Raw genomic sequence first — 107,568 nt, forward strand, 5'->3', positions numbered from 1 at the left:
ATCCAGCTTTTCTTTTACATTGTAACGCTAGAAAGAAAGAGATAAATGCTATTTGAAATATGCAAACTATATGATTTGATGCACTTTAATATCCTTATGCATGGTTGCAATACATGCTGGTCTGAAGGGCAGGAAGAAGAATTTGCTTTGAGAAGCTTTGAATGATGTGAGAACAAGAGATGTGAACTTGGCACTCATCACACTCAACCTTTGCCAAGTCAACAAGCTGCTAAAAATATTCTGGACTGTATTTAATGAGCACAGTAGAAAGATAGGGTTACCAGATAGGAGTGGAGATACAGAACATGTCACAACAGCAGCTGCTGGGGGATCGATGCTTTAAAAGCCATCAACCCAGCTTTGAATTGTTCAAATATTTAGCAATGCCTTCACAGTCCAATCAATAAATGATATTTGGTTCTTCAATTATGTGGGCTTTACGGAGATGCAAAATACTTAAAGTGCACCGGGGGTTGTCTTAAAAACATTTTTAATGGTAGGGTAAAATTCATTTGGGTTTCTGGAAAAAAATCAATAAGCATTTGAAATTTGCAAAAGTATTTGAGGCTTATCTTAGGTTTGCTGTAGGAAGCCTACAGCAACAGAGGAAGAGAGCAAAGGTCATGCTATCACTTTGAGATCTCATGTTCCAAAACATGTAGGCTATGTTATACACCCACCATCATCTTTCTCAATACATTATGCAAAGGAATAGAAGATCTTGACTTTTTTCAGTGAATGAATACAAGGATGGGTGATATGCACTGTATACTGCTTTTGGCGATTAGTCTCAAGCAGGGGGTATGATGGGCAGTCTGTTTTCCCATACCTTGGTGGATTACCTCAGTGTTTGGAGACAAGGAGGCAGATGTGGATTCAAATGATTCTTTTGCTATAGAGATATACTAAAGTATATGTAGTAACTTGACTTCACGGTAATTAATATGACAGTGATAAATTTATTTAGTCAGTAATTCATATTACAACATTGCATCACTGTTTGTCTGCTGCTAAAGGAAACATGAGGGGTAACATTACATTTTAAGATCTAATAGGACCCCCTTAAGACACTCTTGGCAGCTGACAACTATCTAATCCTATTCTTATAGTATGCCTGACATCACACACAACAGTTATTACCATGAATCACAATTCTCCACAATTGTGTGAGATGAAGATGATGGAAAGCACCTGTTACAACAGCCCTGACAGCTGCTTATAACTTTGAAGGAAACACTGATGCTCAAAGAACAGGGTGCTTTATTTGTCAAGATTTGGAGAAATTGACCTCTGATGTGAATAATTACTAAACAGTAATGGCATTTAGCAGATGCTCTTATCCAGAGTGACTTCAATGACAGGTTTTTACAATGTTATCCATTTATACAGCTGAATATTTACTGAAGCAGCTGTGGGTTAAGAATAGAGGTAGAAGTAGACCTGTAATGATGAAAAGTCATACTGCCCTGTGATTGACTACAGAGCCGGAAGACGCGCAGCAGCCAGAGGCAGCTGGACATGGAGGGGGCGCTGACGGCCCGGGACCGTGTGGGCATCCAGGACTTTGTGCTGCTGGACGCTCACACCAGCGAATCGGCCTTCCTAGACAACCTGAAGAAGCGGTTCAGTAAGGACCTCATCTACGTGAGTCAGGCTGCATCTGCATTAGTATGCTACACTTCCTTCTTTGTATAGAGTGGTCAATAGTGGTCAATAGGATTAGAATCACACATAGTGTCCCAGTGATCTGCTTCACTGAATTGGCAGCTGCTGTAACAGTTTCAAAGGATTTGTTTCTGCTGATGTACTTTTGGGTACTCTGATCATTTATAGAGGGGCCAGACTCTTCGGTCATCCAGGCATATCAATTGTGTCTTCTCAATACTCTCAAACTCAGGGTCAATGAGTACAATTATCATTCATATCATGTGGTGCTCTGGATTCAAAGATAGTTATTTAACCATTTACAGGCCCTTCTCCAACATGCAGTCGCATATAATGTTGTTGTAGTGCAAGTGGTGGTGACTTTAAATAAAAATGAAAATAAGGAAAGGCTCTCACTTCTCTCCTTCAGACCTACATTGGCACTCTTCTGGTGTCTGTCAACCCTTACAAAGAGCTGGACATCTACACCAAAAAACAAATGGACATCTACATGGGTGTTAACTTCTATGAGCTTCCACCCCACATGTGAGTGTACCACATGTGTGTGTGTGTGTGTGTGAGTGTGTGTGTACATGCGTGCAGAAGTGTCTCTATACTTTCTTTGCAAATGAAATCCTAGTCCTTGGGTCACACATAGAGAATGGTATTTACATTACATTGCATTACTATTTCTAAATGTGTCACCCCTCTTACTGCTGTACTGAATCTGTGCGCTTGTACCATTGTAGCTATGCCTTGGCTGACAACGCTTACCACACCATGCTGATGGAGACTAACAACCACTTCATTCTGATCTCTGGAGAGAGTGGAGCTGGAAAGACAGAAGCCTCTAAGAAGATCCTGCAGTTCTACGCAGTCAGTTGCCCCAGCACCAGTCTGCTGGACACCGTGCGGGACCGGATGCTTGTGTCCAACCCCGTACTAGAGGTGAGTGTATCCACACAGAACACTCACTCACTCAGTCATGCTCCTCTCCCACAAATCTTACCATTTTGGCCTTTTCTCACCAACAGGCTTTTGGGAATGCCAAAACACTGAAGAATGACAACTCCAGTCGCTTTGGGAAGTACATGGACATCCAGTTTGACACGCAGGTAGTGCGCAGAGTGGTGCTGTGACTCTGAGGCAGATTGAGGCTTGTTTCAGCCGTTGACCGTCGTCACCCTTCCTCTTCTCAAGGGGGAGGCGGTGGGGGGCCACATCCTCAGCTACCTGCTGGAAAAGTCCAGGGTGGTCCACCAGAACCATGGAGAGAGGAATTTCCACATCTTCTACCAGCTGGTGGAGGGTGGGGAGGAGGAGCTATTGCACAGTCTGGGCTTAGAGAGGAACTGCCAGCATTATAGTTACCTAGTACAGGTGAGTAACACTTAGGGCCATATACATCCCTACCCATCTCAGGTTTTCCAGTTCAGTTTATGCCAAAGGCATTCTCAGAGTCAGGAAGAGATTGTTGCAAATGTAAGTGGTGAAGTGTTGAGATGAAACAAAAAAAATTCTTCAGGCACTGTAATGCTCCAGGACCAGAACCCAATGTATGATTTTAATATTGACGCAGCGTGCTTCTCGTCTCTCTCAAACAGGGGGAATGTGCCAACGTGAGTTCCATCAATGACAAGAACGACTGGAAGACTATGCAGAAAGCACTCTCTGTCATTGAATTCAGCGAGAGTGACATTGAGGTGAGGCTGCTTTCTGACACGATACCTGGAGTGCTGCCTCTGATTGCAAAGTCGCAGAATAATGTAATTAGTCAGTCCAATGAGGGGATGCCCACTACAGAGTTTACATTTACATTTACATTTATTTATTTAGCAGACGCTTTTATCCAAAGCGACTTACAAAAGTGCATACAGTAGGTACAGCGACAGTACGGGGACAGGATGTGTACAGTTCCACAATGAGACAGTTCTCAGCTGAGAGCAAGGTCTGTTTGAGGACGCAGTACTATCAGATTTTTACAATTACAGCCTAAAGGGCAACTAGTACGATATACTTTCGAACGGCAAACTTCAACAACTTCAAAACGGCACAATGAGCGTCAGGGTTAAGGCGGCGACAAGAGACAATTTAAAAGCACAATTTAAAAAGCACAGCAATTTTTAAAAAGCACAGCAATTTACAGCACTGATGGGCGGGGGGGGGGGGGGCAGCAATTGTGTGCTGGGTCAGTCCAGGTAGAGTCTGAAGAGGTGCGTCTTCAGGCCCCGTCTGAAGGACTGGGGTGAAGGAGCTGTCCGTAGCGAGACCGGGAGTTCGTTCCACCACTGGGGAGCGATGTAGGCGAAACGCCGATGTCTGGCAGAACGAGCACCTCCTGCCTTGACCATGCAGGGAGCAAGGCGTCCAGTTGCTGCTGAGCGTAGGGGTCGGGCTGGTGTGTAGGGCTGGATGAGTTCTTGGAGGTAGGCAGGGGCTGTCCTGTTGACTGCAGAGAAGGCGAGGGTCAGGGTCTTGAATCTGATCCTGGCAGCGACAGGAAGCCAGTGGAGGGATTTCAGCAGGGGAGTAACATGGGAGAATTTGGGGAGGTTGAAGATCAAAGAGTTCCCTCTCAGGATGTTCCAATACAATGTATTTCTCTTCCTCTCTCCCTTTGACATAGCAATTGTTTGGGATTATCGCCAGCGTCCTTCATCTGGGCAATGTCTACTTTGATTCAGACAGCAGGGGATATGCCACCCTGTACAGCAATTCAGAGCTACGCTGGATATCAAAGGTAAGGCGCAGGGTCTGTTATGATTGCAAACTCACAAATTGTGTTTCCTCGCTCAGAGTCACTGATGCTTGACTAGGTCCTGGTTTATTCTCCAGTTGCTGGGGATCCATGTGCAGGTGCTGCAGGAGGTGTTTACCTACAGGAAGATCGAGGCCAAGGCAGAGGAGGTGAGGGAACTCTGAAGCAGTACAGCGCCCCCTTCAGGTTGTGGTTTATTACAATGAGGTCACTCCTCTTGTGGTCCCCAGGTTCTCAGCCCCTTCAACGTGGACCATGCCATCTATGCCAGAGATGCATTGGCCAAAGCTATTTACGGTCGCACATTCACATGGCTGGTTAACAAGATCAATGAGTCTTTAGCAAATCAGGTGAGTAGACACTGAATTTCCATTTATAAGCAAGTGAACTGACTTGAAATTTAAAAAATTGTCTCTGTGTGAATAGTGATGGCCTAGGTTTTTAAGACATGTTTAAAAATGAAAGAAAACTCCAAGGCTGACTGCTTCTTTTTCAATTGTTCTATAGGACTCAACAAGAAAGACAGTCATTGGATTGTTAGATATCTATGGCTTTGAAGTGTTCTACGTGAACAGGTGGGTGGAATTCCATCAAGCTGTATTGCTCTACCTTTGTTGTAAGATTGCAATAGTTTTCCATTCAAAGATGAAAAGGAGAAAGAACGATGCAAGAAATAATTCTACCAATGGAAGCATATTATTCATTACATTTAACAGCTCCTCTATCAAAAAAGTAATTTTTTGAAGGCGCACAAAAAATGGAAGTACAGTTCTTATGATTAACATGGCCTTTCATTTTGTGTCAAATCAAGGTAAAAATTGAAAGGACTGGAAAAATATTATAATAAAATGGATTTTATTTAATAAAAACAGATGTAGCTGGTAATATGTAATATTCTATAGTATATTTAAACTAATCAATAATCATGTTACAATTCATACATTTTGCCACCTTTTTGTAATATTTTGCATGACAATGTTCCATGCCATTTTGTATGACACAAATCAGTTCATTTTTCTGTACAAAACTATCTTTAAAAGCTCATTTTTGTATTTAAATTAGATGTTAGTTGAAACACGACAAGGTTATGCTTTACTCTAGTGGATGTTTTGAGGTTATTTGAGTAAATAACCTCAAAGCAGCCTCAATTTCCTTTAGACCATGAACACTTTTTATCTAGTTTATACTTGATACAAGTCTTAATGATATTTCATCCCAAAATTCAAGCAATAATCTTAATAATTCAAGTTATGAAATAGATACTAATAATAAATAAAGCTGAAATGCCACTCTATGGTACAGTGTGTCACAGAGGGTGAGATGTACTATCTGTGGACTGTAGATTGCCTACATGAGGAAAAGATATCAGTCCTATATACTGTGGCACATGATATTTCACACTTTGATCCAACTGTGTAAAATGTGTCTCCTGATTATGTGTTTTTCAGCTTTGAACAGTTCTGTATCAACTATTGCAACGAGAAGCTGCAGCAGCTCTTTATACAGCTTACCCTGAAGTCAGAGCAGGAGGAGTATGAGGCTGAGGGAATCGAGGTAAAGTCTCCTCTCTGTGACACTCACCTGCAATAATGGAATGGAATAATGGTTGTGGCTCTTACAGTTCTCACTTTTGGCTGAATCACTCTTGCTACCTTACCTGCACCACGCTTGTGTCAACATGTTAAATCTGTGTAAAATACCTTATTTAAACGTATCCAGTACGCAATTTAAAGTTGGATTCAATGATGCCTTCTAACTCAAAATTAGAACCTTGGTGTGATTATTTTTTACCCATGAAAGATCAGTGTGCACAAACAAAGCTGAATTTGATTGCAGCCAGTGTCCATGGCATATCTTCATTATACTTCCATGTGTGTCATAGTGTAAAGAGCACAACCTCCATGACGCCTGTCCATAATCAGTATGGGAGACAGGAAGAGTAGCCCAGAAAGCGCAACCTTCTGCATACCATTTATTTATTTCCTGAGACAATATTTCCTGCAGCCCTAAATGCTGCACTACAGCCTGAGTTTTTAACTGAATGATGAAACCACCATTTACCTCATAGCAAATTGTCCTCCTTCATTATCAGTACAAATGGGAGATGATGGCAACATTTGCCACAGAATTTGAAGATGAGAGGCTAATCAAAACATGTATGTGTGAACATGACCAAAGTGCCAGTTAAAGAAAGGACAGCTAAAGTGCTAGTGATAATGATTACATGGCAATTACTTGGTAACCCTCCAGGAGTCTTTCAACCCAGGTCCCTTCATCTGAAATATTTCCATTGCAATATGTTTGTGTTTGCTGCAATGCCCTGTTTGAATTTTTGACTATAGGATGAGTGCATCAAAAATCCCTCTCTCCTCTTCTCCAGTGGGAGCCAGTGCAGTTCTTCAACAACAAGATCATCTGTGACCTGGTGGAGGAGAAGCACAGAGGCATCATCTCAGTGCTGGTAAGGAAACAGCACAATTTTCTCAGCCAGCTCACCGACTGGCTCAATGACTGACTGACTGACAGATTGAAAGAGGGACAAAGACCAGCACATGTGATGGCTCATCTCTTCTTGTCTACCCCCTCCACCCCCGCCCTCCACAGGATGAGGAGTGCCTGAGGCCAGGGGAAGCTAATGACCTCACCTTTCTGGAGAAGCTGGAGGAGAAGATGGGTGGCCATCCTCACTTCGTCACGTGAGTCTCTATGGAGAACGTGTTTGCAGGAGTGGCATCCTCACTGTGTTGCACCCAAATGCACCCAAACACACACACACCCACACACACACACACACACACACACACACACACACACAAAACAATTCCACATCAACCTGACAGTCACCTGGTTTCACAATTTTTTACCAGTCTGCCTGTCATGTGGCCTGCAGACACAAGCTGGCTGACAAGAATACGCGTAAGACCTTGGACAGAGGAGATTTCCGCCTCCTGCACTACGCTGGAGAGGTCACCTACTGTGTTGTGGGTGAGGGGCATCTTTTAATAAGAAATATTTCCACAGACTACAAAGATGCTAACATTTCAGTTTACACAGCCTTCATCAGAGCATACACAATACACAATGGGCCTCATTTATAAAAAAAAGTTCCTAGAAATGCTCGTATTTTGTTCTTGGGAGAAGTTTGTACAAAACAATCATGTCAAATTCATGAAAATGGGTAAACATCCAATTTTGTTTTTAACCTAGTTCTTACAATGATGAGTCTCAGCTTCTCTTCAATTAGATGCTCTTGTACTTTACCTCTGATTGCCATAAGTAAATGCTGCCACAATCTCACATAAGGGCATTCTGACGTTAGAGTTGCGGGTATTTTCTCTGAGACATAAACAATTCTGACAGAAGCGGATACAAAAAAAAATACATTTCATAGTGTCAGCAGTGGAGTGTTCTCAACATTGGTAAATCACTGGTTGAAAATAGGCGTGACTCTGAAAGGATTCCAAATCAATTTTAGCTCAAAAACTTTGTCTTTATCTTGTCAAACAATGAAATTTGTATCTGACTTGCACAAAGTATGAGGGACTACACTGTAACTCATTTGTTGCTGATCATCTGATGGTGAATGAATGCTATCTTTCATGGCCATATTGTGGAGGTCACAGCAGGACAGCATTATCTTGCACAGCATACCTGTTGCCTGTGCACAAAAACTGATGAATTCCAAAATGTTTTTTCATTTTGATCATAAGCACAAAACATCCATGTGTAAACATGAATAGTGAATCTGACCCAGTGATCCCATGGTTTAAAGGAACTGGGCCGAGGGACATCACAGAAAAGCGTATCCAGGCCACCCTTTTTGAGGCATAGTAGTGTGATACCTACCCTGCTGTTGCATAGGAAATTCACTCTTGGTTCAGTTCTCTTGTGGTTGCCAATCTTATTAGTAGTGCAGGATAAACCCAATTTCCCAACTATTTATGAGGATTAATTTTTAATAGGTCTTCAACACTATAGTGTTTTTGTTCAGAATTCAAAAGTGACAAGTATGTCATACTGCAAGATAGAGACTACCAGGAGCAGCCTAATGATTAATTGTGGCCCCATAAAAACTTCTTGCATTGACTCTTCTGTCATGTGTACCTTTTTCTCTTTGCAGGATTCATTGACAAAAACAATGATCTCTTGTATAGAAACATCAAAGACGTAAGTGCCGCGGGACTCTATGGAGGGATTATGCACAAGATAGGGGGACTAAAGAGGCTTTCTTAGCTGGGGCCTTAATTATTCATCATCCAGAAGACTTGGCCTAAATAATGGAAGAGCTGATTGCACTGAAATGGGGTAACTGGTTTTGAGTGTCTCTGTGACACGTGTGGGTCTGTGTGCTTGTTTCCCTCACAGGTGATGCGCCAGTCCAAAAACGCCATTATCAGGCATTGCTTCCCACCAACAGAACCGGACAGTAGGAAAAGGCCTGAGACGGTAAAGGCACAAACAAGTTTAGCTCCGTTTCGTAAAATGCTGAAATGAAGCGCTCTTCTCAGGACCCACTTTCTCACGCACAGCCATTAGAGTTCCCATTTTGAACCAGATGCTGATGTAGAATGCAGTCGGGAGCTGTCCATAAATCTTTATTTTCATGGTGGCAACCATGTGAATGAAGAAGTGTGAAGCCATGCATATTTTTGCCCCCTGGAGCACAAATGAAGGCATTCTTGCTGATGAAAGGGGGCATGCCCATAATGCAGCAGGTATATCTTGACTATGCAGGTCTTCATCTCAACAGGTGGCTACCCAGTTTAAAACCAGCCTGATGAAGCTTACGGAAATCCTTATGTCCAAAGAGCCCTGGTATGTGCGATGCCTGAAGTCAAACGACACCAAAGCACCAGGTGAGGTTCAAAATACCCCTACGTGAACGAAACACAGTGACTATCTCCCTGGAGCCATGTGATGGTTTAATTTCATAATGTGGCGGAACATGTGAGATCCTCTTTCCCTGCAGGCCGGTTTGACGATGCGCTGGTGAGACATCAGGTGAAGTACCTGGGGCTGATGGAGCACCTGAGGGTGAGGCGAGCTGGCTTTGCTTACCGACGGCGATATGAGATCTTCCTGCAGAGGTAAGAGGTGGAGCCTCTGCCAGAAGAGACTCTTGCTTCTCCCACACCCCTGTTAAAACTAAAGAGGCTTCTCTGTGCAGACAAGCAATCAGTCAAAGCTGAGGTTATCAAAGGTGAGGCACTCAGGTGTGCCATGGTCTTCACAGGTATAAGCCTCTATGTCCTGCCACCTGGCCCCATTGGAGAGGGGTGCCGGCTGATGGTGTAGAAAAGCTGGTCAAACACCTGGGCTACAAGCCAGATGAATACAAAATGGGCAGGTAAGCAATGTCATTCAAGGGAAAGAATGTACATGATTGACTGGTTAGCCTTAGTTGGTGAGATATAGTCCTAACATCAACAAAAGTTGATATTGTTTTGTTTCTCTGCTTAGAACCAAGATATTCATCCGCCATGCCAGAACCCTTTTTGCCACAGAAGATGCCTTTGAGATCTGTAAGCACGAGCTAGGTAGGTGTCTCTGTACTCATACAACAGAAGAAAACTAAGAATATATAGGCAAGGTCCACTGTTTGGTCAGCTCAGTTATCCTGTCCTCCTTAATTTTACAGCAACAAGGATTCAAGCCAAGTATAAAGGCTACAGAGCGAAAGGGGAGTTCAGGAGACAGAAAGAAGCAGGTAAGTGGAAACCAGTTCAGACACAGTCATGCCTCACCACTGAGCCAAAAAGCACCATTGAGAACTTGCATAAAACATGTCACTCAAACTTGACAATGGTACTGCATTTAGTTTCAGAGGAAAACTACTTGCTTGTGAAAGATACCACCATTCATTTGACATGATAGAAATGGTGACATCATAATTCCACACAGGTTGTCTACATAAGAGGATGCAGCTGTAAGAAGAGAAAACAGCATTTGTTCTTGTGAATAGATTTTATTGTTCAGAATTCTGACCCATTGAATTAGAGGCTGCCCAATGGGAGATGAGGGGAAATTGCTGTAAATGTTATTGTTTTGGATAGAGCAAGTGTTGGGTTAAGTCTGCTGTTAAAAACATTCAACATTTAGAGCCACTGCAAGCTGCCCTTGGCTAGGTCCTGAATGTGTGTGTTATTCCCTCAGCCACAAAGATTGAAAACTGCTGGAGGGGAGTGCAGGCCAGGAAGGAGCGAGAGAAGAGAGCATGGGCTGTCAAAGTTATCAAGAAGTAAGCAGATGTGTGTCCTCGCCTTGGTATTGAAAATAGGATATTTTCATATTCCATTTTCATGCAGAAATGTACCTACATTTTGCAACCCATAGACTTGAAACATCGTAGTGTAATTCAAAAAAGGGGCAAATGACGTGTTACTATTAATTCTGAACCCCCCCATCCACTGTTCTGCAGGAATGTCTGAGTAATCCTTTAAGCTGTCAGTACACACTTGCACAACTCCATATACTATCCCAAGAGTTCACAGAGGGAGAAGTGACGCACATTTTTGTTTCCTCCCGGCAGGTTTATCAAGGGATACATGACCAGACATCAGGCATCGTCTAAAGACAATTCAGAATACCTTGCCTTTGTCAGGCAGAGTTATCTCAACAGGCTGAAGGACAACCTGCCCAAAACTGTTCTCGACAAAACCACCTGGCTCACCCCTCCACCTGTAGTTAAAGAGGTAGACGGAGTTTAAAGGGAGGAAACCAGCATGCCTGTACAGAATATTTAAGTTTGAGAGCTTTGTAGGACTGCAGTGATAATAAGTGGAATCGATGGCTCTTGATTTGGTGTTGATTGATTCTTTCACACACTCACAGTCAGAGTTATTTCACATTATGGAAGAGAACAGGATAAGAGATACTGCTCCTTGCTGTGGACAGAAAGTACACGGAACTTATCCACATTGAATTTTGAAGAACTAAGGTGCACTAGGCACACTGCAGCACTGTGCTGTAGAACTCTCAAATTGGTACTCCAGTTTATGGTTCTCCCTTTTTCTTTAGACCTCAGAGCTGCTGCGCAAACTGCACACCCGACTCATGGTGAGGAAGTACGTCAGAGGCATCACCGCACAACAAAAAGCACAGGTATTCAGCTACTGGTGTCTCCCTCACTACAGGCATGATTTGGACCAGCAGTCACTGGAAAGAATTCATAAAATGAAATCTGAACTGAAAGTGGGACCTCAAATTGTAGGCTGCATTTTATAGCGAGGAGAAAATTACAAAATTTCCTAAAAGCCCAAATAATGAGTCATGGCAAACAAAACAATGCATTGAAAGAACTATGTAATATGTGGTTGGTGTCTGAGCATGTATTTCATTTAATGTGAGTAGCTTTTTTCCATGCATCTCCAATTAATTAATTTTTCCATTAATCTCCAATCATGTCTTCCCTCCACAGCTGCAACTGAAAGGGATCACCAGTGAACTCTTTAAAGGGAAGAAGGACAGCTATCCACAGAGTGTTGCCAAACCATTTGTGGAGACCAGGATCAGTCAGTATAAACAATAAGAGCCAGTATCATTCATCATTGTGTTGTTGTGGGTTACCTGGAAAGGCACAGCCTTGTGTGAAATCTCTCTGTGTGCACTCTGTCTAGGTGAACAGGATATCAACATGAGGGTCCTGCAGATGATTCGTCATGAACGCATAAAGGTAAACAAAATACAGCCTCTTCAAACCACTGTACAGATGTCCATTCAACTTACTGAAGAAACACGGTTAAGGACAATAAATGAGGGGTATGCCCACCAGCTGCTACATAATGTCAGGGATCTAATTCGAAAGTCCAATTGGGTCTGTAAAGTTGAGTAACGCCTTTATCTTAGAACCAAAGACCCCTCAATTCCTTGTTTATGGCTGCTGCGTGTGACAAGGAAACTCTCCCACCTCTCTCCCTCTCCCTGTAGTATAGCACTCCGGTAGTGAAGTATGACAGGAATGGGTTCAAACCCCGGCAACGGCAGATCATCTTCACCCAGGCTGCGGCCTACCTGGTGGAGGAGGCAAAGATCAAGCAGAGGGTGGAGTACAGCGCTCTGACAGGTGACCACTGGGGCGCAGGGGTGCTATGCCTTCACAGAAACACTTAACCAGCCACAGTACTGCACGAATCTCAGGGGATAACTGCTCATTCATATACAGTATATGTGCTTGTGATCTATTGCAAAGTCATTTGATGGCCTTCTATTTTATGGGTTCCTTAGAGGCAAAATTGCGCTGCATGAGAAGTGCTATAAAAATGCTGAGATTGGGGAACAGACTAAGCGACAGCTCACTGTGATTGCAGGTGTGTCTGTAAGCAACCTGAGTGACAGCATGATGATCCTACATGTCAAATGCGATGATGTGAAACAGAAGGTAGGAGTACATGCTCATGGCGGAAAATCTGACCAGCACTGTCTTGTTTGCAAATCGCAGTCACACAGCTAATTCAAACCAACCAAACCAATCAGTCATTGAGATTATGGCGTCCCATCATCTGGCTTTGTCTGTGTGGTGTGCCATGCTTAGGGAGACCTGGTGTTGCAGTGTGACTACCTATTTGAGGCAGTGACCAAGCTGAGTGTGGTGGCAAACAAGCAGGGCGCCATCAAGGTGGTTCAGGGAAGGTGAGGCTCAGGTGAAACAACACCAATACAATAACATTTCTGTCTCCTAAATAGGACTTAGGTAGTGCTGTGTCCCAGGCATGCTCCTATAGCACAATGTGTTGACATTTTTCAGCATCAAGTTCAATATTCAGCCAGGCAAAGAAGGGTTTGTGGACTTCAGCAGTGGGCAGGAGCCAGCAGTGTACAAGGCTAAAAATGGCCATCTGATGGTGGTGAGTAGAAGAGCTGTGGCATGGGCTACACAATCAAAGGGTGACCTGCAAGTGTACTAGCATGTGTGCAAGCATGTGTGCATTCCAATCCCCATCCTCGAGCACTATGTTCATGGGTAAAAGCTAAGATGGGAACATTTATTCATAATGTTTAGCTCAATGTAGAGTACCTGTGTGGGCAGCAGCTACAATAGGAAAAATATGTGTGCAGTTTTTCAATGAAACTTGATCCTCATTTGACCTTGGACAACAATACATGGTTCTTAAATGTAACACATTCACCTCAACTGTGCCATTTCTTTTTCTCCAGGTATCGCCACGATCCAGAACTCGATGACCTGAGAGGGGTTCCTGGACACACAATAGGCTGCCTGACCTTTGCCCTGGCAACTGCATTTCATCACAGAGAGGATAAAAATAGAAGACAGTTACATCACCACAGCCCCAGCAGTCACCTGTCACTGACACAGGGAAGCATGGTTCCTGACCTGTAAATGGGGTGGATGGTGCTGGAAAAGGCAACACCTACGCTTGAAAACAGCCTATCATAAGCTTTCACTCCTGCCACACTACAATGGCTAACACTGAGGAGAAGTCACCCTGCAGGAATGCTGTGACCGTTACCCACTCATTAGGTGCATCCTACTAATGAGTGGGTAACTGAGGGCCATTTTCCCTGTTCTCAAAGGGAAAAAGCTGATCAAAGGGATGCAAAAGCTTCATAAGCTCCAAAGGAAACCTTTTAACATATGGATGTGTTAATAACCATTTCATTATTTATTTTGAGATATCAAAGCCATATGTATCATAAAATTTTGTAAACTCGAAGCACAAAACATACTGTTTAAAATAAAACAGAACAATCCAAAAACGCTCTTGTAGAAATCTTTATTGTGATAATGTAGGTATAAATATAAGTAAAACATTTTTCTGTGCATATCTGTACAAAGAGATTATTTTTCTATGTGTGATGATCATAAAAAATATGTCTTTGAATCTAACAAAATGTACGTACATTCTTTCATGAACACTATAATGATGCACAGTTCTAATTTCAGTCACTGTAAAAGCTCCCATAAAGGCAAATCCAGCCCCTGGAGGGTGGCGTCTGGTTTCCGTTTCGGCCTTGGTCTCCATTTCTAAACAGGTATAATAATTTAATCACCTGGGTATACTTTAACACCTCACTGTGCGTCTCAAATTCACCTCTTTTAAGTTTCCACATGCTCAGCACACTGAGAAATTAGGTAATGAGAGGTGATCAATCCCCAGCCTTGTGTAACTAAGAAGAATGATATTGATTTTAATGGTCAATGGATCCAAATAAATACCATGCATGCCCCTACAGTGACTGTGGAAGGAAACTTGACTGTGTCTGCAACACAGGAAAAGGAAGCCTAGTATTATCTTTTCGCACACTGCCCTCTGGTGGCAAACCCCAACACATCCAGAACAGTACAAGTTGCATTCCCAAAGTGTTTTGCAACATTTACACCTTTACCAATAACCTTTCCATAAGAACATAGCTTGTGACAAACTACACTTCACTTGAACATACCATCAAAATTCAAAAATCTTCCAACCTACCATTCTCCTCAACCTCACTTTCTTGAGAATACTGTTAAGCCACACCCATCAGCACAAGTGACATAACATGACCCGATAACAAAAGCACAATGACCGTTTCCCTCTCACATTTCCGGTTCAGACATTCCATTCACAATACATTACTTCAAACAATAGATAACACAGCACAACAAAAGCCAGGGTTTTATAGTTTCCTTCACCTCTAAACATCAGTGGCTGAGAGTGTCTAGTTGCTACTCGCATCTGACAGTGCACATTACAAAAAGCCGTTTCAAGTGACACTTCAGCAACAGACAAGGATAAAATGACATTTCAAACTTAGAATAGTACATACACACACACAAAACAGCGGCTTCACACACAATGCACACTGACTCACCCAGCACGTCAGTACGAATACGTCAACTAACACACAGTATGTTCACAAACCGTATGGAGTGCAGATTATTGTGGATGACAACTTAAAGCAACAATAATAATAATAAATGGTATTTTAAACATACCACCAGGTGCCAACCTTTAACTTGGTGGGGATGTGAACTAATCTGCATCCTTAATATCTGTTATAGTATTAGTATGGGAGCATATGCTAAAACTGCAGAAATCTGTGGCTCACCTCAAAAGTTCACTCAGTGTCCTTTAAAAAAAAATGTAACACTATCAGGACCAAATTCAGAACTTATGTATAGTTCCTTGTCTTGAATGGATACCGGCCTTAGCTGTCACTATGACACAAGTGCACTTTCTTTCACTGCAAATTCAAAAAAGGTCTGGGACTGAATGGACTCCAGTTCATTTTGTCTTGCAGAGCAGCTTCTCAGCCTTGAGTCAATAACCCAAGAGGCAAATGGATTCTACTGTCACAAAGCACAAGGACACAGTGCTCAGGAATGCTTTCGATTCAGTTTTGGACCACTTCAGGGACTGCTATCGCATTATAAAGATTTTATCATTTTCATTCAATTCATTTGCAACTGCTTGGATTTTTAATGGTCATTTGATAAAATAAAATCATATTCAAATTTCCACCACACAATGATGAGACCATTTTGAAGAGAGCCCTTCATAAACATACCCACTGTCGTCGTACACGTGACTTTTAGCCACACATTCACGCTGTTACTGGCCTAAACACTACTAAGGTGAGAAAAGGACTACCATTTCTCTCCCACTCCACCTCATGTCTGGCCCAAAGACAACACGCTGTGCCACCGATGATAATGGCACTTTTCAAACCGTGTGGGGGGGGGAAGTTTCTTCTTTTTAACACGCCTATAGTGGGCTAACAGCTGCATCTACACTGGACACTGTTTTGGCCAAACTGAGTTAGCTTTCATTTAAGAAACAGTTAATAGTCTGTGCCTCTCTCTTCCCCTGCAGCTGTAGCCTGCTGGCTGTGTGCATAAGCAGGACAAAGCTGTGGGGGGGGGGTCCTGTGTGTGTGTGGTGGGGGGTGGAAGTGAGGCGAAGCGCTGGTTTTTGTAAGGCACAGGACATGGGGCCGAGGGTGTCCGGGGGGGTGTCACTGGTGGTGGTGGGTGCGGTCGTCCGGCCTCTTGACGTGGATACGGCGCACCCTGTCGATGCGCTCCCGTTCCTCGTCCTCGTCCAGGTGATGAGAGCGGCCAGCGGCGCCCCCGGTGGCCTCCAGCAGGGCGTTGTCAGGGCCTCGCCCATCCTGGGACTCGTACAGGAGGATGTTTAGGGTCTCCTCATAGATCCTGGCCTCTGGGAACTCAACCTTGGATGAAAGTGAGGGAGATGTCAGGCTCGAATTAACAGTCTGTCATGAGGACAATTATTTTTACACAGGGCAGATTCCATTCGCCGTTCCTTCTGTTCCTATGCTTGAACATAAACGATGGATGAGAAGCATATGGACTGTAGTATCAATGCACCATGCAATAACTTATGATCTGAAGTGCCCTTCAGCAGTCTGAAGTGTTTTTGCTGGCCTCTTTCTAGACCTTCTCTTCAACTACTGGGAAGCCTAAGGGACTCAGAGAACATCCAAGATGCAATCCAAGTAAAACATCCTGGGTGTGTGATAAATGTTGTCATGCCCAACTGCATACATAATTATTTATTTGCATATAAACTCTGTATTATGGATGAAAGTACAGCTTATCTATGCAACTAATTTAAGTCTGAAAAGTCAGCTGAAGATCTGACTGATCTTTACTGACACCAGATTGTACTACACTACATACCATTGTATTTTCTTCCCCACTGCTTTGAAGACCCCGTACTGAGACCTCTGGTTGAAATCCTCTTTAAAATCCCTCAACTGCACCTTGCTGCCCCAGCTCATGGCTGTAGAGGAAAGTACGGTACCTTGGTCTGCTTCTTCTCAGTGGCGTAGACGATGGAGGTGCAGCACACTTCGGCGATCTTGCGCCCCTGCCCATAGAAGGACCAGCAGCAGATCTCATCACCAATCACATCTTTGATGAACAGAACTCGACCATTAAACCGGAGGGACAGCTTGTCAAACAACTCGATGTTCTTCAGCATGTTGTCATCAGAGTTACTGCACAGAGAGGACAGGTCACAAGTTACGATGCCATTTTGTACCAAAACGTACCAGAAAGCCAGACAGATATGCAACTTGCCTGAGACACTGTGGAACACCCTTAGGGCTGATTTAAGCTTCTTGCAGGCAGCGCGGTCATAACTGTTGCACGGACAGAATGACGCAATTGTGACCATAATGGCTGTTAGTATAGAGGGCTGCGCTGCCTGTCATGCACCTTCCAGATTTTGTAACAATGTAAAGGACTACACTGACAACAGGAATATCACCGCATTTGAAATTTGACTGATGATGAATATTGTCACCAGAGGAATTCAAACTGACCAACAATGACAATGGGGGAAACTAACTGCTTTGGGAGTTGGTACATACAGCCACACACTGCCCTGCAAAAATGCAATAGGCATGAAGGGTCTTTGCCAGGCAGAGGGCACTACTATGTCCACATAAGCATTTGTGTTCCCATGCATGTTTGAAGCATCTGGAGCAATTTAAATCAGCCTTTTATCTATTATGGAAACTTTAATGACCACAGTAAGAAAGGGCCTCATTTTAACAAACATACAAAAATACAGCCTCATGTAGCACAATGTCCCCATCGCTGAACTAGGGCATTGGTTTTCTAAAGTGCCCAAAAAGAGGACAGCCTTCTACTGGCCCACTAGCAGCGCTCGAATCATGAGACCTCCCATGCAGGTGATAATCAGGCCTAGCCCCACTTAGCTGAGCCATTTGCCAAAAGGCAGCGACAGGGTGGCTCGTCTGCATTATTGCCACTGCCATCACCTAGAGCTTTTTTCTCACCTGGTGTAGGAATATTTGTTGTTGCTTCTGTTGTACAAGAGTTTGACAGTAGGCTGAGGAGAGAAGAAAACAGGAAAAAAAACTGGTCAAACAGAGCTGGGGTTACCTGTATATTTACTCATCATTCTCTGCCAGTTTGCACTGATGCGCCGTACCTTATTGGAGGTGGCAATGAGTCGCTGTTCCTCCTTGGAGGATGTCACCAGGGGTACTTTACAGAAGGGCTCATATGTGTCTTTGTTCTGAAACAGCAGTAAAGGTCAGTGACAGTTATTAGGGTGAAGGAAAGTAGCGTGTATTAATTTCAGAAACTCAGTAAATTACTGCTGAGGTGCAATACTCTCTACAGCTGACTCCACTCAGGTATGTTCTCCAACATCAAGATATCAATATCAAAAAGTAAATAACCATGTACATGTATTTTGACTACTGACAAAAGACAAATGCACATAGATCAATGATTACTGCTTTAAAGTCAGTTAATTGGTAACTGACAATCCAACAACACAGTGCATAAAACTGAGTAAAGATTGTTAAACCATTGAGAGGATTTAAAAATCATGGTTGTGCAACAAAATTAAAATGAGAGGAACACGTTTAAAAATAGTGTGTCTTGTGGAATACAGAAGAATAAATACCACAATCCCTACATAGGAGGAGAATGTGCATGAAGGGTTTTGTCAGTTGCACTGAATTGCCCGTGGGGGGCAGTACCTGCAGTGCTGCTTGGCACTCATCCGCCAGTCCCTGGACCAGATAATACTTCGCCTCCGCCAGCAGCTCCTCGATCTCCCGCCGACTCTCCGGCAGAGGGACAGCCCCGTCCCGCAGGTAGTTGAGGATCGTCCCGAAGTGTTTCCCACACCGGTCAATCAGGATCCAACCTAGAGGAGCAGACAAAGATTTGGATGGGGGGGGGGAGAGTAGTGGATCAGACAAGGACTGGAGAGTGACAGTTACTTTATGTTATCCATTTTCTTAGGGCATGACCTTAGCCAATGTAACACACATATTATTAAAGCAATCCCTCTACACAGCTAGATGGCTGTTTGTTGAAGGAGCAGTAGCAGTACCCCACCCGTATTTTTTGAGCCTGCAACTGGGTACATGCATAGTCCCCCAACCACTAAACTACACTGCCAGCACAGGTGATACAGCAGTCTCTGTCTCATGCAGGCAACGGTTCTCTGCAGCTGGATTTCCTCTTGGAGAGGGCATTTGGCAAACTGTTCTCGTCACTATCAACATCCACAGACCGACTTAAGCCTAACTCCCCCTACCTGGCAGCCCACAGCAGTTTGCTCCCAGTCCTTATATGTTCACCAGAAGCAAACCTTTAAATCCCTGCATTAATCCTGTTCAGCACATTCCTGAATCCAAGCCCAGCCCACTGGAGAGGGTTACAGGGAGAAATAATGCACGAATGACAAAAGGACTGATTAATTGTAAAAACCCTGACTAGTTGAGGAGAGTCACGGCTACAGCACCAAAAAAAAAACCAAACAGCTGACCTCAAATACGCACTCTCACATAAAAGAATCTGGTAAGGAAATCCTTGCAACACACATTCTGACCAACAGAAAGGAAGATGAAAGGGATTTTCCAGTAATGTTAATCACTGTTGTAAGGCCTAACCCCAAACAATTACCTCTAGATTGATAAATTCATGTGACAGACCATGCAGATGATGTGCTGCTACAGTTATGAAGCGGTTCTCTCTCTGAGAGATGATGTATGGCTAAAACAAAATGTTTAGCTGTACCACCAGGCTGAAGCAGTGTGCTATGAGATTAATAACTAAAAACAAGTTGAATTTCAATTATGAAGGACACAACAAAGGTGTTACATTTATCCATATAAGAAAGGATAAAGGGACAATAATCATATTTATTTAATAAATAGGCCACTATCTTATTTTTTAATAAACACACAAGACCCAGCTTGGTTGAACACAATCACTTAAAAAAAATAAAAGACTTTTTACTTGAACAATCTGATCCGTTGTTTTGTACTTCCCTAAAACCAAGAAATTTGTCAAATACATATTGGGCAAGCACCCATTGGGGCAGCTAAACCCACCACATGGCATTTGACACAGATTTAAAGGCTGGGCCCACCCGCCCCTGTCCCCGCAAAGGCCGGTACCTTCGCTGTCTGTCAGCACCTCCATCCTGCCGCTGAACATCGCCTTGAGCATAGTATCCTGCTTGGTGAGGGTTTGCATTGTAGTGTAGTAGAGCGCTCCACCGACGTTCAGCTTCACATACTTGGAGCTGGGGCTGGAGCCCTTGAAGGAAGTGGTCCGAGTTGTAGCCGCCGGCACCGCCGAGCTCACCACACTTTCTCCCGACATCTCTTCCTGTATCAGCATGGAGAACACATTGTCACAGTGTTGATAGGACAGCATACAGTTACTCCTGACGGGCTTCATTACAACAATTCCATTAACGTGAAGTACAATGAAAAGTTGCCGATAGTATAACTGTGAATCGTCAACTTGTGTTGAGCATTCAATGGAAATGCCTGTACACTGAGGTAGCTACTTCAAACTAATATCAGCTAGCAAAAATCCACTGTTTCGATTTTAACTACATTTACTGATAGTGTTTAAATCAACGTATTCACAACAATGAAGAAAATCAGATAAATTAAAGTACCTTACTATATGAAGTAACTAGACTGCTCACTCCCTAGCTATATATGGTTAACCTAAAACGAGTCGTAATCAATCAACTACGACATATGACATACGTGTTAATTTACAGCCGTCTTGCACTCCATCATGTCTCAACAACCAGCAGACAGATCAACGTTAGTATGCTACCTTACCGCAGAGTCCACTACACTACAAATGATGCACTGCATTTAGTGGTTAGCTAGATAACACAGACTGGCTAGCTACGTTTATTTAACGGTTAGAATACGGCGAAAAGTTTAATAACGCACATTCAACACACTCAGAAAGACAATTTGGGAGCTAAATGTAGCCTACCCGCCTCCATACTACCAGGCAGCTAGAAAATCATAGCTGTACACAGATTACGTTAGCTAGCTAGCAAGTCCTAACTGTATGTGACTAGGCTAACAGATTGCCGTCCAATAAAGAAGACACCTAGCTAAGCAGCGGTTTGATTGTTTACGTCGTTACATTGCTTATTAACTGCTTTTCACTTTGTGGTAGTTAAAATGGAGATCCATGGAGCCGACTGGAGACTCTCTTCGGCTCAATTCTACCTGGACCACACAACAGCTAGCTAGCTGGCTAACGCAGCTATCATTGCGACACAAAACACTGCGCTACCAAAATTTCGAACTATCTTTCTAACTTAACATTTCTCTCCACATTTAAAATAAAATTCCGGAACAGCACAGAACCACAAAACACAGCTAATGTTAACTACGCTGTAAAAACGACAAACTTCGCTGTTTACCATAGAATCTTGAAACACTCCCGAACCCTCGAACCAGTCAGTCAAGGAATCACCCACTTCCGGACCAGCTAGGGCACGTCTGCAACAAGCAGCTTCCGTTGAAAGAGATGACGTTATTGTTTTAGGAGAATACAGTGCAATTCCGTAATCTTGGCGGTTCCTACTTTGTAAAGAAAATGTCAATGTGGTTGCGAAACAGTTACTCTTTTAAGGATACATATGACTCATTCAACTCTATCTCTTCTTTGTCAACAACCACGTATTTGGCCAACAGCAAATTATTTTTAATAAATTTTATTTGGTAGCTAACCCTGGCATTCCATATCACATTAACCACCAAAGAAAAGTAAAACTGAATATCTCAGTTGGTGATATTTTCGGCTCTGAGGTCATATGCCTTCAGAACAATTATAATAGCTGCATTCTTTTACCAATTATTCAGTGTCCCCTTAACCAGTCTCTCACCCATGGAAGTTAAAGAACTAGCTTCTGCTTCTCATAATAGCATCCACTCGGATGACTGTCAAAGCGTACACACTGTAGTCATATTACGTCTCTGTTCAGCACTGTAAACGCCGGAGAACGGAACCGAAAGGACAAATGTTCACTGACTAGAATAAAATGTAGCGAACTTGTCATTTTGTTTCCACAGCTCATAGGAATTATTTTCCTCCCGGAACCTTTTCAGGGTGACAATGTGAGGATTAATGGCTGCTCTTAGTGTACGGATCTGGTTGTATTGTTTACATACTGAATTGTTTTCCGTTTTGGTAATTCAGTACGTTTTTGACCGTATGCTTCTGTCTGTTTTCTCACTAATGCGTGGTTATGTATGTCGTATAATATTAAGCGAACTGAAAAGAAAGGGGGCATGAAGACAGACTAGCTAGCTAGCTAACAATCTAACTAGCTGGATAGCCACCTAGCTAGATAGCTAGCTAATCCAGCAATCGCTGTTGTTGATAAATAAAAAAATGACTGACGTTTCTTCAGTAAGCTTCAGTTTTATCCAGCTAGATAGTTAGTTTTCTATTTCAGCGCGCCAAATAGGTTGTTGTCCTTTATGCCTGTGAAAATGTGATCTTTTTATTTGAAAATAGTGACAAGCGAATGGTGAATCTATCATTTCTGTTGTTGTCACCCGGTATCCAAACTGATAGCAAGCTAGCTGGCTAGGTTCCTGTGTGTTGATATGTCGCCAGCTAGCTGGTTAATTTCATTTTCTTGTATCTGTGTTAGCTAAACAGGATGAGACAATTCTTTCAAACGTGTTGCCATTTTTATTTGTCCACTGATTTGATGAGATCAAATGCAGTCTAGTATATCTGTCGACAGAAAATGTGGTCAGTTTCGTTACTTGGTCAATTTTGTTTGGATAAAGTTACTTTCTGATATTGGGTAAAATGCAGTTATGGTCATGTTAATGTCTTATTACGAGAGAGGAAAGCCATTTTCGAAAAACTAGCAAATACCAACTCCCTCTGAAGGTGTGGTCGTGTTTTGACTGACAAGTTGTGGAACCGTCATTCAAAAATAGGTCCATTTGATCAATCTGTTTACTTTCCAGAGATGACACATTGATCAACGTTTGCTGGGCTAACCTAAGCGCAGCTTTCACCTCTGGGAGTATTCCTGCAACTTTGGACCTCGAGAAAATGACAGGATATGCAATAGCGTCCGATTGAGCTGCGACAAGAAAAGGCTTTGGTCAGTACCTATAACAGAAACTAACGCATTGATTCTGTTGGTTTGAAAGCAGAAACGCGTTTCTTGCTTTAAAATGAGCTTCGCTGCAGATGCGAAGGCTACATAAATGTGCGTGTAATTCTTTTAAGCAATTCATGTCCTTGACCTATCGGTTTTTTGTTTGAGCAGTATAGGACAGATTTTACAGATGATTGTTAGGACAAATGTTGATATGACTAATGTTGATTAAGTTAGGATTCTAGATTTGTCGTGGATAGGTACTTATTTGTAAGTACTTTGGCTCATATTCTTTGGAAAGTAGTATGGTTTTATAAAAGCATATTTATGGATATGCACAATATTTATGGACCTCGTATGGATTTGTGTTAATTGGTCCACAGAAGTGAAAGATGTTCAGCGCGGCTCAGACCTCCAAATCCCAGTTCCTGGACAAAGCCAGGCAGGCCCGTGAGGAGAGGAAGGGGCATAAGGAGCGTGAGAGAGCTGCCACCCAGATCCAGGCACTGGTCAGGAGGTTCCTGTGTCGCTGCAGACTGCAGAGGCAAATAAGGTCAGCTTGTCAGCATGAACCAGGGGAGACAAAATCTGCTGCGTGCCAGATGCCCAAAATCAAATAAAAATAATCAGGATAAGATGTATCTGTGCCACTTGAAGGATTTGTCTTGTACACCACAGCTTTCACTTGTGTGGGCATAATCTTTGACTAAAATTCTGCTTAGAAACATAGTCTTATTTTAAGTATGCAGATAACGAAGATGTTTTTAGATAGTTGGACAGAGACAGAGCTAAGAACTATTATATCTAGTATAAATCACCTGTATATTTGAACTACCATAATAATAATCCACCATGATTATTACTTTTAAACAACACCACAATCATGTCACTGTGCCAGTCAGGAGTGTAGATATGAAATCGCAAGTTAAGATGGGGAATCAGTTTTTGCCACCTCTAGCTATGGAATGGATGGTCACATTACTCTAAACCTCTGGCTGTAGTCATCTATCACATTTCTGGGGGACTTATTTGAAACTGGAAAAAAAAACACCAAAATGGATGTGGTGAGAAGTGGCTCTATTTAACTTTTTTGTGCAAATTAATCAATGCAGCTAGAACTAATGGGAAATGGTGGAGACCCTATAATTCCTTAGGTCTGGGTTTGTGTATCCCTGTCATCTAAATAAATAGGTTTTGCTTCTGTCTGCATTCGTGTGCTAACCTGATAGGGCTGTTTTGATATGAGCTTTGTTAATGTGAATGTAACTGTTCTTATGTATCCGTTTCTTTCTCAGGAAAGAGGTGGATGACTTCTTTCAAGCTTGCGATGCTGGAACAGCAAAAAGAAATGCTCTTTCTATTTTTAAAATCGCAAGAAAGTTATTATTCATATTCAGTAAAGAGGACAAGTTGGTGAGTATTTTTACACTTACATTCAAATGCATTGTAGCAGGAATGGCAAATATAAAACCCATATGTCATTTATATTTGTCATAAATATTATTTTGCTAAATATGCTAAAATGATGCTAAAAATGAAAATAATATTTGAAGACATAAATTTAGTTTAGAAATATTTGTATGCTACATGAATTGATTTCCTGATTCCTGAACATTTCCTGATTTTTCGTGATATCCAGAGGTTTGAGAAGCTGTGTCGTTTCATACTTGCCAGCATGGAAGTGGAAAATGAACCCAAAGTAAGTATGATAAAACATTTCCTCCTGTAGACATAAACAAATATTTTGGCTGTTTTTGAGCTCTTGATCTCTGCTACTGTCCTTGTGACTGTAATTTGTAATTTGTCTTCAGGTATGGTATGTTTCCTTGGCCCTTTCAAAAGACCTCACCATCCCCTGGATCAAACAAATTAAAGATCTGCTGTGGGTGTCCTGCGAGTTCCTGAAAAAATTAAAGGTCAGCCAGAATGCTTGTCTGTGCTTCTGAAGGCCATTTCAAATGAACATCATCAGCAGTACTTGGATAACAAAAGAAGAGTCACAGAGTCCCATAGTCCTTTGATAGCTCATCTAATTTGAGGCCAGATAGTGCAGCCAATTTCTACTGTATCTCAATAACACATAGAAATTCTATATATCACATGCATATTTTGGCATACTGTTTCTTTCTCTTGCAGCCTGACATACTGCAGGATAATAAATTGGTGACCCTTTACCTTACCATGCTGGTGACTTTCACAGACACCACAACATGGAAGATAGTGCGAGGGAAGGGTGAGTGTGAAGCTTATTCTGATCCTGGGTGAGGTGAATATCCCTTTTCAGTGATAGTAGGCAATTTTTCAGACAAACACTCAAATCTAATTTTGTGCGTATTCTGTAGGAGAGGCCCTCAGGCCTGCATTGAACCGAATCTGTGAGAATATCATGGGCCATCTCAATCAAAAGGGATTTTACACTATTCTGCAGGTAGTTTATACTTTTCCTATTTACCTCCGTCTTTAGTATTAAAATGCAATTAGATTTGTTTTTGACTTCTTTTCTAAATCCTCTTAGATTTTGTTGACAAATGGATTGGCACGGTCTAGACCCTCTTTGTCAAAAGGCACCCTCACAGCAATATTCACGCTTTCATTAAGGTGAGTCATTTTTCGCCAGTAATCCCTTTGCAAGTGTAATTGGATGCCATTCTAATGTGGTTTGCTGTCACACTGGTGGGCAGCAGGTCTGCCTCAGAGGAATCTCTGCATTCAGCTTGCTAGCTCTCGTTTCTTCTAACTGGGTTACAGTGATTAAATTCAGCACCATAATCAGATTCTGCTTAATGAATGTGCCACTTATTGCATCTAGGCAATATTACTAAGCAGTGTACTGAAAAATCTCAGACATTATAGCAATATGTTTCTTCGCTCCATCTCTGACTTGTAATTAATTTTCAGAGCTCTGATACTTGCAAACATGTTTTCCTGGTGTAGAGTTCTCAGGAACTATTGTCAATGAGGCAGGTTTAAGCACAGTCCAGATTGTTGAATTCTGTATCCACATATATCTGTTAACTGAATTATGAGGACTGACATCTTGGTTTGTCTTCTCAGCCTTGTAATTTAGTGCTTGTCACTTTGTGCTCAGGCCTGTAGTTGCTGCTCATTTCTCGGACAACCTCCTGAGATCCTTCCTCATTCACATCATGTCTGTCCCGGCTGTCATTTCCCACCTGAGCACCCTCACACCTGAGGTAAACACCGCCGGCTAATCGGAACAACTCCCGTCCAGCACAACAGAAGAGCTGCTGCTGGTCCTTGACCTTTTCGTCCAGTGTTCTATTCCTGTAGAAACAAATAGTGACTGATTAGACCTTTGCTTCCATGCAGTGCATGACCACCATCCAGACCCACGACCTGCTCCGGAAGTTCATTCTGTTTCTGAGCCGGGAGGAGCAGTGTGTGGACATCTGCATCTGCCTGGAGGGGAGCCACACGCTGTGCTTGCTGGGTATGTTGCCTGTATTTGAGAGATTAGTGCAGGTGACCTCCGACAGATGAATAATATTAAGAAACATTAATTGTGTAACTTCAACTCCAGTTGGTGTCTTCATTGTTAGTGGCCAGAGCTCTATGTCCTGAATGTTCTGTTTCTGCCTGCAGGTAACCTGATTCACTTGGGCTACCTTACTGAGAAGGTGCTTGAGGAGGAGGCCAACCACTTTGTGAAGGACTTGACGGACATGCTGTCTTACTGCCAGAGATATGTGTCTCAGAAGAAGTCCAACCTCACCCACTGGCACCCGGTTCTAGGGTGGTTCTCACAGACAGTGGACTATGGGTCAGTGTAATTGGTTACAGGATGGGTTACAGACAGCGGTGGAGAGGCATGTGTATATTTGAGTGTGAAACTGAAACATTTCTATCTTCTCTGATTCCAGTCTGAACGAGTCAATGCCTCTAGTCACTAGACAGCTCCAGTACCTGTGGGGAGTGCCAGTGATCCGGACACTTTTCAGTGATGTTCTCAGTAAAAAGCTGGAGAGCCAGGAACCAGTGCCCCCGCCCTCTCAGCCAACCACATCGCAGAACAACCTGCCAGTCAAGAGTGAGACACACCCCCTCTGTTCACTGATATGTGCCCAGTTACAGTCTCTTGCTGTGCAATGCTCTTGAAGTCACTCTTTTAAATTGTATGTGGATTAATAGCTTAAATAATGCATATAATAAAGTCTTCAAAATATATTACATGTGGCCACCATGAATCTGGGTGCTTTTTTTGTGTAACATTGGAGGCAACTGTGCAAGCTGTTGTTTGTGTGTGTTGAGTAGACCTCTTCAAGCGAGCCTTCCAGAAGTCTGCCTCGGTGCGGAACATCCTGAAACCTGTGGGAGGGAAGCGGGTGGACTCGGCAGAGGTGCAGAAAGTGTGCAGCATCTGCGTGCTCTACCAGACTGCCCTGACCACCCTGACCCAGATCAGACTGCAGATCCTAACAGGTCAGCTCTCTGCACTCAGCCGCTCGACCCCCCTGACCTCCTGGAATAGCTCTGATTGCCACCTGCTTCCTGACTCTCTGTTCCCCAGGATTGACGTACCTGGATGATCTGCTCCCCAAGCTCTGGGCTTTCATCTGTGAGCTGGGTCCCCAGGGAGGACTCAAGCTGTTCCTGGAGTGTTTGAACAATGACACGGATGAATCCAAGCAGCTCCTGGCCATGCTCATGCTCTTCTGCGACTGCTCGCGTCACCTCATCACGTAAGACCACTGCTGGGAACTGGGACCTCTCAGAGGGGGGAGGCGTTGAGTGTTTCTTAAAAAGCGCCGTATTGATTTTTAACTGGCTCTTTGTTTGCTGATTGAGAGGTCGACCGTGTTGTGGTTTGCGTAACTCTGTGATCGCTGGCAGGATCCTGGATGACATTGAGGTGTACGAGGAGCAGATCTCTTTTAAAACGGAGGAGCTGGTCACCATTTCCTCCTTCCTCAACACTTTCGTGTACAAGATGATCTGGGATGGGATCCTGGGTGAGTAGGGGCCCACAGAGCTGAGCAAGTGAGACACTCTGCAATTCACAGCTGAAGTACACGAAGTGAACATTCCCTCAGCACATTCCTGTATTTATGTGCCTGTGTCTGCATGCGGGTGTGTTTGTGGCTGCAGAGAACGCCAAGGGTGAGAAGCTGGACCTGTTCCACAGCGTCCACGGCTGGCTGATGGTGCTGTACGAACGGGATTGTCGCAGGAGGTTCTCCCCTGACGATCACTGGCTGCGCAAGTGAGTGCTGCCGTGACTACAGCCTCTTGTACCTGCTCTGTTTGTTTGGAGTTATGATGGGACTCGTGGTAGGGGTGTGTGTAATGGGATTATAATGATCGGTTGTTATAGCCCATTTGTTCTACAGACAGTGGGCTCACTTGTTTTGCTGTTTTGCTCAGGGACCTGAAGCCAAGTCTTCTGTTTCAAGAGCTGGAGAAAGGCAAGAGGAGGGCCCAACTCCTGCTGCAGTACATCCCACATGTCATTCCACACAAGAACGTGAGTAAACGGGTTATGGGAGGCATTGCTCAGGATTTTATCTGTGCGTCTTTCCTCAGTTAATCTGAGTGCAATGCCCAGTAGTCACTCTGGTGCCTTTCTTCCCCAGAGGGTCCTGCTGTTCCGCAACATTGTGACGAAGGAGAAGGAAACACTGGGATTGGTGGAGACAAGCTCCGCCTCCCCTCATGTCACTCACATCACCATCCGTCGCTCACGGATGCTAGAGGTATGTTTTAAACTAAACCAAAGGTCTTCTCATTTGACTGGCCCAGTGGCACCAGCTAAACACAGTTCTATGTCCTTTGCTTCAGGATGGCTACGACCAGTTGAGGAGACTGCCTGTCAACTCCATTAAGGGCGTGATCCGTGTGAAATTCGTAAATGACCTTGGGGTGGATGAGGCAGGAATTGACCAGGACGGCGTCTTCAAGGAGTTCCTTGAGGAGATCATCAAGAAGGTTTTCAACCCAGCACTCAATCTCTTCAAGGTGTGCTGCCTTTCATATAGTACTTATGTAAAATGTAGTAAGTGAGGCCCTTGCAGTTGGAACTGGCCTTAAAAGGCTGCTCTTGTGTCCTCTCTTGCTCATAGACCACCAGTGGGAATGAAAGGCTGTACCCTTCCCCTACATCCTACATCCATGAAAACCACCTGCAGCTCTTTGAGTTTGTGGGGAAGATGCTGGGCAAGGCTATGTATGAGGTGAGTTTTTACTCACAAGTTAGATAGCTTTAATGTGAAACAGTGCCATGAATCCACATTTAAATGGCTGTAACGATCAAGAAATTTGGATTATACAGATGCTGAAAAATTATTAATCATAAAGCAGGATAAGATAGAACAGTTTCATATGGTGATCCAATAACTAGTATACAGTACAAGAAAAAAATCTAAGCCAGGGATGTGACATATCACTACTGCTAAACCAGTAAGTAATAATGTCAGTGAAGTCATAATGTCTATTAAGAAGACAGAGCATCCCCTCCCCCCTATTCTTTTACAAGGATTGGTAACAGTGTTATACAGTGGGTTGAGGTCTGAGATTTGGGGGCACAACGTTACCCTTTTTCATTTCAGAACTAATCCATAAAACAACAGGAAGTGATCTTCTTCTTTAAATGTGAGGCACTTTGTTACTTGTGTCGGAATCACTCTTACCATCACAGCATTATTTGAGGAAAGCCTTTGTGGATGAGATTGCATCATCCCATGCATTAACAGTGCCATTACTGGCTGGATGCATTTTTCCTCTCTGATGTCTGTGGTTTCCAGGGCATTGTGGTTGATGTGCCTTTCGCCTCCTTCTTCCTGAGTCAAGTCCTGGGCCACCACCACAGCACTTTCTACAGCTCCATCGATGAGCTGCCTTCCCTGGACTCTGAGTTCTACAAAAACCTCACCTCTATCAAGGTTGAATAAACTCTCCATCCCTCCTTTTAAACATATTTCACTTGTCCCCCCCCCCCAGCAGACTTTTGATCCTGCTTGTCTCGTTTTTCTATTCCCAGCGCTATGACGGGGATGTCAGCGACCTTGGGCTGACCTTGTCGTACGATGAAGATGTCATGGGGCAGGTAATGACCTCTCACTGTCAGTTGCTGTGGTTGTGACGCTAATTCCGTTGTTGCCGTCTCAGAGAGCACCTGAGTCTTTGTCCATCTGCAAGCTAACACTGTGTGGATGTGTCTTCACAGTTGGTCTGCCATGAGCTGATTCCTGGGGGAAAGACCATGCCTGTCACCAATGAAAACAAGTGAGTCCACTTCACCAGTCCTTAATAAAAAGGTCAAGATGAAAAATAGGTCCTGATTAGCAGTTTTCTTAATAAGCCCAACTTTACTAACAGATTGTTTTCTCATATATATTTTCTCAAATGGCAAAGGCAAACAGGAATCAATTTTCCTGTATTTTCTTAAATGTGATGCTGAAGATACCCAGCGAGACAAATGACTCAGTCAATATTTCATCTCCTGGAAATTAAAGGTGGAGGGATGGATGTTATTTACTTTACCAAGCAGGATTGAATGAGTGCTCTCCCAAACACTTAATGAATTGTTAATCAGTTCAACGCATAAATGAGCCTGTTGTCACCTCTGATAACACTGGGTGAGATGGGGTTGCTGTAACCGCTGATTCTCATCCCTTCCGTATTGCCTCGCAGGATCAGCTATATCCACCTGATGGCGCATTTCCGCATGCACACACAGATCAAGGACCAGACCGCCGCATTCATCCGTGGCTTCCGCTGCATCATCAACCCAGAGTGGCTGCACATGTTCTCCACCCCCGAGGTGCAGCGCCTCATCTCCGGGGACAACGCTGAGATAGACCTGGACGACCTCAAGTGGGTGTCTGTCAAGAGTAACCATACTGCCAATAGCTGTCCTGCTCTTTTTTTTTTTTTTTTGAATTGTGCACAGTGTTTCTCTATGTCATGAGCATTTTAGCTCATGTGGTTATTCTCCTTCTCAGGAAACACACTGTGTATTACGGAGGCTTCCACAGCAGCCATCGTGTTATCATCTGGCTGTGGGATATCCTGTCCAATGACTTCTCAGCTGAGGAAAGGGCCATGTTCCTCAAGGTACTCCCTTGCGACGTAAACGTCCTCCACCAAACGGCTGGACCAAACGCGGCCCCCGCTTTAAAGTGTGCGTTGTTGCTGTTTTGCAGTTTGTCACCAGCTGCTCCCGGCCCCCCCTCCTTGGTTTTGCCTACCTCAAGCCCCCCTTCTCCATCCGCTGCGTTGAGGTGTCAGATGACCAGGTGAGACAGGGCTGCAACAAACAAGCGAATCTTTCAGCACTCTATTTCCTGAGGGCACTTTGAAGACAAGATTCTAACAGTTGAGCTGTAGTAACAGGCTGCTTCTCATTAAGTAGGAGTGTTCCTTTTCTGTGCAGTGAGAAAACTGTATCTCAGCTATTTTGTACACTTCATCGCAGCCACGTGTACACTTACGTACATATTAAGAATTGTGTAGTTGTAGCAGGAGAGGTTATGAGAACTCTCACTTAATTTGAGCTTTTAACTTTAAATTACTATTTTTACTTCAGTCAGAAAAGAAAGAGATTTGTTGCTAACAGGTTTGTGTTACGTGCGCATGTGTACATTCATGTGCATGTGCTCGTCCATCTAGGACACAGGGGATACACTGGGGAGCGTCCTTAGGGGCTTCTTCACCATCAGGAAGAAGGAGCCGGGAGGCCGACTGCCCACCTCGTCCACCTGCTTCAACCTGCTCAAGCTGCCCAACTACAGCAAGAAGAGCATCCTGCGCGACAAGCTCCGCTACGCCATCAGCATGAACACGGGCTTCGAGCTTTCCTAGCAAACCGCTCTGGGGCTCCGCCTCCAAAACACATCCACACTGGAGCTCTGCCGCCCAATGCTGCCTGCACACACTGAGGCTGCCTGGGACCTGATCCCTCCATCTGACTGCTGGAGCTGTCTGACGTTCCTGTGTCACAGTGGCTAACCCATGGCAGACATTTCAGTGTTTGGCTAGGCCATTTTTTTTTTTTTAAATTGAATAGAGAAGTCTGTATGAAGATGACTCCTTACCCTCTCACTAACACTCCCTGACCATATCCCTTGTTAACCCTTGACATATAATATGTGTAATTTAACTAAATGCCTCATAAAATGGCTTCACCTCTAGTATTTCTCAGGCATAGGAACAACTGTTTTGATCTCACTCAATGTTAACTGAACTGGAAAGCAATACAGATGCAAGCCATGAAACACTTATTTGACAACCATTGAAAAAAAACCAAGGAATGATCTGAGCTATGGATGGCATACACGATCATAGCCACTTGTTTAATCTGTAATGACTCCGAAAGCCTTGCTAAACATGATGAAAGCACCTTTAAAAAAAGATAAATGTGTATAAGATAGTCATCAGTTTTATGGGAGTGGGGAAATGGTAATGTTGACATCATTGTCAGTTTAAATATCATTGCCCCTATGAGATACCATATTAAATCTTAAGTTGCTTCAGTCCATCATACCACTACAGTAACTTGATTTCCAATCCCAGAAATCTAGTTAAGATCACCGTCCTCTTAAATGTTTCCACAGAGTAGTTGAGTATAACACTAATTCTTTCACATCAATGCAGAGGTGCTGGACGCTAGACAACTGCTGAGCAACAGCTACATTTGTTTTACTCTTCAAATTCTGTATTTTAATGGATTCTTTCCATGTTAAAGGCTTTTCAGTATCTCCGGATGCTGCTGTTGTATGATGCAGAAAAGAGATGTTTTGTTTCCTTAAATTGTTTGTAAAGTATTTAACTTCTACTAGTATCTCAACCATGTACATTTTTATTCTTCCATTTGTTTATTAATTTAGAGAATGTCCTGTGCATCCAATTGTGGATGTTACCTTCACTGTAAATCTTATTTTATTTTTAAAGGTGTATATAAGCTGTAACTTGAGGTTTGCACTTGTGAGCCCCCATTTTGTAACCGGGTTGCAGCTGCTCCAAAACCATTGCATAGTAAACAAAAATAGAAAGCCATCTCCTCAGAGCGAGGATAGCTGGAAGATTGAATCTTCATTTTCCCACCGCCCACTTGTTCTTTTAGACTTGCTTTTTATCACAATCGTGAAATCAGTGCTGGTCCAGCAAACCAAGAACTGAATCACTCCTTCCATTGGATTTGAACAAGCTTTGTTTACATACCGCTTTGAAAACATGTTTATTGCTTTCTTCGTCCGCCCCCGCCATGCTGTGAAGTCAAGAAGTGTCGCCTTGTCTCTCGGAATCAAGCCATAAAATGGGGACAACCGAATTCCAGCAGAGATCAGCGCAGGCCCGAACGCCTTGAGCCACACACTCGAGATGTTTGAGATGCCCTGAAGACGGGGCATGGGGAGGGATGTGTCTGTGTCCTTTGTGACCGAGAGCACTGTTGTGTTCACCTGTGCTTTCAGGCTCGGATTACAACCGTCCGGTTTGAATGTGGGGAAACTAACTCCATCACCCCACCACCACACAATATGGGGCGGCACGTGCTCCGAGCCTTTTTACCAACTCAGTCACTTGAAACTGAAAGCGAGGTCTTACTTTCCCTCCCATTTTGACAAAAGAGAGTTTTCCATTGGATCATGGCTGATCTTTTTTATGCGGAAATCTGTTGAATCATGACATGCAGAATTTTACCTTTACAGGGTTATATGATTAAGAAAAGGGAAACAATGCAGTACAATGTGTGCAGCCTTTGTTTGAATTACTTTGGGAGACATCAGTGTTAGTGAAGATTGAGAAAAAATAGCAATAGCCTATTTTTAGACTTTTGTATTATGCAAAACTGTCCTTCAGCTGTTTCATCAAGAGTGTGTTTGTGCATGTGGAACAGGCAAGGGGACAGTGCACATCCCCAGCCCAGTTTTGGCCATTAGGCAGTGCTCTGTTACACTTTTTGTGTCACTCTTGGATATTTTTCTATTTTTTTCCCATATACAATGTAACATTGTTCATGATTTCAAGGTAGCGATAAGAGCAAGGCTCATGGGGGCTTTTAAGAGTACAGTTAATTTGCACCCCTGGGAATTTAAGTGTGTCTGAAACTGTAGGACTACACTTTACTGGTGACTCTAACTAACTAACATGTAGATAGGTGGGTGCCACTAAATAATGTCCCTTACAGCTTTTTATTCTGTGATGTACTGTTGTGTCCATCCATGAACTACCTATAAACATCAATATTTGACTTGTCATCAATGTGCAAATGGCCATCAGGAGTATGAATTACATTATTTAAAGATCTTTGTAATGTATGCTGTAGAGTCAAGAGTCTTTCTGAGTGTGCGGAGGTGGCTTTGAAATCACACAAGCGCAAAGAATATTGAGCATTTAGTTAAGTCAGCCACAATGATTCTCATGGATATCTGTGACATTCTGTAAGGAAGGGCTTTGTTTTGTTTCCAGTGTCCCGATCACGGCAATTCTCTTGTGATGCAGTCTCAAGGGCTTTGTGTGCTATCGAATTAATTGATGTCATATAGGTGGGATGCCACTGGCGTTCTTCTCTTCCTTTTGCAACCGTTTGTGGGGAAATAGCCAAGCAGGAATACAAACAGTGACAGGCACAGAGATGTACAGAGTGAGTGGTTCTCAATTATAAATGGAGATTGAGCTTGGCCTAGAGTGTTTGATGAGCTTTCTCATCAGTGTTAAATGATGTCATATAATGTTACCCTGATCTCCTTTGAAGAAAAATCCAGGAAACGATAGGCTACACACAACACACTTCTAAAGTACTGTCTCCCTCTCTACTTCTAAAGTGTCTTTGAAAATGAAGAAATTGGTTGCACTATGTGAAATGCTTATTTGTTAAAAAGGCGATTTCAATGTAAAAAGTGAGCTATGTGTATAACCTCATTAAAGTGATTTACCTGATGTAAAATATTAACATTTTTGTTAATTAGTAATGTAATTGATTTTTTTTCTTAAATCTTTGATTTAAAAACTTTATGTGTGATTCCGTCCTTTTATGTGATGTTAGCTTTTCAGGCCCATAAAGAATTCACTGTGGTCTCACGATTTATTGTGATAAAGCAGCGGTGCCTCTGCATTATCTCATCTGTGTTCTCCAGCTATCACCCATATCATTAATGTGCTGATAAACCCTTAAAAATATTATCTTAAAACTTGTGTGAAAACGATTTTGAACGTAAACGGCTACGCTATACATAATTCACCTATTCAGATTTTTATATATATATATATTTTTTTTTTACAAACATTTTCCATTATTTCCCCGTATAGCGTTTGTTTGAGGTTCATTCACCACTGCAAACTGCCGATTAGAATTTTTAAGGGGCTAAGAAACAAGAGCTTAGTAGTACACGTAATAGGCTACACGTAAACAATTACGCGCCACAGATATTTATTTTTGCCTGATTTGTCCTCCTCCGATCGTGACATTTCTGCGCAGACTCCAAACAACCCGTAAAAACTTTTTCTGCGCCCAGCCTGCAGAGACACAGGTGAACACGCATCTCCCGTGAAGCTCAGAGTTCCAAGGAGTGCGTTTATGCTAGCAAAAAGCATGAGTACACCGCCTAGCCCTTCTCCAACGCGATGGTTCAAGGCACTAAGAAGGTACGTTTGTACACTGAAAAGTAAGTTCCAGTCGATTGTTGGGCGCTAGCTGTTCACAGCTTGTATCGAAAACAACCTAGGGTCGAACGAACTCCTGCACGACAAACTTGTCTGTTAAGGTACTGAGATAAAAACACTCGATTTTTAAATAAACGTAACAAGTAATTTTTCACCCGAATCGTTAGAAATCGGATACAGAATTTACAATTCCCTATTGCATATCTATGATTTTGAAATGTTTCTGTTTTCTGAGGATAGTAACAAGTTAAAAAGAAACGTTAATGTTATGTGGCTTTAGGCTGTAGCCAACATTGATTGATTCATCAGGTTATATGACATCATGACAAGGCTTTTTCCAGCAGCGCTGGGAGCTGATACTCAAATTATTGAATAACCACAGATAATAAAAGATTGATTTTACATTATCTAACAGTGCATGAAACTCAATGGCGATCTCAAGGGAGGTCTGTTTTTACCATACTAAAAGCCACAGCTTTGCAGAGTTGAGTGTTTGGTTGGTTCATGTTACCTGATGTCTTCCAGGACTCGCTTAAATGACAGCTTCAAGGCCAGCCCCGTGATTCAGGCAGAGCAGGTAAACAGGGCCAGAGCTGCCTTCCAGGCTGGCCGCACTCTGAAGGAGAGCTTCCGTCAGGCCCAGCTGGAGGCCCTCCTTCGTATGCTGGTGGACCACGAGTGTGACTTTGTGGACGCACTCAACAGGGACCTCCATAAGGTGGGGGAAAGGCCTGTGCCCGATTGTATGGAGACCCAGAACTTCCTGATGCTTGTCTAAAAGATGTCGCTTCCTGTATTGAATAATGTGTACCATAGATTTGTTTATGAACCTTTTTCTCTGAGACTTTTGTAGTTGTGTATATTGAGTGATGCAAGATGCTTTTGTAAGATAATATGACAATATTTAAGGTTTAAAGTATGCCCCAAACAGTGCATTCCCCTTTGATCTAATCTCCTAAATTTGTGTGTTGTCCTGCAACCTTGGACTTTGCATTCTTAAAGCCCCGGTTTGAGACTGTGGTCTCAGAGCTGATATTGGTGAAGAACGAAGCCCACTATGCCATCAACAACCTCAAGAAGTGGATGGAGCCTCAGCGGGTGGAGCGGAACCTGGTGAGGTCATTGTTTAGAGAAGGGGCGGGGAGGCTGGGATGGAGCTTTCCTCTCTGTTCCGATAATGGGAGGCGATTTGTCACTATGAACAGCTTCCAGAATCGTGTGGCTTTTTTCCAGAGAATGTTGCTGAGAGAATAAATGCGGTCAGGGGTTCTCCTGGAGTGAGCTGGATTATCAATGACTCGGGCTCCCTCTGGGCAAACATGTGCATACTCTAAGCCACAAAGCAGCACATTGTGTGCTGGCTACCAAAGCAGATTATCACTCTTTACCTCTGCTGGCTGACTGAACCTGCGTTCCCCCCCCCACCACCACCCTTGCACATGGTTACTGCAGTATTGCACAAGAAAAGCAGATATGTCTGGACTTGGATTCAGTACCACTGCCTTATCTCTCAGACTCACGTGCATCCTTGGGTAAGGGACGCATGAAGATCCTCAAAGTTGACTTCTGAATAGCTGTGTGTGCCTGTGTGTGTTCCAGGCTACCTCTCTGGACGAGTGTATGGTGGTGAGTGAGCCACTGGGGGTGGTGCTAGTGGTAGGGGCCTGGTGTAGCCCAGTCCAGCTCTGCCTGGTGCCTCTGGTGGGGGCCATGGCTGCAGGTAGGAAAGTCCTTTGACTTAATTTCATCTTGCAGTCATGCTTTCTGCAGTGTCACTTTTATAATGAATGACGTGGTTTGGTGTAGCCATGAAAGATCCATCTAGCTCCTTGTTGCTGAGTATTGACTGAGCTGCTGTGTGTGTGTGTTTGCAGGTAATTGTGTGATTATCAACCCCTCAGATACCAGTTTTCACACTGCAGAGCTTCTACACAGACTCATTCCATCCTACCTGGATAATGTAAGCAGACACTTTGACTACATTCATTCATTAGCTTCCACAGAATATGTAAACTGGCAATAATAAATACACTTAGTGAATACATTTAGATGCTGTGGCAGCTGGCATTGAGATTGAGTTATTATTTGCTGACTATTCCATCAGATACAGTAAATGTGTTATTTTTTTCAGTGTGTAGTGTATGGTACAGGTGTGTTCTTCCTTACTCCTGTCTTAACTGCGGACACATTGTCTCTGCTGTCCTTCTAGGAGTGCTTTCATGTACTTCTTGCCTCAGCCAATGACTTGCCTGAAGTAGTAGATCTCAGATTTGATCACATCTTCTTTACAGGTGAGGTAAATTTGGCCTTTGGACAATATTTAATGTTTGTTTAGGAGTGGCATCATATATGGGCTCAGTCAGCAAAGGTACTCCTTCTGAGTCCAACAGCTCAGACCCGAATTTGAGTCTGAGTTGTGTCACTAGCTGACAATAACTGGGAGTCAGTAGCGTCATGTCACTGGAGTGGGGTGGTTTCACCAGCCAAGATTCCCCTGTTGTACCATTCAATTCACTCAGACACCTATGAGTAGTTCAGATGATGGCAGAAATATGTGCCTATCATCCAGTCAACATTTGCTATCCCTGGTGCATTGTGGGACATTTAGCATGAGAAATAGGCATGCCTGGGTATCAGAAGATCACTGCAGTGCTCCTGTGTGACTGCAGGGGATGTTGTGGTGCTATGAGCCTGTTGTGGAATTGGAAATTCCAAAGGCAGGGCTGAAAAAGGTGGAATTTTTTACAATGCCACACAAAAAGCAAGGAAAGATGAATCACTTGAGCTATGCTGACACGTCACTGCAAGCTTAATTATTTTAAACATAAATGTTTTCCCAGGCAGCAATGCCGATGGGACCAGGGTGGCACAGGCCGCGGCACGCACCCTCACGCCTGTCAGCCTGGTCCTGGGCGGGAAGAACCCCTGCTACGTGGACCAGCACTGTGACATCATCACCGCTGCACGGCGCATCACCTGGGCACGCTTCCAGAACGCGGGGCAGAGCCTGGTGGCGCCCGACTACGTGCTGTGTCACGTGGAGGTCAAGGCGCGGCTGCTGCAGGCCATCCGCTGCTCACTGCTGCAGTTCTACGGCTCTGACCCACGTGAGTCCAGGAGCTTCGGCCGCATGGTCAACATGGAGAACTTCATTCGTGTGCGGGATATGCTCGGGAAGTCTGGAAACACAGCTGTCGGGGGACAGGTCAATGAGGTAGAGAAGTACATCGGTAAGTGGCAGATGGTCAATAATGGTGGTGTGACGTTTTGATTTGAGACAGTGACTCATAACTGGAAGGTTACAGGTTCAAGCCTCACGCAAGTTACATAACCCAGTTGGTCCAGTAAATATTAAGCTGTACAAATGGATAAAATATTTAAATTTATGATATGTAAGTAGCTTAAGATAAGATTTGCCTATCAAATGCACAATAATGCTGTACGCAGAAGTATTTTCAGATGACAGAACACAAAAACTGCTAAACATTTTTCAACTTAAACTCAATGTGTGAAAGTCTTATTTGTAAAATAAATTTTCTGACGCGCGTCATGTTCATCATCTTCCACTGCTGGATTTTGGAGCCCCCACAGTTCTAACGGAGGTAGTGGAGACTGATCCAATCATGCAGCAGGAGATCTTCGGCCCAATCCTGCCCGTCCTAACTGTTAACAGCGTGGATGAGGCCATTTCCTTCATCAGACGGCGAGAGAAACCCCTCTGTGTGTATGTCTACTCCAGCAACAACAAGGTACAGACCTGTACCAAGACACACTCGGACTTGGAGACAGGCAGATTTAGCCATACCACGTCCAGTTGTTGATCTGGTGCTCTTTGCCCTTTGCTTCCTTCCTACTTAAGATCGTGTCTCGCCTGATGGAAGAAACCTCCAGTGGAAGCTTCTGCTCCAATGACAGCATTTTGCAGAGCCTGATGGCGGTGCTGCCCTTCGGAGGAGTGGGTGAGTGGGACACAGCGTTACAACGTCTGCCGAGCCTCGTTTTCGAACGTCCTTGTCTTAACCCCTGCTCTCCTCCGCATGTGACAGGTGCCAGTGGGATGGGCTCCTACCATGGGCGCGCCAGCTTCGACACCTTCTCCCACAGGAAGTCCTGCCTTCTGCGCAGCACGCGCATTGAGTGTGTCACTTACCTCCGCTACCCGCCGTATGAGGAGCGAAACCTGTCACTCATGGCATGGGCCAGCACCCTGTCCCACAAGAGTCACGGATGGTGCCAGATCCTGTGATGTGGCCGAGCGTCACCCAGACAGCTGTGGCCAACTCGCCTCCGTAAACAACCAGGATGGATGGCCTTGGCATGCAGGAAAGTTGTACAGTTGTGAAGGAGACAAATGGAAGTGAAAGACTGCTTCCAGTCCAGAACACACTGCTACTGTTCATCTGGTCTACATGGTTGTCTGCTATGCACATTTCTTTGTAATTCTGAAGACTGTAGATTTTTACAGTCCCAAAAATGACAAAGAGCTCTTTTCATATTTGATCATAGTGCTTTAAACCTGCAAATTCTTTGTATAAGGAAGTATGCCAAGACGGGTGTAATTTTGTTGTGGTGTGTTTGCCTTTAGTGGAGCTGTACATCATGCTGGCAGAAGAGCCTTATGTTTCCCATTAATCAGTCAATCTAGGATTGTGATATTTAGGGTTATTCAGCCCTGTCTGAAATAATGAACCGACTGCTTCATATATTATGAAGTGTTGTCCACAAGGAATAGTAAGATGACTTTAATGTTTTTGAGCAAGATCTAAGTTAATGGGCTGTAATCAAATTTATTGTAACTATGTGTAGAAGAATCTTAACCTGCTGTAACTACCATATTGATCTTGAATTTAACATAGCAAACAAAAATAACTTTTTACTTCAACAGTTCATTACTATTGTTCCACCTGATGTATTTTCCTCATATTATGAAAACATGTAAAAAAAAACTTGAAATACCAGTGTGCAGTACCAGTATGTCTGTTTACAGGATAGATACATTTTGAAGACTACCATTCTATTTTGTGAATATGTCAGTAAAATATGGAACCCAGGATTGTGAAATTATTCCATACATTCTGCTCCTGGAACTACAGCTAGGTGTTGAACATTTTTCTTCTCCAAAGAAAAACACTGCTGCGTGAATGTACTTATATTTACTTATCAGCACTTTTGTCTGTTCATATAATCAAGCTCAAAGCTATTTACAATTTCATGTTTGAGAAAATGCAATATGTCATCATTAACACTTAGAACAAAGAATGTGGAGCTCAGCTAAAGGGAGGGTCTCACACAGTATGGTTATTTGTCATAAGAGAATTATTGAGGTGCATGTCCATGTCACAGTCCTCCGATTGTGCCCATATTAATGTTCTCTCTCCACTCCTTTCTTCCATGGCTCCTCATTCAGGCCTCTTGTAGATTTTCTCCTGATTACCCTCTTTCATAGCTGCATACCTGGCCACAGTGAACAGGTAATCACTCAGCCTGGTTAAAAGATGGGATACATGCAGTTAATTTGGAGTACCACAGACTGTTCCACATGAGATACTTTGTGTCATGGAAATGGCTGAAAATTATGTACCTATTCAAAAATTTGGCCACTTCTGGGTCAGCTTCACCTGACCGTACGATAGGCGCAACGCTGTAAGAAAGAGCAAAGTGTCATTTAGATCAGGCCATTCTCACGGATGGTTGTTACGGGATAAATGTGAGCGCACACTGACCTGCGTTCCGCCCTACGACACACAGACCGAGCCATGTGCAGGGCTGCGCTGCTCTTCCCTCCCGACTGCAGAATGTAGCACATGCACACAGGTGGGTGCAGGCACACACACACACACACACACACACACACAAGGCTTTACATTAGTCACAGAACACAGCTTTATGTGTTGCTTATGTGTACCTAGGACACGGTAAAGCACCACTGATTTCAAGCTACCTGTTATCACAATCAACAATCCTGGTGATAACTGCAGCTGGATGTAAAAACAACTGAACCTGAGAAGTAAATAATTCCCCCGAAAGGACCAGACATGGAACAAATGGCACGTGAAAGACGTCTAGTCAATGTCTGGCTGTCATATCTCATAACCTTTGTCAGAATATCAATTGAATGCAACACACCCTAGAGAGTTGACACCTGCTGTACCAAATAATTAATATAATATTAATATTAATATATAATTATGCCCATTCATAATAGGCAGCAAAATTGTTGGCCCTGTCTTTTTCTTTTTATCTGGCATCAGTAATCTCACTGTGGCAATTTACTCTGAGTACCTGAGCATAATTCATCGTTTCATCATCTCTCGTTTCTCTAGCAAGTCAAAGCACAGCTGCTTATTGGTTTGTCTTGTGTGTTAGCTGTTGCAGTATAACCGAGTACTCTGAGCGGGGGCTTACGGGTAAAATGAAGTTAGCCAGTGGAGGAAGTTCCTCTGTGTATTTGTCAATCCAGCTCTCAAGGTCAGAGACAGGCTGTCCCATAAACTTAGTCTTTTCTATGAAACAGACATAAAACATGCGATTTCCTTAGTTCAACTCAGCGTTAAATTACACTGAAGACAGTGGGTAATCATGCACTCTAAGTAAAAAACTAATGTATCAGAATCCCATTGCTTCTATAGAGCACTACATTACAAGATATTTAAAGCTGTTAATGTACTTATGTGACTCTCCCGCGCTGATGATCGAGGCGTGGCAATGTTTGACCCCACATCTTGTAATACGCACTGAATCTGTAAAAAAAAAAAATATATATATATATATATATATATATATATATATATATCACACTGTACAATGCAATCCCTGATACAAAAGATACAAATAAATAAATAGTCTCTTTCAATTATCTTCACACATAAACTTTCGACGGGATTGTGATATGAAACTGTATTCAAACCAGACCTTGTCAAGCTCTTCGGTGAATGGATGTCCTTGGTCGATACAAAACTCTCTGGCCAATCTAAAAAAGGAACAAACAAGAGTCAGAGAAATTTACTCATTGGTCACTGACAGTAATATGTACTCTACACCTGAACAATGTTCTTACATTTATATTGTAAACCTGGTTTGGTATTACCCTATGGCTGACGACAGTTCATCTGTTGTACCTAAAGCTTCAAAGACCTGATCTTCCTTAGGTCTTCTTTCTCCCGTGAAAGTGCTGGAAAAACCTTTCAGAGTGAAAAGAAGCCAATGGGCATACATGAGATTAAATGGTAGGCTAATTCATACAGGAACAATATCGGCGACGAATGGAGTGGATTTTGTTGTATGATGCAAAATCGATGACAACAAACTTTGTTTTTTGTATCTTACTTACGAACCTTTGTCTCCGGTTTTTGTATAAATTTTAGGGACACTGCTGCTTCGTTCAGGTCTTGTAGCATACCTTGCAGAAGGAAAGCAAAAAGAGTATGTTAGCTTGCTAGTTAGCTGCAATCTAAAAAAACACAACTCGTTAGCTACTAAAGCTGTCGGAGCGAGAAACGTCTGCTAAAATCGTAGGTATCAGATCACCTGTGCGGTGGACCATGAATGGAGTTCACTATTTCCGCAGCATAAAACCAGTCCTGTTTTATTCTGAGCTCTTTCTAAGATAATGTACGTATTTGTGACCGCATGAATATATCATTACAAATAATTAGCAAATAGGCTGGTTGTAGTTTACTGAGTTCTTGGTTAGCTTTCCAAGGTGGAGCGCTGCACTAAGGGCAACCAGGGCGAGCATCTATCGGCAGTGTTAATATGAGCTGGCTAGCTAGCATAACCTCACCCTCCGTCTTTTCCACTTGCACATAAAGGTCTTGTCCCACATATACGAAAACATTTTTCTGAAGTTTTGAGAACACAGCGGACAGGTATGTGTTTTATAATCGACGAAGCCATGTTTAAATTTTTCGTAACGCGCAAGCTAGCGACATTATTTTTAGTGTTGCGTTAACGACACAAATTGGCCATCTTCGACTTCCGTACACAGTGAAAGGCAGTCGGGTCATCACACGACCAATGATACGAGTGGGCTCACCGTTTGTTGATTGGACCATGTAAGGCATGTATATTTGACTTTCAATCGTGATTGGATCTTGGCAGTCGGTAACACCCACTTCATATGTTGACAACCCTCAATGCTGGATTAAGCTGAAGGCGGCATGAATAACCAGAAGTTGACGCATGTAACACAGAAGATTTGGTCAGATGACAGTCTGTCTCATCTGAAATTTGACGTTTTATAGGTTTTTCTGTGGAGCGAAGGAATTGCTTACATTGTACCGAGGGTAGATGGTCAATTTAAGATATTTGTCAGTGTGTGGGGTGTGGTGTGCTGGTAAGTGGGGAATTACATTAAAGAAAGATTACCAATTGCCCGTTACCTCCTGCTTTATTAGTTATCGTTGTTAGTAATATTTGTTGTTTCTTAACTGTATTACAGGCATCTGAATCTACAATGCACATTGAGGAACGTATCGTCTCTGCACCTGGAAAAGCCATTCTGCACGGAGAGCATGCTGTGGTCCACGGGAAAGTATGTCCATAACAAATTGGCAAGCAACCAATACGATCTGATTATATGAAACTACATAAGAAACGTTTAGGATCTTGGTGTTGATAGCGACATTATTCATAACATCATCCGTATACAGAACGTTCTATTTTAGCTAATTAACACGAGGTTTTCAGTACTTGTTCACATGTATTCAAATAAGTAGTAACATAGGATATTTGTGCTATGCCGCTTGGAGCTGCGCTTTATTTCTCTGCTCGTCTGTGTTAGGTGGCATTGGCTGTAAGCTTGAATCTGCGCACGTATCTGCGTCTGAAGCCTAGCCCCACTGGGAAAGTGTCCCTCAATCTACCAAACATCAATACATTCTTGTCCTGGGATGTGACCTCGCTGCAGTCGCTGCTGCCTGACCATGCAGGTACAAATGGCTGGCACTGTCTCATTCTAAAATACAATGTCGTTTTATCTTTCTCCCTTGTTTTAGCTATCTAGGATGAAAATCAATTAAGACTCCTGAAACACAGGCCAATCGTAAGAAGTTAAATACGTGAGATATGATCAATAACACCAATGAAATAAGGACCAATAAAATAATATGGCATTTTCAATTCAAAAATTGTATCTCTCAGATGACCTGAAGAATGCGAAGGAGCTGGATATGGACCTTGTAGCCAGACTGAGAGGCTTTATTGGAGTGACAGATGGAATGGCAGATACTAGCACAATGGCAGTTCTTGCCTTCCTTTACATCTACCTGAATGTTTTTGCTGAGTCCAGGTGGGTGGAATGAACTTCCAGTGTTAGAAATGGACAGTATTGGGCTTACACTTGACATGTGCCCTAGAGACACTCTTCTTTAAACATCACTATGTTAATCCTATGTTTTGTGGAGCTGCTCAGTGGCTTAAATTTATTTTGCTTCTGTGTTTTTTGAAACTCATGATTTTGTCCTCTCAAAACATTTTTTTCCTCTCCTTGATTTTGTTCAGTGGCTTGCTTTTATTCCCAGTTTTACTAAATTTCTTGGATTACATAATATTATTAAATGTTATTGTGACTAAACATGTATTCAAATACATTTCTATTCTGCTCTGTTATATCTGTTATTTCCAGCTATTCAATATTTTATGTGATATTTGATATATTTTGTATTGTTAGTATCTGACAAATTTTAGGCCACTCTGAGTAAAGTCAGCAGCTTAATAATAATAATCATGATAATAATCATCATCTTCATGCTACTGCTGCTAATAGTAGTATCCTTATCAGTGTAGAGGTCTGTCCATTTGCATTTGGGAGGAAGATGTACCTATTTGCTTGACACGTTAGCCCCTTGTCTGACTAGGTCCATGAAGTAACAAATGGAACATTTGTGATGCTCAGCTGAAGTCAGGAAAAAATGCCCTCTTCTCTAGTTTGTAATTCTGCAAGAAATGGTTGGAGAAGCTTTCATCCGGGCAGATGCTGAACTGCATCACGGCTCCATGCTGTGCACTGCCCTGATGGAGGCTGACATTGTGCAAGCTTGTTTGAAAAGGAAGATCCACACTGACAGGGGGGACTAATGAGAGCTTGGCACCAAGCCACACTGCAGCCTTAACAAGTCTGGATATGTTTGTCTCCGGGGAGGAGGAGTGGACAATTAGTTTTCTGTGTCTTCCTGTCTACAAAATAGGCTGTCATTGACATTGACAGTGTAGGAAGCGAAGCTGACTTATTCCTCTCACATATGTACTGTACACGTTAGTCCTCTGGCATTTCACCGTGGGCTGTTGTGTGAAGCAGGAAGTAGGAGATGATATGTGGCTTTATACTGACTGCCTCCAGCACTCGTGTAAGCACTGGGCAGCAGTGGGGGAGTGCTCGTGACCAAATATATTCTTTCTAGTTTCAACTTTACGAGAGTCAAAAGATTCTAGAGAATGTATAAAGTGAAAAGGTAATGTGCTTGCGTTCGTAGTCCAGGCACTAAATTTAACAAATTTATTTCCAAAATAAATGAAACTCTTTCACAGATATGACAGTTCAGTTGTCATATCTACTTCAGCAGTGCGTCACGTGATCTTCACCCACGTGAAATGACCATGGAGTGCAAAATGTTACCAATAGGAGAATGTAAGCACTGTTATATTGATCATATTGAGTTTTACTTAATAATGATTATGATGATTAAGGGCAGGTTTTTGGTCTATTTTGAAGCAGTGGTTCTGGTCTATTTCAGATTGCTGCCCAGTCTGACTGTGTCTGTGTGGTCGGAGTTGCCCACCGGTGCGGGCCTGGGATCCAGTGCTGCCTTCTCCGTGTGCCTTGCCTCAGCCCTGCTGTCTGCCAGGGGGGGCATTACCTCCCCAGTGGTTGAACCAGAACCCACAGCCCGGTAATGTCCTCCTCATACCTCAAATGCAGGCTTCAGCTGTAGCAGAGGTCATGTCTTCTATGTAGGTTGCAGCCTCATAACAGGCGACATATGTAACGGATAAAACAAAGGTCAATCCTCATATAAAATTGTCTGCTGTTTCTATAGAGACCATCTATTTCTTTTAGATTTTGTACTGCCATTGTTGGTTGTGGTAGTTCTGTGCAATTCAGTCAACTAAACACTCATATTCTGGCCACAGATCAGTAAGCTCACGTTATGTTTGTCTTCAAATTGTGGCTATGCCTCAGTGCTTACATCTTTTGTGAATATGTTTTCCCTCTTCCACAGCTGTCTAACTGCCTTTTTATTGATGCGGTTTTACAGGGAACAGATTGTAGCAAGCAATAAAATTAATGATGATAATAACAAATAATGATAATAATAGTAGTGATATTAAGATTTTCTGACATTTTACACTATAAACAATATACTTTTCACCAATAATCTTTATGTCCCCATCTTTGCAAAAATGATGTGCTTTGTTTCCACTGAATGCATTTTGCTATACTTATGATGCTGGTTGTGCAGAATTGTGAACTGGGCGTGGTTGTGCATTTTGTGTTTTGGACATTGCAGGTGGAGTGAAGAGGAGATGGAGCTGATCAATGCATGGGCCTTCCTGGGAGAGAAGATCATTCATGGGAACCCCTCAGGGGTGGATAATGCTGTGGGCACCTGGGGTGAGAACCGAGGGTGCCACATACATTTATCCAAACTCGGGGGGGGGGGGGGGGGGCATGGAGGGACTGGAGGGTGGTCAGAGTGGTTACCCATCGTGGCTGAAAGTAGAACAGCATCGTACCAGATTGCATTTTCATTTTGGCGGCTGGCTTTTGAGTTTCACACTAACAGTGTCTTTGTGGCTGTGTCTCAGGTGGCATATTAAGATACCATGCTGGGAAGATTACACCGCTGAGCAGGTATTTGACTATTTCTGATTCATGGATTTTGCTGTGTAATGTATGTCAATATGACAAATTAGATAAATGTATGACATGTATGCTGTAAGTATTGTCCTAGGGGATGTAGATACGTTTTAGGTACAATGTGCACTCCTCCAGTTACTGTATAATGGAAGCCTATATCTTTCTATTTACCGAATTCTTATCATGTCTCATTAGTTCAATCTCCGTAAAATGGTTCACTGCTTCGGGATTGTAGGTTCACTCCAAAATGTAATGGCAAGACTCTCTGTGCAGTGAGGTAGACTGAAAAATAGCCATTGTTGTTATTTGTTGTTTATTATTGCTTTGGAGGTGGGGGTGGGGGTTGTTAGACATGTCTCTCCCTCTGTCAAAGGACACTGTTAGATAACAGCACAAGAGTACATCCAAAGCCATGTGAGTCACAATTGCAGTGCGTTGTTCTGTCTGTATCCATGCTGCCCTTGTTCTTTCAAAGGGTGCAGTTTACAACAGCACAAAAAAAGCCATAGGAATGTTGATTGCGTACAATGCCTTGAATCTGCTAATTTGCCAGGGTCCCCATGTTGAGAATCCTCCTCACAAACACCAAAGTTCCGCGCAGCACCAAGGTACTCGTTGCCGGAGTGAAGGACAAAATTAACAAGGTACGAATGCCATCCAGTTCCGCTGCGTTTTTATCCAACCTGTAATTATCCTAATCGCCACAGCTTTGCACTTAAAAGACACTCCGGGGGCTCGGTGTTGAGTAGTTTCATAAAACATGGAAATGTGGAGCACTCTGCGAGCACCCTCGTGCGCTGTTGCCTTGGCGACAGAGGCAGGTGTCTGTGGCGCTCATAGAGTCCCAATGGGGGGGATTGGGGGGGGGGGGGTGTAGGCACGCAGTGCTGTAGGTTGAGGATGTAGAGTGTAAAGCTGCTCTAAGTAGATGAACAGATTTCTGAGTTCTCTTCTGCCTGCGGATGTTTCAGCACCTTAAATTAACAGTGGTGTTTGTTTATCTACTTGTGGAAGTGTATTTTTTTTTTTGAGAACTATAAAATTGCCACAGCTGAGACCACTTTATGGCAGGATGTGACAGTGTGTACAAATTTCAAATGCAAGGTGAGCTGTTCTCAATCTTGCCTCACTTTGTAGCTGTTTTTTTTTTCCATACTTTTAAGAGTAGCAGGCATTGTTGTTAAATTTCAACATGTTTTCAACATGACTGAGTAATAGTAATGTGTACTCAAACCACTGTTTTTGTATGGCACAAAGACACTGCTTAATACCAGCTGTTATCTGAACCAGTAAATCAATTATAAATCATGGCTGTTTAGTAATTGGAGCCCCCCCCCATGCAGTTTCCCTCCATAATGACTCCAGTACTGGAGTCTATAGATGCAGTCTCCTGTACCTGTGAGCGAACTCTTATGGAAATGACTGGCGAGCCCACCCCAGAGCACTACAGCGTGTTGGAGGTAAGATAGCGCCTTGCTGTTCATCCTGTCAGCACTCTGTTAGACCCCCACATCCCCAAGAAGCAGGGCGCTCAGTCTCAGAGTGGCATGTTTGCTTCGCCTTTCGTAGGAGCTGATAGACATTAACCAGCACCACCTGAACGTGATTGGCGTGGGGCACTCGTCCCTGGACACGCTTTGCCGGGTGACGCTGGAGCGGGGGCTGCACAGCAAGCTGACGGGCGCCGGGGGAGGGGGCTGCGGCATCACTCTGCTCAGACCAGGTGAGGCCCCCGCTTCACCGCGCTGTCACTTCCCGCTCGTCAGCGCATGCAAATTCTGGCCTTTTTAAGCTCGGCCTCACCTTGTTAGTCACGGCTTCTGTGCCGCTGACAATTGTTGTCGTAAAGACAGGTTCTGACAAAACGGACAGGGCTGGGAAAGTATTTCAGTTTTTTTCTTTAACCTGTTACAGAGACAGATGGTGAACCTCAGAAGACAGTGTTCTTTTGTGCATGCTCAAAGCCCTCAACACATTGAAGTTTACACTAGTACTGAATGATGTTTCTTCTCTAATTTAGGGGCAGTACCCCTCAGAGATGGGCTAATAAAGGTAGTGTCTCAATGAAACAGTAGTGAATGTTAAAATAGTTTAATATGTCATATGAAAATATGAGGTATGCTTATTTTAATATCTGTGATCATGCAGGTAGGTCATATGTTACACTCAGGTTAGTCGCTGCAACTTATGTTTTTGTCATTTTATGCATGTATTGTTTAACAATTACACTGTTTTAAAAGTACATGCAACAGTATACATGTACAAATGCAAATTTGACAATTTCTGCACTTATCAGGCACCCTGGATAATAAATTAAAATCAGCTGCATATTTTGGCATGTATTAGAAATAGAATTCTTTATTTCTAAAGCCTTACTTGGAAGTAAGTGAGACGCTGATACAGACACATAAAGCATAACAGGTGCAAAGTGCAGTTGATTTTAAGACGCTACTTAGCCTGCCCAGATGAAGTGCTCCCCAGCTTAGTCAGCGCATCCGATCGTACAGGAACTTGGCGGCCGCAGCCGCTCTCTTCCCTGTCAATGGGGGCGTCGGTTCGGGCAGCTCCGGCTGTGCCACCCTGTGTGGGGCTTGCCGAAAGCCCACTCTCCCCTCATTAACACTGGCACAGCAGGATCTGTTTTCCTCAGTTATTACGGAAAATTGCTTCCCTGATTAAAGCAGTCATTTCCCAAAGTGTTTGGGCCCTTTTATTCACAGGCTAATGTGACATTCTTCCACCAGCCATTTAGTCTGCCCCCATTATTCCGCAGCCCCGCCGGGTGCCCTCTGTAGCCTATTAGAGTGATTTACGTATCCGGCCTATCCGCCAGCTTCATGCTCCCACATTATACTGCTCCTACCCACAATCCCCTCATCTCGCCACTGGAATGTCTGGGTAACAGGCACTGATGTGTCTTAACTTCTACTGAACAGGATTTTTTCACACGTTACTAAGAGAAAACATGACGACTACAGAATGTACAGAATGTGCTAAAATGGTTGTTTGCTCTTGTACTGTCGTTGTGCCAGTCCATGTTTTAATTATTCAGTTCTGGTGGTTTGCTATTTTAATGCCTTTTAATGGTCAAGGTCATTGGGTGCATGTCTGAGCTCTATGCATGCCGCCTTATTTGGGCATTGTGTATTGGTGTCGAATGGAATGCGATGTGATTGTTTTATTTTGTAGATGCACTTAAACTAGTTTGCTTAATAGTGCAGAGATTAGTGTGAATTTCCTGCATATGCAGCTGGGGTTGCACATGTTAACAGAGCAATAATCTGAGCTTTTGAATAATTTTTATGATCCATTCAGCATGATTGGTTTTCATTTTCCCTTATTGTTTCTGCTTTTCAGACACTGACTGCTCAGTGATCCAAAATGCTATCCAGGAACTAAAAGACTGTGGCTATGACTGCTGGGAAACGAGCATCGGCGCACCTGGTGTGCAACAGCATTCACTGTCCACTGTGAAAGATGACGTTCTAAAGGTTTTAAACAGTTACTGAGGTGGCAGTTAGCAGCTGAAAGCATGTTTTTCATAACCCTGCCCAGAGCTACATCCAGACACTTTCATTCCTCCTGACAGACTGTCAGAGGTGGTTTATGACTGGACTCCCGTGCACTGTTTCCGAATGGAAGTTCTGAGACTGATGGTCCTTGCTGAAACTGTTGGCAGCTAACTAACCTTTGTGACTTGCAATTCATCAGTCAGTGCAGTCATGCAGTTAGAACACAGAAACCTCCCAGCTAGTTAGTCACTTGTGTTAATCTCAGTGGGTGATATAACCTGAGTTTACTGCATAGCGTCAGGATTTTCACATTTTACTTGAATGTTTACTTAAAGTGCAGGCTAGGTCAGTAAACAAAAACACAAGGAAGGAATCATGGTCTTATTACATTTCGAACCCGTATAATTACTGTCAGACATTACGTCCTCGATTAAAATTGTACATGCCATAAACAAGCCTGTTTTGTAATGCAGTACAATAGATGCTAGCTGCAGAGGGCAGATCTGTCCTAAAGCAGACTCATCCAAAGGGTCCCATCCTTGGATCACAGATGTCACATATACTCCTGTTCTGCCTTATACAAATTCAGCAAAGGTTAGGTTTGGAGTTATTTTTAAGTGGTTAGGGTAAGGTTAGAATGACCTGTAAACAAGAACACTTTGCAATAAACTGCTTGTCTACCCCCAGACCATTCTCATGCAAAAACTTTCGTTTCATGGTGCTTGTAGTGACACAACTTTTCCAGTAGGTGGCACTAATGTCATTCTTGCCTACACTTAAACAAATCTTCGTGCTGCTGAAATAATTTCATTCCAATTAAGTGTTTTATAAGTTAATTTCTCATTTATGAAATCTCTGTTCTGTTAATTTATTAACATTTTGGGAATGTGTAAAATGTCACCATGGATTCAAGGATCGGGTTCTGGAGGATTTGCCTCGCTAGAACTTCAGCATCTGAACTAACAGCCGACATGGCAGAACATCAGACCGAGAAACCTCCTGCTTTTTAAATGAACTTTCCTCACTGCCGCCCCTCATTTTAAAGCTTAGAGACACACCACTGCAACATCACAAACACTAAACCCGTCTTAAAAAACAGTCCATCCCTTTTTTCTTTTTATTTTTTCCTGCTCATATACACAAATGTGGGGCACCGCAGATCCAGAATTAAACATGAAAGGGGAAACAGGAGGGATGGTGCGCGTTTATTTGGAAACGGACATTTGTCACAGGCTGCCGGAATGATTAAACGCGGGCGATGATTCTTAATCCGAGGAATGGGAGCCGGGAAGCGTTGGCCCTCTCCCAAGAGTCGTTTTAGTTCATTTACAAACGCGATTTGGAAATAAACCACTTTGTCAGAACGATGGTTGGGGCAGATTTGCCAGCCTTAGAGCCTCGCTGCAATCTCTCTCCCCTTTTATTTTTGATTTCTTTATTTATTTTGCGGGGGGAAGATAATAAAAGGGCCGTCTTTTGAAGTGCTGCCCTCTGGCTATTAGCATGCGCTGAGAGTGAAATTGAAATGAGTGCCTTTCTCTCAGCAGTGAAACCCAACTTTGTGAGCACCTCCCATCCCTGATGGATCTTTGGATTGAAATCATATTGCCATATTCACTCCTTTGTTTTGCAAGGTTTGATTTCGCTGTTCGGCTGCTGCACAAATGAGTAGAGACTGGGGATTGATAGGCACAAGACACAACATGACAGCTAACCTGGGAATGGTCTGAATATAAATTTGAACTGATTGTGCTATAAGCAAATCACAAACCTGATCTCAGGTCTGTATGCTGCTTTTCACAGTTTGAGTTGGTTATTAAAGCCACACACATTTCTAGAAAGGCATTTCAAGTTATTCCTTATCATTTAAAGTGGGGATCAAAAGAGAAATCTCATTTTTTTCAGTTTTTCCTCACTCTGACATTACCCTATCCCTCTTCAGGGAATTAGAATAGCTACTCGACTTCAGACTCCCATAAAGTCAGTATTAATACTGTATCAATATGAGCCATCAAACAGTGATGTCTTGAAGGCAGTGTTGGACCATATAAGCCATTTAGATTTTTACATGGATGTTATTATTTTTAAAATGTTCCGTTTTAAATGGACACGGTTCCTTCCTTACCTCCAGTCCTCAGCAGGTATAGTGAGGGAGTCTGCGCCCTCTCTCCATTCCCACCCAACAATATTCACATAAATTTGGGTTTTCCTGTGCTTTTCTTATGCAGTTTTTATGCTGCCTACAAAGATTGAGAAGCTGGAATCCGTGTCACTGCCTATTGGGAAATCCACAAATGATCACTTGTCGCTAAATAACTAGCTAGCTTACTAGTTTTAGCTTTGCTGAATAAATACAGTGTTTTGGGATAAGCTTCATATTGCTGCAATGTTATTGTCTATCGACAGCCTGCACTTACAGCCTGGTACTGCCAGGAAAAGGTATAGGCTGATTAGTGTGGAAATCCTAGCTGCCAGGCCACCCAACTGACTTCTGCACAGCAGATTGCCATGAAGTGACATGAATGAAATTTTAATAACCATAGTTAGCTAGGTTGGCTAGGATTAACAACAAGCTTGCTAGCTAGCTACTATGGGCCTGACTGCCAAAGAGTGCTATAAGAAAAGTTTGGTTCTGTGCAGTGGAGTCAAGTGTTCAGGTCTTGTTTTCAAATGGTCATTGCAACTGTTAATAGTCTTTGAGTGAATGAAGAATTATCACACTGACAATAAGGGTCTGTTTTGTACTGAATGTTGACCATATTCTTGCATTATGCTGTAAACAGTGGGTTTTGTATCATAAATGTATTACCCAACAGCCTCCCCTCAGCCACGCCTCATAGGTTCTTGGGTGCGATGCTTCAGTCTAAGAACAAGAGATGGAGAAATGTTTCCTGGGGTTTGTAGGATATTTGTCACAGAACCACAAAGGAATTTCAGATGAGCTTGTTTCATGATTTTTTTAAAACAGGCTCCTCAGTGTGGATTCCAACTAGATATTCCAGGTGAGGAACAACATGTTTATCAATCTGCAGTTGATTTGCATATTAGAATTAATGTGAGTTATGTTTGCAGTGTGTGGGTCTGTTAGTTCAAAATGAAAATTTGTATTTAAACGTCTGCCATGGATATGGAAATATTCCTCACTTTTTCTTTACCATTTCAACATGTATGACTTTTTATCAGTAGCACAAGTAGCTTGTGATTTTATGAGAGGCCAGAAGTGAAATCAATTTTAATCCTTTCAGAATTAGATAAGAACTTGCAGTAAAAGAACCAACAAATATGACTGCCCTCCAGATAATTCTTTTCCTTTTAACCATCAGGAACATATAAATGGAAGTGTATTTCAATTAAAAGGCTGAAGACTAGTGCTGAATTGAATTATTAGCACCCTTAAGAGGAGAAGGACATTGAGAGTGTTTTTTTAAAGCTGGTGTTTCAAGGACTACACAAGCTGAGAATTACAATCATGTAAATGATCACTCTTCTCTCACAAGTTTCACATTTTCACTGACAGTATTTATACAGTATTTATACATATAAAGCAAGCTCTTCAATTTTTTGTTTTTGGAGGTAAACAGTAATCATAAGACTTTACCCATCTAATGATCATCAGAAATAGGTTTCATTTGCCCCATACATGTCATTGTTTCTTACTGGGCAATCAATCGCAGAGCATATCCGAAAAGGTCAACTTGGGATATCTGGAATTTATTAAAAAAAAAAAAAAAACTATATTGGTTTCCCTTTCCTTCCTTTCGTCTTGAGTTTTTCCTTTTCTTTTCTTTTTTGCTTTTAAATGTCAGGAAGATTGAGAGGTAGGGCCCGGCAGCCTGGCTGAATTAATGATAGGCGTCACGTGTATCTGCCTTCCCCAGTGCAAGCCTCCGTCCCTGAATTGTGTCTTCTTTGTGTCAGGGCAGCCCCTGTTGAAACTCTGCGTGGTTGCCCCTAACCCCGCTGGAATTTAATTACCACTGCGCTTTTCTATTTAAATGGCAGTGACGAGGGGGGACGAAGAGGAGACAGCAGCAAGAGGTTCATTTGAAGCTTTTTTTTCTCTCTCTCTTCTCCCTGCGAGGCACAGATGGTATTTTTTATCAATGTCAGCGTCGGCTTCTTTCTGCTCTGATGAATAGATTCTAAAGAGGCCCTGACATTATTTCAGATAACAGAGGGAGCAAGGAAAGGGGGTCAAGGATGGAGAGAAAATGTCAGCACTGTGGAAATAAAATAAGATTGTACATGTCAGAGAGATTCTCTAGAGAAAGGTATATACAGATTCTCTTTTTTTGTTTTGTTTTCAGAACACTGCTCATGAATTCGTACTGAGCAAGAGCATCACGCTTCAAGAAATCTGTATGCATGCACAGAGGTAATGACACAAACAAACAAAAAAAGGTAGCTGTCTGCATCAATACGCCATGACTTGGTGAACCGGTTTGTTAGGAATCGACAGCTTGGGCACAGTTGTAGACCAGAACCCGAATCGAAACAGGAAATTGACTTGGTTTCGTTGCTCGTGTCGTGCTGTGAGTGTGATCACTTTTTGCGCCCAAGCCAGGATGGCCCTGTGCATGTGCTTGTAGCCGCAGCATGACTGTGGGGGTATCTGCGAGGCACTGATCTCCATGCCCTGGAGCGAGCCAGCCCGAGGAATGGGCATCCGGTAGTTTCCACGGGGAGCGCAGCGCCAGCGGGGTGCATCTTGTTCCCCTGCAGCGCCAAGAGCAGCATGGGCCAAGCTAAATCCCTCCCAGCTGGCCCAGCATGTGACCCCGTTCTTCCGCCGAAATCCAGGTCTGCCGCTTCCCCTCCGTCGCTTCTCAGCGGACGGTTTTTTTCATGGGAAAAGGAGGGAGGCTCACGACGCAGCTGTCGTGGGGAGGGAAGCCGCACCGACGGGACGTCGCCAGCGACGGGGTTGGCTGAGCGTGTTAACCAATTACATTGCACTGGGTGTACACCGGGATGGTGGGCGCCGTTTGACGTGCAGAGGCTGCGCCCATGGCGGGGTCCACGGACCCCGGGCCCGCTGACCCCCTGGGCTCCTGGTGAGGCAGGGGATCTTATGTACGGCTGAACACAGTCACCCCCCTGGTGGGCTGTGAGGCAGCCAGGCAGGTGGGTCAGACCCCCCTCTCGCACAGGCTCCAGCATCGCTAAAGACCCCACTGAGCCACACTCCTACACGCCTCATCGACTGAGAGAACGAGAAGAAAGATGCTGTCCCTGACAGCTGGTTTGCTCTATTTCCCCCCTTTCCCTTTTTTAACTTGATGCAATGAAACCTCCAGACTCCCTCGCACACTCCCTGAGTCTCAGTGTAAATGACAGAGGATTTGCACTAGACATGCATTTTCTCTAACCTACCCTGCATCGGGGAGGACAGGGCAGATTAACCTCATTTATAATAATGTGTCTGCGCTTGGGCGCTAGCTTTTATATATGGGTGTATAAGTCAGAGTTGCAACAGCCTCTCAGATGACCATGGGCTATGCCGCTGAAGGCACAGTTTAAAGTGAATGTGGCTGAAGATTGCAAAAAAGAAAAAAAAATGTTTTCTGTAATTTGCAAAATAAGGCAGTGCCCTGGGGTTTGAAGTTACACTTTGACTTTGACAGTACTGGGTGTGTGGTATGTGTTGAAGAGAATTTCATTACTTTGTAGGCAATTCCTGCCTTCATTAAATGCTGTTAAACTGTCCTTGAAGCCGTTTGTGATCTGTGGACTTTACTTGGTTCTGCTGTTCTTTTCTGTTGCCACTAGATATTGCAACTGCATCGAGCATTGTTTTCAGGAGTGGAAAAGTATAGTCTAATATATATATAGAGAAATATACCTCCTTGAGATAACCTCAGTATTAGAGTTAGGGCGTCCATCCTGTGACTGCCTGTTTTTTGGATCACATGTGAGGGCCGAGAGGGGAAGTCAGCAGTGTCTTGGATAAAACATAAACCACACAAAATCGAAAATCAAGGTTTTGTGTGAGAAAGATCAACTGCTCAGTATGGTTTTAATCTATTATTGATCAGTCTCTTGCAGGTCATTTATGTAATGAAATTAACCTCAAGATGGTTATCGTGGGACCTGTGATGTCACATTGAGGTTAACAAAACAGAAGAAAGAAAATCCAGGTCATTGTGTGTTCTAGGATGCAGTTTAAGAGAAAAATGCATGTTGGGTGTTCGTTCAAAAGGCACATTAGAGCTAGGCATAAATAGCAGCCGATAGAGCAGCCATCATCTCCTAGTGCTTGTGGGTTATCATGTTTTTCCAGAACACCCCTCATCTCACAAGTCAGCTGCGAGTGTTTAGGAGTGCACTTTCTGTCATCGGATTCATGTGATTGCCAAATGCAATTCTAGCAGCTGACAGGGCAGCCATTACTCCTTTGCTCTTGAGCAGCAGGCAATTATGATTCCACATTGATTATGGCCTTATATTGATTCTGTAATGTAGAGGACACCTGTATGTCATCAGTTACTGCTGAGACTTCTCTAATTATGGGTTAGTGCCGCGGGTTTCTCGATGGCTCTAAAAAGCCTCATTGGTTTTATTGCCTCTTGGTTCCCTGCTCTTCTTCTTTAAAAACTCCCTTACGGGGGAAGTCTCTCGTACTCCAAAGCATAAAATCTGTCAGAGCCGAGGCTTTCAGGACTGTGGAGATGCCTTGACATTGACGCTTGAAATCAGGCCTTTTTTCTGAGCTTCTTTAAAAAAAAAAAAAAACAACCAAACAAAAGAATGGGAGACTTTATTTTGTCGCTGTCTGTGTCTTAGACTGGGAGCGCTGCAAATGTTCAAGGTCAGTTTTCAAAGAAAGGAGTGTCTGCTGGAGGAATACCTGGGGAGGATTGCCGAGCTGCACTGGAGAGAAGAGGGGGAGTATGCAAGAGGAGGCTTCGATGCAGTGCCCCCACGCTGGAAACCCCACAGAGGAAAAGCCATAGGGGGGCCAGCCACCCACTGAGAGACTGTGCCGCGAGTTAAACTGTGACATATGAATAGATCCTGAGCTGAAATGGAACTTCTCAACCCCACTCAGTCAAATGCATTTAAATGCCAACAGAAATACTCTCCTCCTTTGGAAAAATGGCAGAACAAGTATACTCCCCTTCATCTGAATACTGCACACGATGCAAACTTGTAACTGAGTATTTGCAAATATAATTTAAATGCTATTCCACATAACCCCCACATGTAAGTCTGTATGATACTCTTACAGACAGGGCCCATACCTGACTCTTGTGGTTCACTTTGTGCAAATGCAAGTATCTATAGATCAGAAACCGCTTACAACTTATCTTGTGAGGAAAAAATGCCTAAGGAACATAACCTTAACATTTTCTGTAGAATACAGTTATTTACAAAACAATTTAACATTTTTACTCCAATACGGCCTGGTGAATTTTGTTGTAAATCTCTGTTTAAATTAGACACTGTAATAGTAACACTAATATTTAATTCATATTTAATGATTTTGAATTGGAGAACCAATGCTGTTTGTGTGACGTCTGCATGTGAGACAAACGGAAATCAAACAAAGCAGGAATTCAGCTGTGAACTCTGGTCTGTAAAATCCGATCAGCTTCCATTTGGCCTGTGCCACTGGGCCTGCAGTGCGCCCTGCTGCAACAAATGCCTGTTGAAACCACTCCGCTTTTGTAATTACTACAGTGCAGGTAGGAGTGTTCATATTTCATCTTGTGTATTCCAGATAACATCTAATAATCTGAAAGCGTTTGAAATTGGTATCTTTGCTCATGCATTATGAATGAGTCACTGATTGCTTTTTTGCATAGATTAGCAATCATTTCCCAGAAAGCTTTCATATAAAAATGTGCCAGAAGGGGTTTTCAGAAGACTTGAGGTGCCACATTTCTCCACTTTTAAGACGCCTGTGATGGAGCAGGTGATTTTTTTTAATGCCTTACTGATTTATTTTGCCATGCGTACCTCTGCGGGGGCATGCGTGTAATTTGCATTCCCCTTTTCATTTGATTGCTCACTTGTTGCCTCTTTAAGCATGTGAAGCACAATTGTTTCTTGGGGTAAATAGCTACTGGAGAGCTGCCCATGTGAGTCAACATTTGAAATGTCAAAGGAAGGGGGTCTGGTGCATGTGCTCACTTGCATGCCATCACTGTCCCTCTTCCATAAAAGTTTATGCATAAGAGATCTCCATACCTTCTACATGTACAAATTTGCACCTTAAATTTGCTCCAAAGATCCGAGTACTGTCCTGTTTGTACAACTTTTCACGGCACTTTATTAGGTGCACTCTTAAAGTTGCTCTGGATAAGACCATATTTGAAACAACAAAATGTAATTTAAAATGTATGGATGCAGTGAAACTAGCGGGTAAAATGACATTGGCGTAAATAGCGAACTCAGGATTTGTGTCTTCACCGTGTCCTGGGTCTCCCTGCAGTATCTTAGCCTGCATAGCTGCACTGTGTGCTGTTAGGAAGGAAGGAGGGCTCTGCGGTGAGTTGAGGAAGCGCAAACAGCACCTTGCCTGTGCCCCTAGCTGCCTCATGCCCCCGTGGCAGGCCTTCGGCTAGCCCTGTCGGAGACGATGCCCCCTCCCTGACAGGCCATCACCGCGCGGCGGTGGCAGCGTTTCCGCGGGAGATGGTGTCTGATTGGAGCAGCGCGTGAATAGCCCTGTCACACTCGATAAGCCAGTGGGACGACCTGCTATGGGGACATATGGCATGTTTGACAGCGAGAGAGGGTGCGAATGGCGCTGAATGATAAAATGGTGTTTTCCCCCTCCGGCAATGTCATGCGTTCAGGAAATGTGTGGGCTGTCGCTCAGTCAAGCGCTGCCTCTCGGCCTCCCGGTGACACCTCCTTCAAGGACCTGGATTTTGCTGCCGCCTCGCTGATTCTGACACTTAAACCCAACACCGCCTGAGAGCAGCTCTGAATCTCAAATCCGCTTTTTCATCGGAACAGGAGCATAATTGAATATCGGTTTTAGTTTAACATACCGAGGTTAGTAACTCGACTCCTTCTCTCATCTCCATCACTTGGAAATCCAGCTTCACCTGACCTTTTTGATAACTGGTCACAAGCAATACTCTGTCTGAACCAGACAGGATTGTAGCTACCATTGAGGTCACCAAGACTGTGACTGTGTGTTATTTTTCTCACGTGCTATAAATTTGCATTTGATTTTATGGTCTCTGTTGTTTTGGGTGAGTAGTTTCAAAATAAAATTTTCACAAAGAAAGCTTCTGTACAGAACTGCACAATGTCTACTTCTTCACTATCAATAGCTGTGTTAGAAGTGCCAAGGCTGACTTTCTAAAGCTGATGTGGAAATACAGTGTGACAAGCTGAATGGAAATCAGTGTAGTTCACTTTTAGTTCACAAAGTGTTGCCATCTTAAATTGTAGACACCGAAACAAGTTAGAGTCGGTATGCTGAATGCATGTGCATTTGTGGGATTTGCGTGTGTTGGCAGTTTAATAGAAACATATACATTGACACATTTGCTCCCGTTGTTATTTCTTCTTCTGTACCTAAGCAACAGGCATTGGGTGGAATACAGTATGAGCCAGATGAGGGGCCGAATAACATACCTTCAATAATACACTGCAAACTGGCTTATTTTAATGTCTTATTTCTGCATGTGGTAACAAAGAAACTACAGGCTGTTGACCTACATTTTCACTGATTTGAAGTTGAAAGCTGCAAACTTACTATTTTCATTCTATCTATCTACTTGTTTGACTTGATAAATGATAAAAGATTTGTTAGTCCTTTCTCACAACATGCCATTACACGCAACTTTATAGTCCACCCAGCACATCAGGGCTGGTGCTCTAGCTAGTTGCCATTTTGTCACAAAAACTGCTACTGGAGATCTGTGCCATTAACATGGCTTCTACATAGTTTTAAGAGTAAATTCTCAGATTATATCTAGCTTTGATAGCAAGCTATCTTAAATAAGTAAAGCTAATTACTTTTCCAGTTGATCTGACAATATTTAATCAATTTGTTAAGTAATGTGTCCTGGGAGAACCGTAGGGATGTAAACAATCTGTTGATTTATTGTATGTCAGTCAAAAGCATGCATGTTGCTACGGCCCGGGTTCAATCCCGACCATGTCACTAGCCAACAGTGACCAGGAGCTCACAGGCGGAACACATTGGCTTCGTTCCGCCGGGGACAAGGGTGGGTAACGTCATCAGGGGCTTCGATCCCATTAGCTACAGTGACCCCTGCTGGTTGATCGGGCGCCTGTGGTCCACGTGCCAAAGCTGCATATGAAATGTCTTCCTCCAACTCATCTCTGTGCTAGCTTAGCTTGTGGACCGCAGTGCGAGAAGAAGCAGCGGCTGACATCACGTGTCTAGGAAGAGGGCACGTGCTTGTCCATGCTCTCCTGGATTGACAGTGGGGGTTGTGCAGTGGGATCGAACATCGATGACAAATTGGGCATTCCAAAAATTCGGGGAATTGGCCATTCCAAATTGGGGAGAAAATGGAAAAATGAAAAAAAAGCATGCATGTTGACAGTAAAAATTTATGTACAAAATTTTCCCTCAAACTGTTCAAAATTAAAGAGGACCAGAAAATCTGGTATTGCACAATATTCTACAAGGGGTGTGGCTTTCTCTTTCCCATTCCAAGCTTTTCAGCCGAAGAGCAGCGATGACTTGTTTTTTACTGAACCTAATCGTTTCGTTCAGTTCAGTACGAAACTCCGGTTCACTGACTCACTGATTCTTTCACCGATTCATGGAAGAACTGAACAAATCAGTTGTAAGCTGATGAACTACATAAACCCAATGAAGCCACAAACTAAAAGAACTGGAGGAACGAACCAACTGTAGGCACTGAATGAATCAGTGTACTGCATAATGATTTGGTCAGTGCTTGAGGGCATTCATGTTCAATGACTCTACTAGTTGTGATAGGCTGCCTGGACAGCAGCCCACCCCAATGACCTCACTCACAGTCACTTTTGGTTTTGTAGATTTGTATAGGCTGACATAATTGTTGCTCAAAGCATATTGGGGTCTTGCCTGACTGGTGAGTCAAATGAAAAAACCTCTGAGAGCAGTAAACTAGTACCAACAATACACTGAAATGATTTGTTCCAAAAGTTCAATTTTTTCAGAATGAACTGTCGGTGGTTGGGATATCCCATATCCGACAAATGGATTATTATTACATAGAATGGAGTCATTTAACAGCGATGCCTGAAATGAATCAATGTTACTTTTATGTTTTTATGCTTATGACAGATTGTTTCTGTCATTTCTCACATGCAGTTGCATATAAACGGTGCTGTTCCACATAGTGCTCCTGTGTAAGCCAGTCATCTCTTAAGTTGTGGTGTGCAGTATGCGAACGAACAAACTGAAGTTACTCATGTAACCACGTTTCTCTGAATGAGGAATAGAGTGCCAGGCAGTTGGGATATCTAATATCCGATGACTGGACTGGCTAGACAAATGTCTGTCAAATTCACTGTAGGCCTGGACACGCCCCTTATGCTAGCATGCACTATCATAGGGGGGAAGGAGCCCACTATTCAGCCTCTTTGTGGGATCCCTTGGAGGACCGAGCAGCAAGGCTGCGTGGCAGTCCATTCCTCATTCACGGGAACCTGTCGTTCCCTTTCATTTTGAAATGGACTGCCAGGGGGTTGGTATACCATACCCTGTCACAGAGGAACCCCCAAGAGACACAGCCCTAAACATAGTTAAACACTACTATGAGGGGAAACATACAAAACTGAATGAGGCAACTGTTACCTGTGATGGAGAAACAAAATACGGAACATGTCTTCTTTTGATCACAACTACTTATTTTACATCTCAATGTAAACCATATTTCAGTTGCATCAGGAAATAAAATGTGGCCAAAGAGAACATTAAGAGAAATCTTGCCACTGGTATAAAGGAAGAACTGGCTGAGCCACAAAACTTGGACTTGCAACATCGAGATTATAGAATGTGACAAATGTGTGGGGTGAAGCCCACATTTCCACTGCACAGATATTTTTCACAGGCGGCCCCTGGAGAAGGGCCCAAGAGGCGGATATGCCATGGGTGGAATGTGCAGTCAAAGCCTCTAGTGGCGTGTGGCCAGTGCTTTCATGTGCCAGTGAGATGGCGTCTACAATCTAGTGAAAAACCTCTGTCTAGACAAGGGCTTGCCCACAGAGGCAGCTCCATAGCACACAACCAGCTGGTTACAGGTTATGATTGGTTGAATTTGGTCCACATAATACTTTAAGATCTGCACTGGGCACAGTGACTTCAAGTTCTGGTCCTGGTCAGTTATGAACAGGGGAGGATGGACGGTACTTAGCTCAATAACCTGATTAGCATCATGTGAAGAAGAGGGTAGCAATGCGGGGTATGGTCTTCTTATATTGACTGCCATAGCTGAACACTATGGCTGCAGGGGATCTTGCCACTCAATTCTTAGACATTTTGTTGGCATTTCCATGATAGCACATTGCTGAGACTGTGCGTGATAACTTCCAGACTCAGATGAGCAGGAAACTTGCCAATAGCTTGTACTTGCCTCTGACATAGATTCAAGATTATGTGATACAACCAATGATATAGCACTCTCCAGCTCTCCAGACTTAAGCTCAAGGTAAGGGTACTGATCGGGTACCAGAGCTGAAAACTTACTGAGAATGCAGCTGAATGCTACACAGCTCCCTGTCACTTGTGTGGATGAGATAGCAAATTCAGAATGAGAAGCTCTGTGAATGTTTTTCCTCATGCTTCTTATGAAGAAGCACATCGCAGATGTCACCCCCACTTCCTAGATGCTTGGTCACTGAGCCCTTACGAGATGAAATGGAGGCTGCCCCTGAAGGTGGGAGACTTTCTGACAATGAAGTCCTGGCCAGGGATGGGTGGCACCAGTGATATACTTTAGATATCTCTTCAGTGAGCAATGTTGAATGAAGGCACAAGCATCACATTGCCTGTTGGAGGCTAAGGCATGACACACAAAGAAGGTGTCTGTCCTTCTTGGCAGCTTGGCTTTATAGCATTGACATGAGTGCCATTAGTGAGGTGGGGGGGGGGGGGGGGTTCATGGTCAGATCCATGATGGGGGGGGGGGGGGGGGGGTCATGGTCAGATCCACGATGCACAAGTTTGGTGTTATTGACAACATGGAAGATGCTGGTGCACAGATAAAAGAGCTATAGTTCTAAAAAGAAGTCACAGGTTTTTATGGCAACGCGTAGCATGCAGAATTACTGTCATTACTGTTTGCTTGCATTTATTTTTAGAAATTAATAAAAAATTGCACAAGTAACAAGTAATTAGCCATTTTTGCTTACAGACATAAAGTGCTTTAAAGAGAGTTAAATACAAGCAAGGTAATGTTGGCCAGTTAGCTAGTTTATAGTTTAGTCAAGGTTGCTAAATGTCAGTATCCTTTTCACAGAACATCTGATTCTTAGCATCCAAATCATGTTCAGCAAGCCAGCTATGACTATGGGTAGTGTACATTTACTATTAGGAGCTAGTTAACTTGGCAACCCCCTAACTCCCCTCCCTATATAGCTTATGTTAATGTAAGCATTATGAAGCAAAATGCTTGTTATGGTAGTTATGAAGAAACTCTTTCATTCCGACCAGTCATTATTTTGTGGAAACACCATATTTTGTTAAATAAATGCAGTGGTATTATGTTGGAATGGATTTGCAAAAATAAACACATTTTGTTGAATAATTGCAGTGTCTTGTCTATCAGTCTTTTGAAACAAGTCAGGCTTCTTTTAACAGGGCTTGCTGAGAGAATACATAATGACAGAGCTTGCATTGACCTGGAAAGTACACAAATAATCCTGAAATGATCATTTTGGGAAACAAATGAAGCAGGCTACATTTTTTCATGTCAATATTATTTTTTTTAGCTTGTGAGGTGTGTTGATTTAAGTGGTTTTTGAATTTTTATCAGCGGAATTGTATCAAAAGATATTAACATAAAAATCTCCTCAAAGTAAATCAACAAATTTCATACTCCATTAACAATGTTTAAGTAATAATAATTGCCCTTCTCAGTCATCAACTAATTGATGGTCAGAAATGTGTGTCATTTACATTACATGAGGACATGAGCAAGGTGTGGAACAGTAGCCTAGTCCCTCCTAAATATGGCCTCTCAAGTAATTTTAGGCTCTGCTACAGTAGCAGTATAATGTAGTTAAGTTAGAAGATAATGCAGCATTCATAATTTTCACGGTGTTCAGTCTTTTTTTGCCCTTCCAATCTGAAAACTGCCTATCATGTGGTATTTGCATGGATTTTACTTCTGTACTGGTGAGCTCTAGTAGGTGCTATTAGCATGTATATGTTTTGTCTAAATGTGTATATACATGCATCCTTTTTGTCTTGTTTACATTATCATTACAATACCTTTATTTTGTCACTAATTATTTTTTTAAAATATTGGTTGGTGACTGATTTCAGGTGAAAACCTATCTATACAGTTATGTTTGTGTTGTAAATTTGCTCTGACAAGGAACAAATCTTTTTGTATGACCACAATTAAATCTTTTTGGAGCAAATAGAATGCAGATTTTTGAGTCTTTTGACATCCTCAGACCTGGGCAGATATAATGGTGACCACTGTATAAACTTCCTTTTGGTAACAGCTCTGCCTCCTGGTGATTACTCGGTTCACAAATCAATCCGGGTAAAAAGTTTATCCTGAATGATTAATATGCATGAGGTGCCGCATGTCTCGCTTAACCTCTGAAATGTTGCGTGTCCCGAGAGGAAGGCATTGCGGAGAGAGTGCAGTGACTGCTGAGGACTGTGATGTTTATTCAGTTTAATGGCTCTTCTCCACCCGCCTTGGCCCAGCCTTTATTCTCAGCAGAGTGGGCGTGACTACTCCCGTCATATATCACGGAGCTTGTGTTTGTGTGCCTGACAGACGGCCCAGGCTTCAGACTCAGGCTTCAGAGCTCCGACAGGCCTTTGCTGTCCCCAGGGCCCCCCGGTCAGAGCTGCAGGGCCCCCAGGGGAATGCCACGGAGACACAAGGCTCGATATGGCTGTTATTCTGTGACAAGCTCTCTGTGGAGCTTCACCGGGGACAGCAGCCAGGCTCCTCTGAAATATCTGCACTGTGTCGACGTGTCAGTTTGTGCACGTAAGAAAGGTCATTTCCATTGTGTTTGTGTTCAAGTTTTACAGATTACCCACCCCCCAAACATCCTTTCATCTGAAACTTTACTCATAGGTTAGAAGAAATAAAGGGTGTGATGGTTGACTTCCTCTTTTGAACTCGCAGTACATGACAGTAAGAATTCCACAGTGCCGTAATGATGGTAGGACCCCCTTCCCCCATACATTTTAGTGTAGATTGGCCATGTTTTTGACATGGTTGATAAGTCAGGGCAGTGTTTTCTAGAATCTTCTCACAGTCCTAACAGGTCCCATGTGACAGAAGCTGCTTACCAAGGGGGAGAGTGCTGACGGAGGTGCAGGCTCTCGCTGGAATCTGTCCTTTTTTCGAGTGCGTGGGTCGATAACACTTTGAGTGACAGGCTTCCTCCCATGCAAGCTATTTAATGCATTCCAAAGCAGGCCATTGGCTTTGTAGCTAATGATGAGCTTATTGACTTGGCACATCCTGCCACTCTGAAGTCAAGAGACAAAAGCAGGGGAAGATCTTTCACCAGCCGTCAAAGGGACTGGGAGTCTTCCTAGAGAAAAAAGAACCGCTCAGATACTTGAAATGACATTCAGGTTAGGCCTTTGGACACAAGAGTAGGCTAGTGGAAAAAATAAATGTGTCCTTTATTAGCCATTGATGTTAACAGCGCATTGTTTTTTGAGGGAATCATTTGGAAACAGTCTTGCGCAGTAAGAGGTAGTAGCAGAGCTCCACCCCAGCGTTGGAGCCCAGGGCCTGTCTTGCTGCTGAGTCCCTTACTGCCACTCCACACTCCTGTCCTGACAGGTTTGCTCTTGTGGAAGGTGACAGGAAGTGATGCGACAGAGGAGAGAGTCTTGCCCGCGTCGTCTGCCTCAGCCTCGGGCTGTCGAGTAGGGGTGACAGAGGCCCAGACGTCCTGTCCTCAGTGCAGTTATCTATGCGGGTCTGATGGCGGCTGATAAGGGGAGACGCTGGATCCGATTCCTGATTCCCCCCGCCCTCCGGCCCTGTCCTCAATCGCCTGCCGCACTGTAAATAGCCAATATCGACAAAACATTTAATGAGCTATTGATGCATTTCGGTTACGGGTTCTGGAGTTTACCCCCTCCCTTCACCAAGGTGAAAACTTGATTCAGGAGCCTCAGCAGCTGTTAATAAAAATCTGAATACAGGCACTCAGTTATGTGATAATTATGTGTTTAGTGAAAATTCACATTAAAAAAGGATAAAAGATGCTGATAATTAAGATAGCTGCAGAGGCATCAGGTTCAAAACTTCAAGGCATAGACATGATGAAAGGATATCTCATGACCAAGCTTTTTAGTTTAGTTGAGACTTTAAAGATTTCACATGCGTAAATGTCTAAACATGTCAAAAAAACATTAATGCATTTTTACAGTTTATTAAAGGTTACAGTATTGAATCAATTGAGGTGGTAGGGAGACCATTGGGAAGGAAAGAAAAAAGCAAAAGGTGGAATATGACTTTACATGTTACTATATGTATTGAAAGCTCTCTGTAAGCATTGGTTCATCATTAAATCTGACAGGAAGTTCTTAGTCTAGTACAGACTGTCGGGCTTTATGAAACCCAACAGTATAGCCTCTGATTTCTCTGTTACTGTTTTTTTTTTTCATTTAACAGGCAGCATTTTTATCTCTCAAGCACTACTAACATCAAGGTTACTCAAATAATTAACAATACAAACACACATTCCAAAAAAAGCTTTCTGTTTTGTAAATCTAAGCGAATACCATTAAGAAATACGATCATCAATCAAATAAACACTGCGTTCTGAATTACAGTAGTATTTTGCTGTGAGAAGTGAAGGTCAGAAAAGTGATGTTTATATATATTCACTGTGTTTACTGGAAACAACAACTGCTGTAACTCTAGATCTATCAATCAACTGGCTGACCTTCTGGGGGATAGCTCACTGACCTTCTAAATTTCTCAAGGATGAGGAGAAGTGGCCAGATGTTCACTTTGGAAACCACCTTGTTTTTATCCACTCAGGCTAGGTCCTAAACTTTTGAAATAAATTACCATAGCAGTTGTGGGGCTTCTTCTAGTGGGTCTAACATAAATAAAGGTTCAGATGCAAGGCCTGAGACTCCAGGACAGCAATTATAGATAAAACCAGATTCAACTTAGCAATATCTACAAACCAGCAAATTCAGATGCTCATATTACAATGCAAACTTAATCTTTGGATTTCTGTAAAAGTGTGACTCAGTTGTATTTTATCTGGTGGAAACATTCATGGGAACCAAATAATTAATAAATTAATTTCACATCTAAATGGTCCACATCTAAACCTGGACTGGGCCATTCTTTTTCCCTTGAGTTGTTCCCAATTGCTGGTTTAGAAAACATATGTAATATTCCAAAGAATACAAAAAAGATGCCACAATGAATCCAACTAAGCACAAAGAACAATACACATGCAGTTGAAAGGCTTAGACAGTACCATATGGCATTCATCGCGGATCTAATTTAGCATAAATTTGTGACATTTGAACCTTATTTACCTGTATTATTCTGGCAGACTGTAGCAATAACAGACTGTGCCTCTCATTTGTTGATAATGCCAAATTTATATTTCTAAGTGGCTCGAGATGTGTCCTTTAGTAACAATACCTTCAACCGCTGTGTTTTTCCTTTGTGGGACACAGCAGGTCTAAGGCGGACAAATGTGCTTTTGATCCTTCCTGGAAGCCACCCTCTTTGCGGCTCTTATTGTGTCCTGGGTAGATGAGATTGAGCGCTCTGTGGAGGTCGTTGACACCTTGGGTTTGCGGTGGGAATATCAAAGGCACGGGAACAGGAGCCCCTCACACAAACAAGAGCAGATCGATTCCCAGATCAACGCGCACATCAAAAACTGGATCAAGCCGTTCCGTACTGCGCCTCTGGATGGAAAGAGATGAACGGGGACTGAATTTTTCAACACTCTGCAAAAGGCAAACCTTGTAGAATTCTAATAGAGTAATAGGAAGCTCAACAGCCCACGCATCCAAAGGAGTACCAACAAAGATAATTGAACTGGTGCTGTGTTTTTGACAAAGGGATCTTTTGGTCCATGTACCTGAGGTCCTCTTGAGGAGGTTTGGGTGTCTTATGGTAGGAAAAAGGTGGAGGTATTTGTATGACAGGGGTGAAGATGTGTGTGCCCACACAGAATTGAAACATAGTGTAATATACTGAGAATTTTTTTGCAAATGCATTTAAAATATATGATGTCATCTGTGTGTGTCACGGAGATGATGGTGTCTATGTGTGTGATGGGGGTAATGGTGTCTGTGTCTGTGCTTGCATTTGGGGCCGGGAGTTTGGGAATGTACATCGGGATTCTACTCCAGCCCTTCTCCACTTCCCCACCCCCCCTCCCCTCCCCTGTAATTAAGAAAAACATTTTGTGTGAGATTACAGGGGAACCCTGCGTGCCATTGTGCTGGTCTGCTTGATTAATAAAAGGCAGCTAATTTCAGTCTAGTAAGGCATAGCTCCAGAATGGCTCCTAATTACACATTAGGAGTGTGAAAGGCTCCTGCCGTTGCCCCCCCTGCTGGGCATGCCCACCGGCACATTATTGGCGCTCCCAGGAGCGGCTAATTCCTGCCGGCCCACCGCACAATCAACGGCAGATGTCAGGAATCGAAGATGATGAATTATGAATATCATGGTGATGCGGATTCCTGCGTTGTGGAAAAAAAAAAAAAAAGTACCCTTTCCCCTCTCCAGCCAAACAAACAGACTGATAAAAAAAAGAAAAAAACATTGGATTGAATTCTCTTATGCATTTTAATAGGTTTGCTGAAATTGAATGTTTTTTTAAAGGGGCAGTTTTGAATGGGAAAGCGTGCGGTTTGGTCTGAGGCTCAGCCCGTACAGTGGCAGTGGTCTCCCCCTTGCCTGGCAGTAATGAATCTCCTGGCTGCCTCCCCTGGGTGGTCGATGCCGGGGCTCAGACAGCTGGAGATGATGTCCTGGAGATGGCAATATAAACCCCTCGCTGCACAACATTTACATTGTTACATGATTACGGTCGAGAGGGGGGAAAAACAGCAACAGCTGCGGAGGGGACCAGCAATTAGCGCGCGGCGGGGTCTGCTGCCACTGGGCCGCGTGTGGCGGCGAGGCACTTTATGCAGTCCTACGTCACAGTAAACTGCCGACATCCTCATATTAGCTCTCACCAAAAGCCTTTGGTTTTCCCGTATTTTAGGATGTCACTGGGATCCGTGAGTTCTCTTGCTTTGCAGGGACTACAAAATAAGCTCCTCTCTCGGTTTTTTTAAGTCTTGTCCAAATGCCATTCAGCGCTAGCCTGCGGCTATTGCTGTGTGTTGTGTCTCCCTTCACACCATCTGAACAATATGGATGGTGGAACAGACACCAAGGAGAGCTATTCCACTGTGTCCGCAGCCTGTGAGATGTGATGATTGACTTGGACATCCTGTCAAAACCGGTGCCTAGTGAGGGGAGCTGTTCAACACGTCAGGGCTGCAGGTGTCTGGATGTGGAGTCAGTGGCTTTCAAAAGGGGTGCAGTCGGGCGGTAGTCGCCCATTCGGACCAAACGGTGCCATGGTTGCGGTGGTGGTGTCGTATGAGGTTCAGGGTCTGCGCCCCACACCCCGACCACTTACATACCACCTCCTGCCCTGCCCCAAAGCTGAGCTGAGTGTCTGCCTCCTCTTCCTCCATCCCATTCATCAAGGTCATGACAGCTAAAATTCATTTGAAGAAGAAGAAAGTGCCGGCTAATCCTTTCTGCGAGACATTGATAGACTAGGCGCTCTGGAGGACTTGCGCAGCAGTAATGAAATTAGGTTAAAACTGCTGGGGGATTGCAGATAATTGCCCTTGTCTATCACTGGGAATAACATCCCTCCAATTCCACAATAACCATGATTAAAGTTGCACTGGCTTGTTCTTTAACTTTCAGCCCTCTGCCTCTTCTCCTTTCTCCACTCCCTTCTTTCTGATGGTCTGCCAGTCTACTTGTAGAGGTTATTTCCTCTGACTTCGTCCCGGGCCTGGAGGAGACGTCTCGGTGAAAGGCAGGAGACAGGGCTTCCTTTTTGATGAAGTTCTACCTCATAGGGCGCAGCTCTGCATTGTGAGTCCAGTAAAAAGTCAGTGTATATGGTTTTTTGCTCCTCTCCAGTCCTCTTCATAGTGTGGATGTAATTTCATTCCAATTTCCATTCGAGGGCCCTGAATCCGCTGCCTACGTTGTTTCCCAAAAACACCATGGTCAGCATTTAAGTGGGCCTTCACCACAACTCAGCAATATTCAAAAGAGAAAAATCCATTCATCAATGTATTTTAACTTAATGGCATTTGAATACAGACAAATTCCCCACTCGATTCATTGTTCTAGGCAAAATAACTCCATAAATGGTTGTAAACTAGCTACAGCAAGGTTTTGTATACCCTTCTATGGATAGCGCTTTTATTGTCATTATTGCCATTAAGAGCATGGAGTGATTGGATGTGGTATGCAAACAGGTAGCTCACATCAGTCTGTGAATGATTGACACTAGGCATCTCTACCCACTTTTGGCCTCATGAGGGCTCACTCTCATGTCATGTGTTTAAAACAATGTTTCTCTCCAATTGTGGTGCTGTCTCACTAACACTCATTCAAACTGTCATTCAATAAAAGTAGAATACTGTCTGTAATCTGCTCTTCGCAAGACAAGGTGGCCAGAAAGAGAGCTGCTTCTATCCCTCAGGTCACATACTGTGAGAAAGTGTACCTCTGTATCAGAGAACAGCCAGTGTTGTTTTATAAAGAGGAGGCCTGGCGGAGACTGATGGGAGAGCAGTAAGGTACGGACTGCGATCTGCGGCTCATTTTTCTTGATTTCCGGCACTCTCTGTCAGTGCGGTCATGCCGCGGGCCCCTGCTGGTCAGGTGATGGCGGTGCCAGCTGGTGCGGCCGCTGACCGCTGGCGATTTATTTCCCACGGCCGGTGATTTATGGCACGGGAGAGCGAAGGAGAGCCGGCATGCTGGCTGAGTTAGTGCACTGTCCGGCCCCGTCATGCTTTACCGCACAGGGGCTGGAGTGCCTAATTTACGCCGGTAGACAGTCACATATTTCAACTCCTGTCGGGACGATGAAGATTGGTGGTGTTTGATAGTGCCTGTGTACACAGTCCATTTTACTGAGGCACTTTGGACTGCCCGCTAACCCCGGCCCTGGGCTTTTTCTCATGGAAACAAATATTGAAATTTCCCCCTTTGGGGATTTAATGTGGCGTGAGCAGGTTCAGACGTGCTCGGTGCCTGGTCTCAGTGGGCTGTGACCTCCTGTTTGGGGGGGGGGGTTGTACGTGGGAGGTCGCATTACATATTACCCCGAGCAGCAGTGTCTTAATGCTTGGACGGACCTCTGTGATAAGGGGGGGGGGGGCTTGATGGATGCATGCGTGATTCATGAGCCTCTCTGTGGGCTCTCAGTGTCCTAGGGCTTTGTGTCGCTGCCCTTGACTCTGGAGGGACGGCTAACTTTCACCTGCACTGCCCGACAGACCAGCTGCGGCCAGTAGTGCTGGGGGGGGGGGGGGTGGCGTGCAATAAAGGCAGTGCAGGAGACACATGGAACATCCCTGCACACAATGCACGGGGTGACTTAAGGCTGAATGCCAATGGAGCAGCAGTGAAGTGTTGAGGATTATTGGAATGGATGTTGCCAACAGAGACCTCTCACCCCATGAGCTGCTCCCCTGCCCAGAGGAGGGAGGGGGAAGGGAGGGGGGGGCAAGATTGGGTGAGTGGGTGAAGGGCAATAGACAGTCCCCTGGACAGTTGCAGATTTTAAAAAAATTCTCTTTCTAAAAAGTGACATTTCCAGCTGAGCCGGGACCTCTACCGGGGGGGGGGGGGGGGTGGGGGGGTTGAGGTGGGGGGTAAGCTGACTCAGTTAAATTCCAGTACAGTACATATCACCAAATTACATCCTCTGGAATATGGGAAGGATTACTCCTGTCTAATCCTGACAAATGCTGCAGTTCATGACAGGGCTCCCACAATAGAATCATGCTTTGGACTCTGTTGGTGGGACAGCCTTGACCCATGATATCATATTTGTTTCTTTTTACCTTTCATTGTTTCAGGTGAATCTACCCTGTTTGAATCATGCAAATCAAATCTATCCATCTGTCAGTCTGTCTATCTATCTATCTATCTATCTATTTTACGTATGATATTAAATATGTACATATAGTGGAGTATACGTATGCAAATCCCACTATTTCCTAGGAATCAAGGCACAGACAGAAACAGAAATGTTATTGAAAGGCAACATGATTACAAATGTAAGACATAAAAGGCAAAATGAAATGGTCCACAAAGAATGTAGCAGTAGAAATGAAGATATAAGACTGCATTAAATTTAGATTTGGATGTTTCCATTTCATGGGGTTTACCGAATTGTGAAACAAAAAAAAAACCCTAAACAAACAAACAATAGGATTTGCATGAACGGAGGAAGGAGCCAAATGCAGAAATCCCTGCACCATAACCGTGTATACAGACATTGCTGTGCTTGAAACAGCCTGCCAAAAAGTACATTTTGAACTAGCGATAGCAGCAACTGGAATATCCCTGTGTAATTCTTAATCCTGATTTGTGTTCTATCAACTCATTAAAGAGCCATACAATCCTCAAAGAAACTTGTCAAAAGCTTTTCAGTATATATCTCATACTTACACTGGAGTTGATGCATGTCAAAGCTACTGCTACCAGAATTGCACTTGAGTCCATGAAGGAGACAGTGACAATCTGCATTTCACATATCCTATCGCTGTCACCCCATTCTGTCCATCACTAATCTTTAAAAGCTATTTGCAGTTTTAATATAGATCTCAAATCCTGTTTCTTTTTTCCACTCTCCTCTGTCTTTCTTTGTTCTTCTTTTGTGGCATCCTTGAAGGCTCTGTTCGGTAGATGGAGCGAGCTTTGCTTTGCATTCTTCTGTGTATCCCCATGGTCATGCTTTTGTTTTTGCTAAGCTGATGCCCTGGATTAAGTGAAAATAATTTTTCTTTGTTGTATTTTTAAACCAATGCAAGCAATCTGTTGATTTTCTCTCATCTTTCAGGGATTATATTAAAATTGAATGAAGAGAAGGAGAATTTGAGGGAAATGTGTGTTTATGTGAGTATTGGGGGTAATGCTGGTTTTTATATATAGACTAAGCCACCAAAAGTTGCTGGCTTAGTTTATTTTACATAATGGAATCTGTCTGGAGGTTTTTTCATTATTTCCTTTGAACCACATTAAATTTGAAGAGGGCAGGATAGTAGCTGTCACTTTACATTTTAAATTGTTCTCTTTGGACATTCTACTTTGATATCTGTTTCCTCAGGTCATCTACACACACTTTAGCATCTAATAGGATTTTCCTTTCCTGATGTCACATGGTAGACTAATGCTGATATTAATGAATTCATTGCTTTGGTCAGAAAATCAATAGCCACTCGAAACAGTCAACCACATCTGAGTGGGCTTGGATAGTGACCCAGTTCTTCTGCCTCCTCTGAAGAATCAGCCGAAATTCAATCCAGTGCCCTGTTTTCAGCTGATACTAATTGCAGCACATCATGCTTGTATATAAAATTTACTTGCGTTTACTTGAAGACACAAAAAAGTTTAAGGATAATAGAGAAAGTATCACAATATGCATATGCAAAAAATATATTAGATAGAATAATATATACATATAGAAAACATTTTTTAGTTTAATCAATATATTTGAAATATGTAAATTATTGCTGTTTTTGGATATTGCAATACATTTTCTGCTTTGCATTAATTATTATTTACAATATATTGTTGGGCTGAACAACAGAATTCTCAATAGATTACCATACATTCCATTTCCATGTGCATATAATTTCCAGACTTCCAAATTATAACATCCAAATTATTTTCATTTGCCTCAAGAAGTAATGGGGGCATCTTGTGAGCTGACAGTTCTAGTGAGAGGCATGACCATGTAGGACTGTACAGGGGTGAGAGGGAGACAGAGTTCATGAGATTGGTGGAAAGGGATGACAAAGAGCAGGGAAAGTGAGAAAGAGATCGAGAGAGACCCTTAGAGAGAAAGAGTTGGAAATAGAGCGAAGTTGGAGACAGATGGTTCTGAGATGGGTAGAGAGGAGAGGAGTGATAGAGATTGAGAGTGGGTGGTGGGAGAGAAATGGAGATAGAGAAAGGTTTAAACACTTTCAGACCTGCACATGCCCTCATATGAGCATTATTGTGAATAAACATGAATTTGTGTGAAATTCTGTATTTTTGTGTTAACCTGTGAAAGGAGTCTTAGAAGTTAAATTTTGGATGAGATTGTCTGGTAGTTGTAGAGCTGAGGATGAATCAGACGATGAGAGGCACATGAGAGGCACATGGTCACAGTCAAATCTCAGGCTTTTCTTGCTTACATGGGGCTTCAAATCAAAAGCCAATCACTCCTCATGGTGCAATCATGAGGACACACTCATGGTGGCACATTAATAATGACATGCTCATGATGGCGTAATAATGAGAACATACCCATGATGGTGCAATCATGATGGCAAATGTCCACACATTTGTTACCAAGCTGTGGTAAGCCCATTACTGCATCAAGGAAAGCCCTTTGAACAGTTGCACATTGTCATCTGGGGACTTGCTCTTTTTGGGTGTGTCATCCAATCACAATATGAATCAAGATGGGAACAATCTGAACAACTACAGTGAAGTGAAATGGACGCAGGAGATTGTACACATCTCAGTCCATCCCAGTAGACAAGCCTAGAAGATTGTTGCTGCGAGGCATAGTCTTCTCTAGCAAGGCTCTATCTACTCCTGCTGCTCTATAAAACCACACTTAAACCTGTCAGTGGTTTTAGCACATGTGGAAATGGTAATTAGGGGGCAATAAGCTACCCAATGAGAAGAAAGGACAAGGAAATTAATATGTTATTCTTGGGGTGGAGTGTCCTTAGTTCTGCCGCTGTTTAGAAAATAATTAAACAGAGCCCATTGTGTTGTAGATGCAATCAAGGGTAGATGACAGATTAGCAAAGAGAAGGCCAAGGCCCCCCTCTGTGTCTAGCTTATTTATGTCTAGGTATTCACTCCACGAAGAGCTGTGAGCTGTCGTTTGACTATCCTCCTTTTATTTTTGCCTGCATCTGAGTCATTTGGCATTCAATGGATAAATAAATTAATTGACAGAACCACTTAGGTCATTTTCTTGTTAATTATTATTGACCCTGCATGCGGTGGAGTGAAATATAATAAATGAATTCAGTAAAACGGCAAATGTGCCTTCTTTCCTCTTATCTCATGTTGTCATTTATGTAACTTCTGGACTGCAACATTGTTTTGCAAGCCACAGTCTGACAGCTGTGTGATTAGTGATTATAGAAATGTGAAGGAAACCTTTATGCTTCACATGTAGGGAAAAAATGTATGAGATTCTTTTCTTCTGGCAAAGTTAATCATAAATGGGCTTATAGTCAGGAGCACAAAAAAGCACCATGAGCAAGACAAGCTGATGTTCCACCTTTCTTCCTCTTTGTTTCATTTTGTTAAGCTCTTTGAGTGTCCCTGGGTCAATCATTAATTTCACTTTACATCGTTAGCATTCAGCTGCAAGGCTGTGGAGATTGGGGATGTGGACAGGGGGGTGTTCCTGGGGGTTCTTTCACAGTGTGGCCCTGTCCCTCGCTAGTCCAAACCCCCTGAACTCTGGTGAATAGGAGCCTCTCATCACCACAGCCCCTTGGTCCACATTGGAGTGACGGCATGAAGTTTGTGCAGTCACCTCTGAAAACAGGGCCTGTCTCCTTTCCATAGGGGCCACTGCCTCCCCCCCGTTGAGTGTCTCACACCAGCTGTGGGCAGGACAATAGGCGTGGGACATCCAATCATAGCCACCCCCCCCCCCCCCCCCCCACACACACACACACACACACAGCATTCTGTGAGGAACAGACCTGTATTTTATGTAGAGGAATGAACTCTTCCATCTCCATTGCCAGTGGTGTAAAATGTGTCAGTGTGAAAAAGAGGGGGTCGAGATGGGAGCTTATGGAGGGGTGGGGTGGGGGTTTTAAGTGTCACGTTTTGTTTCCTCAAAGGGACGGGTATTCAGATCCGTACAATGGAAGAGTTTTAGGCATGCCGACAGCTTGGGTCGCCGCGTGTAATCACCAGAGGTCTCTAATTTGACCTCCTCAATGCACCTCCTGAAGCTGGTATGGTCATTTCTCACCAGTGTAACTCCATTCCTTTCATATCATTGGCTGAGGATCCGCTAGTGTTCATGTTTTCAAAACAGTCACAGACACACATCTTCTGGCCAAAAAATGTCTTTGGTATCATTCTGGTGCCCTGTTTGCATAGGATCTTCACATCTTTCGCAATTAAATGGAGGGTACCTGTACAGTTTTTAGTACTATCAGTAGTAATTAAGTAAAACATTTAAGTAAAACATTTCCAAGAAAAGAAAAAATACTTTGTGTATGTATTCTGTTTTTGTCATGACAACCTTGCATTATCACATGTGACAGTACAGTAGGTATTTTGTAAAAACCCTTCTCGCAATGTTTCAAAAATATGAAAGAACAGTGAGACTGTGGCTGACAGGGAGATTAGCCATGCAATCAATTCTTACCATCTGAGTATATGAAAAGTAAAGCAAAATTATAAATGATGTGGTTCATAAATCTCTCATTCCTGGTCACATTGTTTCCACAGCATTTCCCACATTGCTTAACAAATGTCACGCTTCACACACATACACGCATATGCACAAAGGCCTCCGTAAAAGCTGTAGATACCAGGGAGATAGTTAGAAATGGTTTGCTAAAGTGAATCTCGTTGCTCCTTCAGCGAGGCAATTAGGTCTCATTCTTTGTTGCACAATTCTCCTGGATGCTTTGCGTGGGGTTCAGACAATTACGGGTTGTGTCTGGTCTATTTTTGTCAGGATCCAGTCGCTGTTTCATCGCGCTGCAGCCGCACATTTGGTCCTGGTTCAGTGCGTAATAAAACAGAAATAACAATGAAGGGGAGAAACAGCTGTGACACTGCTGACAGTGTTCAGGCTCATGTGGATAATTGATCACTTCCATTCTATCCTGACTTGATCGTGTTTGTGCAAGTTGAAAAAAAGGGGAGAGATGTTAAATTAGGTGTGCCGGGAATGTCTAATGAGTTATTAAAGCACAGAAACGGTCCAGAATGGCAGTGCATGATTTCGCATCCTGATGTCGATGTATGCAGATTTTTTTTTTTTTGTGCAAACACAGGGATATGGTGCAGAAACTCGTCTTGCTGTAAAGTGGATAGAGTCGAGATAGACCGGTCCTGGCTCCCCACCTTCAGCCATCCCTTGTCCCAGCTAGCTTCCTCTGATCTCAAGGGGACCTCCCTTTTGATTTCACTCGGCATTTAGGTCAAACTTTACTCCAGGTTTCTAGCCATCTGCTCCCGGGATCTCAGCCAAGGCTGGGGGCTGCAGTCTGGCCTTTGGAATCAGACAGCACCATCAATAGGAGCAGAATGAGGAGCAGCTTCCATGGGAGGCGCTGTGAGTCTCAGCATGGCCCTCCCGGCTGGGGATTTTCACTTCCTGATTGCTTTTCTGCTTTGTTTTCTAGGTGTTTCTTTTTTATCAGCATCCCTCAGAGACCCAAAAATGGATTATAAAGTTTAGATGGTTGATTGCATAAGGCTATAGCATTAAATACATTAATCTGGTTCTTATCGGGAAAGAAATGATAAATTGAAAAAGCCGTTACTGGCCTTGCCTTTGTTGTCATTTGATTAGAATCAAGCATTAAATCACTGCACTGCACTCAGTGACAGAGGAGGCTTGGCATTCTAATGTGCGGCTGGGCTGCACAGCTTTAAACCGCTCTGATAATTCTGTCAAGGAAAAAGAATAGTTTGGTAAAACTGAGAAAGCTGGGTGGAATTGTCTAATTGTATTTTGTCATCTCAATCTCTTATGAGTGTCATCTCCCTTTGTCACAAATTATTTTGGAACTTTATTTAACCAATTTCTACTTTGGAAAGACCTCGTTCACAATGGCATTGAGTATCTTATGTTTTCTCCCTTTCTCTCTCTCTCTCTCTGTTTTGGAGAAGAGGGCAAAGGGAAATTGACTGTCCTTTAAAAACCGGACTCGCAGACCGTCTGATCCAAGGCACGCTGCCTCATGGGGGAGGCCTTGCAGTAATGAGTGTTGATGTGCCAGTCCATTCTATTTATCTTCACTGCACGCGTCAATACAGGGGTGCTGTCCGCTGGCAGCCAGGGGCAGGGCATTGACTCGGCATTGCGCCGCAGAGCAATCTGCATAGCCTAGAATAACCTGTCGCATCTCATACGGCACAATGCTGGCGAGACGCAAGAGCATCTGTGGGGACAGGTGATGTGTGTGTTTCTTGAAAACGGACTCTGTTGGAAGTGTTTAGGATGGATGTATCAAGTACACACTAAAGGTCACCACAGACTGAGCCATCTATTCATACATTGTCCATGACGTTACAATCAGAAACCCACCATTTTTTGGAGTCCAAAAAGGCACTGGCAACAACGGTCACATTAACATATTGATAGGAGGCTTTCAGTTAGTTTGAATTTATTACAAAATTAATAATATCTATCGTTTGCTATGCTGTTTGCTGCACAAATGGATGAGGACAGACCAAGGGACTAAGCCAAAAACAATTTTAAACATTTATAAACACTTTTCTTGTCTATATACAGCTCAATTCCAATTTTATGTGCCATCTACACTCAGTAGTTTGACCTCCAACGAGATGTGGAGGTCGGGGGACTGAAATCTTTGAAGAGGTGACCAGATGGCTCTGAAAATCTGCCTGGTCTGCCATGCCAGTTGCTGCCTTCCCTGAGTCTACATATAGAATCTTTGTGAGCAAGTACACTTTAACCACTGAGCCAGTCAGAAAGCAGGAGGGTGGGGCTTCTGACCAGTTCAGCAAGATAAGATGCTTGTTGTGTTCAGCCAGGATTCAACCCTGAGCTGTCTCAGTTGACAACATTTACCATTTAACATTTACCAATTTATAGTGGCAAAAAATTGGCTTCAATCTTTTAGTATAGGGCAGGTTTAATCAGCCAGGGTCTGCTTGTTCCACCACCATTGCACCCTCTAGCATCTCATAGGGGCCCGTGAGTTGCTTCGATGGCATCAGTGAAGACGCAACCAATCCTCCAATAGACATTCAATCTACTTCGGGCCATGTGGTATGAAAAATGGCCATTTGTAGCGTAAAATGTATGGGCGAATTGCATTAGTCTCACTTCAGCCCTCATTGATAAGCATAGAGGATGCTATGAAGAGGTGAGCTTGCTGGGGAACTGATTTGTTGCCAAGCTAGCTCACTTGTAAGTAACATCATGGTAACCTAATGTTGTATTATAATAATAGTGTTGAGTTATAACTGTCTTACTTCATACCTGGCTAGTAGCAAACCAACATCATGGTAAGATGCAATATTTTAGAGATAGTTAGCTAGCAACAGAGACATGTTCATTAACTACAACGAAATGTCAAAGTCAAATGGGTTAGCTTGGTCACTGTCGTAGATCTTTCACCTTTTCCAACATAATTAGCAGGAGTAAAATTAACACCTGAGGTCTGCCATGTGCTGAAGGCCAGGAATAGGCATACACGATAATGCAGGGTTGTACCATGTGGCTCCAGCAGTGGCTCAACTATTGATTCCAGCTAGTGAGCAATGATTGGCTCTTGCTGGGAAGCACTGGATGCCTATGGAAGAGTGGCTGAGGCCACTGGTGTGGCTGGAGAGTGGTAGCTGGCAGGGGGTGGTTGAGCTGCTGAGCTCTCCTCTTGCCTTCAGTCAGGGTCAAAGGGAGCTTATGATTGTGTCATTAATAGTGCTGAGCAAATTCCTTAATGGTGACCATTGCGTTCACAGCTCCCACACCAGTTGCTTTCCAGCACTGAGCACACAGATGAGTGACGGCTACTGTCCTCACACCACTGACAACAAAGGAACACTCTCCTAAGTGTCACCCAAGCATCTCAGGCCTCAGGTTCCACATACTTAAGTTGCGTCCCCTGAGTAGGCTAATGGAAACTAGGCTTGCTTGATGATCCTTGCCTTGCCATGTCTTTGCCCTGGTGCACTGAACAGTTGGGGATACAGCCACCAGGCAGTAGTGGGGCAAGGAAGAAGACCCTGGACATTCCTGCTATGGGTTACCTCATTATCAGACATGAAATCCAGGAGGGTGTTCGTCTTGTCCTAGCTCAGGTATTTCCTTCCCTGGGGTGGTTAGCACTCAGACTCAGCTATGCAGGTGCCTGTCTGTAAGGCCACTTGCTGTACCAGATCCTGAAGTCTCCCAGACTGTGGAAGACAGCCGAAACAACTGACGGCTGCCAAAAAAAAATGCAGACACAGCTGTCTGTATTCCCACCCTCCATTTCCAGCATTACAGTTGCATAATTCACTGAAATGGAAGTGGAACCAGTTTCCTTGTTCTACCTGTAAGCAGAAAGTTGGTGCAGCCATTACAGCACAATTTCATAGTATAAAGGTTTGACAGGACTTTGCTGTACATTTCCCTTTTCAAATCAGAATAATACAGCATACCATTGAAAAGCAATATAAAAAATCCACTTGCCCAAACGATGACATCCTGTAAGACTCCAGACTGTTTCTGTTTGTGTCTACCGCTTCTATCAACTCTAGTTTATAACAAAAGACAGCAATATGTACAGACTTTTTGGTTACTGGAGGCATCGGCCGCCAGTGATTTGAAAGAATTTGTGAAGGTTACAGACTTAATTTCTTGAAGTAAGAATGCACTGTGTAAAAGCACTTCACACAGTGAGAGTGAGAACAGATCCACAAAGGGATTTACAAAATAACTCTGCAAAAATATATTTGTAGTTAATGAAAAGGAAGTTGGTTGTTAAAACTAATTATACTTATCACCCCATGAAAGAAATGTTATGCTTGTGGGAGTTAAAAAAAACGACAGACTTTAGAGATTTAATCCCCAGAAAATGTAGCAATGTGACTGCATTGTGACCAAGGATATGAATTAAACAATAGCTATAGAGAGACTTCCCTCCTGGCTGTTGTGTCCTGTGAACTTTTTTCAAGGGAGCAATATCTAATGGACAAAATGCTATGGGTATATGGGGCTCAGGGTGTAGTCCTGCAATAAACCCAGTCTCATTTATTTGTGCTGTCTGAGTACTGATTCTTCTTACCATAGTGACAAGCCTCACCATATATGACCCTCTCGCCCAGTCTTTTTCTGTAATTGCACTGTATCCATCAGAAATTATTTGAATGTGAGTTGAACACATGAACAGACTGACATATAGGCCCCGTTCACACCTGGCATTAACATGCATCTTGGGTGATCCAATCACAAGTGGACAGCTCTAAGTACAGGTGTGAATGCATCCAGGACGCATGGAGATCCGATCGCTCAGACCACATTGGGAGGTGGTCTGGGCCACATATGGCCGCATTCTTTTAGCAGTGTGTACGTGAATATGTCCTCGTCCACAGTGAGGGACCGCCTACTCAACTGACGTCCTCTGCATAAGCAGAAGTGCATACTCAATCATGCGCCAATGGCATCATATTAACCCTTTCGCTCGTACAATCACACCGGTGTGATTAGCTGTTTAGCACGTATGCTAAAACTGGTGCGATTAGAACACGAGATTGGAAAAATTCTAGCTAACATTAAGTGTTTTCCTCTCCATTGACATCTATTATAAGAAAAAAAGCTTAATGTGGCTTAATGTCCTAAAACAGCGATCAATGATCACCAAATTTGTCTGACATTTCACACTATCTCCTATCAAAAAAGCAAAACCGGAATCCAATGAAAGGGGTAACTATCTTGCGTTAAGCCGTTTCTTCTCCATTGACCCCCATTATAAGGAAAAAGCTTAACATAGCATTATGGACTAAAACAGTGGCGTATCAGGACTACACTTCTCTAACATGTTTCTGATCAGGAACACGTTCAAGAACCAATATGATGACCCCACAAGTTTAATGTAAACACTGACGTTTTCATTGACGTTTTCCCCAAAGGAACCCATTATTAGACACTGCTTGCGGCGGGCCTACAGTTGGCCTATTGGGAATAGCTTAGCACAAATATTCATGTTTAACCTCTTACAACATCACTTGCAACAGCCTACACTGGGGTGGTGATCAGCAATGTGTATGATCAGCAATGTGTAGGCCTACTTTTGCTATAAGGAACATTAAGACTTTTCTGCCATTATAAGAAAAAAGCTTAACGTGGCTTAATGTACGTAAACATCGACCAAAGAAGACCAAATTTCTCTGACACATCTCTTGTCATAAACACTTTCACATATTAAAAAATCCAAGGAATATGGTCATTATCTTACATTAATCCTTTTCCTTATAATGGGCGTCAATGGAGAGGAAAACGCTTAATGTAAGATAACGTTCATACTCATAGGATTTCGGTTTTGATTTTTTGACACGTGTAAGTGTTTATGACAAGAGATGTCTGAGAGAAATTTGGTGATCATTGATTGATCATTGTTTTGGAACATTAAGCCACAATGTCCCTTCTTCCATAACAAGCAAGCTTCGGTTTTAGAAAAGTAGTCCATAAATGTATTCACAATATTAGCAAACCAGCAAACACCCTTTGATGTTAAACTACATTATGAAACATTTTCATTGCAGTGAATAACGTCAGAAACTTTGGAAACATAATATCTTGCTTAGCCTATTTAATTCAACCATACTGGCAAGGTGCCAGACAAATATGGTGAAGTTCAAAATGTTTTAATCTAATAGAATTTCTGCTTTTTCCAACGATGAACAGAATTTAACAAAAGATCAGCTGCAGCTGAGTTAAGGGTATTTAATTTCAGTGATGAACTGAATCTAGCTTGCTAGTCAACTAAGTTTACATTTACAGATACTACACACATTATTTCATAGTGACAGTCATAACAAGACTCATTCAAACAGACCTTTAAATGATGCATAAACTTACATTCACAAACGGAAGTGATGTACACGTTTATTTGCATACAGAGCAGGGAAGTGAGATCCGATCACAAGTGGTCACTCGAGATGCATGTGGAGACGCATTCTAATGCCAGGTGTGAACTGACATACTTAGAGCTGCCCACCTGTGATCAGATCAACCAAGACGCATGTTAATGCCAGGTGTGAACAGGGCCTTAGACAAAGCAGACAGTTCCAGTCTGTGACCAGAAGGCGAAACAAACACGTTTCATTGACATCTCCCTGGAAGTGGTTAGCAGAGGAGAGTTCTAGTGTATTTTGGTAGGTAGATGAGGCCCCTAAAGGCCTTTTGAACTAAACACCACATTTTCCTTTTTGTTTCCTTACTGTACATCGTCAGTGTTGTTTTGGGAACAAGGGACTTGCTGAGATATCCTCTAGAAGGAGTAGAGAAATGGTCTGTGTGTTTGCTGCTCTGAGGTTCAGATACAGCACTTTTCTACCTTGCCTTGAAGGAAGTGATCTGACTGTGGCTTCCAGTGTACTTGATCGGCAGCCAGAGTTTTTTTTAGTAGTTTTTTCATCGTTCACAACTTTACACCAACATTGTTCCACCCAGAATTTGCCTGCCCGGACAGTCTCAGTTCATTTCCTCCAGACTGTGAGAGCATTGCTGTTCCCTCACCCCTCCCCCAGGATTCCAGGTTGTCGCACACTCCCCTAATCCCACATGTGCCGGTCAGATTTGCCTGTGGACTAATGGGTTTAGCTCTCCGGTGAATGCCACGCGGGTGAGCCTTTATGCACACAGTTGGGGTTGCGTGAAAATTCAGGGAGTTGTTGTCACTCTCCTCTATCGCTGGGATTTAAGACTAGAGATTAAGAACTTTTTTTAAACTTAATTCTGTTACAGCAAGGTATTCAGAGGCAGTGCGGGGATATAATAATCTCACAGGAAGGATGTCTCTCACCCACTCAAACACACTGAAGGAAAAAAACTGAGTCTCTATAATGTCCTTAGAATATATTTAACTTTACTCCTTAATCTTAATTAATTGGCAGAAGTAGATAAAGCATTGTTTATGTTCCTTTCACCTTTACATTCAGCTGTGCACTTTCCCTTCTTACAGGTTTTAGGTTATTTAAATGACATGATTTTTTGTCAAAGTTCCTTTAGGCTTCACAGGGAACAAAAACTCAATATGGCTCCAGTAATGTGACAGTTGCAAGATGAAAAAAGTGATGTTGATTATTTTTTTAGAGCATTTCTTTTTTCAGCTAACATTTGCATAACAGAATATTACTACTTATTAAAAATGTATGCAAAGTTCATTTTAATTCAGACATACTAAAAATATATTCAGATGAGTGACTGAAAGCAAAGAGGAAATGTATTTAATTCCCTCCCTTGCCTGTATGTAAATAAGAAGTGTGTTGATTGCAATATCAAAGGTACCCCTCTTTGAATAGTGATTATTTTCAAATGTTGAACAAAGATTTTAAAAAACACACAAAAAATAAAAGGAAAATAAAAAATGAAAATTGCATTGTGATATTTTCAGCTGAATTGAATAAACGCCAGAGTTTTTAAAAAGGCATTTTACATATATCCCCCTGATCAAAAGAGCCCATTACACTCCTCTAATTAGACCCAGATAAAATATGCAAATTATTCCATAATGCAAAATAAGTGGGTTCTTTTTTGCATCCTCATTATAGTATAAATTGGGCTTTGAATAATTTTCCATGACATTTAATTCAGCTGAAAGTGAAGCTCCTCTCCCTAGATTTCATCTCATTATAGTTATCCTCCCTGCACATCCATGCAGTGGACCTCTGTCCCTCATACATTCAAAAACAGTTCTCATAGTATCCATTATACATGAACTTCATTCATTTCATAGTCCATTCAGTCAGACTCTAAAAAACTTAAACTAGTATTCTTTGAGTCACATCAGACAGAAAAAATGAGACAATGACAGAAGAAACAGAAAATTTCCTATTATTCTCTGATAGCCATGCCCTGATGGGCAGTACAGTTTAAAGGAAAAACATTGGTATTGAAATGGCATGTTAACTCCTGATGCAATGGCCTCTTTCTCATTTGTGCTCTTTGTAGATGGAATATTTTGTCCGAAGGGGGATGAAAACCACACATGTATGTCATTGCACTGTTGTTATGGAAAACTTAAATGAGCATGAATTTCTGATTCCCCTGGATACTGTGGCAGGGAGCAAAAAGTTTTTAGCTGGCCCCCTTGTGAAATGTTGTCGTATGCTCACCAGACCCCTGGTTTGTGGGTGACTTTTAGTCCCATGTTTACATATAACCAAAGATGGGATATCAACCCAGAGAGGTCATAGACAACACTTGCAAATTATCTGTCAGATGGGCTCTAAGATCAGCCGGTGATATTCAAATTGCTACGGACTAGAGAAAACAGGATATAGGAGCTCAAAAAAAACAATTTTTTTCCTTTCCACTTTCCTTTCCTTTCCAACTCTTTTTGAGTTGCCTGAATCTCAAATAAATTCTGAGTCATACAGTCTATTTGTTCATCTGGCCACTGGTCCTTTGAGATTGACCCATTGACGAATCTGAACAGCAGAGTCATGTTGCTAGACATTTGCACAAGTCAAAGTTGATCCGAGCGGAGCTGCGGAGAGTTTCCCGAGGTGATGTCTCATGCGGCTGTGCACAGCTGTTTGTCTGTCAGTCCAGGGAGGACGCTGACTTTGTCCTCCCGTCCACTTGATGAATACTCCTCCTGTAAACCCCCCCCCACCCCCCCACCTCCCGCGCCGGGCACTATTGATCCAGCCCATGCTAATCTAGTGCGAATGTGGTCTCACTGTCTCCACAGCCAACGACAATCAATGGGAGTGAGAGGGCCTGTGCGGGGCGCCGTTGGCAGATGCAGCGTTGGTAGATAGTAATTGAATAAAAGCATTGGGGCCTGGGCAAATGTGTCTGCCTGTGTCCCCCACATGAATATTTAAAGACAGAGGGAAGACAAAGAGAGAGCCAGAATGGAGCACAAAAAAAAGGCATGCGACAGATCACACACTGCCACGTCTGTGGTGGTCAGATGTTAGATCTCAGGTCCTTGCTCTTGAAGCTGCGATCTTACAGCTCCCGGGAAGTGCTGGTGTCTGTGTAGACACGATATGGGGACGTGTAGGTTCAGATTTCTTTTGGAAGATGTTAAAGGCCTGGTTAAATGTGTCTTAGAGCGAGGGAGTGCTACAACTTAAAAGCACCTCGCCCCAGGAAAGGACATTAATCTCAGCGATGCTCACCATTCAGTGGCAGAGGGACCACAGTGGGACAGAGGTGATTTATCTGGGTGTCACCAGTGCCTCGTTTGGCTGTTTGGGAGCAAACAGGGGCCGAGGGAGAAGAGAACACAGAGTCAGCTGGAAAGGGTCGCAGGGGTGAATTGTGGCACAGAGAGGTCAAGAGTCTAAAGGGTGCTTCACATATGAGAACGGAAGAATGCTCCAAACATTTTAGGTTCATTCGCAGTCCTTACTTACACACAAAATGGTATTCGTGCATTTATATACTGAGATACATTGAATAAACTTATTGAATCAATTTGTCCATATTTACATGTTCAGAAATTATCATTAAAAATAATTATTTTCACTCATACTCCTAAAAATTGATTAACCAAGCTTGAAAACTCTTCTCCATCACTTGAGAATTTGTAACAAACAACGGTAGAATAGTTAGCATATGTATGCAAATGTGGATGTGACCATAACTGCATTCACATGTCTCGGCACCTGTGATCACGGGTGCAAAAATATGGGCAAATATGTATTATGCATAATTTTATTTACTTTTTTCAGATCTGGTCTTTAACAAGGAGGAGAATCCTTGCAGATTTAATTTAATTTTTAATTTTTATTTTTTATTTTATTTATTTAATTACGCTCCTGGTCATGAAAAATTACAGTCTTTGGCAAATGCAGAGCTGAAAAAAAGAATCATCATCCCATAATCCTCTATCAAGGGTTTGGCTCTTACCTCATTCTCTCTTTAATATTTCTAGATATTTCAGTTCAATGCAAATACACAGCCGTTATCCTTGCTTAGTAATGTTTGTGATGAGCATTATTGCTGCTCAGTATCTGAAGGGGGACACAGGGCTTAATTTGTCCATTTGTTATGTACCACATTTTTTTAATGCAAGAAATCACATGGCTCCTAATGTGAAATGTGAAAATTCAGTGATGTCACCAATTAATCAGAAAGCCATTGGTCAATATTCATCTCCCTATTTAATGCCACCATCCAGTAATATGGGACCTTTTTAGTAGTGAGAAACTAAACATCAGTAGGACTCATCTGTATTATATCAAGTAGGAGAGAAGAGGGAAATAGACTCGCACAAGGAGGCAACCTTGTCCACAAACTCTGCATGATTCAGTTAGGCCCATGCTTCTCCATTTCATATTTGAAGGTAAAATTTAAGTTGCACAGCCATGCCGCTGCCCGGAACAGGGCCGCAGGGGTGACTTACATTTGTTGTGGCAGCAGTTATATAGAGGAAATGAATCACTACCATTCTATACAATTGCCACTGGAATTCCTCAGCTCTCAAAGGAATTCAGTTGTCCATTAAACCAATCCATAGAGTCCTATTGATTCTTTAACCTATTTTTCAGATGGTGGAATTGCAATGAATTACAAGGCTCTTTGTTCAGACTAGAATCCTTTAAAGATATGAATGAAGAAAAATCCTCATAGATTTGTGTTGTTGAGCGAAGTCTTTTTGCAATCGAAATTGATAGGAAAGTGAAGTAACCGCATGTTTTGAGAAATGCCCAAAAGAAACAATTGTTTCCTTCTATCGGCAAGCACACAAGGCCTCCAGTGATATTTTGTATCTTTTCACCTTGAGGTTTAAAGCTTGGTATCAATCAAGGTCAATAGCCAGCGAGACACATTGATCGACTGGAAGCAGTGGCTGAAATAGTCTGGGCTCCGCTGTTTGCCCACTTTACTGTACAATCCATAATTGAATCTGCTGTGAATTTCTGACAACCAAAGATGCATTCCCCAGCCTTTTTTTGACAAAGTAGCTCTTTCTGTCTGTGATATTCTTTTTAAAGTGTTGGATGCAGATGACACTGAATTGCTGAAGATGCTCTTTTTCTATTTATCAGTATTTTTTAAACAACAAGCAAAACAGATCATTGAAATAGATTGGCTGCAGTCATTGTAGCTGGTGTCATATTAATTTAGCAATTCAGCAGCAAACCCTTGTGACCATTAAGCAGTATGTCTTCCTGCAGCACAGAACAGTTCTAAACAGCTGCATAAATTGATTTAAAAATAAAACATTTTCTGCTTTTGTTAATATTTTGACAATGGAATCTTATGGTTATTTAAGTATAGATGTCTGGTTTTCTCTGCCGTGTGCCCATGACACACGTTCTTAATTCTATCTAAAAATAAAAGGGGACACATTTATCTTTTGCTACAGGCTGACCCATTTTTTGGATGAACAAGTGTGCCAAATTACTGGAAATCGGCAAGGCCCCATAATCAGAGGTGTTGATGCAAACTCCCACTTAATCTGATGTGGACAGTGCATTTAAAGGGAATGCTGGTAACACATTTTCTAATTGGCGCTGTCAGCAGGAGCGCTCTTGTACAGAGCCCTTTCCGCCTTAATGAAAATGCCACCCGAGCCACAGTTTATAATCTATTTAATGCACTTCACGTGGAAGCCTGAGTCAGGGTACTTTCTGGCAAACAGAGAGAAGGACCGGTCGCCTCCATTGCGGGTGAGTGAGGCATCAAAAGAGAACCAGATATGGGTAGGTGAGTGGAGTTCTTCTTAGGGGAGGACTGGGCCTCTTTCAGGCAGTTTCCCTTGGGTCAAGGACTCTGGATGGGAGGGCAGCTTCTTGAAGGCCCTGCTGGAAGTGGTTTGAGGTCACAGATTTAGGATGCAGAAGAGTAGTGGGGGTCAGCGAGGTGGGAGGTGATGTGGGGGGGGGGGGGGGGGGCGTCGAGGAACGGGTGTGTTCTGTTCCCTGCTGTCAGAGTGCGACAGTGGAAGTGGAGTTCCCGCTGGAAGCAGAGCGCCGGAGGCGGACGCCTGTGGGTAAATTGAACCACACAGCTGGAGCCCCCGCTGCACTCTCATTGGCCCCTGTAGCAGGTTACCGTGGTGCTTACTGCCCCGTGATAAAACATCGAGACAGCACGGGTAAAGCACAAAGCAGCGTCATAAAGCACAAATACCACCGCCAGGGCGAGAGGATCGGTAAATCGACACATTGCCATGGTGACTCTTGCAAGAAAGAGTTTCAGAGCCCTGGTTTGATTGTTGTGTTTTTGCTGAAGCCTGTCACTTTTTTATTTTACTGTGACTTTTCTTCAGTTTTTAATGGAACCTTCCTGTGTTCTTTAGTGTAGTCTGTGAGTATTAAAATAATGATTTGAAACGGTTTGCACAATGGGTCTCTGAGCCACCACTTTTATTTGGAGGTCAAGGAAGACAGCAAGAAAAAATACACCTGCATAACTTAAGATGATAATTTAACATATATAACATACATTTAATTGTCACTATTAATAAATTTATGGAACAAAAAAATAATAATTTCAGCATAATGTATCAGATCAGATTGGACATACCAAACACAAATCAAGCCAATGGTCCCTGCAAGGTGATTTTAAATTCTTTGTTACATCCAACTAAATGCTTTCCCAGCATTTTATTTTCTCTAAGAACCACCTTTGTGCCTTTTAGCACCATTACTTTTATGTTCTCCCTCTGTATTAATATTGACAAGGTCATTCACAGACAGTGTGTTTTTGATCTCAACAGGCTCTTTGTGTTAAATAATCCATCAAACCAATGGATTTCTCTATTGTAGTTTTTAGTGATGTATAGTGGCAGATATGTGGTTGCAGTTGTTGAAACAATCTGAATTTCTATTTGTTTTCACCGTCCTTGGCACTTTCCATCAAAGCACTTTCAGACCCCCCCCCCTCTCACACACACACACACACACACACACACACAAACACACACACACTTACTCACCAGTCATATTTTGCCTCCTTGCTATGCCTTTTAAAGTCAGTATTACAATGAATCATATTGCACTGAATTCAGTCGTCTTCCTGTCAGTTGCATGCACTGAAATTTCTCTAATCTGCACAATCCTGGAAGTCCACGCCTAATTATAATGACGAAAAAAATATCAGCAAGGGACAATCTGAAAGAACAGAGCGAGTGAGTGATTTCACTTTTTGTTTCTTACCCTTTCTACAGACAGAGCTCTGATGTAGCAGTAGTTTGGCTTTGACTAATGGAAGCCTGACTCAAGAGCAGGGAAAACCTGCTGATGGTGATTATTCTTAGATCTGTCTCCTTTGAAAAGTATCCATAAAACAGGAGCTGCAACGCTGGCAGCGGGAAGGAAGGACTACCAGGGAGGCAGCACAGAAAGAACATTAAGGCTGAGGAAGGCGGAGACAAAGAGAGGAAACAGGAAGGCCCCCCGCTGTTCCTCCGCACGGTGAGATCTGAGGCATGCACCAGGGTCAGAGTTAGCAAACCTCTCTGCCTCCTCCCCAGGCGCCCGCTCGCACCGCCGGTCCCGTCGCGCGCGCACGGAGGTATTTGCGAATATCGGGCTATCAAATTAACGTTCGCGCCCATTTATCTTTCCCTCTTTCCCAGCTCGGTGAACATGGAAATGAAAGTTCTGCATTGTTTCCTCGGGAGGCGGGGGAACAGGCGGTTAAGCGGGGTGGGCGCAGGGGCCTAGGGGGGCTGTCGTCCCTTTCTCGTTCTACTTGCCAAATGTGCTGGTGTGTCTAAACTGCATTACCACTTATCTATTTTAGGATGGGTCATCAGGGCTACTCAGCCACTGGTTTGGACCCCGGTACTGTGTAACGATGAGCTCACAGCCAGGCCTCAAAATGCCTGGCCGTGGATTGGCTGATAACCAGTCTAATCTTATAAATATGTGACAGTCAGCGTGCAGTGTGACAACAATGCAATCAAACTGATAACACTCCTGCAATTTTGGTGTGCAGCATTGTTGGCCGGATTGCTATGGATGAAATTTCAAAAACACACAGAAACAAGCTGAAGGACCTCATTTATGGAAGTAACTGAGCTGGCATGTAATGTTAATATAACCTGGCAGTTCCACACCTGGAATCATACTTGAAAACACCCTGTGTTTATAGTTGCATTCATACCTGTGTGCAGGTGATTGATACATTTTAGTGAGGCTTCATTGTTCATTCCGCATTGTGTTGTGGTAAGAACACTGCACTCTGAACCTTTCAGTCAGTTGAGGGTTATCCCAGGTGGGATACTACTTTTATACCCTTGACACCTTACCTCAATTGATCCAGCAATGGACTGTATAAACAGGTTTTATGATGTAAAAATAGAAGTGCTGTGTATTGCCTGCAATAAATCTGCTAAGCACATGAGTAATGTAAAGAAATGTTTTCTGAGAAGCCATAGACTTGGTGATCTCAAATGGTGGTAAATTTTCATGTCCACCTTGATGAGAGTTGTTCTATATTAGGGAAAGACTGGGCAACATGTGGCTTCCAATGAGGATGTGAATCTGTCCACGTGCTTCATTTGATTGCCAACGAGCAATGAGACAAGGAGGAAACGAGGCATGAGCATATGGTTTGCATGCACCAAATGCCTGGATTTCTTTACCTCTTTGTCACAAGGAAATGAGATACTGATGAAGTTTCTCTCCTCCAGGATGGGGTTATCCATTGCTGCCGTTGACTGTAAATATTGTACTGTTATTAAAGCCATGAACAAAAGGGATTATGGTTTCCTGGAGCTCTGGAGAATGTATTACTCATGTGGTTATGTCTACTTATTAAACAACCAGGCAGGAGCAGTATGAAACTGTGGGCCTTTCCTTGTCGGCTGTGGGCTTGTGGACGGAGTGTAGGTTTACTATCAGGGTTTGAATCCCAACCAGAAAACTGCCAGTGTACCATTGACAAAGCACTTACCTGAACTGTCACCAGGTAAAATCCAGCTGTCTGAATGACTCCCACAACACAAGTGAGGTATAAAATTGAAATGTGGGCACCAGCATAAAATAATTAACAACCTGACATCCAAGAAAATGGACACCGCTTGCCATTACCAGATCAACCTGAGACAGTCGCAAAAATATGTTGTTTTTTCTGGAAGATCAAGCAAAGTTTTGTTCACGAATTCCCAATTAAACTTCAGAGACAATGTCAATCCCTCCCACACCTTCTTCAAATCACACTTTGTGAAGGGGTAAAGCCAATTTGTTTTCAATCAGGGAACATGACACGTGTTCTGGAGACAAGCCTTACTTGTAGCTTTGCAGAAATCTTCAAACATGGCTTCAATAACACTTTTTACTTGGAGCTGTCAAAAGTACAAATGTGTAAAATAAACATTGTCAGCTTTGCTTTTTCAGATCAGTCCTTGGACATACTGTCTTTTCTTTACCGTGTTGATATTAAAAGGCATTTTGAAGCAAGCAAGTAGCAATTTGCACCTTGTGGAGCGACAATGGACATGGTTTTACAGTATGTGGGGTGAAGTGATCTCCCAGAGGCCTCCCAGCTCAAAGCCGAATAGGAGTGTGTCACCAAATCCGTCCTTGGACTGTGACCATCATTCTCGGAGAATTTGCTGAAGGGGTGTGAGTGGAATCTGCCCCAAAGCACTTACCCCAGATCGGTTTAAGCTTTTTTGCACATAATGGATTGAGGTAGAATTTGTGTGGGTAAGCTGATCCTGGATTGGTTGTATGTGGCAAAATGTGCCTGGAGCCGCTGATTAAGCCAGCAGCCCATGGGCACTCCTCACGGGCAATGTGATTAGTGTGAGTGAACATCTGATTGGCCCTTCTTTCCTCCACGACTAGGCAGAATGCTTCAAAAGACAAGGGATCTGCCCGCCAGCATTGCTATACATTTATGTAGCTGTCTTTGCTGAAGCTCTGCTTTGACAGTAGGGGGCCAATGTGTGGAGGTCATAAACACCACAAATGACTTGCACTCAAATAAAGTATAAATAAGAGGGTATGGACATTCATAGATGGACTGCTGTTTTGAGATACTTTTCAAGTATCTATTGAATTTGACAGCTGTGTGTGTGTGTGTGTGTGTGTGTGTGTGTGTGTGTGGTTTTCAGTTTGAGTGGGACTTTACATGGTAAGTCTTTGAGTGTACTGTATGCATCACTGTGGGAGAGAAAATTAATGTTCATGTATGTCATACGCTTCCGATACCAAGCGATGTCTGACACATTGTCTTTATGCATCTGTTGTGTCAGTACACCGGCAACACTAGATATTTGATTGAGGGGCAGACGTGGAGGCTGGACCAATGGATTGTGTGGTAGAGGGAGAGGGGACGGGGACTGTGCATTTAAATACATAATTTATGTTCTAATACTGTAAATGATGTCAGCTTATTGTCCAAATGGGACTGTACACTATAGGATACTAATTCAGAAGCGGTCAGTGAACCTAGTGATGTCTAGTTAATTGATTACTTTTCAGATCCATTCATCTTTTTAAATATAGCCTCCTACATGGTAATTTTTTTCGTTAAAGTATATTACGTGGATTATACATCAAAGGACACTTCTTTGCTTCTACAATTAATATATAATTCAGACTTTACTGTTATTGCAGAAAAAAGAAAGTGCAAAATGTGGCCATTAGTGGTCTTATGGAGGTTATGTTAAGGATGCATGAACTAAAGTATGTGCATGTGGATTTAAACAACACAACATGTCGGTATTTGCCAGAACATTATCTGTGTAGGTTTTTGAGCCAAGATAGGAATCGAAGTTTATTTACATCACGCATCATGTATTTACATCATACAGCATGTAGTTTTCCATATTCAATTATATTGTATATGTGTAGTAAGAGAAACAATGAGGTACTTTGTATGTTTCACATTATATTACATAATTTTTGTCAGTGGGCTCTTGTTTGTATGTGTGTGTGTGTGTGTGTGTGTATGAGAGAGAGAGAGAGAGAGAGAGAGAGAGAGGGAGAGAAAGACAGACAGACAGAAAGAGCTGCAGTGTTGGTCAGTGGGATGTAGAGAGTGTGTGCGAGACAGAGAGAGTTGCTGTGTTGGTCAGTGGGATGTGCGTGTATGAGTCAGTGCATTCAGCCTGTCAGCAGTGGAGCACTTCAGGCAGGGGGCTGCGGGTGGAGAGGTCTGGCACTGGCAGGAGGGCTGGGTGCTGTCAGCGGGGGCCACCTGCGCCCGACAGCACCCTCTCACCCTGTGCTCACTCCCTGCCCCGGCCCACACACTAATGGGGGGTCAGGTCACCAGCCCACACTGCGCAGGAACTCAATCTCCATTGGTTCTGCAAGCAAACCTTTTTTTTTAATCTGAGGCTCTCTTTGCTTTTGCCTCATTCCTTTTCATCATCCAGTTCATTTCCCTGTCTCTGTCCCAGCAGCCAATGAGCCGTCCGCGATTCCGGCCCACCTCTCTCACCCCGGCTAAAACCGGCTCGTCTGCGTCCCTTCACCTCCCTCCTCCAGAGGGCTCTTCTCTCATTCTGTTCCCCCCTCATCTGCCACATCAAAGGATCTCATTACCAGCTGTCATATCAACTCCGTGCTCAACCGACCTGCTCTCCCTCTGCATTTAAATAGCACCGCATTGTATTTATAATAGGCAATGTCACGCAACGTGCGCTCTGAAGTCTCCCGGCCTCATATGCATCGCATATCCTTCATTCTTGCAGCAGACGCCCTCTATAAAATTCCCTTTTATTTATCGCTTGTTTGTTTTTTTATTAGGCTGAAGTCTGCAGCTCACATGCTTTGATATCTATGTATATACACACACATCAGTGATTACGAATCACATCTTAAAAGGAGATGACAGGAATACAGCCGGGGCTGGGTACAGACGGCCCGCTCTTATCCTTCCTGTGGGTCCACACTTTTTAATGCAGCAAGAATCAAGTTGGCAGCCCCACCTGGAGCCATTAATAACAGAAGGCCAAAGACCTGTTTGCACTGGAGGCAGACACGGCCAAGGGTGTAATTAAAGTGAGTGGGTTTCACTCACCTGGCTTACTGCCTCACTTATTCACTTAATTTATTTACTATACGAGGAATAACCCTGGATTCACTTCCGGGCTGCGTCGGCCCGCAGTGCCAGGGTGGCTAAATTAAAGGGCAGCACCTTCGTCATGGAACAAATCATCTGAATTGTGTGCTTCATTGAAGGCAATGGGCAAATCTGAACAATCAGTATGAGCCTAATGGCAGAGGGGCTCCAGATGCAGTCCCCTCTGCTCTAGGTCTGGATACCCACCTTCTGGACTTTTACCAGTCCCGCACCAAAATATTTTGAATGCGATCCCCAAATTTGATCCTCCCTGAAAGTTGTTTTATTTTTCTCCCTCTCTTTAACCTTATCATATTCCACCCACGCTTTTCGAGAAACATTGCTTTGCCCTGACCAAATGGCACTGGAAATGGTTGCCAATTAAACCGGCACGTAGGGAAACCTCAGAAGGTCAGATTCATTGCTTGACTGACCCGGGAGGGAAGTCTGCAAGCAGTGCGTGTGCCGGCTAATTCACCATGCGCCGGGAGTTTAGACTGATCGGGCAAACCGGGAGGACACCCTGCAAGCTGCGTTTGACATTAACCTGACACTTGAGCAGAAGCGATGGAGGAATGGGTTTTCAGAAGGAACGCTGGAGCGTTAACAGGCTCGGCAAACAATTTTGAGGGTTTTGTTTGTTTCCTTGGGAGGGCAGAGGTAAGCCGGATCTCTGAAGCACAGTGGTCTCCTTTTGATAAAATATTGAGATTCAATTCCTTTAACAGGGTACATGGAAACCGAGGCGGATAAGAAGCGCCGTCGCATTGTCAAGGTTCTTTGAAGAGCAGGGACGTGTGACGCTGGATTAACGTTGTGACGAAGTGAGGGAGCTGATTTTGATGGAGGACTTTATAGATTTTTTGAGGTGGAGTGTTTCCTTTGGGAAATATTCCTTACCCATTTGTTCTGCATCCTTGAAGGGTTAGGGAAAAAAAGCGTAAAGCTCTTTTGGGTAGACTTCGCAAGGGCTGAGTGAGTAATCAAAACCATATCCTCCAGACACCCACTCATCTGCTTGCTTCAACAAAACCCCTGGAAAAGCACACAGTGTAGATCTACACAGTAAAAAGGAAGGACGTTACAAAGCTGATTGATAACGGTGCCAAGGGTTGAGCTGCGCCTCTCATGAGGAGAGGTGATATCTGGGATGCCTAGGAGGGTAAAATACTCCAGTTGATCCATGCAAACTCACGCAGAGCAGTTTCTTGTGATATTGCAGCATTAAGAAGTAACCACCTAGGAGCAACTACCATCAACAAACACCAGTCAATTGTTACTATGGAGATTGTGTCTGTGGAGAAAAAAGAGTGGTGGTGGCTGTTGGTGCAGACGGGTAATGAAATGATAATACCTCACAGATGGAATGGTTGTCAAGGAGTCGCTGACCTTGATTCCCTCAATTGTCTCTAGCTCTCCACACTAGGAATGTCTTTTGCGTTAACAGGGACAGAGGGGGAAAGTGCCAGGATAAGAGGATGCCTTTTGTCACCTCAAAACAGGACTGTGCTTCATTGGCAATACAATTTGAAAGTGCAGATCTCAGCTTTTTACTCACTTTATTTATTTGTTGTTCATATCCCCCCTAACATTTCATGTATTACATAGGATTCTCCTCATGAACATAGTCATCCTCACATGTAATTTAATTTAATCAGTCACCACACTCAGCTGGGGATTTTATTTCCTGACACCCAATATTTTCCCAATAATAACAGGCATACAAAGTCTAAGGAGCAATGCATTCTGACTAATCCGGTAGTGATTGATTGGCAGCCCAATGTTAAAGGTTTGATCTTGGCATTTGCCGTGTGACTTTATTTCACAGGTCCATAAGGTGATGTGAATGAAGGAAATTCACAGTGCTCTCAGAAGAGATAGGACACGTGACCAGAAATACTGCCGTACAGAAAAGAGGGAACAGTCAATGGAGATTGCCAATGACATTGAGAGGGAAAGGGGGTTAAAGAGCGAGAAAAAAATGTGACTTTATAAAACTGCCGGTGAAATTGAATTTCACAGTGGGAGGAAAAAAAACCCTGATGGAGGAGATCTGAGCTTGGATAGAGAAGCTGGGGTAAGGAGACCTCCCCCTGGGCCTGGCAGCCCAATTCCTGCTATTGATTTCCTGTCCTTTTCTTCAATATCTTGAATGCGCGGTATCCAATAGATTATGACAAACATGCCCGCCAGAGATGGTGAATCTCCTAATTGAACCTGATAGGGCACGGCTGAGGATCAGAGGTTGTGGAAATTCTGTGACATGGCAGGGTTTTTGTAAAGCTCTTCCAGGGTCCGCAAGAGCCGAGGTCTCCGGAAAAGATGCAATTCTCCCTCCCCTCTCTCTCTCCCTCAGACACGGAGAGGAGACTTTCACCGTGCTGCAGAGCACAATGGAGTCAGTGCTGTACAATAACAACCTCCTGCCAAAAGCACAAAACACAGAGAAGAAAAGCTCAGTGCTCTATTTTGATGTAAGTAACAAGCACAGCTTGTTGTAAATAGGCTTTCTGAGGCCTAAGGCAGGTTTTCTCCCCGGGGGATGGCTTTGCATTTCTCCTAGGGTTGCTGTCGCCGAAGGTTCTAACTGTAAATGCACAAACAAGGACTAGATTCAGCTGTTTAGACAAGAGGAGGGAAACAATCTTTTCAGGGCACGGTTGCTCCGGATCTGCTGCTCATTTCAGGAGGAACAGCATTCCGAATGGACATGTATTGTATGGATTAGAAAGGGACACATACTGAAGATTTATTGCGAGCACGTTTGTTAACCATGTTAGAAGAAGATTAGGGAGAGGTGCTCAGAGGCTGTCCTAAAAGGCGGTTCAGCATTATTGCAGTGTCTGTGGTCACCTGATAGGAGATAACTCCGGAGTGTGCTCATGCAAATGAGGCCAGCCCAAGGCCTCCTCTTGCAAATCAGGCACAATACACGCACATTTTCATACAAATTAGGAACGGACGTTTTGGTGAGAGAGAGAGAGGGGGAGAGAGAGAGAGAGAGAGAGAGAGAGAGAGAGAGAGGTGCAGATGTGCTCGACCTGGGTGCTTTGATGCGGTTCTTCTGGCCCTTCACGGGAATAAGGATCAACTGCACCATGTGATCGTTACATCTCTCCAGCAAGCAATTGTCTAGGCCCTCTCCTTGTTTGGTCGCATGGGCAGGCCTATTTTTTTCAAATCTCCTGAAGCCCATCTTTTCTGTTACCTCTCCACCCAGTGACTTAAGCCCCCCTGATCCATTTCAATAATAATAGCATTGCCAGCCAATCTCTCTGAAAATGGGCTCCATGCATACCTAATCCCATTTAATTACTCAGACATCCAAGGCCGGGGACAGACTCCTCAGGCAGTGCCCCTCTGTAAGCATAGCCTGTTTGCACTGCCCGTCACCTCATAAATTATGGATCTCTCTATTAAATCTGAAGATGATAATTCCGCCTGTTCTTTTATAAGTCTGGAGGAGCGGATCTCTAGGTAAATTGTGCCCGTCTGTGGTTGCGCTGCTTCTTTGTGTGTGATATTTTAAGAGGGTGACTCCCTCGGCTGCGGCACCAACAGCTGGGGTCCGTGGGCAATCAGACGGGCTTCCGGCTCTCGCCCTGATCGCGTTCTCATTCACGCTCCCCAGGTTTACAGCAGACAGGCCTACCTGTGTGGGAAAAAGAAACAATTTAATCGGCATGTGCATGAAGCAGAGCAAATCTGTGGAAATGGGAAGGTTTGTGCACTGTAGGTTCGTATCTGTATTTTTGTGTGTGGAGAAAATTGCTAATACTCCAACAACAAATTTCTGTGAGCGCCTGTCACATGGCTGATTACAGAATGCCATGGTAAATTGATACCAAACAAATGCGCTGTGCTCACACACATGCATCACACTATGATGCATTATTTTCTAATGGCTTTGTCCTCACACTTCAACACCATGATTGTGTCACATGCAGAATGTATATTTTAAACATCAAACGTTTTATGTTACAATGAAAGATTTTTTTTTTTTGTTTCTTTATCTCAGCCATATTAAAATGTGTGTAAGGCTTCAAGAAAGCTGCATCGTGTTAACGTAACCTGTGAATGTTTTTCCTTTCTGTTGAAAAAAATTGCCGAATTATCTCATGCGCTCTGCTATTGGGACATCAAGCCGTACAAATTGAGCTTGAGTAGAGGGCTGGGAGAAGACATCTCCCTAAAACATGTGTGCGCTGTCTCTCTGTGCTTGCACTGCCTGGTCTGAGCTTGTTTGACGCTGTCTGTCAGAGCCCAGAGCATGCTCACCGAGCCCATTGCAGACAGGGCCTGTCTCCCTGCCCTCAGCCACAGTCATCTCATCTTTATCTCTCAAGATTTCAGCCTAATCTGTTTTTCCCCCCGCACTCCTCTTTATAAATCTTCACTGTCTCCGCAAGCTGTCATAAATCATTTCTGGACTCCTCTGGTCCCATCCGCACAGACGGTTTAATAAAGGGAAAGGGAAAAAAAGAGACAAAAAACCTTTACATTTCCAGACACTACAGTCAGCATATGAGAGGATTTATTTGTGAAGATTCTGTGGTATTCTTACCGTTTTGCTTCATTAAATACTCAGCTGAGTAAGTGGATAATATGTAAAAAAATACAAGCCATGTAAGCCACGCTGCAAAAAGGAGTCTGCTAAATAAATAAATGCATTCAGTGTCTGGGGTGGCAGTGTGCTGTTTGGTTAGTTGGCCAAAATTTTGTTTGGGGAACTACTGTTTTCATGAACGAGATCATTAATATGTCAGTAAATATGTAGCTGTATACATTGGTTATATATTAAATTGTAAGATCCATAATTTTTAACAAAAATAGGTAGTTGATAAGCAAATTAACACAAAATTCTTACTCAGCAGGTAGAATCTCCAACTTACATTTAATGGCATGAGTGTGAATTTATGTGTTACTATAATATTATTTTGAATTTTTGCCTTCACATGCCATAAACATAACATGTCATAACTCTCCCTGAACATAGGGGCAGATTCTAGGAACTGTAGATGGAGTTCTCAAATGCTAATCCAGGACCAGCCAAGCAAACCCTAAGATAAACTCAACAACTGTGAACAAAAAGCAGAAACTGATCCAGAACCAATGCTAAAAAACAACACTGTTCTTCCCCCCAGGTCAAACCTCATCATAATCTCACACAGTATTGGGTCAAGCTTTTCAACAAAAGCTTTGGCAAGATATTAATATTTGGAACAGATTTTTTTCAGTTAATACCTTTATGGTGTTCTTTTTTCTTTATTTTAGATACACTTGCGTCGTGGACTGGTATAAATATTCTGATCTCCTACCAATGGACTGGAAAAATAAACAGACTAGCACAAGACCTGAGCTCATGACCACTTTCTGCCTCCCACACCGAAAGCCCATGGCAACCGATAAGAGCTGTCACTTTATTTTTGGAATACTTCACCAGCAACAACAATCTGAAACTTAATCACATTAGTTGTTTATTAAATTGAAGTTACAACAGCTGAAATCTTAAAACAACAACAACAAAAGAAGACTGAGAAAAATGTTTATCATCACACAAATAAGTTAATGGATCGGAAACCAATTTCCCATATTTCTTGATGCCACAGTCAAAACTATATTTTTACCCACATGAGTGCTCTTTGCTTTGATGATTGTCATCTAAAATGCTGTTGCCTTGGCAACATGAGACTCATTACTGTTAATCCACTAATTACTAACTACCTCCACAATTGGTTGTAATTACTTCAGGGACGCAGTTAACCCCTTGGTTAGTATGCAGAGCTGCCTTTTCCACAGCGGACAAAGCCCAGTAATTTACCACAATCCACTTTAAAATACCCTCCCTTCCTTCTCCCGAGGTCTCCCACATATCCCCATCCATCTACCGTTATTAACCAAGGGAGGTTGCCATGGCAATTAATCATCACCTTCTTCGTCAGCAGTTTTTGCCAAATGTGGCCTGATGTTTTTGTTAATAGAGCAGGAAACAGTATTGTTGACAGTCTCTTATTACCTTTTCAGCATCTCTGTTAGCACCTGGAAGAAACACAATGATATATACACAGCAAAAAAATCACTTTAGCTTTAATTATTTAACAGGTAAATATCAGCTTCACTTTATTCAGTGCACACCCAGCCGGCCTGTGAATCATTTGAAATTTTTTAAAATTAAGAAAAAAAAAACTTCACCTTTTACAACAACATGGTGTTGTTGTAAAGTTCGATAACCTGATGGTAGATGAAGCCAGCATTCTTGCAACTCAGTAATACCTTATCGATTTTGTGTTCAGCTTAGTGTCATTTCAGCTCATGCCAAGACGACAAAACAGGTCACTATACTTTCTTTGCATGTAATGTACTCCCAAAAGATGGATTTGATGGTAAATTTAGACTCAGGTCTAGACTTTTATGTCTAGAATATATTGTATGATGTATGAGTAAAGGCTGACATTTTTCATGAGTTTTGAAATTGGGAAATCATAGTTTCTGTCTCCAGCTTGATGTGTTAGGGTTATTTCCTGAGTTTCTAATAGTGTTGTTACATCTATAGATCAAATAATAATCAATCACCACACTTTCAATTATTATAGCCTGTAGTTATAAATGATACTAGCCCGGATTCAACTATACGTTGACATGGTTAGGGTATGTTTTACACTACCTTTAGGTATACTTCAGCCCGGGCTAGGACTGATCTCTCTCAGTTTACTTTCTGATATCATACTACATGCGGCCAAAAGCAAACGTAGTGGACGTAAGTGTATTTATTGTGACATTGTGGAATGTGGAATAAGGATGTTTTTGTTCAGTCAGGTGTAATGCAGTACAAGGCAGTGCAGACAAGGAGTTTGCTTAATGTTTTATTACAAGAAACATTACAAAATGGGGGAAATGAGTGTGTAAAAAATGAGTGCAAATCCAAGGGACATTAAATAGTTAAGACAGCTTACAAGAGCATACACTCACCAAGCCATTTATATAACATGGCAACGGGTCTTTTTGAAATATTTGACAGAATGTCTCCCTTTCACTCAAAAGAACATCACATTTATACATATTGACTGTTTGCTGATTTGAAGTACTTCAGTGCCATTTTAGTGAGGGAATTCAGCCAATTTTAATGTTTATAAATAATGTAATTTTATAAACAAATCTTATTTAAAAAATACAAATAGCATTAAAATGCTTTGACATGCATGCTTCGCACATAGTCAGTAACTGACTATCTTTAGCATGCTTTGCTTGAAAGCTATAAGACTACTGCAAATAAAATAATAAAACGGAAGATCATAATGGAGAATAATTTTCATGCTATTCACATGCAATCTGAAAACATTTTTCTCAATGTTCTCCTCAGTTATATTAGCTGCCACATGCAATACCTCACCCCTCATTGTAGCTGTGCTGTTTCTGCCATCCTAATAGATAGATGTCAGAAACATGTTGTGATGTTGGCTGCAGCATTTTTATTCTGGGTTATTTGTAGTCTTGGGCATGCCTACAAATCTCTCATATTATCTGTGGTAATCCACCATCAGTAGTGCCGGAGATGAATAAAACTAGTCTGAAAAATTAGGAACAAAGCCCTAAAACCACATTCATCCAATGCAAAACACTCACAATGAATTTTGGTTCAAGTGTAGATGGGCCCTCTGACATCCCTTAGCTGTACCAGAGTATGATTCAAGTTCTGACCTTCTGACTGAATCCTACACTGCGCCCACTTTCCTCTTTTCAAAAAAAAAAAGGTACAAAAAAACTGGATGCACTACATACAGAGATGAAACAAAATGGCTTTGATACCCTCTCAATTTTTTTTCAAGCCTCTCCTTCATGTCTCGAGTGATTTTGCTTCTTCTGCTCTGATTCTTTTTTGTAGAGTGGTCACTCCCAGAGCCCACCTGGAGGCCCCTGGTTTGCTTTGCACTGGAGAGGCAGTAGCTTGCAGATTGTGAGTCAGGCGACGAGGCTGTGGAACCTGTCCACTGAGGGACTGATTCAAAGCCCTTTTGAAGCGCGTGGAGCTCAAAGTCCAGCAGGCAATCTGAGAACTTCACAGGCATGAGGGAAATTGCCTTGAACTTAAAAGTGCATGAAATCAATTTGTGTCCCATCTGCTTCGCTTCCCTCTATCAAGAGGAGTATTTTTCGACTCACCTTGGAGAGCTTGCCTGCCTATATTGTGTTTGTGTTTGCCCTAAGTACAGTCATCTCAGACAAAATGTGTATTACATGCAGAGCACCTCCACCCTCTTTCCCACAGTTTAGATCTTGACTTCAAAGAAATCCCTCCATATAAAGGAAAAACAATCATGTCTACTAAATGAAAGAAGCTAATTCAAAAGGATCATCTCTCTCCTTCTCTCTCTCTCTCTGTCTCTCTCTATCTCTACATATAGATATAGATATATAGATATATGTTGTAACGCAACATATTTAATGAAGACAGCAATTATATACTCTGCATTTTTTACAGTTGGAAATATACTATTACACTCAATTTTTCAAGAAAACTGGAAAATATTACTGCAAACCAGTTACACACATTGCTTCCTTTTTAGGTCATAGAAGTTGGTATTTTCTCTGTTGTTGTTTTTTTATTCATTTTAATTATTATCCATGAATGTGATTTTAAATTAGCTTTTATTTAATCTCCTTCTAGTTCTCTTGCTGACACTATGCTCTGCCCTTTTGGATGCTGTATTCCTTGCAGTGGATTCCATCATTAGTGATAGCAACTTCATGATGAATAAAATATGCTACTGTGGTGGCCCTCAGTTATTTTTTTAGATGATTTTGACTGTGATAAGTGCTTCCAGAACCATGATCAAACGTGCCTAATTCCTCCACCAGTTTACTCAAGAACTGGGGTAAGACTCACATGGCAGTTGAGTCCACCGTAATAAATACTTACCTTGTAAGACTGGGTTAAATGAAGTACAACATAGTTGCATGTGATTTTTCAGAAGGGGTAGAACAAATGGAAGAGGAAGAGGAGAGAGCCTTTATGTGCTAAAAAGCCCAAATGTTTAGGATATAGCGCTAAGTCATTATTTAAAGCTTAGAGAGGATATTTGGATAAAAGTGCTGGAAGAAAAAGAGAAAGGCCTTTTCACTGGGATCAGTGGCAGCTGGTGAGCTATACATAAGGGAGGCAGACAACTTACCTTTAAACATCTATTTTAAGTCCTTAGTCCTTAATTAACCTGTTTTTGTTTTGTTTTCTGATGAACGAATTCAACACGTTTAGTGAGGCCCACTCATTAGCAGATAACTGTGTCTAATGTGGTAGCATTACCTCAATGCAGTTCATATTTGCCTTCCTTCCGCCCACCAGAGACAGGGGTAGGTATGTTGACAGGGGCTTCCTCATGTCTCCAGGCTGCGGGTTGCTCCACAGGTTGCTCAGATGACATCAGTGACGACCATCCTCCATTTGGTGCTTACTTTGCTGTAGTGGTGCTGGGTGACTTGTGATGTGAAAAATAATCACTATTGGCATGTGAGTGTGTTGGAGGATTGCATTTGCCCAGCGCTCTAGTATGAGAGCAGGTTGCTGCTGTGAGATGAGTCTGACTTGCAACAGGCAATTCCAAAACTGATGCAAAAATGGAAAGAGAAAAAGAAAAATTATTTCTAATTTCAATTTAAAAATCAAAAAAATATATATATATTTTAAAGTTATTTAATATGCCCAATAACTATATTATATGTATTCAGCAGTGGGCAGTGGCTCAGTGGTTAGCACTGTTGCCTCACAGCAAGAAGGTGGGTTTGAATCCCAACCATCCTAGGTCCTGTCTGTGTGGAGTTTGCATGTTCTCCCCGTGTTTGCATGAGGTTCCGCCAGGCACTCCAGTTTCCTTCCACCATCAAAGATATATATGTTAGGGTTAATACTTTGACCGAGGCACTGGCAAATGAACTGGAGTTGGTCATCAGGCACTGCACTTCAGCTGCCCACTGCTCCTAGCTCCTAGTGTGTGTGTGCTCACTGTGTATAGGATGGGTTAAATGCAGAGGACAAAATACCCCATGGGGATCAATAAAGTGTCTGACAAATATTATTATTATTATTGTTATCAAAAAACTAATAAGATGCTCATTGGTGATCCTTTCCCAAACTGTCATCCTTCAACATGTTGATTATCAAATAAAGGTAAGTCCCCAACGTATGTGCATCTCACCAGCTGCAACTGAATGAAATATGCAGGAGGTTACCAGGAGCAGACAGCAGCTTTAACAGTAATCTCTATGAGCAAATAAAAAGCCTGCACGGGAAGGAGAAGCATTCATAATGGGTGTCTTCCTTTGTCTTCCATGAACTGGGGAAATGATCAGGAGTTCTGATCTTGAACAGGAGTTATAAGGATGTTAATGGATATTTGTTAGCTGTAAGATTATAAATGGATATTTTTTATGCAGCATGGTAACTGTCGTGCTAGGGGAAATTAGTGGTTTAACTGACATGTTTATAATAATCCATGTACATGAAACACTCACATTCAATAAAAATGGTGTGGTCAAATTCAAGGTATTTTGGAAACTTATGACAACCTACACTAACACTACTGTATATTTTTCAAATTTTGTGTATGTTACAAGACAGGGGAAATTTTAAGCAGTGTAGACTGGAGACAGTTCTTAGACAGTGGAATTGTGAGTGAGAAGTGGTACAATTTCAAAAGAATTACTCTCCAGTGTACATATACTCCAAAACAAAGGGAAAATAAATTGAGCAACTTACAGTGGATGGATAAATCACAGTGTGAGAGCTGAGAAGGGAAAGTATACAAAAAAGCTCAGAAAAAAATAAAAAACAATTTGCTTTGCATTTTGCATTGCTTGAAGTGTTTTTGAAAAACAAATTGCATATAAAAATCCTAAATACTTTTC

The 107,568-nt window shown here is 42.9% G+C and overlaps 6 protein-coding genes across 9 annotated transcripts; 4 read left to right on the plus strand and 2 right to left on the minus strand.

Moving 5' to 3' along the window:
* The first annotated feature begins 1,482 nt into the window (after positions 1–1,482).
* myo1ha (myosin IHa) lies at positions 1,483–13,582 on the plus strand. The gene is made up of 31 exons (XM_036526717.1): positions 1,483–1,644; positions 2,075–2,190; positions 2,394–2,592; positions 2,679–2,759; positions 2,845–3,024; positions 3,249–3,347; positions 4,271–4,384; positions 4,480–4,551; positions 4,633–4,752; positions 4,910–4,977; positions 5,851–5,956; positions 6,783–6,863; positions 7,007–7,098; positions 7,293–7,387; positions 8,523–8,569; positions 8,768–8,848; positions 9,153–9,258; positions 9,372–9,489; positions 9,636–9,749; positions 9,863–9,939; positions 10,041–10,109; positions 10,556–10,640; positions 10,932–11,094; positions 11,420–11,503; positions 11,820–11,913; positions 12,019–12,074; positions 12,329–12,464; positions 12,709–12,779; positions 12,933–13,030; positions 13,146–13,245; positions 13,556–13,582. Exons 1-31 carry the CDS (start codon positions 1,519–1,521, stop codon positions 13,580–13,582), a joined length of 3,075 nt encoding a protein of 1,024 aa, XP_036382610.1. The 5' UTR covers positions 1,483–1,518.
* A 562-nt stretch (positions 13,583–14,144) lies between these two features.
* On the minus strand, positions 14,145–21,692 carry kctd10 (potassium channel tetramerization domain containing 10). Its single transcript, XM_036527858.1, has 7 exons — positions 21,601–21,692; positions 20,315–20,528; positions 18,884–19,053; positions 18,325–18,411; positions 18,170–18,222; positions 17,167–17,362; positions 14,145–16,573 (listed from the first exon to the last, which is right to left on the minus strand). The coding sequence occupies exons 1-7, from the start codon at positions 21,601–21,603 to the stop codon at positions 16,355–16,357; spliced, it is 942 nt and encodes a 313-aa protein (XP_036383751.1). The 5' UTR covers positions 21,604–21,692; the 3' UTR covers positions 14,145–16,354.
* A 539-nt stretch (positions 21,693–22,231) lies between these two features.
* Positions 22,232–35,136, plus strand: ube3b (ubiquitin protein ligase E3B). 3 transcript variants are annotated; one of them, XM_036527567.1, is made up of 28 exons: positions 22,232–22,378; positions 23,168–23,307; positions 23,688–23,857; positions 24,600–24,717; positions 24,944–25,003; positions 25,116–25,220; positions 25,441–25,537; positions 25,647–25,732; positions 25,820–25,902; positions 26,393–26,498; positions 26,635–26,755; positions 26,908–27,085; positions 27,186–27,352; positions 27,577–27,744; positions 27,833–28,004; positions 28,156–28,274; positions 28,411–28,525; positions 28,687–28,786; positions 28,896–29,015; positions 29,101–29,277; positions 29,382–29,492; positions 30,063–30,200; positions 30,299–30,364; positions 30,485–30,543; positions 30,952–31,134; positions 31,263–31,374; positions 31,464–31,556; positions 31,930–35,136. In XM_036527567.1, exons 3-28 carry the CDS (start codon positions 23,697–23,699, stop codon positions 32,119–32,121), a joined length of 3,207 nt encoding a protein of 1,068 aa, XP_036383460.1. In that variant the 5' UTR covers positions 22,232–22,378; positions 23,168–23,307; positions 23,688–23,696; the 3' UTR covers positions 32,122–35,136. The 3 variants fall into 3 exon arrangements, with proteins under 3 accessions (XP_036383460.1, XP_036383461.1, XP_036383459.1); XM_036527568.1 differs by having other exon boundaries at positions 22,232–22,370; XM_036527566.1 differs by having other exon boundaries at positions 22,232–22,322.
* A 715-nt stretch (positions 35,137–35,851) lies between these two features.
* aldh3b2 (aldehyde dehydrogenase 3 family, member B2) lies at positions 35,852–40,168 on the plus strand. Its single transcript, XM_036527802.1, has 10 exons — positions 35,852–35,904; positions 36,448–36,640; positions 36,925–37,035; positions 37,522–37,642; positions 37,797–37,882; positions 38,132–38,213; positions 38,763–39,152; positions 39,505–39,671; positions 39,782–39,881; positions 39,969–40,168. Exons 1-10 carry the CDS (start codon positions 35,852–35,854, stop codon positions 40,166–40,168), a joined length of 1,503 nt encoding a protein of 500 aa, XP_036383695.1.
* Positions 40,169–40,966: 798 nt separating this feature from the next.
* Positions 40,967–43,896, minus strand: mmab (metabolism of cobalamin associated B). The gene is made up of 9 exons (XM_036527791.1): positions 43,706–43,896; positions 43,257–43,321; positions 43,010–43,103; positions 42,835–42,892; positions 42,590–42,662; positions 42,328–42,425; positions 41,646–41,710; positions 41,504–41,563; positions 40,967–41,406 (listed from the first exon to the last, which is right to left on the minus strand). Exons 1-9 carry the CDS (start codon positions 43,816–43,818, stop codon positions 41,322–41,324), a joined length of 711 nt encoding a protein of 236 aa, XP_036383684.1. The 5' UTR covers positions 43,819–43,896; the 3' UTR covers positions 40,967–41,321.
* Positions 43,897–44,089: 193 nt separating this feature from the next.
* mvk (mevalonate kinase) lies at positions 44,090–51,972 on the plus strand. 2 transcript variants are annotated; one of them, XM_036527638.1, is made up of 11 exons: positions 44,090–44,257; positions 44,363–44,455; positions 44,705–44,852; positions 45,064–45,211; positions 46,656–46,811; positions 47,430–47,533; positions 47,728–47,773; positions 48,333–48,423; positions 49,123–49,239; positions 49,349–49,502; positions 51,137–51,972. In XM_036527638.1, exons 2-11 carry the CDS (start codon positions 44,378–44,380, stop codon positions 51,286–51,288), a joined length of 1,194 nt encoding a protein of 397 aa, XP_036383531.1. In that variant the 5' UTR covers positions 44,090–44,257; positions 44,363–44,377; the 3' UTR covers positions 51,289–51,972. The 2 variants fall into 2 exon arrangements, with proteins under 2 accessions (XP_036383531.1, XP_036383532.1); XM_036527639.1 differs by lacking the exon at positions 51,137–51,972 and adding an exon at positions 49,800–50,194.
* Positions 51,973–107,568: the final 55,596 nt, after the last annotated feature.

This window comes from Megalops cyprinoides, chromosome 4, assembly GCF_013368585.1.
Source record: "Megalops cyprinoides isolate fMegCyp1 chromosome 4, fMegCyp1.pri, whole genome shotgun sequence".
NCBI classification, from domain to species: domain Eukaryota; kingdom Metazoa; phylum Chordata; class Actinopteri; order Elopiformes; family Megalopidae; genus Megalops; species Megalops cyprinoides.

Bases quoted from the DNA above. Each gene is read 5' to 3' on its own strand.
- kctd10 (XM_036527858.1), bottom strand. The intron at 18,412-18,883 runs GTACTGCCCCCC...CTGCTGTTTCAG, and splicing joins AGTGCCAAGCAGCACTGCAG to AACAAAGACACATATGAGCC. The intron at 17,363-18,169 runs GTGAGAAAAAAG...CTCTCTGTGCAG, and splicing joins AACAAATATTCCTACACCAG to TAACTCTGATGACAACATGC.
- myo1ha (XM_036526717.1), top strand. From the start codon at position 1,519: ATGGAGGGGGCGCTGACGGCCCGGGACCGTGTGGGCATCCAGGACTTT. The intron at 2,760-2,844 runs GTAGTGCGCAGA...CCTCTTCTCAAG, and splicing joins ACATCCAGTTTGACACGCAG to GGGGAGGCGGTGGGGGGCCA. The intron at 8,570-8,767 runs GTAAGTGCCGCG...TTTCCCTCACAG, and splicing joins TGTATAGAAACATCAAAGAC to GTGATGCGCCAGTCCAAAAA.
- aldh3b2 (XM_036527802.1), top strand. From the start codon at position 35,852: ATGAGTACACCGCCTAGCCCTTCTCCAACGCGATGGTTCAAGGCACTA. The intron at 35,905-36,447 runs GTACGTTTGTAC...GATGTCTTCCAG, and splicing joins TGGTTCAAGGCACTAAGAAG to GACTCGCTTAAATGACAGCT. The intron at 39,882-39,968 runs GTGAGTGGGACA...CGCATGTGACAG, and splicing joins GCTGCCCTTCGGAGGAGTGG to GTGCCAGTGGGATGGGCTCC.
- mvk (XM_036527638.1), top strand. From the start codon at position 44,378: ATGCACATTGAGGAACGTATCGTCTCTGCACCTGGAAAAGCCATTCTG. The intron at 47,534-47,727 runs GTGAGAACCGAG...GCTGTGTCTCAG, and splicing joins TAATGCTGTGGGCACCTGGG to GTGGCATATTAAGATACCAT. The intron at 48,424-49,122 runs GTACGAATGCCA...CCCCCCATGCAG, and splicing joins TGAAGGACAAAATTAACAAG to TTTCCCTCCATAATGACTCC.
- mmab (XM_036527791.1), bottom strand. From the start codon at position 43,818: ATGGCTTCGTCGATTATAAAACACATACCTGTCCGCTGTGTTCTCAAA. The intron at 41,711-42,327 runs GTAAGCCCCCGC...TACATTCTGCAG, and splicing joins TGGCTAACTTCATTTTACCC to TCGGGAGGGAAGAGCAGCGC. The intron at 41,407-41,503 runs GTACATAATTTT...TCTTTTAACCAG, and splicing joins GTGGCCAAATTTTTGAATAG to GCTGAGTGATTACCTGTTCA.
- ube3b (XM_036527567.1), top strand. From the start codon at position 23,697: ATGTTCAGCGCGGCTCAGACCTCCAAATCCCAGTTCCTGGACAAAGCC. The intron at 28,787-28,895 runs GTGAGTAAACGG...TTTCTTCCCCAG, and splicing joins ATGTCATTCCACACAAGAAC to AGGGTCCTGCTGTTCCGCAA. The intron at 31,135-31,262 runs GTGGGTGTCTGT...TCTCCTTCTCAG, and splicing joins ATAGACCTGGACGACCTCAA to GAAACACACTGTGTATTACG.